This window comes from Triturus cristatus, chromosome 10, assembly GCF_964204655.1.
Source record: "Triturus cristatus chromosome 10, aTriCri1.1, whole genome shotgun sequence".
In the NCBI taxonomy this organism is placed as follows: Eukaryota; Metazoa; Chordata; class Amphibia; order Caudata; family Salamandridae; genus Triturus; species Triturus cristatus.
The window spans coordinates 740,670,138-740,814,316 of record NC_140593.1 but is presented as its reverse complement, the minus strand read 5'-3'; the positions used below and the strand labels follow the sequence as shown (position 1 = coordinate 740,814,316).

The window sequence follows — 144,179 nt, the reverse complement described above, 5'->3', positions numbered from 1 at the left end:
AAACGAGGCTGCTACGCAAAAGGGGTTGTGGAGCCAGGACCCTGCAAAGACCGGCTGCTGTGCACCAGGACTCGGCGAGGGCTGGAGGGGAGAGCAGCCATTGAATTGTGAATGCATCGGTCACAAAGTGTAGACGGCGGCGAGCTGGACGTGCAAATCCCTCCCCGGGTAGAAGAAGCACTGGCGCAGGGGCACTGGGGTATAATAAATAAATGGAGCGCTGTGTCCCTAAAGTGGGCACCGTGCTCCGATGTAAACTGTGAATTATTTGGCCGCACATGCAGGGGTCTGCTGCGTCCGGGAAAGTATTTTCTCCTTCCCGACTATAGGAGTGGTTTTGGTTTAATGAAAAAAGAGTGGGGACGTCGACCTCCATCAGTTTCCCCACTTAGACCATATGCTTATGTAAAAAAATGCGCCGCAGAACGGCATTATGCCAGTGCCCCAGGTTGTAGACACGCTGTCTGCACTACTAGTTGGCGGATGCATAAATAATGTAGCATGGAATTGCTGTGATCGGATGCCCTTCTAGATCGATGCATTAGCTGAAAGAGCTGTGAGTTTTGTAGCTTAACATAACAAGCTTTCGGCTTTGGCAAAGGCAGCCGCGTGTTTATTTTCGCATCGCGATTTCACTTTAAGTGAAAGCGCGATGCGAAAGTAAACACACGGCTGACTTTGCCAAAGCGGAATGCAAACAAGAAAGTGTGTCGGGAGTAATAAAGGGGAGAGTGTCACGCCGCCGGTAAAAGATCAAATCCCAGTGGGCGTGGCTAAAAGGAGACAGGGTGGCAACAAGCAGCGATTGACATGCCTTGCATGCTATCACTGCACTGCTTTCGGCATAATTCGTGATGCCAAACAACGGGCACGAATCAAAACTTAAGGCGGAGCTGGAACGAGGCTTCAGGAATCGTATCGATTCCAAGAAGCCTCGTAAGACGAGGGCAGCGCATGCGCTGCTTACGTCACGAGACCTAAACAGGACAGGCAGAAAGTAACCAAAAAAAGTATCCCCACACATCAGCTAAAGAATGAAAGCGCAAGGAAACTGTACTTGGCTGGCGCTCTACAGCCTTGAACGGAAGTGAGGTATTAGCTGCATGAATGAGTTAGGAGGCAGGAAAGAAGAGCGACACTGGAGTGAACCTATGGTAAGCAGCAGGCGAGATCAAAGTCGTTTTAGGATTACAACAGGTCGTGCAGACAGCACATGCGCACTGCCTAGGCTCAACCTAAAAACAATAGGCCTCAGTGGCGTCTCTAGATGTGAATTTTGGTGGGGGGCACATTTGTCACAGATAAAACAGGTGTGGCTATTTACAATGGTTTCATTAGTAGATATTGAAGAAACCAAAGTTAAATTGACGTAATAGATAGGTATGGTAATAATTCATTACTTTGATTTTTTTTAAAAACTCAGAAATGTACAGAAAGAAACCGGTTACAATGACTTTAGAGTAGGTCAAAATGTCAGTTTAAATGTAACATTTTAAACCAAAAAAAAACAAAACTGAAATTCATTAGTTATAGTTTTTTCAAGTAACTATGAACAGGGTCGCTGGAATGATATGATATGATATGATAAAGAAGTACCAAATTATGTGGCAGGGTTGATTAAATTATGAGGCAAGAAAAGGCAAATAATGCTGTGTAATGAGACACTTTTGTTTTAGAGAATTACTTAATTATTTTGTTATTTTTACACATGGTAATACTATGTGGGTAAATATTTAATGTAAGTGGTACCAATTTAGCCATCAAACACAGCAATGAGCAACTGAAAGAAGACCAGTTAACCTTTGTGAAGGGCCTTCCACTGCAAGCACACATGCTGCAGCGCATTTTAGTAACGTTTGATCGATTCTGCAGATTATTCAGCAGATGATGGATTATGAGGCAAATCCATAATTACGCAAAATACTCAGCAGCCGCAGAATCGCATAATTAATTGGCCCTGACTATGACTTGCACCCGCACCATGCACAGTCATCAATGTTATTTCAGATCTCATCAGTAATGTTATCAATGATGTCTTAGAACATGACATGAGTGATGTAATATGTGAAGTCATGAGTAGTGCATGGCCAGGGTGAGACATACTGAGTCCGGTATAGCAGTGGCACGTACAGCACAGTTTGTATGATACTTCATTGAATAAACATTTAGTATTTACATCTACTTCATGTGCTGAAGTTCCTTCTCACATGTAAACTTACAGGTTAGCAATTGGTGGCGAGCGGGCAGACCTTTGAGTTGTGTGGAGGGGCACAAATCTTTTACTTTTGGCTCCATACTTTCCTATGTCCAGCACTTGGCAATCTTATCAGGAGATGGTCGTGGACTTCCACAACAAATGGTAACTCACGGTTTGGTGTTTCAGAATGGGTAGTGTGGTGAAAGCTTTCTTTGGCTTTTGAAATGTTCTTTTTAGGTCGAGCCTATGCAGCGCTCGCGCTGTCACTTAGCGACCTGTAGTGATTACTTTGTGGAGTTCCAACTCCACCCATTGCTTGCTTTTGTTTTTCATTTGTCTAGATCAGTTTCCTTCAAAAATCCTTGTTTGTCAGTGGTCAGTCCTGCCTCTTTTTCCCTCCTATTTCTCTTCCGTTCCTCCCATGACGCAGGGACTAAGTACTGAATAATCGCACTACAGTTCTTTATCTGATCTATGAGGGACTACTTTGTTTTCTTGGTTTCCTGCTCTGTTTCTGTTTGCCAGTGTGTAGTTTCGGCACCACAGCTGATTACATCTAAATACAGTTTTCCTTCCTCCCACCTCCTAATTCCACAGTTGTATTTGGGGTACGTCTTGCACCATGCCTCCCGCTTCGTTGGTTATATTTTTTAGGCTTTTAGCAATTTTCCGTGTAGACCTTCATTTGGGCTTTTTTTTAGTAAGGTTCTAGTTTAGTTTTGGGCTTTGTTCTAAGGATGATTGGGCTTGTTGTTGTATTTTTTTGCATACAAACAGAAGGTTTTGGAACTGTGTTACTGCAATTTGAAAGTGTTTACATTCAATAATTTGAATGGGTTTCACACAAAAATAGCTGCAAAATGCCTTTTTGAAGACTTTGTTAAGATGACACTGGTTAAAACGAACTGCATGCTTTTACATAACAAGCATTACTATAGTTCAGACACATAGTACAAGTAGTCAGTACTTGTCCCAAGATGGCGGCTGCAGTTGCTGTTCTAGTCATTCATGACACTATGGGAGACAAATAAGCAGCTTCGGCTGCCTCCTCCCAGGCTGCATGTGGCAATCAGCAGGCTCAGCCAATTGATTTTAGGGGCTCTGTGGCCCCTCGGCTGTGCTCTGGGGTCCCCGCCAAGCTCCTGAGCCCCCGCCGATGCAGCGCACCTACCTTTCCAAAGGAAAATACCGGCTGTGTCTTGTCTTTAGAGTCTGAGAGGCCCGGACATGAGACTAAACAGGGCATTAACCCAAACCATGTGTATCCCTTTGTAACGTGACTTTCTGACCGTCTTTATTTTGATTGTTAGTTAGGGGTCATTACCAGCCCCAGAGCACCTTTAAACATTCTCTCTGTTTATGTTGGAAGTATGCACAGAGAAGGGCTTAAAATACCAGCTCGAGGTGATTTTGTTTGTTTTTTGTACCAGTCGGAACATTAAAATACCGGTGAACACTGGCCAGGAGGCAGCCCTACCTGGAAAGAAAGGTGCCAGACAACGCAAGGCCTGAGCTCTTTTACAAACGCCGCTTTCACTTTTATTAGTATTAGTTGAAGAGTGTTTGGACGGGTGGCTCTTAAGGAAAACCTGATGTGCATGACTTGGAGGCCCTTCTTAACTTTACCTAGAAAACATTCGGATCAGTAAAACAGGGTCACACAGGCACCAAGAAGAGCCACAAAACTGAGTTTATTCTTTATGCATCTGCTTGCCTACTGCCCTTACACCCTCTGTCAGAGTGAATAGGCGTCTCAGATTTCTCCAGACAGTCCTGCCTTTCAGAGGACTGCCCTGGCAACCCTTTTCCTAATTCAGAATACATGTCCCGTTTTTAGGGACACATTTCAACTCATCCAGTCAACATCCCTGTCATTTAAAGTAGAAGAGGGGGACGTGCTATTACCGCGGATATACTAAATTCCAAAACATCAGTTCTGTGCTTAACCTGAGGATTCTAGCTAGCCTTAAAAGAATGAAAGATCATTTGCATTTAAAATAATCATAAGACGTTTGTGATCCGTTTGAGAGTAAATGTCTTTCCACATATGTAATTCTTGATCTTCTTTATAATTCTTCCAACTTTTTAGGGGATTGGGACGCGACGGGAAGGGGTTCAGGGAGGGTTAGTTGGGGAAGGGGGAGATAAGTTGCAGTTAAGTTTTGATGATGTTTATAACACTGAATAAGAACAATATCGATGAGTTACCGGGAGGACTCCTCTACTGATAAGACTGGTGGTCTAATTCCTGATTTGTATTATCACAAAAAACGCCAGAGGCGGAAACGATTGCTGTTGCTTGATGTACATTGTTTGCTGTGCTGGAGGAACACCTAATAAAGAAATACATTTTTTTTTTACAAGGGATATTTACAAGGAAGTGGCGGAGTGCGGTGTTAGCCTGCCTGGCTTAACGCCTCTCTCTGCTGCTTCAGAAAAGCAAAGCTACACCATATTTACAACAATATGGTGCAGCCTTGCGTTTCCCCCTGCAATGGCGCTACACTGCTAAGTGTAGCACCAACGCAGTCACACTTGCACCATAGTACAAGGGTGTCTGCGTGCAGGGGATGATTGTTTATGTGTAGGACGCTGTCCCTTCCTGCACACAAACAATCCTGAAAAGCCATTTTGTCCCTTCTGTGTGTGCTGCTTAATGCAGCAGACATGAAAGTCACAAACTTGCATTTTTTTTAAAGATTGTTTATGTACAGGAAGGGGGACCTTCCTGTACATAAACAATCCATGGCATTTCGCTTTTTGCATGTGTGCTGCACAAGGCAGCACACATGGAAAAAGTAAGAACTAGGAGAAATAATGCATTTCTCCTAGTTTTGCCAACTTAAGACCAGGTTTTCCCTGGTCTTCATTTTGGTGCTGCCTCCCATGTACGCCACCCTTGTACATAGGGGGCAGTGTAAAAAACAATGGGTGTTGGGGTGGAACGCCCACCTCAACAGCCACTGCCCACCCCTTTCATGCTAGGCATAGCGTGAAAGGGTGAAGAAACATAAGAACTTCTTCTCAGGGGTCTCACTGACACTTAGTCCATTCAAACCAATAATAAAGAATTTGGCACAGAAGGTGAAATATAAAAGAACATTTTTATTAAACTCAAATGAGTGTGACTACGTCACACAGAAGCCGTAGCAACTGAATGAGGTAGTCCATAGAATGGTCTTACTTCACGTCTTATATACTCTTTATCCTGCCCCAGGCATGTAAGGGAGTTGTACCAATTACATTAAACAAATGGAAAATCTGGAGGGTCAGCAGGTGAGTAGCCTTTGGGGTTTTAGCAGGATATGGGCAAAACCTTATACTTACATAGTTCACAAAGGTTAATCTGATTTAGATGGCACTGCAGGGCATGGCATGATTACATGTACAGTATCTTGATTGGCAATCTTAGACAAAGATCGATCAGGGAAATTGGCTTTGCGAGGTCAGTTTCAGGTGAAGAGGTCAGTTTCTTACAGTTCATTCCAGAGTCAGACAGAAACCTAGTTAATGTATACATAGACTAAGAAGGCCAGGCCACTTCGTTCGCCAGGCTACCTTCACAGGCCTACGTGAGGGCAACACAAAATGGTGGCACAATAAAATGGAGTCAGTCTCGAGAATTACAGAACCTCAGACCCTCCTTTTGCCATTACGTAGGCAATAACCTAAGACTCATGTTAATCTGAATCTAGGTCTATATCGATATTCATTAGGTCGTCAAGGTGTTGCTGTAACATCATCTTATTATTCTCTACTTCTCTCGGGACAGGTCTCCGAACACACATAGTAGAATAAAGACTCACTTCTGGTGGACCATTTTTGGATGCTAGAGGCGGAGCCACTTCCTCTTCCATGGCAATTCAGTCAAATGAGAACTTAATTAACATTTACTTTATACAATTGCACTGGAATCGCTTGTGCAACTGTGCCCAAAGTCCGTTCCAAGCCTCTCTGGCAGGCTTCTATCGTCCATCAAATCTGCTTCCATTGTCTTCTTCCGCATTGGGCCTCTCGATTCAGGCCTCTTCATGAAAATAGTACTGCTTAGTTGGAGTGCCCTCCTGGCAAACACTCACAGCTCACTCGAAAGTCTCAATGTCTCAAGGCAGTGCACCAGTGTCTCTCCTCTGCGGCAGACACAACAAATAATGTGCTCTTCATTGGTCATGGGCACAGATCATCTTGTGCAGACCCGGGTCTACATTCTCAGGCTCCAACACTCATTATTCAGTGTCAAAGGACGCTCAGGCTGCTCTTTCATGGGCACCATAATGTAGTGCCTTTTGTCAATCTTAGATCCTCCGGTGCACTGCCCTTCCATTGGAGCAAAGAAAAAGGGGGGGGGGTGGCCAAAACTCAGGCCAAGGGGTTCAAGGGACTGCACACTGTCAGAGGTTACCAGCACATGACAGGTAGAAAACTGAAGCCTCAAACCAGCCCTGCTATCAACAACAGGGATCCTTCTCTTTCGCTCTTTTACACTGAAACTCTGGTTTTGTGATGTCCAATGCCGTCTGATGGAGCAAGTACGATACCATTGATAGCGTGCTGGCGATCGCTGTCCAGCCTTGCTACTTTCTGGGTGCTGGGACTGTAGGGCCAAGACGTCCGCCTTTCATCTGTAGCTGTCACTGATGGGAATTAGGCTTAAATCAATGTTCTGCAGGTTATTATGACTTAATTCCCGCAGAATCTAGTGACGTAGGAAATGTGACACAGTTGTTAGTTTCCTTCAGTTTAGTATAAAAACAGTTCGTTTTATTTAACAATAGGACTGCAGGCAGGTGGCCTGCAATCTTCAAGGGAGTGGCCAGAAGCCATGGGACAAATCTGGTTTAGAATGCACTGTCACTCTCATAAGATGCAAAGGCAGTACTTCTAGTCCAGGGGTCTCCAACGAGTAGCTCGGGAGCCACTGGTAGCTCGCCAGTACCTTCAAAGTAGCTCTCTGATGTGAAGTTAAGCCCAGAATCAATTTCAGAGTAGGTGCCTATTAAAGAAGGCAGCACTGATCATCTCAAGACCCTCAGAGTGACAGCCAGCCAAACGTATCACAGTAACTCATACCAACACTCAAACACACAGTGTGCCAGCCTATAGGATCTGCTACATGACAGTCTGTATCCAATCTCAATATAATTAAGCCACAAGGAGATTGACCATGTTGCAGTCTCTCCTTTATCAGTCACAACATGTGTGTGAACAGTGCACCATCAAAAAGGTATGGCAGCAGTAGCCTGAGCTGTAATCAGTACTGACCCACCAAAATGCGGGACTGCAGGAGTCAGAGTGAAAATGTGTCAGTTTAGATGCATGATCAGCTCAAAACCTGAGGAGAACAGGGTATGATACAGACCAGAGAAAACTAAGAGACTTTTAGAACAGATCACCATATTAAACGCTCCTAATAGAGAAGGAGGTTGCTCCAAGGGGAGTGTGGAAAAAAAAAAAAAGAAAATGCTCATGAGGTAGGACAGATATAAAGGAGGGGAATCCAAAAGGCAAATTCAATAACCAATCAATTAAACATTCTGGTATCATTAGTAAAACTGGACGTGGTTCATAGTGGCACCAGTTTTACAGATAGGCCAGTCCCTTATGGATTTACAAATATTCATTTCATGATTTTCTAATGGGATAAACATCTCTTAAATTACTACATCTGTGTGTTCCTACATTCCTTATCTAGAACACCTCAAAAGGGGAAACGCATGATACAAATTATCAGGGGCATGCTGATACCTCCCTTTAATAATTGTGCAGCAAGTGCACCATGCAATACACAGGCTAAACAATATCTCCTCATGATCACTGAGATTTACCTGTCACCCTAGCCTAATAATTCTCAGGTCTCTGGTGTCGGATTTACAATTTTTCCTTTCCCTAGTCACCTGTCCGGAGGGGGCACTATGCCCACTTAAAATCACAATCCTGCTACTCAGGACAGCAAATAAGAAACTCTTGGTGTCTCTTATGACTACATGTAGAAGTGCAATATCATAAGGAAAGTTAGGTCACCTTTAGCAAGAGCCACAGATTTATAGTTCATCCTTAGGGTCTAATCAGGGAACATCAATCTAGGCTGCTCGTCCCTGAAAGGAAGGAGCAGTAACATGACTAACTGCAGGTGACACACTTTTAATCCTGTATATCTCTTTTGTTTATTTTTATTTTTTTCAATACCATTATAGCCAAATAGACATGCACTGGTGAAGTGTTGTCTGTCATATTCACAGCATGAAATATCATATCTGTGAAATTTAGTAACCAGAACAAGTCCAACCAACTGTTGCGTAGCGATGGGCATCGTCATGACCATCCCCTCACAACACAGGGGAGCTTGTAACAGTATTAAAAGCAAAAGCGTAAACACAAAGCAAAAACAAAAACAAAAACAAAAAACGTGCATAAAATAAAAACACACATGCCAAACCATCAGGTATACTTGCTGTATACCAAGCACAGAAAGCATAGACAAATTACAATAGCACATATAAATGAGCGGTGACGCACGCACTTCATAGACAAATTACAATAGCACATGTAAATGAGCGGTGACGCACGCACTTCATGCAGCCCAAAACCCAATATTCGGGCCTGCTTAATATGTCAGGCTTAAAATTAAAAGTACACTTTCTTTTACTTTCCTCACCCTCCTTTTGACAACTGGTCACCAGTTAGTGGTGATCAGCTGTCAAATACAACTTACTGTGTCCCTTCTGACACACAGGACCAGCAGGAACAATTCATAGAAGGACAAAATGCAAAAACGTTAAAAACACACGGACATTTTTTCGTCAAAGGAGTCATACAAAAACCCATCTTGTTTCAACATACTGCTAACCCCCACCTTACTGACCTCAAGGTCAAAATCTGCCTCTCCTCAGCCCTCTCGCTCTTCACCCTGAAGCTGTCAAAGACAAAAAACTTTCCTAACTCTTTCTAACTTGCAATAACCAACCCTATCCAAAACCACATACCATATATATTACTCCCTTTAGGGGCCACAATCCACTCCTATTCCCAGACTCAAAAACATCTAGTGTGAATAATTCACAGAACACAACAACACAACATACCAGCTTTAGAACAAATGCTTGTTACTACCCTATGCAATGGTACTCATTTCATCAACCTTAAATGGATGAACGTCTCAGTAGGTCCAGCTAGAGTTAAAACCTTCAACCCTGATATTAAACTCAAACCTCTGCACCGGGCACATTGGCTCACTGAGCCATTAAAAGCAACCCCAAATGAGAACAACCTGCAAATTTGTATTATACCTAAATGTATGCATTTACTGAAGCCTAAGGTTCTTTAAAAGCTACTCTAAATGAAAAAAAAAATGCTGCCTAAATAGCGCCCTCACCCAATTTCGACTTTGACACCTGGGGCACTTAAAAATAAATATCCTATAATTGTGCTACATATTAATCATCCTCAGAATGTTCTTTACAAATTGCAGAGATTGAACATTAGACATATCTCATGTAAATCCTTAGAAAAATGAGTTTTTTACGCCTGCGCCAAGTGAAATTCCATATGCAAATGTTCTCATTTTTGCGGTTCAACACAACTTAAATTAAATTTTAATGCTAGGAGGTCACAGTATGAGTATTAAGCTTTATAAATATTAAAAAACGAATTTAGAAGCACTTATTTTTAATAATTCTTTTTCATAATTAATAATTATTTTTAATAAACCCAATCATTTTTGATAGGTCCATATATAAAAGCAAGCTGCATCCCTTGCCTATCATTTTAGACGCATTTATTTATAAGCCTAAACACAGAAGCTTAACTTGAAACATGACAAATTCTTGCGCCACGTTTTTTTTTTTTTAAAAGAACAATTATTCTAACATTAGAACCAAGAATATGCTTATAAAAATGCTTAAAGAGAGGAAACCCTTAATTGAAATGTCTTCTTGTAATACAAAATAATGAACCGTCGTTTTGGAACCTTTTTTTAAAACAACAGCCTGAAATGCAAAGTTCCAACCGTGTTTAACTGAGGGCGAAGTCCTGGCTTGAGTAAACATTCCTGTCTATTTGTGACCTGCTATTTGCTCCGCGGCAGTAAAAGCTTGTCTCTCAGTGTTATAACATGAGCACGGTGTCAGTCTTTTTCAAACACTGACATATCAATGCGTGTTGCGTTTGAGTTCAGCAAAGATTTACTTCAACTGAAGTGTTTGCCTGTTAATATCTAATACAATGTATGTAAGTAAAAAAATACTATAAGTTTATTTTTTTTACAAAACACACAATTTCGTTTTTGATGCCTTTTTATTCCTAGTGAATGTGAATTTTAATTTTATCTTTTAAGCATTTAACAGTTTGTACATATGCATAATTGCTTACTTTATAAATTAAATAGCAACATATAGCTATTGTAGCATATCACATGGTTCATTTCCGGATTTTTATTTAATTTCTACTTAATTAATTAACTGACGTTTTGCTTAACAGACTGAAAATATCAAGAAAAAACCACAAACACACATTGAGCTAATTTCAGACATGAACAGAAAGGGGTCAAACACTCAGGACACACAATACAGCGCGTTTTAGTCATTTATTTCATAAATAGCGCCATCGCTATTTACTTACAGAAGTTGCACTAATGGGAAAACCACATAGACATTTAAACACACATTTAACCCACAGATCAATACTCCAGACAGAAACAAAGGACAGCCCACAGACTGTACTTAAACCAAACCATTTGTAAATACTAGTTGTAAGTCATATTTACAAGAAGCGCTTCTCAATGGTGTTCCAAAAGACTGCATAAACAGCCCCATAGACCTTTATTTCCAAGAAGCCAAGATACACTCAATTCACTAGCTTTGGCTGGCAGAACACCAAAAATCGCTCTGCATATCTCCATTCATAAGATTGCGCAGAACAAAGGATCCATGTATGTATTATGTCCATATTTTAATTCCCTGGGGATACAGAATCACCAAGGAAGAAATATGGTTTTATACCTAAACCTATTTAGGTATTCCCCCTAGGGGAGCCGGCTAATTTACTTCACATCACTATGGTACCTACAAGAAAAAGCAACACATTCTTCAATGTGAGCTTTGAAAACAGGCATGCCGAAAATACTGCAGAATATGCAATATTATAATCAAAGTAGTGCTTAAGGTACTCTCCGTACGTTGCACCGTTCAACAAAACCAGATAGAGAAAAATCTCCTCATTACCTGCCTACACAAATTGCAATTCGCATATACAAACCTATACAAATCCAAAGTTGGCCAACACGAATTCCAAACTTCCAAAGCTATAGTAAGTGTTACTAAACTACCTTACCAATCCAAGGCAAAAACCAACAGTAAGAGCCGCATAACGACTTTTACCAAACAAATGGTTGTCCAAATTCTAACTGCCAAGTTTTTTAAATACTCACGCCAAAAAGGTTCTCAGTCAGGGGTGACATCATGTGAAGGATCAAAATCAGGAAGATCAGAAATATACTGGGCTGCAGAGACAAAGAATCCCCAGAATCTCTGTGCACAGAGTACCTCCTTAGTAGAGTCCTGTCCTGTCCTCCGCAGTAGATTTCTGTCTTCTGACAAGATCACTCCCACAGATAGCCACTTCTCTGATGAGGCCCACGTTGGCCGCGCCACTTGAAGAAACATAAAAACTTCTTCTCAGGGGTCTCACTGACACTTAGTCCATTCAAACCAATAATAAAGAATTTGGCACAGAAGCTGAAATATAAAAGAACATTTTTATTAAACTCAAATGAGTGTGACTACGTCACACAGAAGCCGTAGCAACTGAATGAGGTAGTCCATAGAATGGTCTTACTTCACGTCTTATATAATCTTTATCCTGCCCCAGGCATGTAAGGGAGTTGTACCAATTACATTCCTAAACAAATGGAACATCAGGAGGGTCAGCAGGTGAGTAGCCTTTGGCGTTTTAGCAGGATATGGGCAAAACATTATAATTACATAGTTCACAAAGGTTAATCTTATTTAGATGCACTGCAGGGCATGGCATGATTACATGTACAGTATCTTGATTGGCAATCTTAGACAAACATCGATCAGGGAAATTGGCTTTGGAAGGTCAGTTTCAGGTGAAGAGGTCAGTTTCTTACAGTTCATTCCAGAGTCAGAAAGAAACCTAGTTAATGTATACATAGACTAAGAAGGCCAGGCCACTTCGTTCGCCAGGCTACCTTCACAGGCCTACGTGAGGGCAACACAAAATGGTGGCACAATAAAATGGAGTCAGTCTCGAGAATTACAGAACCTCAAGGGGGCCTTATTTACAAGGCAGAGTTAAGCCACGTTAAGTGGCTTAACGCGGCCTTGTAAATAAGCTGAAGCCGCTATCGCCACCAACACAAAAGTAAAAGTGACGTTGTGGTGGTGATAGGGGCTTGTACATATACACCTTTGTCCCTCCCTGGAGCATGGCCGCATTACTTGTGTCCATCCACTGCTTATTGTTTTAGCCGCTACTTTTTTGTTTTGTTTGTTTAAGCACTGTACTAGAGAGTGTCTTTATTCAACTGTCTCCCTTGTGTACTTCTGCCCACTCTGTGTTGCTCTCGTACACTGATCCTTGGCTGTCTCTAATGTTTACTTTCCAGCCACCATCCCTTTGTTCATGTTGCCTGACACCTGACCTTCCTCTGTTGTCCACATTGTCCCTCCCACCCGGGCCTCAGTCTGTATTGCCAGTCCCACCCTCCCTCCGTTGTCTGTGTTGCCCCTCGCACCTGTCCTCTCTTTTCCATGTCATCCCTTCCGTCTTCCTTCCATTGTCCGTGTACCCCCCACCATATCAAAACAAGCATTTGCAATGCAATAGGTCTCGCCTTTTAGAACCTTTGACCTATTGGTATTGTAAACGACAAAGCCTTTTATTATTGAAGGTTTTTTTAAACACAAATAAAAGGCATTGTCATTTACAGTGCCAATAGCTCAAAATCTCGCGATTGCGAGACCTTTTGCTTTGCGAATGCTTGTTTACCTATGTTGCCAGATCAGAGCTTAAGTGAAGTTGAGACAGCTAAATGTTATTTTGTCATGGTTTTAGCTGAGGTTTTTTCTTTCAGGATTTCAGTTTTGCTTGGGTAATTTGTAAAAGGTCGCCACTCATACACTGGTGACTGCCCAATAAACTTGAAGAAATTGTTCAATATTCTCGGCAGATGATGAGGGTATTTCAGAACAATTGCAAGGTTTCCATATACCTGTAACAAATAATATCACTAGAATATATTGATCTACATCAGTGGGACCATATAAGTGTTGGAGATAACATAAAAACTACAGGTGCTGCACAGAGCACGCATCGAGATTGGAAAGAAAAGTAACAAGACCGTCATCCATGGGCTTACAAAAAGGACCTAACCCAATCAAGTGTGGAATTCCCAATCCTGAAAATCAGGAACCTCTGCAAAAGAGTCCCATTGGTGATGGTAGTAAAATCCACAAAAATGTATGATAGAACCCGTGCAACAACACTGTCTCATCTACTTCAAGTCTCATATAATTCATTATGGCAGGTATTACAAAATTGGAGCCATACGCTGGTCGTAAGTCCTCCTGTCTGAGTTAACAATATTATTATTGATAAACTTTTACAACTGGTTAACTATTAGCGCAATTTATTTAGCTAGATACAGATGATTGGAGACAGCTCCTTCGTTATCCTTGCCTGTCAAGTCTGTGAGGTGATTTTTAGCAACAAGAAAATCAAGGCATTCTCAGATCCATGTTGAATCACTCCTGAGCTTGGGGATACACTGATGATGCGTATTAAAAGATTGCAAAGTTTTAAAATACATTTTGTAGGAAAATGAATTAATATGTGATATGGCAGTGCAACCTTACTATTCAATAATGTCACAATCTTTACCATGTCCAGTTAGGTTTCTTTACTAAAATCCTTAGCTCAGTCCTGGGTAGCAGTAGAATAGATCAGTCAGGCTTAATCAAAGGAACAGGTTTAAAGGACTTAGAAGTACCAAAACAGTGAATAAGTAAGAAACGCATCCCAATAAAAATCCTACACCTATTTTATAAAAATTGAGCATATTTTGATCCTAAAATAGGCACCAAAACAACAAAAATCTATTGAGGGAAACAGGCTATGACATTTTTAATATTAGTAAATCGCTGTAGTTTTATTCACGCAAAATGCAAAAATTGTTGTAAACAGTTAATACTCTTTAGCGAGAGACCAAACAGAGAGAGAGAGGCAGGTTACAGTCCAGCCCAAACTTTCCGATCACCAACGCATCTCACCTGAGTCCACATGCCTCCCCATTGAACATATCCAAGCATGCCCTTCTTCCTGCAGTGCTGCTGAGACAACAGGGAGAAATACACCAGGAACCGCAGCTCCCTTCTGCTACTGCACTGCTTCTTCCAGAGCCAGGTTGCAGTCAGGCCAATGCCAGGCACAGAGGAAAGCAGTTGGGTGTCGAGAGCAGCTGCTCGCCAGCAGCCAGGAGTCCGGGTCCGACCACCATTGCTCCAGCTGTACTCAACCACACAGCAGAACACTCGTGCAGCACCGAAGTACGGAGTGTTGCACAATATTCAGTTATTTTGCTGAGCACAACGAGAAAGTTCACTTGGTAGTTGTAAAAAATATCAGATTTATGTTAAGAAACAAACCTATCCGTACTTACAGGAGGATTATTTCAGACAAGATCAACAAGGCCATTTAACCAACAGAGGTAGGGGAGGATATAGAGGCAGTCGGAGATTCACCACTTTCTCGGAATCGTCAGGATCCACAGGGAGTGAAGGAGACCAACCGGGTACCAACTACGGTTACCAACACCCGGATAGCTGGTACCATCCGTAACCGGGACCCTCTTTTTTAGAGGCCGCCCAAAGGCGACCCTCCAGAGGCAGGAACTCTAATTGGAACAGGGGTCCAACACGAGGCCCGCCCCGACAAGGCCAGACCTGGGACGGGGGAGACAACAGGGACAGAACCAGGTGCAGAAACAGGTCAGGTTCCCCGAGGAACAACACGGGGAAATACATACGAGGCGACAAGTGTACAGATGGTAGCCAGCCATAGCGATCCGATTATCAATCTATCCTCACAGGAATTGACCCAGGATGAGACACTGATCCTTAACAAAGGCTTATCATTCGTACCGACAACGTATCCAAATAAGTTCAACGTTCAAACAGAACTGCATAGTTTCTTTAGGAAGATTCGTCTGAGGTACCATTTCAGAAACTCGCCGTCTACGCCCAAACTATCCCACACAGGACTACGTGTTGCATCGACCTTCACATCTACCTCCCGGATGGTAACTCACCAAATCCTGACCTATGAGAACATGATCCTGCGAGAAGCTCTGAAGATCAGCTCATCCAGGAAATATGTGAAACATAACGTGACTACTGCGGAACGTGTGGCCCTAGACAGCTTGAAAAACAATCATTCCATAGTGATCAAACCCGCCGACAAGGGTGGGGCGATTGTGGTTCAAAATTTGGATGACTATAAAAGAGAAATCTATTCTCAACTGGATGATGGGGTAAGCTACGCTAAACTTAGGAGCAACCCAACTAAGAAGATCAGTGCTATTATCCTGAAAACCACTGTAAAGGGAAAGGAGATGGGATTCCTGTCTGATTTGGAGTACCAGTACCTGAACCAAAAACAGCCTCACCTACCGACTGTGTATACCCTGCCTAAAGTCCACAAGAACATGGAGCAACCCCCGGGTTGGCCTATTGTTTCAGGCTGCGGCTCGGTCCTTGAACCCCTCTGCAAATATGTGGATTATTTTCTTAAACCCTTGGCAGAAATAACTGTGTCATACCTCCGCGACACTATGCAGGTGATCAATCTGGTGGATGGCATGCCTTCTGAGCCTGGATCACAAATACTGGTCACAATGGACATCGTAACATTGTATACGAACATCCCCCAATGACATTCCCTGGAGGTTATGAAAAAAGCTTTGGATAAAAGAACCCTACCGGTCTTTGTGCCCACAGAATTTATTCTGCAACTGTTGAAAATAGCAATGACCCAAAATGTCTTCTATTTCCACTATGTACAAACCCGGGGAGTCGCAATGGGGGCGAGCTTCGCCCCAGACCTGGCAATCCTGTTCATAAATGATTATGAAGAACAATCCATCTACAATGACTGTAACCCTTACAAACATCAAGTTACCTACTGGAAGCGCTATATAGACGACGTTTTCCTTAACTGGACTGGAGATGAATAGGACCGCCAGTCTTTCTTTGGTTGGCTAAACGAACGGTCCTCTGACATTAAGTTTACCATCCATATGGACAGAGGGAGCATTGATTTCCTGGACATATCAATAAAAGCTGCAAACAACTGTGTATATTCTACGCTGTACAGGAAACCTGCAGAAAGAAACCCCTTGCTGCGCTACGGCAGCCACCCCCCAAGGGGTCTGCGTGATAACTTGCCCTTTGGTCAATTCCTCTCAAAAGGAGGATTTTTTCACCGAATCAGACAATCTTAATAAACGTTTGGTAGAACGTGGTTACCCTAGTGAAACATGCCAGGAAAAGAGCATGGCACAACCCGAGGGAATCACTCCTGACCCAAAAGAACGCTCTAATGAAGGCATGGACAGATTGATCTGTGTAACAACTTTCAATACAAGAAGTAATGAAATCAAGCAAATCATTAACAAGCATTGGCCACTCATGCCTAATGATCTTCAAATGGCTACACCACCGATGCATTCCTTCAAAAAGGGCAAAAACATCAAGGACCAGGTGGTTCTGTCATTTTTGGACCCACCGTCTCAACCCACCATTCAATCCTTGTGGCAACTACCGGCGATAGTTGACCACTACAAGTGCGGGAGCTGCAAAGCCGGTTGCCTTACTACTGAAACTAAACAGTTCAACCACAAAAACTGTTTGATCACTCTCAAAACACACACTAACTGCAACATGCATAATGTGATCTACGCAATCCTTTGTGCTTGCGACAAGATCTATATAGGTCAAACTACGCAGAAGGTCAAGGCCCGTATACTGCAACACTGCAGCAGGATACGATGCGAAACGCCAGGGGCACCGCTTGTTGAACATTTCCAAACCTTTGCACACCGTCCAGAATCCCTAAAATGGTTGGTCATTGAGGAAATCAAACCATGAGTGAGGGATGGCGACCTGAGCTCCATTTTGAACATCCGTGAATGCAAATGGATGGACCGATTCAATGCTGTTAATGATGGCCTGAATTAAATGAATGCAACTTATGCCCAACTATCCACTTTTAATAACGACTAGGGCTCATAATAAAATACTCTGTGTGAACATACCCTCTCCCTTCTCACATGAGGAGTACAGGCCAGACCTTGAATAACACCATCTGCGGGGCTATTAACATTTAGAACTCCTCAATGCCATTTAGTGCCAGATCTCAGTATATCGGTACAAGTGACTGTAAATGTTTCCGCCCTTTTGCGCCCTCTAAGAAAAAACATATGCATGATGGGTGTATATTAGAGACACACACATTGTTGTGCCATGTCTTTTAATGCCTAGACTGATGCTACTCCTTTTTACGACACAAGTACGAAGATCGTGCTACACCAGTATAAATAATCACGTTGGTCCTTTCTGGTGATTGTGTATTTATTTTGGCACTAATTATGTATTTTATTTTATTCCTGTCTAAATAACCGCTTTGGCCTTTTCTGATGACTGTCCATTTACCTTGGCGCTAATTACTATTTATTATTACATGTTTTGACCAAACACATTCATGGAGTACATGGTGTAGCAATATATGGTATTTTTCCTAGAATGCACTGTAAATTGCACTATAAATGAGAATTAAACTGGGCGAGAAATCGACAGTACTTACAATGTGCGCTGCACTCTACAGACAGAAATGCCTTTTTGAGATTGAGGATGATTTCTTCCTTCCATCTACCTTTCATGCTTAAATTAATTCATGTAAATAGATTATGTGTGGAAAGTTAATCAACTTTCCAATAATGTGCGCTGTATTCTACAGACAGGAATGACTTTATATAGAACTCTTTCTTTTTACAAAAGATTAAGTGTGAAACAATGTCGATCTCCCTATAATGTGCGCTGCACTTGACAAACAGAAATGGTTCTCTTTCACTAAAGATTTCTTCCCTTTCTCTCTCTCTCCCGGAATGTGCCCCTAAGGAATTAGGTCGTAAAACACTGTCATGGCCTAACGTGGAGAATTTGCACGTCTCCCTGTGATATTTAAACCTTGTGGCTGACAAGACCTCGGTGTTAGCCGATTCACCGGTCATGCCAGCAGCCCGAAGGTATGTGTTGACTGTCGGCCCCAGCGAAGCCGCTCCAATTAACATGGAATTTAGCCCAGTGATTTATTGAGCATGTCGTGTTATCTAGTGCTTTCATTTTAAAGCGCAAGAGATTTTCTTTTTCATATCGGAATTGAGACACTTAAATTCAGCAAGAAAATACTCTGGCTTGCACTGTTCCAAGTTGCTCTCTAATCAATGAGGTGCATGGTTGTTTGTTTTTGATTATCCTTGATTAGCCCGGCTCTGTCTCGTTCATAACAGGACAGACTTTGTTTGAATTAATGCCTTTTTGCGAGGGTTGTTTTATGTAGCTGCCAGGCAATTTGAATAAGGCATAGATACATGCTCTTACCCTGGTAGCAAATATACCTAGCACCAGGGTATATCTGTTTTAATATGCCGCAGTGCTCTAGGTAATATCCCGAGCGCAAAATTTACTTTTTGTCATGTGTTTTGTACCCAGCACGCACTGCTTTCCCGTGGCGCGTGTAATTTGTGACACAGGTTATCACTTTTTCAGCCACAGGTTACTGATCAACCTGGGCCCTTCTTTCTTTTTTAATACTTCGATCATCTACGATGAAATCTGAGTAAGTTCGTTTCTCGAATCCCTTCTCACATTTAATGTTTTTAAGTGTTATTCCTCATTAGCCCTAGGAATGGAGGTCCTAGTGCCTTGTCTCCTTTCTTTCTCCACAGGAGCCTATATAGTCCAGCTTTCCTATTCACAGCCTGAAGCCATATAGCTGTTTTTACTGGTAATTCATAATGCCTTATTTTCCTGATGAAATTCTACATTACTACGCACCACCTGAATAACCTTATGCTATTGTCCTTAGGTGCCCACTCCCCTCCCGTCCTGATGAAGACCCCGCCCACAATGCACAAAATTGGCTGTTCCTTTTAGGGGTCAAAACGTCGACACTTTTTTATCATTTTGTCTGACATATATGACAGAGAATGTATATCTGCAATTATGTTATGATTTGACATTTAATGCATCTGGCAGGAAACTGTCTGGGTAGTTTGCTATTAATTTACTGATGTGTATATATGAGCACTATTGTCCTTCCTCACAATCCTTCTTATGCACTTATCATCTCACCCCTCTGTGCACCTATTTTTCTAAAAATATTCATTTAGGATTTGTTGTGTACTTTATAAATTGATTAACTTCAATATTGTGATGAAATAAAATCACATCCATTTTTGGAAAGACTGTATGGTGGTGCTCAACTTTGTTTAGATACAACGGATTAATTCTTGCATTGATTTATCTGTTTTAATTGTTCTCCACTGGGACATTTTATCGTTGTACCAGTAAAAAATGTAATAGCACTGGAAATCAAACAGAGTAAAGTTCATAGTTCACTGGAAGCCCGCACTGACTACAGGAGATTGTGCAGGGGAGGACTTCAGCTCCCAGACTCCCTGCCGGACGGCTGGGCCTGGAGGCGCTTAAAATCACGTTGCAGCTCCCTCTTCTCAGGAGATTCTGCTGGGAAGGACTTCAGTTCCAAGACTCCCTGGCTCCCTACCTGACTCTCGCACCCCGGGAAGCCCTCATTGACTACAGGAGATTGTGCTGGGAAGGCCTTCTGCTCCCAGATACCCGGAGGCGTTTAAAACCATGTTGAAGGCCCCTCCTTGCCCATCATTGCCAGGAAGAGGCAGGGCAACTCCCCTCGGATCTACTTTTCTGGGACCATTAGTGTGATACTGACGCCATTCTAAGATAATGTACTATTGCAATTACGTTTTATTCAACGTCCTTGGGCTGTGATTTATTGCTCCGGCTAGCACCATTTTGGAACAGGAAGCCTAAGGTGACCAACACGCTACTCAGTCAAATGACTGATGCGATTTTAAGACTATCTATTATTACTTAACAACACTATTTCGACCACAGCGGGCGAAAAGGAGTATTGTGTTTTAACTTGAGGGTGGGGTGTAATTGTATTGTCTTTTTATCCCAGAGCTCCAAGCCTCATCGTTCCTTTTATCCAAACAAAGCACTTATTGAATAGGGGAAAGAAAAAGCACCCTGTTACTGTGAGCAAGTCTCAGTCCCAGTTCCCCGTAAAATCATAATTGTCGCTACCAAAATACATTACAGGAGCCATAGGGGCAATGGATAGGCAAATATGATCGGTCGAGGAAACATTGTTAACCTGTGGGGAACAACCTTGGTAACCTCGACTCATGAACTTCCAAGAAGCTAAGGGCTCTTTAAAGAGTCCTACAATTAATAACGATTAAAGGGGTGTTGAAGCGAGGGGGGATGTAGGAGAAAATGGGTGTATTCGATTCATTTCGGAATCAATTTCATTATCTAAATCCAAATCACCACCACCATCCAAACGAATAAGAAAACCCCCAAATCACTTAGTAGGTACTTGTACTATAAAGAAGCCTTCATGGAAAAAACAACCCACCCTTAAAAAAAAGGGTCTGCCAGCAAATGAATAAAGCTCCGGCCGAAACTATTAACATGACTACTTATAATTCAATAAGCAGTAAGCTGGATGCCTTGGGGGAAGTCCTTAACCTTTTTGAGCAAAATTTTAATAATGCAGTGGGGGGTTATACATACCCATCTAGCGTAAGAGGAAATTACAACTAATTCTTGTCTTGACTTGCTGAATACCCTTGCAAACAGGGAAACAATAAATGCTTAACATATTATGTACGGACAACCTCGGAAAGAGGCTTCAAATCAAATCATTCCCAAAAACACCAACCCAGACCCTTTAAGGCGCACAAGTATTAATCTAAACAGCCATAAAAGGTAGAATGTGTGATGAAGAGACTTTAGCCCAGGAAGCACTAGGCACCAGGGTGGCTGACGAGAGAGGCCAGGGCTCCACTGCAGTAATCACAATGACAGATGACAATTTTTTCGAATCTATGTGTCACGATCCTGGACCAGAGTGGGGGTTGGGAGTTGTCTACTCCCTCCTCCCCTACTTGCGTATGTAAGGTGGAACCGGCAAGGAACAGGGCGCCACCGAGGGGCAGGAAATATATAAAAGACTACATGTCCCAGAAGGTCAAGGAACTTCGACCTGCTAACCAGGTCAGGCGCCTCCATACACAAAACCAATGGCTATGAAGCCCTTCCCCTTCCGGGGGAACGGGGCTTGACAAACTTTCCAGATCTTCAAGTAGCAGCGCTAGCGGATGGTATTCCCCGCGGAGTTCGAGCGCCTGCTACCATCGTTTTCACCCAAGTTTGCAGCAGAGACGTCACAGGAGCCTTGTTGACTCCGGCCCTGTCCACAGTATTCCGTATTTTTCCTAGAAGGGCCGGCATTTCACCGCGATGTCGAACGGAGGACCCAAACTGTTTCCAGGTCATTTCTACCCTCTCAGGTGTTTAGGTTGTTGCAGGAGTGCTGCGAGAATGCCCTCATCCCATTCGCATGACTGTTGTTTACTTTAGTAGTCTGTCTGACTTTAGGCTACCTTCGTTTTTTGCTTAATGGTTGGGCACTCGCACGCTGTGTTAGTAACAGCGTATTCAGAGGCGGTGGGTCAATTGGGGTGAACTCTGCTGTGTTGTTTAACAGCGCTCCTGGATCCCTCACGCCTCCACGGACACGCTGTGAATTGAACAGCGTCTTATCCTCTTACCAAAGACTACGTGGATACCGAATCCCTTTCTCCTATGAACAGTATGTTCCCTATATAAAGAATCCAAGTCCTTGATCCTACACCCCAGAGTAATAGCAAATCTATTAATTACCCACAAGGGATCTTGCCTGCCGCTGAGCTGCCCTTCCTGCCAAGAATAGTCAGGAAAACCCTGCTGACATCCCAGTGGTTATTGTTTTATCCACTTCCCTTTTTCCCCCGGAGTGCTCCCCTACGCAGTGGTGTTGTCTTCCTTGGCGTGGGGTTGCGCCCAGGGGAAGAGGGGGGCTCTCTACGTTCCTGCTGGCAGATCCTTGAGGTTGGTGGCCTTTTTTGGTTATACGCTACTGACGGCCTGACACTATGGAGCCGGTGGACGATCGTCTTGACCTTCCACCTGCAGCCACCCCATTTGTGATAGTCTTGGCTAATATTCCCCCTTTACTCACAACCAGGACGGAAACTTGGTTTGCATTAAGAAAGAAGTCCCTAAACTATTTGGGAATAAGAACGGGATTAACCAACCAGTCATTTAAAGACATCAAAATGGCGAGTAGGGTCAAATGGGTGGGTAAAGGTAAAAAAAACTCTGCGCAGTGACTGTATAGTCCTGTCTTTCAAAACCCCACGGCTGGTGGACCACATCCTGACCAGGACGAGGGTCACTAATATTTCGCCAACTTCTATTTCATCTATTCCGTTGGAATATTTTTATCAGCCAGAAAAACAGCTTGAAAGGGACAGATTGTGGTTCATTCCCTTCCCAAGGCACACAAATAATTCTAACTTTGTGGTACCCACTTATAACCGTTTCCAAAGTTTGTCAAACTTGGATGGGCAGGATTGACTCAATGGCGAGGTCTCCACAGCTAGGGAGAAAAACTCAAAAATCACCCCTAATGTAAGCTAGAAAAGGATCTATATCAAGGCATGATAACACCAGCTACTAGTAGTACCACGCTAGTGGCCTTCGGTAATAACAATAAACATAATTCTGTACTAGCATCCTACGAACAACTAGATTTTGTATTTTGGAATGTGGCAGGAATGCGTAGTAAGGAGAAAAATTTTGAATTTGCAGCCAGTTTTCATTTTATATGTCTACAAGAAACCTGGCTGACGGAGCCTATCCACGTGAACGGGTATAGAACATACTTTACCCCTGCCATTCCATCTGTACATGGTAAATCAAAGGGTGGTTTGTGCTCATATGCATCTAACTGCTCACAATTTACCAATATATCTCTGGCAAAACACAATCCCTATTGAATGAGTTACTTACCTTCGGTAACGATGTATCTGGTAGAGACATAGTCTAGCCGCAGATTTCTTAACTGAGAAAATCCCCAGGTGTCAGACTGGATCCGGAAAACTTTTTTCCCAGCAGTACCTCTGCACGGCTCCGTCCTAATGTCGTCCACAGAAGTTACATAAATAGAACCATTTAAGCACCCCCCCCCGCCCCCACCTCAAGGTGCGTTGACATCAGTTTTCTACTGTGAAACTTTTCCGCACCACAACGCGGAGCCACTACAAAAACTGTGAGAGTATGGGAACATTGTGCCAAAAAAGATCACAAATCCTGGAAACAACAACAAGAAATCATAGAAGGATGAGTAAGATCACCATGTTGATTAAATGAACGGCATGACAAACAAAGGACAGTCTGTAATCACAGGATGGAACTGTAAAGGACAACAAGACTGGAACAGCATGACTAATGGCAAGGACCACAAGTGTGCAACAACAGAGAATATACACCACACCCTCCATAATGACCTATGGGCAGTAGCATAGTCAAACAGATCCCCAACCCAATCGACAGCACTAACAAGGAGACCCCAAAGTAATGGGGAGAAACAGACTAGGGCGGAGGGAGGGTAGAATAACATGAGAATCCCCACACCGGAAGAACCAGGGTGGAGGAGCATGGAAGAGCACATAACCTAACCACCCAAGAACAAGAATGGGTGGAGAGTCAACATGCAAAAACAGACTGATACATCCTGCCCTGGAGGGAGGTGAACCAGAGCGACCCTCACCTCAGGAAGACCAAGACCACCTGTAATGAGGCAAGTGGGTAGAACTCAACCTGGAAAGGTCCTCATAGAACAGGGAGGCTGGGCGGGTGTTAAGGAATCTGCTGCTATACTGTGTCTCTACCAGATACATCGTTACTGAAGATAAGTAACTCAAACATCTGACAGAGACATCTAGCCACAGATTCCTTAACTTAACATAGATACGAAAGCTATACCACATTGGAGGAGGGTCTGCGACTGAAAGCCACCAAGTTCTCAAGGGAAGTAATCCATCAATAACATTGACTAGAACAAGGTGGGGACAGCAATGCCAATGTGGCTGACACCAGACCCATGAGCTCAGGGTGGAAGCATGAGCAAAGGAAGCAAGGTACCTCAATCCGTCAGAGGATGGTACGAGCCCACTTTCGTCCAGACAGGGAAAAACAAAATCACAGAACCACAATGGTCAGTGCAAAATGGCAGAATGCCACAAACTTCAGCAAAAGGAAGTGAAACTGAGTATAGGATCCCAGGATCCGCAAGAGACAAAGTCTCAGAGAAGGGACTAAACAGTATGACAGTCAGAACATGCAAAGTGAGCGTGCACAACAGGGGATGCCCAAAAATGACATGTCAGGGGCAGATGTCATCCTGCTGAGACATACAAACTACGACTACCAGGAGATACATAGATGTGGATTATAAGAACACACGTAAGCAGACATTGTGTACCGTGAGAGAAACACCACACAAATGCACAAGCTGATTAAGACGTAACAGCAACAGCTTGTGCGCATCAGCAGACAAAATCAGGCTCATCACCAGGTAGTCAACCAGCCAACCGCACCCACAGGTTCAATGACCAAAGTTCACTGGCAAGCCAGGCGCACACAAAGCTATCTCCCATGAGGGAAATAGAGAGAGAAATAGAGAGAGAGAAATAGAGATAGAGAGAGAAATAGAGAGAGAAATAGAGAGAGAGAGAGAGAGAAATAGAGAGAGAGAGAGAGAGAAATAGAGAGAGAGAGAGAGAGAAATAGAGAGAGAGAGAGAGAGAAATAGAGAGAGAGAGAGAGAGAAATAGAGAGAGAGAGAAATAGAGAGAGAGAGAGAGAGAGAGAAATAGAGAGAGAGAGAAATAGAGAGAGAGAGAGAGAGAGAGAGAGAAATAGAGAGAGAGAGAGAGAGAGAGAGAGAGAGAGAGAGAGAATGAATGAATCAGGGACAATCCCCAGAAACCACAGCAGGGAAAACCCTGTATGCTTGCCCTCTCGTGTGTACACCTCATGACATATATAGAGCATATAGAAATATATGAAAAAGTAATGAAAGTGACATCCAAGGGGAAACTCGAAGAGCAGCCCTAGAGAAAAGGAGGTCGCCCAATGAGTACCAACGGCACCGATGTGAGACAAAGCAGGATATACAATGTCCATCCACTAAAAGGGGCAACACCAACCACCCGATCGGGGAAGGAAAGACTGAGCTTCCGCGATACAGGTGGGAACACTGACCACCACATTAAGAAGAAGTCAGTAACACCCAGACATAGAGTGTCAGAAAAAGTATATATACAGAGACTGGATGATGCCAGAGATCATCCAGAGACAGAATACGCCCACTGAAAATCGCAGCAGAGGCCAAGAGGAGAAACACCTGAGCCGTGTGCGGCAACAAACAGGAGAACTTGAGCCCCAGTTGGGAAAGGACAGAGGGAAGCAAAGGGCACAAGTCAACACGCAGCAGTGACTGGTCTGGCGAAGACTCCCCTGCCCATAGGCAAACAAACCCCAGACAGGTTGTGAGCCAAGTGAAAAGCCCAAGCCCTTCTTAACACCAGAGAAGACAATACTACAGGAAGAGAACACAGCCAAGACAGTGGCGCAAGGAATAATACTACGGGCCCCCCATGACAGCGCACACACCCAGTGTGGATCCACATATGGTGCCCGCCTAGAACGCAGAAAGAAACTGTTGTCGAACAGAACAAGGCACCCACATGGATGCGTACTCAAGCTGAAGACAGCCAACGTTGCTAGGTGCATAACAAAGGCTGAAAGAGTAGCTAAGGCAAAACAGGAGGGCGTAAAACCCCCTGGGGCAAACCGGATATGGCAGAACCACAACAATACACCGGAGCAGGCTGCATCCACAGACGCAGAAGAGTGCTACGGAACAACCGTAGGCTGCAACACAGAAGCTCCTAGAGAGGGCCACGCCAGTCCATGTGTCTCCTCAGAGGAGGCGTCTTACCACAGCAGGAAGACGGAACAAAGTGAGAAGCCTACAGATAGGAAAAGTCCCCAGAGGGACAAAAAATATACGAGGAGGACTCCACGGGAGCCTCTGAAACTTCCTGGGCAAGGAAGAGCAGCTACATAATAGCTAACGAATACCCACATAGGGTATGTCACATCCCTATAAAAAACGAGGGACACCTCTTGAGACAAGCTCATAATCGGAGGTAAAAACATTTTTTTATAAACAGCTGGCCCAGCTGTACCAAAGGAAGGGAAAACATGGCTGATCAGCCATACAACCCATCTGGGAAATAACGTCTGGAACCCAGAAAAGCAGTGACAATACTGCATACGAAATCAAAAGTCGGCCCTGAGGACTAAAAACCATGGGAACCCAGACATGAGGTGCTGGACCGCCGAGTCGGCATATCCGTCAAACAGGTTGACCCCCATCAAAGGGCAGATCCCTGAGTCGCTCCCGAACATTCTCCGGTAATCTGCCATCGCGTAGCCACGCATGGCGATGCAGAGCAACTGACCTGGCCATAGCTCAACCCACGGAGTCAGTGGTGTCCATAGCCGACAGGATGGAAAACTGTGCCATGTTGCGACCATCTTGAATAAGCCGGTCCAGGTCAGCACGAGGGCCCTCTGACAAAGAGCGATGGAGTTGCTCGACTGAGTCCCAAAGTGCAAAAGTAGCCTGAGCAAACATGCAGGACGTGATCAGGAACCGAAGACCCGAGAAAGACATAGCGGCCGCACGACTCCAACCACCTAGACTCCCGAGTGGGAGGAAGCAACGGAGGAGGAGAGGAAGGGAGCACTGCCTGGACCACAAGTCCTTGAGCCATAGGATGGAGAGACAAACAGGCAGAGTCATCTGGAGCCAGGCGATGGCGATGTGCAATAGCATGACCCACGGGGTCTGCCGATGAGGGCCTGGCCCAAGTTACCAGAAGGACATCATGTAATGACCCGCCAAAAGCCACAAAGGCTCCACATCCACTGTGCCTTGGTGGAGAAGATCGAACAAAGGATCCGTAGGCAGGGAGACAGAGGGCGGTTGCATCTGCAAGATATCCACATCCCTGCGAAACCGCCCTCACAAACACTGCACTACCCTCCGTGGTCATCCGAGGCTGTGACAGAAAGTCATCGGTAGAGGAGGGCTGAAGGCTAATCCTTCCACCCAACAACAGAGGCTCCGCAGAATGACGAGCCGGCCAGTGCCCCATGGGCACCTGCTCCGTGGAGCAGTGAAACAACCCTGGGGGTGGAGAACCCTCTGGGGTCACGTCCTCTACCAACAGAGGGACAGCCGGGGACGGAACCGGTGCCAACTGACGAATCGACGTTGACGCCCCCGAAGAGGATTCGTCCGCCCAGCGTCGACTTGACCTCCACCAAGGTGGGAATGTGCAGGGAGGAACGGTGTCGACTCGAGCTCCGCGCTGCAGCCACATCCAGCGACTATGCAGGGAGCCCCACCGGGCTGTGCAAAGACACCGGAGGGCCAGACATCATTGGGTCTGACGTAGGTGGGTGGGGAGTGTATTCCAGGTCTTGGCGGCGAGGTGGGAGAAAGATCTGTCGCCGGCAGTCGTTCTTTGGATGCGGGGGACTGCGGCGAGGGCGAGGCCGGGGGAGCAGAGCTGGCGGGTGGGGGTGTAGAAGCTGAATCGTCTGTTGAGGTATGCTGGTCCGGTGTTGGGGAGTGCTTTGTGTGCGTAGGTGAGGGTGAGGGGCTTGAAGGTTATCCTCTTGTTGACGGGGAGCCAGTGCAGGTCTCTTAGGTGGGGTGTGATGTGGCTGCGGCGGGGGTTGTCGAGGATCAGACGTTACAGAGGCGTTCTGGATGCGTTGCAGCTGTCTCAGGAGTTTGGCCGAAGTTCCTGCGTAGAGGGCATTACCGTAGTCCAACCTGCTGCTGACGAGGGCCTGGGTGACCATTCTTCTAGTTTCCGTGGGGATCCACTTGTAGATCCTGCGGAGCATGTGGAGGGTGTTGAAGCAGGAGGAGGAGACGGCGTTGACCTGCTTAGTCATGGAGAGGGTGGAGTTGAGGATGATCCCTAGGTTGCGTGCGTGGTCAGTGGGTGTTGGAGCTGTTCCCAGTGCGGTCGGCCACCAGGAGTCGTCCCAGGCCGAAGGGGTGGATCAGAGGATGAGGACCTCCGTCTTGTCCGAGTTCAGCTTCAGTCGGCTGTTCCTCATCCATTCGGTGACGGCCTTCATTCCTTCGTGGAGGTTGGTTTTGGCAGTGTGAGGGTCTTTGGTAGGGAGAGGACCAGCTGGGTGTCGTCGGCATAGGAGATTATGTTGAGGTTGTGCTGTCGGGCGAAGTGGGCGAGAGGTGCCATGTAGATGTTGAACAGCATTGGGCTGAGGGATGAGCCCTGGGGTACACCGCAGATGATCTCGGTGGCTTTGGAGCGGAAGGGGGGAGGCGGACGCTCTGTGTTCTGCCGGAGAGGAAGGATGTGATCCAGTCCAGGGCCTTCTCTTGGATCCCGGCGTCGTGTAGGCATATTTGTAGTGTGCGGTGGCAGACCGTGTTGAAGGCGGCTGACAGGTCCAGGAGGATGAGGGCCGCTGTTTCTCCATTGTCTAGCAGGGTCCTGATGCAGTCGGTGGCGGCGATGAAGGTGGTTTCGGTGCTGTGGTCTGCTCTATCAGATATCACTTAATACTATGTGAGTTGTCTGGTCCTGCCAGATTAGCCATATTTAATTTTTACAATAATGTCCATGCGCAAGCCATCATAGACATACTACAGAATCTGAACGATGACTTGGAGTATATTTATACAAACAACAGCAAGCATACCATTACCTTATAGGGGGGGAGATTTTAACTTCCGTTTATGCAATGCACAGTCCAGTAAGATATGTGGCATGATAAATGCAGAGGATGCTGACCAAACCCATTTTAAACCCAATGCTCTTTGGGATGAGATCAACAAATTATTATTCAAATTTGACTTGGCCGTTGAAAACGAGATCTCCTCCCCTCATGTCCCACGTAAATGCACTTTTAATGGGAGAAACACACATAGCATTATTGACCACATCTTGTTATCTATTAGGTGTGCTGACCAGGCATATAACTTTCTTACTCCCTCGTTTGCACTAGGTGATCATTATCCTTTAAGTAATGAAATTGTCAAATCTATTTTTTAAGCAGCAGCACAATAAAACGGTATTAAAAGTAAAGGAAATTGAGTTAGCAAGCCCTAATGGGTATACCCTGTGATGGACACTGATTGACCCAGAGGGTTTCCTTAAACAACTGGTAGCTAGCAAAAGAGAGGTCTTTAAGATCTGTTTAGATGATTCGACAGCACCTAGTGATATCATTAAAGCCTTTTTGTCAATTGACAGGGGGTGAAGGAGAATCTGTCTGTTGTAAGTAAAAAAGCAAGACATATGAAAAAGGGCTGGTTTGATACTACATGTACTAGGGCCCATAAATGGTTAAAAGGAGCTCTTCATAAATCCCCCAGATGTAACCTTGAGGTCCAGACCTGTAGAATTAATTATAAGAAGGCACAGAAGTTGAAAAAGTAACAGATAAGGGAAACGGCTTGGGAATCTTTATGTGAAGCGTCTGCCAATAAGGACAACAGGGCATTCTGGAGAAAAATTAACTTCGCACCACCGATAGCAGAGGAGGCTCCCAGGATAGAGATGGCCATTACGGAAAAAGATTGGATAGAGCATTTTACCACCACTTATTCTCTATCCAAAGTGGCACCTGCTTTAGAGCAAGGACATAATCACATGACAATATTAGATACCCCATAGCCTACCTCTATGATCCCCTTTAATATGGAAGAAGTTAATGATGCAATATTGGCTAGTAAAGGTGGTAAAGCCCCAAGTCCAGACGTAATCCCAGTTGATTTGTTTAAAGCGAATATTGCTCTATGGGGGCCTATATTAACCTTTGTTCATAGGGCATGCTGTACAGCTGGATTGGCCGGCTATAGACCAATCTCTCTACTCTATTCCCTGGTGAAGATTGCAGGACGTATGATCTTGAATAGATTGCAAGACTGGGCAGATACACACAGCATCCTCTCAGATTTACAATATGTATTCCGTCCCGGAGTTGGAACAGTAGGGCAGTGCATCAATTTAAGCATGCTACTTGGGAATAACATTACTATCAAAGAGGGGAACACATTTTTAGCTTTTGTTGATCTCTCCTCAGCTTTTGACTGCGTCACACATGCCAAACTACAGTCAATTATGAAAGAACTGGGGGTAGAAACATCTATCATTAGCTATTGAGGGGCCTATAATCAGGATGTAATGCAAGGGTCAGATATGGTATTAGACAGGAATGCACTGAAGCATTCTGAGTGGTGGGGGGTGAGACAGGGCTGTGTTATGGCCCCCTTTCTGTTATCGCTATATATAGTGTGGGCGCAGTGCTTCCTGCATCGTCTAAAGATCTACCACAAGTAGGGACTCGTCCTGTACTGGCCCTTCTCTACGCCAACGACGCCGTCCTCATGGCACGCACTCCACTTGCTCTTCAGTCCCTGCTGACAAATTTTGCTGAATACATGCAGTATCTCGGGCTTTTAGTAAACCAATCAAAAATCTATGTCATGAAATATGGGAAGAAAACCGCTAATTGCCGAGATCTAAAACTACACGGTAAAACTATAAGCTTTGCTAATACTTTCTCCTATTTGGGGATTTTATTTGGTAAAAAGTGCTTAAGGAATTAGGCAATCTCCAATAGGAAGCTACAATTCAGTAAGGCCAGTATGGCACTCGGAGGGTTTGCCAGACGACTGGGCTCTAATCCACCAGGACTGAATGTCAATTTATAATGCTAAATGCCTCAGTGTTGCACGTTAGGGGGCGGGTGTGTGGGGACACGAGAAATGTGTCGATATTCAACTGGTTGAGAACAAGTTTTTTAGGTATCTTCTTACCACCCCCAAAAGTGCCTCGGTACACGTATGTCATGCTGAACTCGGAGCCCCGTTTATCAAAGACCTGATCATGCTATTCTACTCTGGTATATAGTATGGACTTCTGCACATACCGATTTAAACCGTGCATTAATTAAGGACGGTTTTAAATCTAGCCTATACCAGCGTATTCCGTGGCTTGTCTATATTCAACGGTTTTGTAATGATCTGGGCCACCCGGAGTTTTTTTGACAGCCTGAAACAGAACTTATTAGTAGGGACTTTCTAAAAAACTGAAACCATGACGGATCTGGAGAACATCAGACCTACTCTGTAATCTGTAAACCCAGTGTTCTGAAAAATGAAATGATTTCAACAACTTTCGACGTGCAACCCTATCTTAAGACCGTTTCAAATGCAAGACATAGGTTTGTTCTGACTCGTCTAAGACTAGGCACATTTCACCAGCTGGTCAGTTTTCCAAACATGAATGACTGGTCCACAGTTTTAACCAGTTGCCCCTGCAGTGATGTGATGGCCTGGGGTACTATGCATGTGTTTTATAACCATCATAGGAAGCACTACATTATACCGATACTAAGAGGTGCACACTTCAGGCAATGTCGAGCTGCTTATTTATACTTGCAATCCTTGCCTTCTCTGGAGATTTGCTGTAGTATGGCATCTTTTATGTGGACGGTCTTCAATGTTAGAAAGAAAGTCCTTTTAACTCGCCCACAGTAAAGAGATTAGAGTACAATCTGTATGGTGTTCTGCCGGGTGGCAATATGTGTTCTAAGTACACATCAACTACTGTATTTTTATGTTCCTATAAATGATTAGATTTGAGTATGCCTGCTAGGGAATGTGGGGAGCACATGGCGGACCCAATATAAGGTTTTTGTCCTTCTCCACCCTAGTTTTGCTGAATTATGGTCAACTCCATCATAGAAACTTTGTGTTAACGCAGGAAAAACAATCCACCCAGTTGCGAATGCCCTTTTTAAGTGCTGCACACCGACTCTATTATTATACTGTGGTTTTGTTATTTGATTGTTTTTTTACTACCGTGTTTTTAAGGTATAATTATACATATATTCTGAGCCGGTCCAATGACTTGTATCTTTTAAATGTTTTTATATTTGTACTGTTTTATATATTGCTTTTATGGATGGTTAATTGCCTTCAAAAAAAGTTATTAAACGAAACAATCAGTCTGGCTTAATAAAAGGAACAGGTTTAAAGCACGTAGAAGTACCAAAACAATTAATAAGTAAGAAATGCAACCCAATAAAAATCCTATACCTATTTTATGAAAATTGAGCATATTTGTATCCTAAAATAGGCACCAAAACAACAAAAATCTATTGAGGGAAACAGGATATGAAATTTTAAATATTAGTAAATCGCTGTAGTTTTATTCATGCAAGATGCAAAAATTGTTGGAAGCAGTTTAGTAGTCTTTAGCGATATGGCTAGCACTGCCACTTCTCTCCACTTAACAGCCACAATGAGTTGAGGGCTAGCCACAAGGACCACTGAGGCCCAGGGAGACAGTTAACTCCGGGTCCAGCAGTCTCAGGGCCTTTTCTGAATGTTATTCGGTATTGCAGTCCAACCAAGAAATGCTCCTAAACCTGAAGAGATGCAGTGAGAATTCCTGGGTCCACCCTTGCATCCATGAGCATCAAGGGTGGTCTGAGACCTCAGGACTCTATCTCACATAATGCAGCTGAGGAGTCCAGTGCAGGTCAAGTCACCACTGGTCAACAGGTATCCCATTTACAGATGATTTAATGGTTGTTTACAGGTAAACACATCTTTAGTTTCTGGGGACCAGGGTCTACAATAACTTCGGCTGCAGGCCCCATGGACTTTAGGGACACCTCAGGAAAGTAAGAAATGGGCTGCCCAGGAGGTACTTTAGCATCCAGCAGAGGGCAGGCATTCCTGGGCAGCTGGGCTATTGAGGAGAGCAGCGTTATTTAGCTTTTGGAGGTTCTGAAGCTTAACAGGCTAGCCAACAAGCCCTTGGAGTCACTTCATCCTTCCTGGCCCAAGTGGAGTTTTTTTCTACAAGTGGGCACAGCAGGAACAATCCTCTCTGTGGGTCCCTTGGGAGTAGGGAGTGTGATCCATTCTTTAGTACTGCGCCTCTCTTTTCTAGGTCTACGGAACTCCAGGACAGTGCTTCCTCTGTCTTCTTTCCAATCAGTAGTGATCTGAGGGCTGTGTATCTGGAGTGAAACTTTTATGGCATCTTTCTGTTTATGGGAGGGGAGCAGTCGTAAGCCAAAAAAGGCAATAGTTCCCACAAGACAACACTTCCCACTTTACAGCACTTCCAGGGGGTTTGGCCACCAAACAATCCTAGGATACCCTCTCTACTCAAATCCAAGATGGCGCAATTCTTCCCTATGAGGAGCCCTGGACACACACCAGGGGTGGTGTACCCAGCATAATGAGCCACTACTCCTGGAAGACCACTTCCGTAACAGATTTTCCAGCATTGCAGTGGATGCAAGCCTATCTGCTTACACAATGGAGCAGGCAGGTGAAGGTGTGATCGTCATTTGCTTCACTGCGGCGGTAGCCTCTCTCAAGCTAGGGCATCTGTGGTCACGGCCTGGTAAGCATCCTGCAGGAGGAGGTCACAGCTCCTCCCACCAGCATTTCTCTTTGTTCCCTGTTCCTGGTAGCTCTTCACATATCCTATCAATGGGGCAGCATATATCGGGTGACAACTGCTGCAGAGAGACAGAATAGGCTACTGGCCGCTTGGACATCAAAGTGGTGACTTTCTAAAGTCACCTTACCATTACATTTTACCTTAACATGGATATCCTCAAAGAGTTGTGTTTAATGTAACAATTTACGTGATACTTTGGAGTAATATCTTTGGCAGTCCCAAATGGAAGTTAGCATTTAGCGCAGTGACTGGTGGAACTCCCTTTTAGTGAATGAGACCACTATTTTATTACAAATGTAACAAACCCCATCTAACCTTCCAATATATCACGATTTATACTTCTAAAGGATACATATATGTGCACATGGCACATACATGCATCCTGTATTCGTTCAGTTTCGTACATGATTACAGAATAAATCTTTGTTAGAAAAAATTACATCTCCTTGATTATTCAAACGGTCTCAAATATTTCAAACACTGGTCGGTAGGATAACAGAAACAGTACTTCATAAACACCAAACACTCATCCCCTGACATAAATACCACATACTCATTTGTTCTTCCACACAATAATTCATTTATATATTTGTAGAAAACTTCATAGTCATGTTTACAGGGTCTTAGTGCTACATAAATACCATAACAATAATACAGTCATATTTCCCAAAAATTGCCATCAACATATGAATAAACTATTATACTTCAGCTGTAATGGTGTTATCACTTGAGGAGACATACAACAAAAAACCTTTTTCATTAAGTAGTTGCATCCTTTTGCTATTTACTTTTTTGTTTGGAACACTGCACTCTTGTCAATCAAAATATATTTGTATATTGTAGCTTTATACGGATCTATCAACGCACGTTTCAACCTGAAACGTCTTCATCAGGACCACCACATATTTTCAGAGCCCACTTAGTAGCCAGATGACCAGCAAAAACATAATACAAAGCCCTACTGAGCTGCACATGTACAATTCAATCATTTTAAAATTCAACCATGAGATTAAAAGGCAAAATCCCCCTTAAAACCCCTCCTCCAAAAAACAAAGAAAAGTGCATGGCTGAACTGACAAAACTCTAATTGACAGCTCTGTATAAAGCCACAATATACAAAAAAGAATTCAACGGGCAAGAGTGCAGTCTTCTCATAAAAAAGGAAATAGCAAATGGATGCTACTACTTAATGAAAAAGTTGCTTATAGTAGGTCTCAACTCAAGTGATGATAACGACATTACAGCTGAAGTATAATAGTGTATTCATATGTTGATGCCAATTTTTGGGAACTATTTGAATGCACAGGAGTTATAGTGGTATATATGCTGTACTGCGGTCCTCTAAACATGAATATGCACTTTTCTACACATATATCAATGAATGACTGTATGGAAGAATGAGTGAGCATGCGGTATGTATGTTAGGGGACGAGTCAGTTTGTTTTTTATGGAGTACTATTTATGTTATCCAAGAGACCAGTTCTCAAATTATTTGAGGCTGTTTAAATTATCACAGAGATATAATTTTTGCTAACAGAGTTTTTCTGTAATCATGTACTGAGAAAATGAAGCATATATATATATTCACTGAAAAAAAACCATAGGTTTCACGCACGTTATAGTTAGGAATTAGCATTTAAAAAACCTTAGAAATTCACTGAAAAAACCATAGGTTTCAGGGGTGTTATAGTTAGCTGGACTTTTCACTTGTACAAACCATTGAAATTCCCCCGTTATAGTTAGTTCAGCTAACTATAACTCACGCGCCCGCAATGCACTGCTGATGACGTCACATATTACATCACTCATGACATGGTCAGTGACAACACTCATGACATCACTCATCACATCTCAAATGACATCACTGATGACATCATCCAGTGAATGTGTGTTTTTCTGAAAATTAAATATGTTTTATATATGTATATCTCAAGGTCGATGGAAGAATAAATGGGTAGATGTGTCTAAATGGATGATTTTTTTTGAAAAATTGATTGTATAACTGACTGATTAAGTGTATCTTAGTGAAAACATGGCTTAGTGAGCAATGTTTAAATATGTAAATATCTGTATCAGTCTCTCACTTTGTGGATAAGTGGCTGCATGGGTTGGTGAGTGTTTATATAGGTTATTAGTTGGGTTTTTGAGTATCAGTATGAGTGTCTGAATGTCTGTATGGTTCGGTGGGGGTATTACGTAGTGCATAGATGCATGAATGAGTGACTCACTGTTTGTATGTGTTGAAGACAGCATGTGTGCAGGACTGTATGGGTGGATGAGTATGTGTATGGGTGTGTTAGTGCGTGAATCACTGTCTCAATAGTGTCTTTATGAGTAACTACATATGTTTTAAACTAGTATATGTGACTATTGGTGTACATAAGTGAGTATATGTGAGAGTGAGAGATTGGAAGAGTTCCTGTATGAATAAGTATGTGTTTCTATAAGTGATTGTTTAAAAGACTAAGTATGTGTAAGTTTCTGTAGAAGTAAGTGTGGTGGTGTGTATATAACTGTATATGCAAGTAAATGGATGTTTGATTCTTTATTAGCATGAGTGACTATGTGTGTGAGTAACTATGGATGAGTGGCATTGTGTAACAGGGTGTATGAGTACATATGATGAGTGAGTACATGTACGAGTGACTCTATAGGACTGTTGGTGAATGAGTGGATGTGTATGTGGATCTTAGAATCACTGAATAGGTTGTTGTAACTGGTATTGGTATGTCCATTGTTTTGAAAATGTTAGTTTCTATTTTTGAATGTGTGTATCAAAGGTTATATTAGGGTGAGAGGAGGTCTGCCACTATCACAAAGATGATGTCATCAGTGATGTCATTTGAGATGTCATGAGTGATGTCACTGACCATGTCATGAGTAATGTAATATGTGACGTCATCAGCCGTGCATTGCGGGCGCACGAGTTATAGTTAGCTGAACTAACTATAACGGGGGAATTTCAATGGTTTTGTACGAGTGAAAAGTCCAGCTAACTAAAACGCCCTTGAAACCTATGTTTTTTTCAGTGAATTTCTAAGGTTTTTTAAATGCTAATTCCTAACTATAACGTGCCTGAAACCTATGGTTTTTTCAGTGAATTTCAAAGGTTTTTTAAATGCTTATTTCTATCTATGCCTACAGAGATAGGACATGTGAAGAAAGAAGAAAAAACGCACAGAAAGAAAAAAAAGAAATGCAGAAAGAAGCAACAGAAGTCCTCAAAGACGAAGAAAAGTGCAGGAAGGATAACGTGCAGAAAGAACAAAGAGAAGAGCTGAAAGAAGCCTTGTTGCAAAATCATCCTGTACCCTCAACTTTTTCAGACGGATACTGGTGGTAACTGAGTCTGACTAACCAGTCCTAGAGCCAGTGCTATGTTAAAAGACACTTACAATACAGTGAAAACACCTACATACACTAAAGAACAATATGCGTTGGGGTCCCCCTGTGATTAGCACGACCTCCTCTGTAAGCCCCTAGTATATAATAGGGCAGGGGGATTAAAACTACCTCTTAAAACGCGCCACAGGGCGTGTTTGCACACGTCACCTCAGGCCCCGTCCCCTCCCTTCCCCACTGTGTAAACACGCCCTGTGGCCGTTTTAAGTTGGGAGATTAAGTCCCCTTGAATCCTGGGGGTCACTAGGGTCCAACTAGCCACTAGGTACCTCCAGTAAGCGCCACATAGCTGCGTTGCAGAGAGATGTAAAAAGGGGCACGGCCTAGACCACCTCTCTGCAACGCAGCACAGTAGCGCTTACTGGAAGCACCTGGTGGGCTAGTTGGCCCCCAGGGTCACTCAGGATTGAAAGGGAATTATTTCCCCAACTTAAAATGCGCCACAGGGCGTGTTTTCACACATCACCTCAGGCCCCGTCCCCTCCCTTCATCACTGTGTAAACGTGCCCTGTGGCCGTTCTAAATTGAGAGATTAAGTCCCCTTGAATCCTAAGGGTCCCTAGGGTCAAACTAGCCCACTAGGTACCTCCAGTAAGCGCCACAGAGCTGCGTTAGAGAGGTGTAAAAAGGGGCGTATCCTCAGAACACCTGTCTGCAACGCAGCTTCCTTGTCGCATACTGGAGATACCTGTTGGGCTAGTTGGCCCTCAGGGACCCTCAGTATTGAAGAGGAATTAATTCCCCAACTTACAACTCGCCAGGGGGCACGTTTGCAGATTGCTGCAAGGAGGGGGCGGGCCTCCGGCGCGATGCCGGTCTTTTATTATTTTTTTTAAGAAGGGGAGCTGTGTGGCTCCCCTTCTTTTTCTAATTTATTGGCCCTGGGGACCCCATCCCCCAGGGCCTGCCCCCCAATTTTTTTTGTAGAGAAAAAAAAAATTGGAAGGGGGCCCCCCTCCCGAGGCCTTATTCGGCCCCGGGGACCCCAACCCCCGGGGCATGGCCTTTTTAAAAAAGAATTATTTAGGAGGGGGACTGCGTTGCCCCCCCTCCTCGGGCCACTTATGGCCCCGGAGGCCCCATCCCCGGGGACGGCCTTTGTTTTTTATTATTATTTTTTTAAATATATTTATAGAAACACCTAGGACATGCTGGAGAATCCGTACGTACCTATCACCATGACGATTTGCATGATATTCATTAAAAGGCGACTATGCATACAATGAATCCACTTGGAATGTATTTACACCGCTAGTGAAGCTCTGACATGTCCGACGCCCTACCGTGCCTAATCACGGCGCCCCCGCCGGTGTGTACTCTCCAAGTAGACACCCTTGTCGTTTATTTATACAAACATGGATAGCTATTGACGGGCACATTTAATACACATGCACACCAAGCCATTCAAAGGGGATTCGACAAAAATTCAACCAAAACTATGCAAGAAACCCCCCTCACAGTTAACAAAACACACATCCACTGCCGGATGTGTAATACTTTTTATTTTACTCTCTGGAAAGGAGACGAACCTCACTTGAGAGTCACAGCGTGCTCCTGGCTGAGCCCAATGCTGTGTTACACCCACCAGGGCCCGCCGAGTGCCACACACTTCTGTGTTGTATTCCACCAACTAGTGCGTATCCTATGACACTCTCTAGCCCATGTGCACTGTAACAACACCCCGTGAATGTCATGCCACACTTGCCTTCGCACGGGTTATATTGCCCCATCTAACGTGCCTTCCTCGATGCCTATGTTATAACGCACAGCGCTATGCCATACATATTACAATCTGGGATGCATATCTTTGTCACAGTGCATATGCAACGTTACACTCCCCAGCACATATTTTATATTACAACTTTAGAGACTAGTTAGGTTACACAACACTGCCCTGTGCATATTACACTCCAAGGTGCATATCGCATAGCACACGCTAGTGCCTGTGCTATCTCGCGCTCTCCAATGAATCTGTCATTGCGCACAATGTATTGCATATTATATTTCACGCCCCGGTTCATCTTATATCACACTTTTTGGTGCATAGTTTATACCATACACTATATCTAGTTTTCATTTTCAATTGTGCTCTCAGGACTATATTCTATATAACACTGCATTCACCTAACCTTTTCATGGGCATTACATTTTGCGATGGCGGGTGGAGGGTCAGGGGTGTGTCTTCCAAGTGAGCCCGGAGTCACAGTCACAAACGTCCTCTTCTTCCTGAATAAAAGTGAGATTATGCTGCATACTTGTTCATATTTTAAGTAGTTAGCACAGACACACATTTTAAAAACAATAAAGTTCCTAATACACGCCTTCTCTGAACAGTTAGCTTGCTAACCCATCCACCACCTCCTTATCCTCGGTTGTCTGAATCCATGGACTAGCCTCCTCCCTCCTGCCATGCATGGTCTGATGTGCTGCCACTGCCCTCCATTTAGCATGATGTACCAGTCCACTCCTCCTGCCCTCCATTGCCCAATTCTATGCCCTATCATTGACCTCCTGCTTAGCCTCTGTGCTTAGCTTGCTGCCCCTATTCTCCTTCCCCCTGCCCTCCGATGTCTTTGTGCATGCCCCTGCTCCATCCTTTTTGCCCACCATGTTCCATGGACCTGCCACTCCTATCTACTCTGAGTGTTCTGTTGAGCTGCCACTCCCCTCCCACCTGCCTAGCATTGTCAGATGACTGTAACCTGTCCCTGACACCTCCACCCTGCCTGTCCACAATCCATGCCCCTATCCCTTTCCTCCTGTCCTCAATGGTCCATTTTACGGCCACACCCTTCTGCCCTCCCTGGTCTGTTGTGCTGCAACTGCTCCTCCTGCCTGCCCCGCGTGGTCTGTTGTGAGGCCCCTTCCCCTGAACTCTCGTCTGTGTCCAGGTCCTAACCCTCCCTTCTATCCTCCATGGTCATTTGCGCATGCCCCTGCACCTTCCTTCTTGCCCATCATAGCCATTGTGCTACCACTAACCCTCATGCTTGGCATGCATGGTCTTATGTGCTGCCACAGCCCCTGCCACCTTCCCTGTGTGGTCAGCTAGCTGCCCCTGACCCCCTCCCACCTTCCCTCCATGGTCTGTGTGTATGCCATCATAGTCTCACTGTTGCTCTCCATGGTGTGTCTTGCTTCTAGTGCCCATCCTGCCTGACCTCCATGGTCATCTTGCTGCTCCTGCCCCCTTGCCCTGAGCCCTGTTTCCATGTGCAGACCCCTATTCCCTCCCTCCTGGCTTGTCTGTTCCATTGTAATGCCCCTGATCCGTCCCTCCTGCCCTTTATGGTCTGTTATGCTACAGCTTTATCTCCTGTCTGTCCATGATGGTCAGCTAGCTACCATTGCCTCTTCCCCTCCCTATTGCTTTCTATGGATTGTTGTGCTGCACTGCCGTCCCGCATGCCCTGTGTGGTGTATTCTGCTGCAAACCCTGATGCCTGTCCTGTAGGGTCAGTTTGGTGCACCTCTCCATGTCCCTCCTGTCCTCTGTTATCTGAGTCCATGTCCCTACCCCAATTCCTCCTGCCTTCCATGATCCAATGTACCATACTTGCGAACATGTTGAACTTGGTAAGAGGGAGATTTTGAAAAAAAACTGGGGTATTGATTTTCCCCTTTGAGTTACATTGAAAAAGAGGAGATTGTAGACAGGTGACAGATCAAATAAAGCCCATTTGAGCTTAAAAACATTGGACGTTTCCTGGCTGAATCTGGTCTGTTGGCATGTATGGTTGTACTACCACTGCCTCTTCCTTCTGCCCACAATGGTCTATTATATTGCCACAGCCTCTCTTGCCAGTCCTGTATTGTTGGTTTGTTGCCTCTGCCCCCCTTTCCACTGCTCTCCATAGTCTGTGGTACTGCCGCCACTGCCCTTCATGCCTGCCCAGTGTGGTCATTGTTGCCTCTGCACCCTCCTACCTGCCTTCAATCTTCAGAGTCCGTGCCCCTGGCCTCTGCCTCTCAACAGTATCCTAATGAACAACTAGATTGCTAACATTCTATATTTATTACAAAAGTGTGGAACGCCGGACGTCATCTTGATGTAATCAAAACTGTAACACCTACTGCATTTCCGAAATGACATATATGAGAGGGTCTTATTTGCATCAAAATTATGGTTAGCGCTCTAAAAAACGAAAATGAGGACATATTTTCTGAGTTTTCAAATAGCGACAAAGCACTTTTAAATTATTTGTTATCTTTATGTTTTTTTTATCCAGTTGAACACTTGATTAAATGTTGCACTTAGCGGAGAGGATGTGGTGTTACTTCAAGAGCTGCAGACTTTGCAACTGGGGAACCAGGTTGGAGTTTCTGCTTCAGCTCGACACTCTGTGATTCTGGTCAAATCACTTAATCTCCCCATGTCTACGACCAAAATGAATTTGTTCTTGTGTGATGTAACCAATGCTCATGTAAAGCACTCCAATCCCTGACAAGTCTGCACTATATAAAACTGCAAATACACAAAAATAAGTGTTTTGCACACTTCTGTCATTGGGCTACATGTGGGCTACATCTGGGTGATATTTGTGCTGCATTTGGGCTCTTTTGTCTCATTTCTCCTCATTTACTGCAGTCTCCTCAGTAGGAAATGCTTTCAGTTTTTTACTTTGATTCCATCAAGAAGGTATTCACATGTGCCATAAATTCTGAATGTTAGCACTCTAGTTGCTCATTAGATCACTGTAGTAAAGCTACTGCTCACCACGGAAGTCTGCTGCTGGCATTAAAGTGCATGTTTCAGTCTGCATGTCAGAATATTTTAATGAAATAGATAAGGATTTGAGAAGTCACTCAAAATGTGCCCTAATTTTTCATTCTCCAGCACTAATCATAATTTCTATGGCAAAATGAACCCCCTCCTCATTGTGTTCCCTTTTAAATTAAATGTTTTAAGTGCTACCAGTTTATGCCAATCTAGATGGCTTCAGGTGTGCCATACCTTTGTCATAAGTAAACCAGTAAGCGCGCTAGTTGTTCTTAACACTCTGGGACAGTCTGTCATTGGTCTATACTTGGGCTACATCTGGGTGATATTTGTGCTACATTTGGGCTCTTTTGTCTCTGGTGGCCATCTTGGGAGACTTATTTGTAATGAAGTTTCCTAATTTCCTCCAATCTCCTCAGTAGGAAATACTTTCAGTTTTTTACTTTGGTTCCATCAAGAAGGCATTCAGATGTGTAATGCATTTGCCATAAATTCTGAATGTAAGCACTCTAGTTGCTCATTAGATCACTGTAGTAAAGCTACTGCTCACCAGGGAAGTCTGCTGCTGGTATTCAAATTGCATGTTTCAGTCTGCGTGTCAGAATTTTTTCATGAAATAGAAGAGGATTTGAGAAGTAAAATGTGCCCTAATTGTTCTTTCTGCAGCACTAATCATAATTTCTATGGCAAAATGAACCCCATCATTTTGTTCCTTTGCAAATTAAATGTTTTAAGAGTTACCACTTTATTCCAATCAAGATGGCTTCCGGTGTGCCATACGTTTGTCATAAGTAGGACCGTTAGTGCTCTAGTTGTTCTTTTGAACACTCTGGGAAGCTGCAGTAGAACACAAAGGAATCAACTGACAGTCTCTGCCCTTGTTGGATGTACATGTTTTACTGAGAATGTCAGACTTCATTCTCACATGACTGAGAAAGATGATGTAAATTTACAGAAAATATGCTCTCAGTTTAGCTTATAGATCACCTTCCAAACCTCTGTGGGAAAAGCATGAGAAAATAGTTTTCTCTCAAACATGATTCATGATATCACAGCAGAAGGCTTTTTCACATGGTAAAATCACCTTAGAACACACAACAATTCCTAAAATGAGTATGGTACCATCAACAAATGATTTATAATGTAACTAAAGTCTTAAAACATTCTATTAACTGCAATGCTTTTTAATGAGGTGCTATCATGTATATTGGTCCCAAGATGGCTGCCAACAAAGTGCTGACAGCCAATCATATCTCACGATGAGATGTGTGGTTAGGCTCCGCCCAGATATATATGTGATTTTACTTTTGATTTTCTCAGGAACTACTGAACGGATTTACACCATTTAACCAAAAGGCACAACTCTGAACCAAGGGCTACCTTTTTGCCAAATTTGGTGTGATTCCAGTTCGGGCTGTAGCTGCGATTAAAGGTTCCTATGGAAAATTGCATGATGAAAACACTTTTTGGGACCCCCTTTTTTCTCAACCCCCGCTTGACGAATCACTCCGAGACTTTCAGGATAGGAGTGGACCGGAGCGCCCCACCAGTTTTGAAAATTTTGCTTAGATTCATCAACCGGCGCCAAAGTTATTCCAAATAGAATGTTGTGGATTTCCTATGGATAATAGGTCCTAACTATAACTACCTACTGGCGACCGCCAGTAGGTAATATATATATCTTGTTAGTAATATAAAGTGATATAGTAGAAGGTTAGATGGGGTTCCTTTGTAATATAATTTTTTTCCTGCCCCTGAAATCTTATCCTCAGCAGGGGGACCTTCTTTTTTAATATTACGGAAATTTTATTGTCAGGGCATTTTAAACACAGAAGGAAAATGCCCTTCTTTTTAATATTTACCACCCTGCCTGGTGGCCTGCCATGGACTTACCTAGGGTTGACTTCTCGGTATAAAAAAGGAAGGTTTTGATCTGGAAAAAAGGGTTTATCTTGCCTCACTGAGTTGGCAATTTTAAAGCTGCCTGACTAGGCTGTAGTGGAAGGACTAGTCACGTTTACACCTTATCGTTGCAGTGGTGACACAATTAAGTGTGTCAGTCTTTTAGTGACATTTAACTTACTAGCGTCCCGATGACCTCTACTACCATATAAGTACAGGACTTATAGGTAAGTTTAATATGCCAATCAGGCACTTTCAAAGTGCACAGACTTTGAAAGGGGATAGAGCACATTCACTGGTGCCTGGACAACAGGGCCCAGTGCACTACAGAGTCAAAAAACTACACCTAGGTCATCAAAAAGTAGGAGCAGAAATTGGGGGTGAACATTCAAAATAAGTTTTCTACACATCTGTAGCCCTTGGGGATTGAATCATTAACTACAGGTTTGAAATTTGTGACATTCTACATTCATGTTAGAAAATAATCCAATGTAAAACAAATGTAAGCTTAGTAGTTGTGCATGTTTTCAAGAGCTTGCAAATGAGTGTGTTCTCACCTTCTTAAAACTTGACAACTTTCAATATTGACTTTGCTGCTTGTTCCTGTGACTTAATGCAGGCCATCTGATCAGGTAGGGCGAGGTCCAGTGACTTAAGTAGCAGCTAGAGCTTAAAAGGGCTTCCATGCAATAAATACTAGTAGAGACTGAGTTTAAGATACTGATTTCAGAAGCTGGCCTAGACATCCTGAGCTTTGAAGAAGAGGGCCACACTTAGTGGTACAATATAAAACTCTTCTTGACAAGCCCAAAGAGTGGGTAAACTTTACAAGTTTAGAAATACTTCTCCTTTAGATGCTTTTCCAAGCCAGTAATTCAATAATGGAAAAATATGTACAATCCATCTCAATATGTGCTGCTAACACCATCGTTTGTTGAAACAGTGGGGGCAGTGTGGGGACTGAATAGTAAGGCCTTTCATTTATAATGAGATCTGAATGCTCAAAAACACAATACGTTCCTGGCAGCGTATGGGTAGCAAAGAGTCCAAATGTCAAATCAAGGGCAAACAAGTTCTTTTTTTAACATTTGGAAGAATCTTAGTTACGATTTTGAATCTCAGATTTTTTATTTATTTTAAATTATCTACAAAATAATTTGTTGTGCTTTCTCTTTGCCAATAACAGAAACCCAGGTCTAATTTCCCCTCACAGCATTTTCTCAGTAGCTTCTGATTAAAGCATTATACTGACTTCCAGATAATGAAGGAGGTGAGAAGAATTCAATGATTTGTTTTATCCCCAACATGGTGCAATTATAAATGTTACTTAATAAAGAGTGTAACCCTTCCAGGTGCTAACGTGCAAAAAATAATAAAATCAATGAATCTTCACATAACTTCATCAATGCATGAGAAAGAAGTAATGAGTAATGTGAGAAAGAGGTAGATACTTCATCCAGAGTTTTTGAATTACAAAGAATAGTTCAGTAAATTGGCCTTCTGGCGGGATTGAGGAAATCTTGCTGAAAAGCTTTTCTAACCCTAAATAGGAGGCACAATATTTAGAGTTAATTTAAAAAATAATAATGTCTAAGAAACAGGTATAAGAGACATATGCACACCTATCTGCCCTAGCAAGAGTCTGACATGCGGATTCATTGATGTGAGATCATGTACTTCCAACTATTAATACCCCCTTCTAGGCATTCCTTTTGTCATTAGGCTAGCAGCATGGTCTGCACACTTAAAGGGTTGTGTGATATTTTGTGATGCCGGTTCGATAACCCTTTGCAACAATTGAAAGTGGTCCTAGAAAACAAATTTATATAATACCATATGCTGTGCTTATAATTGGACTATACAATGACATACTGCACATCTGGCATGCAAGACTTGTGGGCACTGATACTTTGCCCATACAAGGCCATCCTTACTGATCCCTTCTCAGTTATAGAGCAGACCTAGGTCTATCTATGGCATCTCAAATACATGTATCTCTTGGTACAGAATGTAAAAAATAATTTGTCTCCTTTAGCATCTTATAATATTAGTGAAATTGGTGGGCTGACTATACTGAGTGTCTGTTAGAAAGCTGCATGGAAAATATTGATGTACGAAAATGTCAGAATAAAAATCAAAGATATAAACAGGTGGGTATGGATTTTCTTTCTTAACTCCACATCTACGTACCTTAAAGCTGTAGATATAGTGTCCCGATACATGAAAGTGGAGTTAAGTATAGTCAACCTACAATTAGCTATACGGTTATAAGAAAGCTAATATTACATGAATTATGCATAACTATGACAATAACAGGCAGCCCAATCTTGTGATTAATTGAAGACTTATAGAGGAATCTTTGAGATTTAGGACTTGCCCTTCCTAAACTGGAATTTCCAGGGCAGGTTATCATTAATGTGATCATAATGGGACATCCTTCAGAAACAAGAGTCACAGGGTTCCCTCTACTGTTGCTGCTCATTAATTATCTCCTCATTATCTAGAAGTATATTTTTGTTATAAAACCCACCTTTCTCCAAGTGTATTAAGCTCTGGCTCACTCTTTTTCTCAAGAGGTGGAAGCCATACTCAATAGATGAAGTTAAACAACAGGTTTCTTGAGAGCTGAGGAGGTGGGCTGCCTAAGGAGAAGCACTGGACTACAACTGAAAGACAGCACTGCCAAGGTTAGGAGGCTCTTGAGTTAGAAGAGGAAAAAGGGGTGAGCACCCACCGAATTATGAAGAAATAACGGTGTCCAAGCAACACCCCAGAATGGGAACGGAGGAATCACGCACTACTACCACTGTATACCAGGGCAACAAGCAGGAGTTGCTGGAATTATAGAAAATATTATGAAAATGTTCCCAGCATTCAATGAGATGTATAACACAATGATGTACATTCAGCAGTCCTTGATGGTGCAGGAAGAAGGAATGCCGGAAGCTGCAAAGCAAAAAGACCTTCAACAAACTACGACTCAAAAAGTGGCTCTTGCAGAATAAGAATTAGCCAACATACTTCTCCATCTGGATTGCCAGTCTTTCTACTCCAACTTGCAGTGTCATTGCGGACATCTGAGCACCAAGATTACAATCTCTACAGAACAGAAGTGGTGACTGGATACGTACGATAAGGACTTCAGACATGTTCTAGAAGGTACCTTAATGCCTGCTGTAGCTTTCCTCTTTAAAACTTCTTAATCTTTCAAAACAATGATAATAGCTATGAAAGGACAATGTCCAGAAAAAAAGAAACCAATATAAAATAGTAAGAACTGCAAGTGAGATGCGGTACTCACATGAAACTCATTGTCACGAGGCGAGCAGGGACACCGGACTGCATGGGGCGGACTGGTGGGAGGTGCCGGAGGTCACGGACAGTGTTGTTTATGATTTACAGGAAGACGACTGGAGAGTGACAGCCACGGAAGACACATCCTCAGACGTCTTCCCCTTTAACTGGGATCAGCTCCCTGGTGCGCACGCCCACATCTGTGATGTGGTCGACGAACATCCAATAAGATCGGAGGCAGACAGACCCGTGGTGTGTGGCTACACCGGAGCGGAAGCAGGAGAGCGAAGGAGAACAGAGACGAGAGAGGCTACAGCGACGGAGAGGTCGGAGACGGGAGAGACTACGTCGAAGGAGAAGTCGGAGAAGGGAGGACTCCGCACCCACGTTTCGCCGAGCCGCGCCCACGGAGGAGCGTGGCTGACTCAGGTGCGTGAACGTTTCACGGGCTGGGTCGGGAGGAGGGAGAAGGCTGAAAAAGCACCTAAATGCCGCTCGCCGCCGCACTTGTCGGCATCGGGAGTCCTCTGACGTCCACCACCGGGACCAGTCCTTTGGCCACTCCACGCCTAGACGAACTGGAAAGCCGACCCCTTGGGGGAAGAGACGCCAGAACCTGGATAGAAAGCACAGAATCGTACTTCCGCATATAAAACCCTCTCTAACTAGACGCCGTGTCCTGAGTCGTCTGTCCGAACCGTCCACAGTGGTGGAGAATGCAGGCACTGACCCGACCATCTGTACGGTGAAGATGGATGCATTGATTCAACATATGATCAAAGGACAAGAGAAGTTAGAATGGGCGGTGGAACGACAAATGGCCTCCGCTACTGCGGATCGTGAGGTGTTCAAGGACACGATATCAGCCCAGATTGAAGGACTGCAAAAAGCGATAACCGAACCTCAGGCAGGTGTTGTACGGGAACCCAGGGGTCCTAGCCACCATACCCCTTCCGGGCTGTCCTTACAGAAATACATTCCCGGCGAGGACCCTGATGCCTTCCTCACTAACTTCGAGAGGGTGGCCCGTGCATGTAGTTGGCCCCTGGAAAAATGGCCTTTCTTCCTGGCTCCGCTCCTGATAGGTGAAGCCCAGTCGGCATATCAGGTGGCTAACGCCAACGGGGACACACCTTATGGGACCATTAAGGGTATCATATTGGATCATCTGGGACTGGATGCGGAGGCGTATAGGGTGCGATTCCGGAAGGAAAAAGGGGCTCCTGGGGAAAATCCCAAAACGCTCTTCTTCCGGCTCAAAATGGCGGCCGATAAATGGTTGACACCCGGAGTAAGTTCCAAGGAGGAGATCATGGAAAAGATCTACTTGGAACAATATCTCGAGGCCCTACCGTATCACACCCAAAGGTGGTTAAGGCAACATAGCCACCTGACCATACAACAGGCAGTGGAAATGACTACCACCTTTTCCAGAGCGCAACCTAAGGGATTCGGAACAGAAGGGGAAAAGACTCGTAGTAGTCCCTACCGAATGGAACGGAGACCAAAATCCCTGGAGCCGCCGAAGACCCGACAGCTACGGCTCGAAATGCCCGGGTTGAAGGGTCCTCAATGCTTCGAGTGCAGGGAGTGGGGTCATATAGCCCGGGTGTGCCAAAAAAAGAGACCAACGGAAGAACCGATGGAGGTGGGGTACATACCCAAGTCCATTCTCTATACGGCGGAGATGGGGACGGCATTCCACGTGAGTGTGTAGGTAAACGGTAACCCCCTAAAGGCCCTCTTAGACTCAGGCTGTAAGCAATCGGTGATACAGGGAACATGGGTTTCTCCTAAACAACTAGTCCCCGAGGCAACAGTGCACATTAGGTGTGTGCATGGCGATGTAAAGCCTTATCCAGATGCTGTTATCTCCCTCGTACATCCAGGGAAGGGGTGGAAAACACACATAAGGGTGGGGGTTATGGACAACCTTCCCGAAGACCTCATTATAGGCACTGACAACCCTGATTTTCTGGAGATGTTCCGACGGGTCCTCCATACCCCAGGGCAAGGCAGACCAAAAAGCGAAGAGCAGTCCCCACCATCATCGGCCTTGTTAACCCCCGAACCATGGCTTACGGACCGTAGTTTTAAGTTCGCCCAAGCAAATGACGCTACTCTATACAATGCATGGGAACATGCCCACAGCTCAGCAGATATAGATTCTCCGGGGTACCCCAGATTCATCATTAAGTCAGGGCTCTTATACAGACAGGCATCTCCATCAGACACCCACCAGCTACTGGTGCCTATTCCCTTTAGGGAACAGATAATGTTCTTTTCCCATGCACATCTTCTGGCCGGACACACAGGGACAGAAAAGACAACCCAAACCATACTACGTCATTTTTACTGGCCAGGGATATACCAGGACGTTAAAAACCATTGTCAGGCGTGTGAGATTTGCCAGAGAAGGAACACCCACAGGCCACCGGGTGTCCCCTTACAGCCCTTACCCATAATAGGGACTCCATTTGAGAGGGTCGGGATGGATCTCATCGGCCCTCTACCCCGGACAAAAAAAGGCCACTTATACGTGTTGGTGATAGTGGATTACGCCACTCGCTTCCCCGAGGCTTTCCCCTTAAGGACCCCCAACACTCGCAACATCGCCGACTGTTTCTTGGAGCTGTTTTCCAGAGTGGGGTTCCCAAAAGAAATATTGACGGATCAGGGAACCCCTTTCATCTCTAGACTCATGAAAGAGGTATGTCGCCTACTGGATCTACGCCACATCCGTACGTCAGTTTACCACCCCCAGACGGACGGACTAGTCGAGCGGTATAACGGCACTCTGAAGAACACGCTCAAGAAAATGTTGGAGGTGGAAGGACCAGAGTGGGACAGGCTATTACCATTGGCCTTATACGTCATCCGAAGCCAGGTACAGAGTAGCCTCGGATGCTCTGCCTTTGAGCTGTTGTACGGACGTAGACCTCGCAGTCTCCTAGAGATGACCAAGGAGGCCTGGGAAAAGGAGGAGATGCTGGATACAAGAGAGATGTTAGAGTATACCCAAACCTTAAAAACAAAACTCGGGAAACTCAGAGATTTGGCGTATTCAAACCTGGCCAAAAGTCAAGAAAAACAGGCCGCCTATTACAATCGAGGGAAGAAGTGGCGGACCTTGACAGTGAACGATTGGGCCCTGGTCTTACTTCCCAACAGCATGAATAAATTGAAGAATGAATGGAAAGGTCCATTCCGAGTCATTGAAGCCATTGGGAAGACTACTTACAAGTTACAGCTGTCACCCAGTCGGACTCAGGTGTATCATATGAACATGTTGAAGAAGTGGATAGGACCTCCTCCGAAGACAGCCTCCCTATCCCTTCCCACCAAGGGAAAAGAAGGGGATACTTTACAACAGCTCCCAATCAGCGACGAGTTAAGCCCAAAGGAGAAGACCGAGCTCATGAAGGTCCTACAAACCCACGCTCCCATTTTTTCGGACCTACCGGGTCGCACCCATCTCGCTGAACATAAAATAGAGACCACCCCGGGAAAGGTCGTCAAACTACGTCCTTATAGGATTCCCGCGGCAAGAAGACAAGCAGTACAGCAGGAAATCCAGGAGATGCTGCGGTTGGGTGTGGTCAGACCCTCCAGGAGTGAGTGGTCCTCACCCATAGTGATGGTGCCTAAACCCGATGGCAGCATAAGATTCTGCATGGACTTCCGTGCCCTGAATAATATCTCCTCATTCGACGCCTATCCCATTCCTCGCATCGATGAGCTGATCGAGAAACTCGGAAATGCCAGGTACATCTCGACCATCGACCTAACGAAAGGGTACTGGCAAGTACCCTTAAGAGAGGAGGATCGGAAAAAAACGGCGTTCGACACCCGATGGCTTGTTTGAATTTACGGTTCTACCCTTCGGGTTGCATGGCGCCCCGGCCACCTTTCAGAGACTCATGAATACCGTCCTGCACAATTACCAGTCCTTTTCGTCAGCCTACCTTGACGACATTGTGATATTCAGCCCGGACTGGAACACACATCTCAAACATCTACACACCATCTTTTTGGCACTACGAAACGCCGGACTACATATCAATGCCAAAAAGTCCCGGATGGCGTTCCACAAAGTGAAGTATTTAGGGTACGTCTTAGGTCATGGCCTTATAGCCCCACAAAGCGAAAAGGTTAAAGCCATCACGGACACCCCCTTCCCTTCCACAAAAAAGGAGATGAGAGCCTTTCTGGGGTTGATAGGGTATTATCGGCGCTTTATACCCAGCTTCGCTGAAGTGGCTAGCCCTCTCACAGATACCCTGCAGAAACATGTAAGCCCCCAGGTCTTCCACCGACCCACCACCCAGATGGTACAGGCCTTTGACTCACTGAAGCAGACCATCACCTTGAGTCCAGTGTTAGCCTCCCCTGACTTCTCTCGCCCCTTTATTTTGCACACTGATGCGTCGGATCACGGGGTGGGAGCAGTGTTATCTCAGGAAACGGAGGAGGGGGTAGAGCACCCAGTGGTTTTTATCAGCAGGAAACTATTCCCTAGGGAGGTTCGGTACCCCACCATTGAACGCGAATGTCTGGCGATCAAGTGGGCTACCGACAAGTTGCGTTACTACTTAGAGGGCCGTCCCTTCCTCCTCTATTCTGACCATGCACCCCTCCAGTGGATGAGCCAGAACCTCTCCAACAATCCCAGGGTTCTCCGTTGGTTTCTATCCCTCCAGCCCTTTTCCTTCACCTTGAAACATCGAAAGGGGAAGGAGAACTCTAGTGCGGACTACTTGTCCCGGACCTTTCCTCTCCCCGATCGGGAGAATCCGGTGGTGGAGGAGTGTCACGAGGCGAGCAGGGACATCGGACTGCATGGGGCGGACTGGTGGGAGGTGCCGGAGGTCACGGACAGTGTTGTTTATGATTTACAGGAAGACGACTGGAGAGTGACAGCCACGGAAGACACATCCTCAGACGTCTTCCCCTTTAACTGGGATCAGCTCCCTGGTGCGCACGCCCACAACTGTGACGTGGTCGACGAACATCCAATAAGATCGGAGGCAGACAGACCCGTGGTGTGTGGCTACACCGGAGCGGAAGCAGGAGAGCGAAGGAGAACAGAGACGAGAGAGGCTACAGCGACGGAGAGGTCGGAGACGGGAGAGACTACGTCGAAGGAGAAGTCGGAGAAGGGAGGACTCCGCACCCACGTTTCGCCGAGCCGCGCCCACGGAGGAGCGTGGCTGACTCAGGTGCGTGAACGTTTCACGGGCTGGGTCGGGAGGAGGGAGAAGGCTGAAAAAGCACCTAAATGCCTCTCGCCGCCGCACTTGTCGGCATCGGGAGTCCTCTGACCTCCACCACCGGGACCCGTCCTTTGGCCACTCCACGCCTAGACGAACTGGAAAGCCGACCCCTTGGGGGAAGAGACGCCAGAACCTGGATAGAAAGCACAGAATCGTACTTCCGCAAATAAAACCCTCTCTAACTAGACGCCGTGTCCTGAGTCGTCTGTCCGAACCGTCCACACTCATCAATCAAATGTTTGATTCATTCCTAACATGGCCGCCTCATATACAATCCTTCACAAGTTGATAACATTTGTATTACTGAGTTTTTATTAAAGGAGTGTCAGACAAATCATTTTGTGTTGTATACTACTTAAACAGGCATTTCAGCTTAATGGAAGAAAAGTCCACTGGAAATGTACTGAGACCAATATTAAATTCTGAGGAATTGCATTGAGGACAAGGTGCAGTTAATGACACCATAAAAAAAATGAAGAAACCAGCTGGCAGGAGGGTCCTACTATGCCACCCAACGTAAAATTTCAAACATATTGGCTAAACATATCCACTGTTCAGCAACAAACATTGCTACCTCAATGTAGATGTTCGAGAGAAAGAGTTCTAAGGTAATCAACACTGAAATGAATGCTTCAATAAAGAAAAATTGCAAGCGGAACACTAACTAAAATGATAATTTAAAGAAAAAAAAATCAAGATCATTTCCCTCCAAGAGGTAATGTAATTCCTCGTGTGCCTATGGGAAAAAATATATAAAGGGTCAAGCAAGATAGAATTCTAGAATAGAACGTAGATTTCAATTGAGCCACTTTTAAGTTAGTTTACAGCAATACCATCACGGCTGGGTCCATTTTCTACAGCTAATCAGTACATCTCAATATTATCTACTGGTAAGAATGATGGTGAAATCCAGTACTCCCTAGAAAAGGAGTACTAAAAGATGTTTTTGTCTACTAACATAGATAAAAGTCGGTTTGTTCTCCTGCTCCAAAAGAAGCATCTTTCTTGTCTATCATTTGAATGAAAATGGCTGACTTCTGCCCCTTAATATTCCTGGAAGACATAGGTAGATGACTGGACAAGGCCCAAAATAATATGATGTAAAGGTAAGATAAAATGGCCCCTTCATGTACTGTACAATGATAGTGCAAGGCTCAATGTGGAAGAAAGAATATAGGAAGGTGAATGCTCAAAAACACTTGATCTTTGCAGAGGGAAAACTCCTCAGTTCTGAAAGCGTTGACAAAGCCAAGAGCCTAGTATCTGTAAAAAAGGTTTCACATAGTGTTTACGAGAGATGGCTGACTATCCAGGGTCTCAAAATCATGAACATACCATCTAGGCAGAAAGAGCTCTACATGACTTGCTTTTGGGTTCCACATTACTCTACATTTAAAATTAGTTCACATCTCCTGATCTTACCAGCATTATCATGGAGGACTAATGACTCTGCAGCGAATGTCTCTTGCTTTATGGGCTACGTGATTTGCTGCTGTTCTTTGCACACCGCAAGACCGAATTAATTTTTCTCATTGTCTTTGTAATAATACTGAAAATGTTAAAAACTTTACCTGGCTCATATCACCTCCATGGTATTTTAGTCCTATTTCTGGCAGGTCTTCTTAAGGTAAACCCACATTCACATTAATAAGTTTTAATAAAAACTGAAATAATTTGAATTACTCCTAGCAAAGAAACGACTAAGATCTAAACCACTCAAAACACTTGACGAGAAAGTTAAAGTAAACAGCCAACTCTGGAGAAGACTAGGTTTCCAAAAGACTTCCCTAAAATATTGCAAAAGCTTGACAGCAGCAAACCAGAACTTTTGATGACCAGTAACAGAGTGAAATAAATACTGTTGGACCCGGCCTCGTGGCGTGGTCCTTACCCCCGTGGATTGTGCCCGTTCCCCGCCCCGGCCTTCACGGGCCACCCTTCAGAACTGCACCGAGACCCCTCATCCCGAGCCGCACGAGGTCGCACACCCCTCGGGGCTCCGCCATCTTGTTGGCATCCACGTGACTCTGTGCGCCAGCCGGCGTGACCCCGCTCAACCCGGCCTCGGCCCCAGCGAAGCCCCGACATCGAGGCACCAGGAACTGGCCAGGGGGTGCCACATGAACCATTCACCGCCCCCGGCAGAGGACAGTATCGATGGGACCCCCAACTGTCCTCCCATCCCTAAGGTGTGATCGCCCTGCAACTCTCTTGGGCCTGGCGCCTCTCCTGCTGGGCGTCTGGCCACCTCCACCCGGCCTCTCCGCCCCCCCCGGGCGCAAGGGTCCGGACATCAAAGGGCTCCAGACCTATATCTGGGGCGACCCGCCACAGATCGGCAGTTGTATCCCGGAGTCGAGAGCCCTGCTGATTGAATCGCGGCCGACCCTACGGAGAAGAACTCTTGCTTGAACTACCACGAGCCCTGCAGACTGCGTCGCGGCTCCTTTTGTTGAAACCTTGAAGCCCCCCCCCCCCCGGAACATCGGGGCCCTGCTGACGCTGTCGCAGCCCAACCTCGCTGAAACCTCCCTCGGAGCCCTGCTGACGACGTCGCGGCACGAGCTGAGCAGAAACCATCTTGAGAGCCCTGCTGATCGAATCGCGGCTCTCCACGAACTGAACGCCGGAGCCCTGCTGACGCCTTCGCGGCTCGACCCCTCCGAGACCCGGAGGTCCTCCAGCTTGAGGATAAGAACTGGGCCCCAGGTACCCTCGTACCGAGCTCCTGCCAAAGACTGACCCGCTACCCCTACCCTTCTAAAGAGACACTGAGACTTTTGGTGGATCCCTCGATCCCTTTCGTGTAAATATTGATCCCGTAACCTTTAAGTGCTGATAAAGAATTGCTCGTCTTGAGACAACCTCCTTGAGTCCTGTGTGGTGGTGTTACTGTGCTAGTACGTGATAGGAGAAGGATCTCTCAGGAGGCTTCTCTGCAGCGCTCGGCTACTTCGTGCAGTGTGAGGGCCCCCCCTGGGTGGTCTCGCCGACTCCTCGGGATCCGCCTTCCAACAAATACATTGGTAGATGGTCACTGAATACTCTAGATAGGTTTGGAGATAGTGCGTGTGGCCGGGATGTCAATCGAAAAGTTGACTAAAAATTAGAAGAAAAAAAAAAAAGCAGAAACATCAGTTGCAGGTATGATCATGGCCTTTCTTGGAAAGGGGTTAGTTAATATGATCAAAATGAGTATCCTTCGAGTATGTTACTCAATTTTAAAAATAAAATCTTTGGTCAGTTACTCAATATGTACTGCTGTTTTGATGGCCGATGTATGTGTTAATACTTCATGTCTGTACCCTTCTAGTAACTTCCTATGGCATTAGACAATAAAGTGTCCTGGAGCATATATTGCAGAATAAATATTCAGGTGAAGACTGAAATGGGTCAAATAAAAAAAGAACACTTGAAAAAGGTATTTGATGTTAGAAATTATGATGGTTTAGGGTCTGTTCTTTGGATATATTGCAGCAGACCTGGTTCAGTGTACACCAAAACACATTTCTGCCCCTGAATTTCTAAGACTCATCACCAATATTTTAAAAATACCTAATAATTGTACACTACAGTTATAACTGCCCGGTAGTAATGATCAAAAGACTAGCAACTACCTTTTTTCCACTTGTTTCTTTAAAACACAGACAGCACAAATACATCACATTGATGACACGACACAAAAGTGGCCCAGGATGGGAGCGCAGAGTGCTGTGCGCAGGGGTTGGAAAAAGCACTTTAAATGTTAGTCATGGTCGATTTCTGGCACAAGTCCGCAGGACTAGATTTTTGAAAGTGAAAAAAGAGAAAGCGCCATCCAGGAAAAGTGTCCATTATATCTTGGTCATGAAGAGCAGGGACCCCAACTTTGTAGGCCTCCATTGTCCAATCAGAAGCAAATATGGAATCAAGCATTCTCAGCCCGGCAGGAAAAAAGGATCCTTAAAAAACAAAAAAGAGAAAACATACTCTATTACTACTGCATACGGATTCATATGCATAGACTGTAAATGTGGTACAATGAAAAGATGTTTTACTTCCCCCTCATTTCTCACAAGACCCCCCCCCATGCCACCCCGATGAACTGGAAGACACTGTCCATCACTCTTAGCCCACCCTGTAATTTACTTAATGTAACCTTGTTATTAACAGCCCAACAAATCATGAATTGCAGGCAACTCCTGATACAAATTATTTAAAATATATCAAACATTATTAAACCGGTCAACAATATTCTTTGAACAAGTCAGAAATAGCACAGTTTTTTTTACTGGAGGAAAGGGGTCCAGTTAGCATGTTACACATGAAAGAGGGTCTTGTACTTTTTCCCACGCTCATTGAGAACATCTGAAATATTCACAGTTACATGGCAGTGGAAGCATTTAACCAGAGAAAAGGACAAAGCCCAATAGATAATGACCTAAATGTGTAACTAAATGAGAGCTCATATACAACTCATGGTCTCTGGAAATGTGTGCTGATTGTCCCATGTAGGAGCCTTGCAGATAAAGTCCAGAGGAATATATACTGCTGGAGGCTGCAGAAGTGGACTTCGCTCCGATACAAGTGCATGAAAAGAAATTTTACATATTTGATTATGACACAATGATTTGGCTGGTATTATCTTGTATATCTCTGACACATTTGTGTTCACCACATAGGCTGATGAGATCAGTAAGAAATAGAAGCATATTCACCCTATTCATAGGTTGGAGAAGGATGAGCCAGTCTCTGTAAATAATCAATGGATAACAACATAGTAAATGTTTTCAACAGTCTAGTACAGCTATTCTTAACCTTTTGACTGCTGTGAACACCCAATGAATCATCACTAGAATTTGGAGACCCCTACCCGAGGCATTTCTATAAGTCAGGGACTCTAGTCTAAGCTATTTCAATCACTTGAACTCAAAACAATACACAAAAGTACAGAAACGTATTGACGCTAAACAAATAGAGAAATTATGAAATATTTTATTTAATTCCCAAATATAGAAAAGATAAAATTTTAATGGGAAATTTAGATCTTTTCAAATTCTAAAAGATGAATGACTATGCTAGTCTCTAGCAAAATCACTGTCTTTTTTATCCTTAATGCAGGCTCTCTTTTTGTCAGCACTTCAATTAAGGCAACACATCCTGCATACTGTATTCTGTTTGATGTTTGCTGTATAAACACTGCTCCCACAAATCACACTAAGGATACCACCTTACATTTTTGCCTATATACATTCCTTCACATTATATATGCCTTATTAATCTGCTAATATGATTTATTTTTCTAATCAGTCGTGGTCCTGTAAGTAGGTGTCATGGACCTAGGTGTTTACAAGCCACAGGTTAAGAACCGCTGGTCTAGTAAACCTAAGGCCATTAAAATGATGGAGTAACTCACAGACATCATTCTACTTATCAGTCTGCTTGTTGCCATGATGTTGGAGGAGTTCATCCTGAATCTCTTTAAAAAACAGAACAGTGGTTTTGAAGTGACCAGTGTGCTAATCAAGGCTTTAACATTGTATTGTATTGTATATAACACTTAAATAGCGCAACTGTCACTCTGCGGGTATCCTGGCGCTGCGACTTAGAAGATGACCACCGCAAATATTGACCTGATTATCTGTGAGAAGCATTATGTTCGTTCCTTGGGAACAGCCAGATTTTCAGACTTTTTCGAAAGCATAGCAAGGAGTTGGCTTGTCTAATGCTCTGGGGCAGCTTGTTCCATAGGCGTGAGGCCGCAACCCCAAATGCTCTGCCTCCCATCCTAGACTTCTTGAATCTGGTATTCATTACCAGATTTGCACTGGAGGATCGAAGCTGCCTCTTAGGCTTATACCAAGTAAATTTCTCCTCCAAGGGTACTGGACCCAGGCCATGTACTGCTCTAAACAATACAGAGAGACTTAAAACAGACTCTTTCCTTAATAGGCAGCTAATGAAGAGCCCTCAAGGCCAATGCCGTGGAGGACCTACGCTGCCTATTTAGCACCAATTTTGCTGCTATAGACTGGACTGGACTCTGGAATATACATAGGTTACGAAAATCTTTAACTTACTCCTGATGGAGGCACCTAGAAGAGAGCCACTGCTTGTGGGCTTAGTTATGGAGAACTGGAGGAAGATGAGCTAATATGAGCTGTTCCACACCTGTCCGCAGGACATGCACCAGCTAGAGTGGAAATCCAGACAGAAATAGATTCAACAAGACAATCAGTCATTTAGAGAAGGAGGTTATTCTCCACCTGAATTATGCGTTAGCTCAAGTATCTTTAATCTAAAAGTATTTTAAATACTTTTCGCATCATATGAAACAAGCTTGTGATGATGGACTAACACTGCCCCTTCTATAGGCTGACACAAACACAATCACAGCTGTAATGTAAATTGTAGTAAGAGAATAGCTCCTTGTTATATATGAGGAAATTAAGACGAGCACTTTAAGATGACCTTTTCTCCAGGCTGGAATAGCACATTAGAAATGGAAGGGACCAAGAAACAGATCCAAAATGATGGTATCAGTATACATACCCCAGCAATGCATTTTATAAACATTGCACTAAAACTGTAAAAAGGAGAGGGAAAAGGTGGTTTTACTTTGAATGATAAAGAAAAATTGCTTTTTAAATTTGACTGTCGGTGCAGAAGTCTTCTGTACAGCTTGTGCAGAAAGTAACAGGGCTATGGGGACTATGGTGTATACTCTTTACACAATGGATGTCAGGACTGGCTCATAAAATCTAAGAAGGGGAAGGTCTATCATTTAGTACAAAAAGGATTATTGCATTCTTTGGCACTTCATTTCATGCTACTCAACAACAAACTATTTTTAGGTATCTAGATATCATAATAGAGTCTTTTCCACATTATTCACTCATAATTTATTCCTAGTAATCCCTTGTAATAAATATTCTCTTGGAGTTCTGTCCGATTTCAGCGTTATGCACCTTTGATTAAGGCATATCTCCAAGCATCTTATTTAAACCAAGTTTTATCAGCATTGTAATGCATCCGTTACAATCACTTGTAACCTATTCCTTTGTTTAGCAGTTGTATTCAAGTGATACCTTTATTACTCACATTCCCTTAGTGCTGTGTTGTGGCCTCTACTGCTTCCACTCAACATCGCCTTCTAAGAATTATAGATCCCTGGCTCCTGCCACAGTACCTCCATCGTTGACTTCAGCACAAATTTCCTTGTGGTCACATAGTTCGACTGTAGGCAATGCCACTCTTTGCCGAGATGCCAGACCAGGGCAGTAGGCTACGCAGAAGAGTCTGTGCCTGCCGGTAAATTCGCTGGGGAATGGAACACGGGCTGAAGTTCGCTAATGTAGAACCAAAATGCTGAAGATAATCAGTAAACCTTAGTCAAGGAAATTCCAAAAAGACAGCATACTGAAACAGAAGGTGAAACTACACAGTCACACCTTAACAGACATTTAGAGGGATAGTGGGCTATTAATGATATAGGAAAGGTCCACAAAGGCACACAATACGTCTCAATAGGATGCAGTCCATGAACATCATCTAGAGGGATATTTTTCCATTTCCAGATATGTTACTGTTCTTGAGAGACTTCTGTGAGCTGGCACTCCAATGCAAACCTGTGCTGCATTTGTTCATCCAGGACTACGAGAAGTTTACCAAGCATTATCTGCATTCTTCATGGTGCCATAAGGTTGTCACTCCCACCTTGCTCAAAGAGCACAGACTGGTGAGCATTTGTCACTGTCCCAACTTAGAGCATCTAAAGTTACAAGCTTCCATTACCTACCCCCTTCAATGAGTTTGAAAGACTCATTGTGCAAAGGGCAGACCGAATGGTCTATCTTCTGGGGTATTAGCTAGCTTATATTCATTTGTGTAACCTTCTTTACATGAACATAAGCGAAGGCATGACTTGGTGTACAACTGTGAAGCCTATTTCTTTCAGACAAGAGCATGAGCCTGTTTTGGTTTACATATTTATATAGCAGTGTAAATTGTGTGCATAACTTTCTGTTCACTACTGACATTTAAGTAGCCAGAGCAGCACGAGACCACACAGTGTATCAACAGTGGCTGTGTCTCCTTAGTATAACCTAGTTATCTAGAAGTGAGGAAGATAAGTGTCTGCATGGTCCCCCACTTTATAGGGATAATGTTTAAACTAATTCCAATGTACTCCTGGCCTATATCTATGTCTATGCTCTATAGGATTTAATATTCACTGTATAGGTATTCAAACAAAAGATTATTTCCAAAATATCGCAAGACACATACATTGTGCTAAAAATATCTTGGTACAGAAGATAAGAGGTGAGAATATTGTTTTTAGTGTTAAAGTTGTATACAATATTGTTTTTTAGTTATTTTACTTTTATTAGTTTTTAAATGTATTAATTATTTTAATGTTTAAGTATGCTTAATTTTGTTGTGGTTTTTAAATTTAATAATAGATTTTGTTTATTTTATGTCAATTTTGTGGGGTTTGAAGGGGGATGGGAAGTTCTTTAACCCCTTCAGTGCCCATGACGAGCTGGACTCGTCATGGGCCGCGGTTGCGCTGTGCCCATGACGAGTCCAGCTCGTCATAGACCCCGCCCGCTAATGCAACGGCCGGCACAGGGCGGGGAAAGGGGCGGGCACTGAAGGGGTTAAAATATATTTTTAATGGCTTATAAGATTAATTTTTATATGATTTAATTTATTAATTATGTACTTGTATCAATTAGTTACTTGCCAAATATGGTAATTGTTTTGCTAATTGGTTAATTAGATAATTACTAATAATTCGTTGTTTTTAATTATTGGTGAATAAGTATATTATGATCAAGTTTTTTGTATTATAATTTAATGGAGTTATTACTTTTTACAATAAAGTGCATTGCTATTTTTTCTGTTATTAATTGAATTAATGTTTTAATTGTTTAATATAATTATATGCATACTTTTATGTGTTAAAGGCGTGTTTAGTGTTTAACTATTAATATAAATTATATACAATTTTTTTTATTTGTTTAGAATGATATATTTCATGTTTATTTATTTTATATATACGTAATTTATTTTGTTTTCATTTAGAACAGGGAAAATTCAAACTCAGATTTCTAAAGTTTAACATTTTACCTTCTGTTGCTTATACTGGAGTGAGAGTAGTAATTCTGACCCATCCAAAGCCCAACACTTTCCCTATTGTTGCTTATGTTGGAGTGAGAAGGATAAATTTGACCCCTCCAAAGTTCCCTACTGTTGCTTACGCTGGAGTGGGAACAGTGCTGGACTTGACGCTCTGTCTGGTAATTCCCAAACTTTTTGACTACACCCTCCTGTTTTCTGAACCTGTTTTTGTTAGCTTTTAGGACTCGGAGCACTTTACCACTGATAACCAATGATAAAGTGCTTGTGCTCCCTCCCTTAAAAATGGCGACATTGGCTTTGACCCAACTGGCACATTTAATTTACTTGTAGGACCCTGGGAAAGTGGTACTACATGTACCAAGGCCTGTACATTAAATGCTAATAGTGTGCATGCAGCACTCACTATGTCACCCACTTAAGTAGCCCTTTAAACAGGTCTCAAGCCTGTCATTGCAGCATGTGTGTGCAGTTGTAAGTTACCATTTTGATATGACAAAAGAAACCTTTCTCCAGGCTGAACCTTCCTTTTTAAAACATACAAGTCACACCTAGGCTAGGCCCTAAGCAGCCCATAGGGCAGGGTGCAGTGTAATGAGATAGTTGAACATGTACTTTTGCATTTTACATGTCCTAGTTGTGAAAAACTATTGCATTCATTCTTCACTACCGCAAATCCTATCTCTCCCATAGGATAACATTGGGTTACAGTATTACATTTAATAAGTGATAACTTTCACGTGGGAAAGGGTAGGAATATCTAGGTTGGTACCTAAAGAATTTTGATTTAAAAACCTCTTTAATGGTAACGTCGGATTTAAAGTCACAATTCTGAAAAGCCACTTTTACAAAGTTGGCATATTCTTGTCCCAACCATTTGGTACTTGCATCCTGTATCACATGACTAGGTGTGGCTGGCAATTGGTGCTTGTATATTGATTCTAGACAGTAAGGCAAAGCCGGAATAGGTGTTGGCAGGATGGGCCATCTTTGACTTGATGGAGGGGGCAGAGCTGTAACCTACTACACCTGCACATCAAAAAGATTCTGCCTCAGTACACTCTCAAAGGGTTCACACACTGGTCTTTTGTGCACTGAGGCCTGTGGAAGACTAAGAAGGACTGATGTGCTACTCTGTTTCAAGAAAAACTGCTGCCCTGCCATCCTTCTGCCCTACTGCCTTAGAGAGGACTGGACCTGCACCTTTAACGAAGGACCACAAGAGTGACTCCATGGGCTAGCTGGCTTGACACCTAATCGGAGTCTTAGGGACATAAAAGGCTCCACTTCGCTTGAACCCAGCACCTGGAGTCTGCCTCCTGAGAGTCCTATCCTTGAAGGGTTTCCCCTCCAGTCATGGACCTTTGGGAGTGTGGATAGAGGTGCCTTGCCAGCCTAGCTGTGGTCTCCACCAAATCCGGCGCAAATCCTTGCCACACAGCTACAAGCATCAGCAGAATAGACGCAGAGCGACACAGAGGCACACTGTACAGAAGCCAGCCTCAACAGTATCGATACAGAGTAACGCAAAGTCTTGCCTCCCAGCCCCATTGGAACAGACGCAACTTGATGCAAAGCCTCACCGCACAGCTTCACAGGAGCTAACGAAGCATAACCCAACGCAGCATCTCACATTGCAGCCCTCGCAGCTCCTCACCGGACTGGCGCAGCACAACGCAACTCAACACAGGACCTCACATCGCAGCCCTCGCAGCTCCTTGGGACCAACGCTAGCCGTCACGAAACCTGGCAAAGCAACTCCACACAGATACCGTGTACCAGAGACATGAGTTACTATCCTTCAGACTCAACTGGGTCCCTGTAGCCGGCCTGTGCTCCATCACAGTCAGCCTGAAATTGTGACTTTGTTCTGGTCCGGCACAACCAGATGACCACACTTGGGGCTTTGTGTTTTTAAGTACTATTTTTACCTAAAACAATTTAAATTGATTATCTCCAGTTTTACTAATTGGATTTTTGTTGTTTTGGTCTCAAATAGTTTATTAAATGTTACTCTATGTTTAAAAATTGGTGTGGGATTGTTCTTTTGTTGTGATCTTACTACTGTTTGAAGTGTTGCAAAAATACTTTACACATTGCCTGTAAGTTAGGGCGGTCTGCTTTGTGCCAAGCTACCAGAAGGTTAAGCACAGGTTGATGTGGGGTTTGCGTGCTACTTCACCCTGACAAGAATTGTGGGTGCTGCTTGAGTAGGATTTGACACCCCCTCAACTAGTAACCTCATTTCCTACATTGGTGTTAAGCAGTGAGATTCAGTACTTGTGTTTGTGTGGTGCCATACAGTGAATTTGTGTAACACTAAAATCCCAGTTAAATAATTTGATACCAGATTCAACAACTTTTTTAATTCTCCTTTTTTCTCCTCTCAAATTGGTAATTTTTCAAAATGTAATTCCTACCTCACCTTCATACACTTCGGATTCTTTTGTTGTTGCACCTGTGATACTTTGCCAGAATGGAAATGAATCCAAACTGCCTATCAGACGACGATATGAGGAAGCTGATCCACACTGATGACTTTAGCAAGGCTGAGATGCAGAAGTTCCGCAAGGAGGGGGCTGGCCGTATAAAAGGGGACCACTAAGCAGGGCCATTGGGTTGCCCTGTATGCTTTTGAGGTAGCACGCTGGTGGAAGGCTTCAACAGTCGACCAGGACCGTAATGTCTCTGAGAAGGATGAGGAGGCAAGAAATGACTTGGCAATGGCTCCAGATGAGGGCCCACAGAAATGGAGCCCCCTGATGGATCTAATGCAGGAACCAGTGTAACCCCACATCTAGTCTAATGAAGAGTCGAAGGACAGGCAGGCTGAGATGGAACAGAAGTTGCAGTTAGCCGGGCTGGCTGTAGAAGAGAGAAAAGCGAAGGAAGAAAGAACGTTAGCTAAGGAGAAGGCGGAAGAAGAAAGGACCTTTGCAGAAAAGAGGATGATGTGGTCTCATGAACTGAGTCTAAAGGACCTGGACCTAAAGCTCAAATAATCCTCAGAGTCCAGCAGTAATGGCTGCAGAAACTGCACAGTGTTCAACGGAGATTAAGGACTCCACATACCCAGAGACACGGTGCCCAGCTTTGAGATGGTGATAATACGGATAGGTGGTTCACAGCCTGTGAGGTAGCCCTTAGAATATATAGGGTCCCCGAGTTTTTGGGGGGCTAATCTTTGGAGCACATGCCAGCTGTAGGAAGTGATACCCTGTTGGCTTTAGGATTGACCAGTTGTCCTACACCCCCGTGAAAGCAGCCCTTATCACTAACTTTAGCCTCACCACACAGAGATACCATTTAAGGTTTAGGGACAGTCACTGGCTGACTGACCAGTCTTTGGCAGATATTCTGGACTTCTCTATAAGGCGCTGAATGGTTGGGTGAAGGCAGCCAATTGAGTTGTTATGAAAGGCTATATCATCTAATTCTGAGAGTGCACTTGCCCAGTAACTGTTTTTCAGAGTTGTACCAACACCTGGTTGACTGTAAGCTCACAGATTCCAGGGAGCTTGCAAAGGAGCACACCTCTGAGTTAGTACTGGAGTGTCTGAGAAGGTACCTAGAAGTGATCCTGAAGAGGATGGCATAGGTTCTCCCCCCAACAGAGTGAGGAGGGGTACAGAGTGACCCAGACGGGTCACAGAGCAGTGTGGGGAAAAAGGTTCCCATTCCCCTTCTAAGAATAGGGGAGGATTTTCAGGTGGATGGTTGCCCAGGGAAACCCATTACCAACCCCAGTGCTTTGTTTGCTCCCAACTGGAGCCCAAGTGAGGGGGCCTGATATGTACCAAAGGGTACCATCTAATGGTGGAGGCTCCACAGGAGTAGGTAGCCCCCAGATGCCCAAAGACCACATTCTAGGTACTACTTTACCACCAGTTTTCAGCGACCTGGAAGGGGCAGCCACCTAGGGCTCCCTGAGAACTCCTTTTTTTGGAGGTATCGCTACCAAACAGAGGGTAAGGAAGCCCAGATGGAGGGAAGGTGGGTGGAAGGACCCGCCCCACCCCCTGCTCAGCCTAATGTTACAGACACTGGGCTAAAGACCGTCTCAGGATACCAGCCCGGGACTGGTAAGGTAGAGTGGAAGTAGGGTGCCTAACATCCGGGCCTGTTGTCCCTCCACCCCCTACTCAGAAACCTCAGAGGTCAGAGAACCATCAGGAGCCCATAGGGAACTCAGTGCCAGCCCCAAGGATGGAACAGAGGTCTACCCAATGTCCCAGCTTCGGATTTCCAGCTGGCAGTGGATTGCCTGGGGTCTGGCTCCTGACACTGACAGCTGTCAGTGGCTACTGTTGGTTGCAGTCCTTAAGGGCAGAGTCTTTTTTGGGTTGGGGACAGAAGTCTGATCCAAGGGGCAGAATGGACCTCATCACTTTGATTGCCATGGTGGTACTGTCTGCCTACTTGGATGCATCTGTGAACAAGTTATGCATAGGTGCTTCAGAGATGGAGTCCATAAGTAAGAAGGATTCCCCAAGGTTCAGTCCAGAGGCTCAGGAGAGTATAGACAGAGGGGTCCAACTGAGTTCAAAGAGGCACGAAACTGGCATGTACCCCTGCCTAACAGGGCCTTTATCCATGTTCTACTGCCTAATCAGGAAAGCCCAGCAAGGGATTGATTAGTCCACAACAGCTTTTGGCTGTAACGCGGTCATGTTGGACTTGTCCCACCACTCGGCATGGCTATCCCCAAACATTTTGCCTTCACCCACCTGTTTTCTGAACCAGTTCTTGTTGGCTTGTAGGACTCTTAACACTTTACCACTGCTAACCAGTGACAAAGTGCTGGTGCTCTCTCCCTTAACCCCTTCAGTGCCCATGACGAGCTGGACTCGTCATGGGCTGCGGTGGCGCTGTGCCCATGACGAGTCCAGCTCGTCATGAACTCCGCCCGCTAATACAAAGCGCGGCACTGGGCGGGGAAAGGGGCGGGCATGCAAGGGGTTAAACATGGTGAAATTGGCTTACACCCAATTGGCACATTTAATTTAGTTTTTTAAGTCCCTAGTAAAGTGGTACTAAATGTACCCAGGGCCTGTAAACTAAATTCTGCTAATGGGCCTGCAGCACCCATTGTGCCACCGACTAATGTAGCCCTTTAAACAGGTCTCAGGGCTACCATTGCAGCTTATGAATGCTGTTGTAAACTGACATTTCAACTTGGCAAAATAAACCTTTTGCTAGGCCTACCCTTCTTTGTTAATAGATATAAGTCCCGCCTAAGGTAGGCCCTAAACAACTCATAGGGCAGGGTGCAGTGTATTTAAAAAGCTGGACATGTACTTTTAAGTTTTACATGTCCTGGTAGTGAAAAACTCACATTCGTTTTTCACTCCTGCAAGGCCTACCTCTCAGATAGGATAACATTGGGTTACCTTATTATATTTCATAAGTGATAACTTTCAATTGACAGTTTGGTGTCTTAAGATTTGCAATTTGAAATGCTATTTAATGGTAAATTTGGAATTTAAGTCACAATTCTGAAAATGCCACTTTTACAAACTTGACATTTTCCTGTTCCGACCATTTGTTGCCTGCACCCTCTATGCTGGTTCACATGACGGGATATATCTGGCAATTGGTCTTTGTGTATTGCTCCCAGACAGTGAGACAAAGGGGCAATAAGTGATGGCAGATGAGCCATCTCAGACTTGATTGGGGAGGAGCTGTGAACTACCACACTTGCACATCACAAAGAATTTGCCTCAACACACTAACAAAGGGTTTCACACTACTCTTTAATGCCCCCAGAAGGGGCAGGAAATTTCAAACACCTTTGGGAGTGAAACCCTCTAGAAACTTTTACTTTAAAGGTGGCACCATGGATAAATAGTCAATCAATCAATTTGTATATCTATAGCGCGGCTTATCACCCAAGAGGGTATGCAGGTGCTGTGCTGCAGGTATCAGTCGAACATCCAGGTCTAGAGCGTCTTTCTGAAGTGGGTCAGAAAGGGTGCGATGTGGAGGTGGAGAGAGAGGACGTTCCAGGCTTTGGCGTCTCTGTGATTAAAGCTAACTTGGTGTATATGCAGATCACTTTAGGTTCACCTTATTCAGAATTACTTGAATTCTGAGGATTTTGACTTTGGATCACATGAGCACAGCTGAAATTTCTTAGCTACAAAACAAGTCTCTGTATGTTTGAACAGATTATGCTTTCTTACTGGCAGCTACACTTATCCTGATGAAAGCTGGGTAGCCAGTGTGGCATTTTAAAACCAGCTGAAACATGTTGACTAAATAGAGACAGTAGAATAATTGTTTTCCAGACAAGTCCTTTCTGTGTTTTTAATCAGCGAAAAGGTTCCAGTGAATAAAATAGCATATGAGCACTTGGGAATCCCTAAAGGCTTTTTAACCCTATAAATGTATCATTTTCTGTCCCAATGCGTGGGATTACCAAAAACACCAAAGAGCTTCCTCCCAAAAGTGACGAAGAGCCTACCTGGTATAACCATCAAAATAGGGGTGGACTCGATGATAGAGCACGCCACATAAAGATATATGGGCGAGAGTCTTTTTTTAAAAACTGGTTTTCTTGTGATACATGGTTCAGGAGGTTTCTTCTCGTTTGGTTAGTGCAGAAGCTTGAGAGAGGCTTACCAGAATATATGCCCACACATGAATCACCTTCTCATAAGAATCTACCAAGTGCACAACGGGGCTCTTGAAATAGAAGATTTCTTAGTCTGTTCAATTAAAGCAGACTTGGTTTATATGCAGATCACTTTAGGTCCACCCTATTAAGAATTACTTGGATTCTGAGGATTTTGACTTTGAAATTTCGGCTGTGCTCTTGTGATCCAGAGTTACAAACCAAGTCTCTGAATGCTCTGGAGTGCAGCTGAGCCACAACATCACATGATCTCCCTTATCTAGCAAATCGTTCCTAAATGCATCAAGATCCATAGGTACCTTACAGAAAGTATATCTGTGGCATACGGAGGTATCATGGACCAAGACATAGAAGGCCCCCACTGCACCCCAAATATGGCTATCTTTATTGTGTCCATAAAGAGGAAGCAAGAGAGTGCACTTTCTATTAGGACAGCACAACTGCATCATGTATGGAAACATCAGACTTTGTTAACTACAGAGATATGATGCTACAAAACAGTCATAGTCAGTCACACCTCTCCATGGACGGTTACAGTTTACCTATAAACTACACACTTAGGTAATGAATGTGACCCAAAAGTATGTTTTTGTTGGGGTCAACATGCTCCTGCTAAGCTAAAACCCAGAGTGCTAGATGCTATCTTTTAGAACACTCAAAGCCTAGCTAGGACACAGACTCATTCACTGAGGTACGGCACATACTTAAAACAAATATTCTGGATATAACAGCAAATGCGTGGCAAACGCTTGTTAAGATGGGGAACTCAGGATCCATCTCTGACAATGTCAAAAGAATTTCTATTAATGTGATTTATTAAGACATATCTCTCTAAATATCTAGATCATTTTGAGCCCAGTTAAGAGATAGAGCTTTTTCTCAAGGTTGAAGAGCTTCCTCAATGTAGAGCACTTTCTAGAAATAATGTACCTTCAAAATGATATAGCACATCAACGCTAAGCACTATTTCAACACTGAATTCATACTGGATGTCGAAAGCCGTTCACTACCTCAAACAATTGCCTCCAAGTAGCTCCAATTGGGCCTATTAAGGTATTACCAACCCGGTTTGTAAAAACTGAGCCATGACAACAAAACAGGCCATTGAACAGGGGAGGGTGAATCAAAAGTACATTATGCGGGGAAGAGGACACTGATAGGTGCAGCATCTAGCCAAATTTGAAGTGCTGAACCACAAATTAGTATGGAGACTGACAATATTCAAGACACGCAACCCACCTAGAAAACAGTTGTTAATCTTTACTTCAGAAACTCGGTCATGTCGCAGAAAGAGAATAAACAATATAAGTGGGCGACATCTTGTTGCTTTCCACTTTCTTATAAACATTAGAGAAAGCTGGGCAATCTTAGGCAAACTAGGTAAAAACAGAAACTAATATAAAAGAAAACCTAACTGCCAGCAGGAATTCCATGAAAGAGAGAAAAAGGAATGTCATGAAGAGACAAATGATTACTTTTAGAATAAAAACTATTATGAGAGAGAACTAGGATTACAGGTAAGAGCTACTCCTCCTCTCTCAGGGGATCGCCACATATAATCATATGCATGGATAGATTAACAGGTGCATCCCCCCAAAATCCCACGAAGGAAGAGATAAACATGAAGAATAGTATAATTAGACAAAAAAAAAACTTTAGAGATGCTTGCCCCACTTGGGCATCAGCCATAGTGCCGAATCAAGACAAAAGTGTCTTGTAAAGCTGTGAACCTATGTCCAAGTTGCAGCCTTGCAAAGGTCAGCAGTGAAGATGTTCCTAAGTAAAGCAGCAATAGATATTTACCTCTGGTAGAGTGGGCTTTAGATCTACTAGATAGGGGTGTGTTTGCTTTTTGATAAAGGATTATGCAGGAAACAATTCATCTAGAGAATGATTGTTTAGAAGTGGCATATCCTGTCTACATAGGACCATAGTTGACAAAGAGTTGCTTTGATTTTCTTGAAGATCCAGTGGATGGTCTTTTGGCTTCTCTCAGAACTTCGACGCATTCTTGAGGGAGATTTAGGTGACCTTGTGCCAGATGTATCAACCTTGCATCGTGTGAGTCCTTAATAGCGATTATTAGCAATTCGAAATTAAGGACTCGCAAAATGCAATGTATGTAGGATTCGCATTTCAAATAGCAATTCCTACGCATTCCTTATTTGCGACTAGCAAATTGTGAGTCGCAAATAAGTAATGGCTTCCCATTCATTTCTATGGGCCAAGAGGCCCATGGGAATGATTGGGAATTGCATGCGCAATTTGCGAGTACCCATTAGGTACTCTCAAATTGAGCATGCAATTTCAAGGGTGCAAGAGTTCCAAAAGGACACCCTGTTGCACCCCTGAAATATGCATGTGTGCACATGTGACGCACATACATGCCCTAGGGACATGTATGTGCGCCACATGGCACTTAAAAAAATGCAAAACAGGGCATTTTAACAGAAAATCGCAACTTACCACCAACTTGAAGTTGGTGGTAAATTGCTATTCCATAAAGAGATATCGCAATTTGCGAAGGCTACAAGAATAGCATTTAGGGAATCGCAAATTGTGATTCCCCAACTGCATTTGCAATGTAGGTAATTGCAAATAATTGCGATTACCCATATTGCAAATTCTTATTGCCTGATACATGTCAAAAAGCATTTTGGAGATCGCAAACGGGCCGATTCTGCGAATCGGACCCTTTGCGTTTGCAAAATGCGTTGATACATCTGGCCCCTTATTGTAGAAGTTCAGGAGATATGCAGTCAAGTTTAACGAGTGAAGGTTGGGATGTTGAATCTGGCTCCATACTTCTGAAGAAGATCCGTTCTGCATGGCAGCCTCCGTGTGGACAATCTGAGAGGGGAAGAAGATCCATGAACCACCACTGTTGGGGCAACAAGACTTGTTCTGGCCTAGAGTGTGAGAACTTGGTGATCACTGCTGGCCGTAGGGGAATCGGAGGAAAGACGTAAAGAAATCTGCCTCATCAGTTGATCCATAGGGCATTCCCCAGTGTGCCTGGTTGGTAGAATCCGAAGCTTGAGCATTTCTTCTTTTCTTCATCTGTAAAAAGATCTATTTTGGGAAAACCCCAATTGAAAAAGATGGTGTGAAGTACAGCGTTGTTTAGTACTCATTTGTGATTTTCTTGAATGATTTTGCTTAGAGTGTCTGCTTGAGCATTCTGGGTTCCCGGGTGGTGGACAAATGTAATTTTGAGAGTCCTGGGTAAAAGCCATTTCCAGATTGTTCGTACTTCCAGGAACAGAGGTCTGGATCTCGTTCCTTCCTGTTTGTTTAGATAAAGCATGGTTGTTGTATTGCCTTTTTGAACAAGGAGAGAGTTGGTCTTGAATGATGGCAGAAAAGCCTTCAAGGCAACTTATGTAAGTGAGCTTACAAAGCGCGACAACTCACACCAGAAGGAGTGTCCTGTAGTTAGTATAGTGGATCTAGAAAAGCAGTTTAAGATATTCAGAAAAGCCACATTTTTAACAGTATTTTTAAACCTTCCAAAATCGAGGCCGGAGCACATATAAAAAGTAAAACTAGTCCAGTGATGAAGAGCTAAATAGGAAAAAGAACCACCACTGTACATGTTCATTCGGATAAGTCGCAGATTCAGGGGGGCTTTCAAGAGCTTGAACAGATTACACTTTCTTACTGGCAGTCACTGTGGTGCTCTTAAGGCAAGTACAGAGTGGGACCCAGACGAAAGTTTCCAGACCAGTCGGACAGCGGTGTTTTGTACCACCTGTAATTTGGAAAGGAGAGTCTCATTGGCTGCTAACATAAGAGACATTCCCATAGTCCAGACAACGCATAATGAGGCCCAGGACTAGCATTTTCCTGGAACTCATACTAAGCAAAGGGAACACGCTTTTAAGCAGTCACACGGTGCTGAAACAGGTACTACATATAGGAGGTTACCTGTTCCTTCATTGATAGCCTATCATCCACAAAAAAGCCAGGATTTTTACCACACCCTTGGGGGAGGGTGCTGGACCGAGTTCTTTAGACCACCAGACTTCTGACCAAAGTTCCTGAGCTTTACGGAACAGGAGGATTTCGTCCTTCCTCCCAATGTGTTGTAAACAACTAGGAATAATCCAGGTCGCCACTTTTCTCATACAATTGATGAATTGTACTTAGGGGGTCTCTGGATCTTGCCCAGATGAGATCTCATAAATATTGAAAAGGGTAAGTCTCAGGGAAGAGCCCTGAGGAACCTCCTTACTTTTAAACCTGTCAGGCTTAAGGTGGTCTGCGACCAAACGTTATGTCTGTGTGCCTCCAATTTTGCTGATCTGTTTGTGTTGGGTTTAGGACCCTGGGCACTTTAGTACTGCTAACCAGAGTTAAACTGCATGCGATTTGCCCCTAAACCTGGTTTAATTGACTCATCTACAATCAGCATAATTAATGTACTTGTAAGTCACTAGCAATGTGCTCTATATGTGCCCAGGGCCGGTAAATGAAATGCTGCTAGTGGGCCTGCAGCACTAATTGTGCCACCCACCAAAGTAGCCCTCAAAACATGTTTCAGGCCTGCCACTGAAGAGCCTGTGTGCTCAGTTTACACTGCCATGTTGACTTAACATTTAAAACCCCTTGTCAAGCCTTAAACTGTGCTTTAATTTCATATAAATTGCCCCCAAGGTAAGTCCATAGAACAGGTTGTTAAATAATTTAAACCTAGGACATGTACTTTTAAATTTTACATGTCCTGGTGGTGAAAAACTACCAAATTCGTTTTTCACTACTATGAGGCCTACCTCTCCCATAGGTTAACACTGGGGATTTCTGGATACATTGAATAAGTATAATTTCCAAATAGAAGGAGGTGGAACGTTCATGTTTAGTACCTTTGGAATTGTAATGATAAATACTCTTTAATGATAAAGTAGAACTTTCCAAGCTGCCAAGGTTGTTGGTTTTCTTAGTTTGGATGGGGACTAGTTTTGGGGAACCTATCCTGGGGTACGGGAGTTGGGGGAGTTGGGAGGTTGGGGACGGGGAGGGTGGGACCAAGCATGTCGCAGAGGGGAGTTGGACGTATGGGGCTAACACTACCATGTCATGGATTCCGCCGTAGGTATTAAATGTATATCTTGGAACATTAGGGGGATGCACAGCATGTCTCGCCGCCATAAGATCCATGCTTACCTTCGTCGGCGAGGAGTGCAGATAGCACTACTGCAGGAAACGCACTTGAACAAGCAAGAGGGGTTGGCACTGCAGCGGAGATGGTGGGGGCAGGTGTTCTATACCACGTATTCAGCCTATGCCAGGGGCGTGTTGATCTGGGTGCGGGCAGGGGTGCAGTTTCAAACCACTGGACAAGTGATTGACCCGGAAGGCAGGTATGTGATAGTGACGGGGCGGGATGGCGGCGGGTACCTTTAAGGCGGTGACTTGTCTCTACAGGCGGATTACTGGGGATATGCCGCAACCCCTGGCTGCGCTGCGCGTCAAGTGGGAGGCGGACCTGGGGGCGCCTATTGCGGAGAAAAACTGGGAAGAAATCACGGAGCGCCCTTGGAAGTGTACACGAAATGCACGTTTCCAGCTCATTCAGTTTTATGTTTTCCATAGGGCATATCTTACACCTAGCAAAATAGCTGAGTACTTTGGGGAACCGGATGCTTGCCCCCGATGTGGCCATGTTGGGGCGACTTTTCTTCACATGTTCTGGGACTGTTCACAGGTGTCAGGATTTTGGCAGGAAGTAGCGACGGTACTCCTGACGGTGACAGAGAGGGATTTGGAGGTGGGCCCGGGGGTCTGCTTACTGCATGGGTTTCCGCACACTGCAAAGACTAAGGTCACCAGTAGGTTTATTGACCTGGGGCTGGTCCTGGCCAAGCGGGAGATTACTTCCCATTGGAAGGCGAGGCAGGGACCTAGTTTCTTGCGTTGGACTAGGGAAATGGAGAAATGGGCGGGAAGTGAGGGGACTTATAGATTATGTCTGGCTAGACGTAGTGGAAATGAGAGATCGCAAGAATGGGCCCGGGCATGGTTGGCACTCCTGGAATTGTTCAAGCGCTCGGCTGTGGGGGACGGGGGGGATCCGGTGGAGGATGATGAGACCCCGGCCCCTTGAGAACCCTGTAACAGGCTTCCCCCTATGCTCGTGAGGCAATTTCTGCTGTGGTATGTGGGAGGCGGATCCGACAAGTGGCAGGGGAGGCTTTGATACACATGTAATTATGATAGATACTGGCGACATGCTTGGGTGGGTGATTAGGGTGGGGGGATATGTTGGGGGGTTGCTGGGGGATGGGGCGGGGGCATATTGTTTATATCGCACACTCGCTGTGGATTAATCCTGTGGATGGCTTACCTCGTAGCATAGCTGTTGATGGGGTGAATGCTGTACAGTTGTGATCAGTTTGGTGGACTGGTCACTGCTCTACGCTCTGAATTGGCTGGAGGGCGGAGTAATGGGGAAGGGGATTGACTGTATGTTTTGTGACCCAATAAAGTCTTTTTCATTAAGGCTAAAAAAAAAAATGATAAAGTACAATTTAAAGAAAATGGCACTTTTAGAAAGATGGAATTTTTCTGTTCTTAGCCCTGTGTGCCTGCTGCCTGTCTCAAATACATGTTGGGGTGGGTGACAGCTGGCCCTTGTGCATTCCCTCTATAGAGCCACACATAAAGGGAGCTTAGGTGTGACTGATAGGCCATCCACATCCTAATGGGCCATCCTGGGCAGGATGGGAGGGAGGAGCTGGGCACAACCTCACACTTACACCTGAATAGGCTATGTCCTGTCCCCACACAAAGGACTGCTTAACCCCCTGTAGTGTTACTGGAGCCAGGGCAGGAAGGGAGGATCTCTGTGCACTTCAACGCCCCTCTTTGAAGTCTCCTCAACTTCACAGACACCACTGTCTCTGGCCCTATCAACTCAGTACTCTTCTGGACCTGTGGAGACTTGGCTAGGAAGAAGGACTACTGTGCTGCTGAAGGACTGCCACTCTGCTGGACTGCTGCTCTAGAGGAACGACTTTTCTGCTGTGATGACCTGTCTGCTGCTATCCTTGCCAGGGTAAGAAGGACAGGGCCTACACTACTTGAACCCAGAGGGACTCCAAGGACTTGTGTGCTTGCCTCCTGTTGAGAAATCTCAGTGGCATCAAAGACGTCGAAGTAGGTATAAAGTGCTGCTCCAGCAGAAATCCATGCATAGATGCCGTTGCCCCACTCGGAAACAGCGCATCTCCATCGACGCATCACCCCTGTTGCAAGGATCGAGTGCATCGCATCATCGAAGGCGCCGAGCATCGCCTGTATTCTTGATGCATCTTCGACTTTGCAAGGCTCGGAGTCAACGCATCACCAACATCCCAAGGATCAACGCAGACGCATCACCTCCTTTGCTCATCGGATCCCTTCCTCAAAGTCGACGCAACCGCAAACCAAGGTACTGTTTTCAGCAGGCCAAGGCGGTCCCTGTATCCGGCTCGTGCTCTATCGTTGTCGGCCTCAACTTTTGAAATTTACCCTGTGTAGTGCGACCAGCTAGCCCCGGTTGGTGCTTTATGCTTTTAAGCCCTACATTTTAAGATATGTTGTAAAAATTCAAACTCCGGTTCTACTTATTGTATTTTTGTCGGTATGGTCTTGGTTTTGTTGAATAAACTGGGCTCTAGTTTCCTAACTAGATGTATGGTATCTTTTTGTGGTGTTTTCACTGTGTTACAGTTTGAAGTGTTACACAAATACTTTACACATTGTCTTTTAAGTTAAGCCTGACTGCTTTAGGCCAAGCTACAGGGGGAGAGCACAGGTTAATTTAGGGTGTGTAACTGACTAACCCAGACTAGGATTGTGGTCCCTGCTTTGACAGGGCTCATACCTCTGCCAACCTGAAACCCAATTTCTAAAACCTATCACTAAAGACTGTTCTAGATTTTAAAGGATGGAATGAGATCACCTGGGTTCTGTCAGTCTGAAAGTCTTTAAACCATGCTAAGGCCTTCATGTGTACCCCTATCTCGTACAGTCTCTGAATGAGAATGGAATGAGAGACCGTATTGAAGGCAGCTGACATCTCAAGTAATACCAGCATCACCAGAGTACCTTCATCTAGCAGTGTTCTAGTGCAATCAATAACTGCCAAGAGGGGAGTCTCTGTGCTGTTCTGAAACCAGAGTGTGAGGGGTCCAGCATGCAATTGTCATGAAGGTATTTGAAGAGCTGTTTATTAACTAATCCCTCCAAAACCGTACCAAGAAAAGGAAAAAGCAAAATGGGACAATGGTTCATGTACTCATTTGGGTCTGAATTAGCTTGTCTTTACAATGGGAGATACTAGTACCGACTTTCAAGCCTTTTGCATTTTCGCTGAATCCAAGAATAAATTAGGTAAATCTGTAATGTAAGGAATTAACAAAAAAAACAAAGAAGAGTATGTAAACGGGTTATGGATTTATTGGAGACCCAGATTTAACCTTCCCTAGCATTTCTCGCACCTGTTCTTGGGAGATTCCTCCTATAATCTAGAAATATTATTCTCAAAATAGCAAGCAACTCATAGCCCTTGCGAGGCCATTATTACTAGCTTGCAGGCTGCTGGCTTCATTAATTTATTCAGCACTTTAAAGTACTCTTGCAGAGTTGCCAGCTTCCTCAATCCTCCATATAATATGGTATCTGAGTGCCTCCCTGATCTTCCTTTGGCACTTTAGAAGAGCTAATTTGTATGCTCCTCTTTCGAGAGGGGATTTGGTCTCCACCTCCTTTCTAATCTTTTACAAATAGTTTTCCACTCCTCAACTCTGCAGTGTACCGGGGGCTTGTTGTTTAGTAAGTCTTCTATTGCAGGCTTTGGAGGAAGACACTAAATCGAAAGCTTTAATTAGGAAGTTATGGTAACTAGCCAGTGCTCAACTGATGTCATCGTATTTACGTATGTCTGACGGTTGAAAAGTGGACTGAAAATTCATAAGATTTATCTTCCTTCATGGTCTTATCGATCTTGTGCTAACCCTCTTTTGTCAGCTCATAGTATGCGGCCTAGGTAGCTCAAAGCTAATAGAATAGTGGTAGTCCAAACTAAAAGGCTTAGGGCTATCTATTTCCATTGCTTTGAATTGGTGAAAAGTAAGTCCAAAGTATGGCCTGCTATTTGTGTTGGTCCCTCTACCCTCTGCTGTAGCCCAAACATTTCCAAATTAGCAAACAGTTGAATCACTTCAGTATCCAAAACATCTTCTCTGTGATAACTAAAATAAGCCAGTAAAAGAAAATTTCAATGACAAGAATGTATGTCGCTAGGCCCTTAACCAGCTAAAGGCTAAAGTCTTTCTTGGGACCAGATGAACTGGTCTTAGCTCTAGCAGATTGATGTGGTAAGACTGTTCGTACTGAGACCATGCGCTTTGTATCTGATGGTGGGCAATATGAGAACCCCAGTCTGCTAGGGATGTGTCTGTTACTATGGTATGGGTAGGAACGTCTTGGTGAAAATTAATTTCTCTGAGTAGATTCTCCGAGCCGCACAACCATTTGAGTGATTGTTTCGCATCAGTGGTTAGTATCAGTCTGTCTTCCCATTTGCCTGAGAGCTGATCCCATTGATCTTCCAGGCATTGTTGGAGAGGCCACATGTAGAGGTGTGCATTTGCGACCAGGAAGATGCATAACGCCATTGAATCCAGGAAAGAAGAAACTTGCTTCATTGTTAGATGGGTTGTTATCTTCAGACTGCGACCCTTATGAAGGATAGACAATCATCTCCCCTCCCAAGGAAATACTTTCGTGTGTACTGTGTCTAGAACTGCACTGAGGTAGTTAGGGATTGAACAGGATTCGAGATAGATCTTTCGTGATTCATGTGCTGTTCCAGTAGTTAGATAGAGTCAGGACTGTTAGATGATAAAGTTGACATCCTTTCTGATGATAAGATGCCTTGGTGAGCCAATCGTCCAGGTATGGACAGGCGAAGATTTTAATTTTTATGAGGTGGGCTGCTATAGCCGCCATATATTTGGAGAAAGTTCATGAGGAAGACTTGAGGGCAAAAGGAAGAACCTTGTATTGATAATGGTCTCTTCCAACAATGAACCTCAGGACTTTGATGTTTCTTGGCTATTGGAATGTGAAATTGGGCATCTTGTAGGTCTATTGAACATAGCTAGTCTCCCTGATGAAGTTGGGGGTAGATTTGGTAAAGAGCCAACTTTTTTAATTTTCCTTGTGAATCCACGTGTTTGCTATCTTGAGGTCTAAAATAGGTCTCATTGTTTGGACCTTTCTTTTTCTCGACATCAACAGTGGTCTCCTCCTTGACTTTGAAAGTGTTTCCGACGTAGAGCCAGCCCTTAAAGACGAACAAGTGGATGCTGTACCTCTTCTAGACGTTGATGTCTAACGGGAACATCGTTTTCCACCAGATCTCTTTTTGGATCTCCCTCTGCGGGGGCCCTCAGAGCATGACATGAGGGCAATGGTATAGGAACAGTCGATCTAGCCAAGTCTTATTTTCTGCTGTGCTCCATCTGGCCATGGAGGTAACTCTTTTCGCTCTCCGTCAAAGAGCGCCTGGAGGGGGTATTGCAGTAGTGATATGCCTTAAGGTCATGTGAGATACAGATTCTGTGGGTCCGTCTTTGCCATTTTCTGCCGAACTCTGCTCAGTTTGCAAAAAGAGATAGAATTTTACGAAAAATTTGATACATTTCCTGTCAGGAAAATATCCAAAAATACTCCAGGTACTAAAGGGTGTCACATAAATCCGCTTCAAAAAGGCTGCAATGAAAATTGTGAAGTTTTTTTTTTTTAAAGGCAGAGCTCTGCTCCAGGGTCCTGTCAGCACGAGCCAGAAAAAAAAGAACCGACTAAACTACCACCTACAGGGCATGATTGCAAACTAGAGGCGCAGTGTCCTTTATGCATTGTTTCAATGCTGCAGCTTATATAGGCTACATAGCTATGCTGTGCATTACTCCTTGTCTTACTTTAAAAAGAAGTAAAATGTATTTGTGAATGACGTTTTCAAAAGGTCACTTTTCTTTTTACTTAAGTGACTGAAGAGTATGATCTCTTTTTCCTTCTAAATTTTAAAGTAGTAAGATTGGCAATATGTCCTATTTTTAAGGCTTCAAAATTTAACATGTCTGTCACTTCTATTTCCTGGCCTTTCCAAAGTAAGGCATAGTAAATGTGACTTTGAAAGAACTGCTTCGGGGTCCAAGCATGTGGACGGGACTATTCAGTGCTTACGATGAGCAATGGAGATCCGCTGAAACAGAAGCAACTGAAACGAATCAGGCAGCACCTCTGCACCGTTTTGCACTATTGCACTTTAAAGCTGTTGGCTGTAATTTTACTGCAATTTTAAACAAAGAATTATCTTAATTAATTAAATAAGAGTTAAATAAAGCCAAAATGCTTGCACCTCAACTGGATTATTAGTTTTGATTTTCTTGATATGTATATTTATGTACCTGAATCACACATGAAATGTAAAGAATTTGGTGCCTGCAGCTTGGTGTGCTGATGAATATATGTCTTGATCAACATGATTAATAAAGTTCCCTTGATAATGAACAGCAATACTGAAGTGAGATTCAGGGTGCAATATCTTGACTTGACTCTAAACTTCATGTTTATGGTAGGTGAAATTTGGTGCTGTCCAAGATGAGTGAAAACACTTCCACCTTCATATGTGAATGCTATACTTGCACATGTGCTTGCTTGTTGGTCAATGGCAAAGAGGAAAAACTCCCCATTTTTTTGAGTGGTGTGTAGAGTTGAGCTTGAAGTAGGCTCTTGATTTTCATCCTTGAACGACAGTCTTTCAGGAGATTGCTGTTACTATCAAATGAGAATGTTCAGTAACACTGATAAACGGCCTAACCTAAGTCCGAAGCGATCCAAACCCGGATCGAGGATGGAAGGAACCTAAAACCAGAGGGGACAGAGTCTGGGTCCCTTACCAGTGACCTAGGGCACGATAGTCCAATGCCCACAGATGTCAGGTGCTTCAGGTGAGTTGACGGGTGTCTTGACTCTTCAGCCACGAGGTCCAGGAGGCGTCGACGACTACCAGGAGCTGGATTCGAGCTGCCCCACGAAGTCTGTCGAGTGCTGCAGTGTCGGCGACCAGATTGGACCCAACAAGCCTTGGCAACGGCAAGTCACTTGGAAACAGAGAAAGGACGTCGGTGCAGACCAGCAAGGTCTGGGGGACTCACCCAGCGAGGGAAAGTCGGGGCACGTCTGGAGCAACCAGGAAAGCCCAATCAGAAGAGGAGTTGCCTTCGTGGGGACCTACTAGCCAATGGGCTAGCGATCGCGAAGGAGCCTCGAGCGGTCGCACTGGAAACTGGCCCACGGGTCACTCGTGGAGTGAAGGCCAGAAATCTTCGGTGCAGGAGGTGCTCAAGGCTGGGGCTACTAGGAGCCCAAAGCACAACTTTGAGGAAGACCAGGAAGATGATGGATTAGCAAAAGATCACGGTGTCCAGGGGTCACGGTTCCACATCACCCACGATAACCACGGGCCTCAGCTTTGCTGTGGACTCAGGGTAGCCTCGGGGAAGTCAGGAAATCCACCTCTGGGGATGCAGAGACTTCGGCGTCCAGCGGGAGCTTCAGAATTCCAGACCGGACAGTAGCTTCTTTGGTGCCTGCCAAGCAGGAGAGTCACTCCTTGACCCCAAGGGTTGATTTCTTCAGTCTTCTAGTTGAAATAGAACAACGAAGGTCCAGGATATAAGTTGCAGAGTTTCGTCCAGGGTAATCTAAAGTCGCAAGGACTGGATTCCCATACTTATACAAAGTTTGGGGGTTGGACATTCTCTAGGGACCCACCTATGTGAGGCATCAATTTTGTGATGCCAGGGCTGTAGAAAGTCTTTACCGGGTTAGACCAGTGTGAACACGTCTCTCCCTCTAGAAAGGTGGAAGGCTACCCCGCCGCCAGAACTGGCGGGGGGGGGAGGGCTAGTATTCCAAGGTGTTTGACACCAAACACGAAATGTTTCCATGCAACCAGTCCAAAGTTAGCAATTACCGCAAGGTTATAATGCACTTAAGAGTATATGGTCAGGCTGCACCACAAACAGCATCAGAGGAGGTACACGAATGTTGCAGAGGGGCTCTGCTCATGCAGGGGCACCCTCTCACATAAAAACCAAGCACTCTGCCTTCAGGATAGTTAAGGCCTGCCATAGGAGTGACTTATAGGTTTTATATGTGTGTGTAATGGTAGTGATATAGGTAGCCTATACCACAGTAAGAGGTGCATGCACCACCTTACCCAGGCTGCAGTAGCAGACCTGTGGTGTCATTTTGGAGTGCTTCCCAGGGGTGGCATAATACATGCTTCAGCCCCTGGTAGGCCTCTGAGGTACCTATGCCCTAGGTTCATAGTATACCATATACTAGGGGCTTATAAGGCACTCCAGAATCCAATTAGAAATGTACCTAATGTACATGGAAACCATTAGAGAGGAAACCATTAGAGAGGAAGCAGCTAGGCTGGGTCCTGATTAGCACGACCACAGCCAGACTAAGGTCGAAAAACAGTGAAACACCAGCAACAAGCAGGGGTACCCATGTGAAGCAGATCCTACTCTCCTACAAATGCGCGTTCTCTTCGGTGACACATAGATCTAACCAAGGCTCTCCCCATCGCAGAAAGAGACCTTGCGCCACATCCAAGTTCAGACGCCACTCGTGAGCCACCATGCACCGGCGGCGGAGTTCGTCCACCCTGGAGTTCAGAGAAACTGCCAGGTGTTGAACCACCAAGGTAATGTCTTGATGTTCCAGCCACGTCCAGAGGCGCAGACCCTCCTGACATAGGGTCCACGACCCCACCCCGCCCTGTTTGTTGCAATACCACATGGCGGTGGTGTTGTCCGTGAACACCTGCACTACACTTCACCGGACAGAGGGAAGGAATGCCTTCAGTGCAAGTCGGATCGCCCGCAGCTCCAGAAGGTTGATATGGAGCCGGGACTCCGACGGAGACCAGAGGCCTCTGATCTCCGCCTCTCCCATGTGGCCTCCCCAGCCCAGGAGGGACACATCCGTCACTACCGTGTGCTCCGGTTGGGGAAGCGAGAGGGATCTGCCATTGACCCAATCGCGATTCGTGAGCCACCACTGCAATTGCCGTGCAGTGCCCTCCGAGATCTGGACATGATCGGACAGGTTGCCCTGATGCTGCGCCCACTGGAACTTCAGGTCCCACTGCAGAGCCCGCATATGCCATCTGGCATGGGGCACCAGCAGGAGGCCATCAGGCCCAGAAGACGGAGGTTCATCCTGACTGAAACCCGGGATAGAGGCTGAAAGTGTGGAACCATAGCCTGAATATCCCGGACTTGCTGGTCGGGAGGATAAACCCGAAATAGCGTTGAATCCAGAACCGCTCCGATGAAAGGGAGCTTCTGAGAGGGACTCAGGTGCGACTTCGGCACATTGATGGAGAACCCCAGCAGATGCAGGAGGTCGGCCGTAGTCTGGAGGTGGGAGACAACTGCCTGGGGCGAAGCCGCCTTCAACAGCCAGTCGTTGATGTAGGGGAAGACTGACACTCCTGACCTGCCAAGATGAGCTGCGATCACCGCCATCACCTTTGTGAACACCCGAGGGGCGCTGGTAAGGCCAAAGGGGAGCACAGCAAACTGAAAATTCTCCTGGCCTACCGTGAACCGCAGGTAACGCCGGTAGGCCGGCAGGACGGGAATGTGAAAATAAGCATCCTGCAAGTCCAACGCTACCATCCAGTCTTCAGGGCAGACAGGACCTGAGCTAGAGTCAGCATCTTGAACTTCTCCTTCCGGAGGAAGCGATTGACGTCCCGGAGGTCCAAGATGGGGCGCAAGCCCCCCTTGTCCTTCTTGGGGACCAGGAAGTAGTGGGAATAGCAACCACTCCCTACTTCCTGATCGGGAACGTACTATATGGCCCCCTTGGCCAGGAGGGCCGTGACTTCCTGACGGAAAAGAGCCAAATGATCCCCCGACATGCGGTGGTACCGAGTTGGCATGGCTGGAGAGGAGGACAGAAAGGGGAGCGAATAACCTTGGCAGATTATCTGTAGCACCCACTTGTCCGACGTAATCTCGTGCCAGTGGTGGAGGTAGAGGTGAACCCTGCCACCCACTGGCATGGGGTGCCCCCTGAAGCTCGGATTAGGAAGGTTTCGAGGTGGAAGCAGCGGGGTTGGAAGTGGACTGCCCCGCATGCTGGTTACCAGACCCGCCCCTGCGGGACCCACGTCCGCGACCTCGCTGAGGCTGGTTCTGCACAGCCTTGCTTGAAGAGCATGCCTGGGTACCCCTGACCTGGCCACGAAAGGAACGAAACCCAGTTGTGGCAGGAGTTTGAGGAAAGACCCAAAGACTTGGCCGTGGCACGAGAGTCTTTAAAGCGCTCCAGGTCATTGTCAGCCTTATCACCAAAGAGGCGGGAGCCATCGAAGGGCATGTCCACGAGCGAGCTCTGGACATCGGGTGAGAAGCCAGTAGAACGCCACCATTCTGGAAATCGCCCTGCCCAACGAATCAGCAGTGTCCAAACCACACCTGATGGCAAACTTCACCGCATCCTTGCCCTCCGCAATTGCTTGGGAAAGGACAGCCTAGACCTCCTCAGAGCACTGAGGCAGAACCTCCGCCACCGAATCCCACACAGCGTGGGAGTAACGGCCCAATAAGCAGGCGGTATTAACCGACCTCAACCCCAAACTGGCTGAGGAGAACAACCTCTTGCCATATTGGTCCAGCCTCTTAGAGTCCTTATCTGGCGGAGCTGAGGGAAAGGCACTCTGCTATGTCGAGGGCTGAATGACCAGGCTCTCAGGCGTGGGGTGAGTAGTCAAGAAGGTGGGATTCACCAGGCGCCGTGATGACGCCTAGCGACGTTCTTATCCACTGGCGCCCCCGAGGCTGGCCGCAACCAAGTACCCAAGAGGACTTCGGTAAGGGCCTCATTGAAAGGGAGCAGCGGCTTCGACGACGCAGACGCATCTGGGGCACCTCCGTAAGGAGGTTGGTCTTAAGGACCACCGTAGGAAGGTCGAGGTGGAGAGAGTCTCCGTGACTCGACGCAGCACCATAGTGTAGGAAGCGCCCTCCTCCATAGTAGGCGGAGGCAAGGCAAACCCCGGGTCAGAAGACACATCAAGTTCACCCGCGTCTTGAAGGTCATCCTCCCAATCCTGCTCCGAGTCACACTGCCGCGCAAGGGGGTCCTCTGAACAGTCCCAGTCCTCGTCCGGCTCCGGGGTAGAAGGAGCCGGCCGCGGTAGCTGGACCAGAGCCGGAGAGGGGGCCAGCGGCGCCAGGCGTGGCGCCGGCCGGGGCCGAACCTGGGCCCCATCCCAATGAGGATCCCAGGTCAGAATGAAATGGTCCGAGAACCGAGGCAGGGGCGGGATAAACGGCACCCAGTGCGGCGCCTGTGGCGGTGCCAGGGGCCGCGCTGGGGCCGGAGCCAAGGACAGCGCCGGGTCCGGAGTCAAGGGCAGAATCGGAGCCAGCGGTGTTGCACCTTGTGGCGCCAGAGCCGCGGGCCCTGGATCCAGTGGCTCTGGGGCTGGCGCCGGAGGCGGTGCCGCCGAGTCAACAGGATCTGGACACGGGGCCCCGGGGCCCGAAGGCGCACCGGTGGGAGCCCGAGGCCTAAACAGGCGGTCCAAGGCAGCAAGAAACACTTGCCGTTGTTCGGGAGCCGCCGACGGACCCGGGTAGAGCGGGAAGGCCGCGGGACTCCCAGGCTCCAGAGGAGCCGCAGGAGCGGAGCCCCTGTCCTCCACGTCCGCCTCCGGGGAACGACGGGGGGACATCGGAGAGCGAACTCGCTTCTTCGACTTCTTCTTATGGCATCGCTTACCGGAATCAGAAGGTGAAGACTTAGACTCCGAGGAGCACGGCTGCGGTCCCGCAAGCGGTCCCGCGAACGGCTCCTAGACCCAGAGCGGAGGTGAGAGGAGTGCTGGACCTCCAGCAACTTCCGGCGCCGCTCCCGCAATGCCTTCGGGCCATGGCACGGCAGTCCTGACAGTCCCGGGAGTCGTGGTCGGTCTCCAGGCAGTAGAGGCAGACATCATGGGGGTCCGCCACCGACATTACGGTGGCACGACCCGCAAGACTTAAAGCCGGGCATCCCTACGTGCACCAGGAGAAGACAAAAAGTCTCAAAAAGTGGTAAAAAATTGACCGAGGTACGTGCTCAATCCGAATCTGTGCTTTCGGCACGGAAAAAGAAAGAACTGACGTCAGCGTGCATGGGTGGCGCCTAAGTAGCCTCCATGATGTCGTCCCGGCGTGCACGCCGCCAGTGACGGATGCGGAGCCGCACGGCGCCACCTACTGGCGTGCAGGGGTACCGCTAAGCAAAAACTTTCCGGATCCAGACTGACGCCTGGGGAATATTCTAAGGTAAGGAATCTATCACTAACGTGTCTCTTTCAGATACCCGAAAACAATTGTTGAAGGGTGGGTAAGATACCCTTAGTAAATCGGCATGTTACTGCTCTCGTAACAAAGCCCTCATGTAATACCAATGTACCAATGGGACAATCTAAACTGCAAAAGACATTTTATGAATGCCTGCAAACCGCAAAGTAAGAACTGGTGTCTATGTCAGTATGACCCGTTTAAAAAAGAACATTCTCTCTTTGTTAAAGGGACTATGTTAGACAACATTAGGAGTATGATCAATGTAATAGATTTTGAGTGTAGGAAAAAAATTCCACACTAGAGGGACAAAATTTGTTTGCCCAAAACACATCTTGGCAACCCCGCAAATATTCAGCTCTGCTCCACGTTTTGCCAAAGTTATACTTGCTGACATTGTCAAACCTTCAATTAGATCCGTGATTAATAGTCAACCTAGAAAAACATTAATAAAAAGAGGGATGAGGCAGGGCTCCCCTGCCTTACTAAAATAGGGGTATTAAGAGTGACGAAACAGGACACAAACAGAATGAAACTGCCTTTTTTTACATAATCTATTTTTTATATGATGAAAAACTCCGAAAATGCCCTGCCTAGACATAACCGCCAATCAACTTTGTGGGTCTTTCATGCTTCTAACTAAACTATACATAACATTGCAACGTACACTTATATTTTTTCACTACTCATATACAAGTGGTTTGACCAAAATTAACATGATTCCTTGTTGTTCAGATACTTACTATAGGACTCCGACCTCAGTTATCAACTTTTTCACCCACAAAACGTTTCCAATTGATTGACTGGACAAAATACCTGAAAACAGTAGTTTTTCAATCTAAGCTTGAGGTGTCGTAGGGGTCTGGTTTTCTTTTCCCTTTTCAGTAGAAAAGATGGTGCACTTCTGAGGATGACCTCAGTCAGCCGGAAACTTTAGGAGGTTCCACTGTCACTTGATGTAAACTTTAAGACAGAACATTCCAAATCGGTTTAAAGCTTAACATTTACTAGGCTCTCAAAAAATGGCATATGAATGAAGGGGCATATATGTGAAATAGCCTTCTGACAACATTTTGCAATGAAAGCATTTGTTACATCATTAAGGCCACTAGGACCAAGGAAAAATTACCCTTTTCATTCTATATTGAACCATCTGTAATATTGCATTTACTGGAGTCTGTTTTATTTAGCAGGACTTCTGAAAGGTCCAGGAATATGTTATTACGGTATTGTATTGGAAAGGGCAAAAGGTCTGTGACCACCAAAACTCACGAGATCAAGAAAAATTCTTGCCAATAAGCTTTAAAATGATAGAAAAAAAGAATAAGCCAATGTACAGCCATGCGAAGACAGAGAGTGAGCAATTAAACTGAGTGTACAGCAAGTTAAATAAACAAGCACTGGCAACGCCAATAGGTCTCGCCGATGGTAGATCTGTTAGCTTAGTCAATGTTTTTAGGCATGTCGTACAATGGCGCAGCTGCTGTGCAGCATGGTTGAAAGTAAAACAAAAACGCTACAATGCAGCCAGCATTGACCACGTTATAGCTCTATCATTTTAAATTACTTGCAGAAGCAGACATCTTGGCTTCGCCAATGTTTGTTTAATTTGACTGAGGGCCAGTCAAGTATGATTCAGTGCAGCACTGAGCAGCGTTTAGTGTAGCTGTTCTGCGCTCATACACATGATTGAATGAGTTTCTGCAGATGTGGCTTGGGAACATTTCATATGACCAAGTCTGTAAACTTCTAGTTGGAGATGGTGTTTCACTTTAATCCATCTGCCTCTTAGATCCGTTAAGTTTAAGGTTAGTGTTGCTTTTTAATGAAAAACTTGACTGTGTGGTTCTGTATGAGCTGTACTGTAGTTTAAAAATGTGTAAAACTAAATCTTGCAAGCTTCTTTTTAACCTGAAGTATGGCTGTGCTGCATAAAAGAACGATCCCCCAAGATCTGTGTCGACCAGGCAATATCCCTGCCGACTAAGATGCTTTCATTTAAAGGTTGTGCGACGGCCACAGCTAAGTCAAACCATTTTCCTATGATGCAGATGCTCTGTAGTGTGGCTCTTAAGTGGAACCAAGATAGTACAAAAATAACTACATCGTTATAATAATGTCCCCATTTGCGGGGAGAAAAAGTCCCTCTTCTGAGTAGGGATGGTAAGGTCTGCTGAAACATAAGGTACAGAGTAGCACAGGGGATTTTCCACTGTTCTATGGTAATTTTACACATTGCGGTGGGTGAATTTGAAATCATCCTCCGTTTACAGTTCCTATGGAGTTACACTGACGCACTCATATAAGAAGTGTTGGCTTGCTCCCTTTCTGGGAAACTCACTAAAGCTTTCTGTTAAATCTATTCACAAGGTTTTCTGCACTAGTTTTGTGGCAACCAAATGACCAAAGTGCAGGACTGTTAGAGAGAGAAGGGCGGCATTCTATGCTGTTTTTGCACAGGTTGTATTTTTGTGGGCTCATTCAGTAGTCTTGCCTCTTTTTTGTTAAATCGAATAGCACTTTTTTATCCTTAATGATATATTGAAATTGACCAATTTTAATAGCAATGCCAACATGGCTTGAACCTTTATAACTTTTTTATTGAGGAGTTTGCAGTTACAAATGTTCTCAAAACAATTTAAAAAGTTAGATATTCCTCGAATGAATTAAAATTGTGTAATAACAGCAGACTACGACAGGTTTTCTAATAATACTAAATTGAAGCATGTTTTCAGAGGCGTAAGTGTTTGCTTTGTTTCACAACTTCTATGTAATATTTAGATCCACTATTCACAAATAGATGCCACGTGCATCGTTATTTACCGGAAGCACATCACAGTGACAGAAGGTGCACTTCCTCTCTTTATCGAAGTTATACCACACTGCCAGACAGAACACTACCTCATACACAAAGGCAAACAATCATTTATAATGTAATAGGTCTAGCATTTACTAAACTCTCGAAAATGCAAGACTTATTTGCTTTGCAAATGGTTGTTTTGCAAAAGCGCCCCGTGCCCTTTTCCTTGGAAACGGCTCGTCTGAAGAAAGGGGTGTGGCCGCCACCAACGTGAAAGTGCCACATGGGGCGCTTTCCCAACAAAAGTTAATAAATAGAAGAAAAAAAAAACACATGTGCCTGCATTCCGCACGGTAAATAAACCAGAGGCGCCGCTGCCACAATTGCGTGCCGTGAGATGGAAAAAGTGCATTAAGCCTGCCTGTTTGGAGGCAAGTGAAAAGCGTTTAACAAAATAGTGCTCGGAGGATGTAATTAAAGCCTCCCGAGCAGCAATACAGGTAACAGGGCGTGTCGCCATGGGAGGTTACAAATGAAGACAAGGTGGTACTAAGGAGGGACTACCAAGCCTATTAACGAATCAGAAGCTAGCATTTACCAAAGACAATGACAGCCAATGAAATTTATAGGCGGAGAGTAGGCAGAGCTTTACCTCCAAACTTAGAATACAGCATGCCTCGCAGAGCAGCGCATGCGCTGCCCAGGCTCAACCTCAAAATAAGCACTAGGTTTGCTGTTATCTCAACCCAGCACCTATCACAAGTAGAATGAGTCATACAACGAAATGTCAAATGAATTCAATATAGTTATAGGGAAGGAAAAATTAAACCATAGTCAACCAAGTTTTATAATAATAAATTAAAGTGTAACAAGGGCTAGACTGAACATGTTGTCCTCCAGCAATTATGGTAACTTCAGTCTGCACACAGTAACTAACTTCTACAACTCAATCAAGCAAGGCAATGTCTAAATTATGCAAAAGGCTCCCGAATAAGAGAGAAGCAGAAGCACTAAGAGCAGTAAAGGATATAAGAGCGTCCATGGAGGATGCCCACCATTGATGTAGAGGACGTAGGTGAAGCCATCCTTCAATACACCACGGATGGAATAGTAATATGGAAGGTAATGGTGCTGTTTGAAGTCACGGTTCTCGTAGAAGTTGATTGCCGTGTTGTTCGTGGTTAGGACATGCAGGTAGATGGCTTTGCAGTGATCTTGAGCTGTGGTGGAGATATGATCCTTTAGGCTTTCAAGTAAAAGGGAGCCTGGAAGATAAAGGAGTAAAGTGTCATATGCACCTGCCACACAAACCATACCTCAAACGCTGGCAAAGCACCCAGCAAATACACATATCAGCCAGACAAAGGACGCCAGAAATGCACACCAGATGACTTGTGGAAAGAAAATGTGCCTACTACAGACAAACTCAGACTCAAAGATACAACACTAAGTAGTGGCGAAAGGGCAGAGGGGGGAAAAAAGGCAAGGGGTAGACACAAGGATGCCAAGTACACATCACAGGCAAACCAGTCAAAGAAAACAGATAGCGCATGCACACCTGCAAACAGAATCTTTACAAGGTGAACACAAGACACAATTCCCAAGACACAAAGGAAAACTCACAAAGTTTAACAGAGAAGCCTTATTTTTAAAGTTTTTCCCCACACAAATAGCTTGCTTGCACAAAGAGGTTTGCATTAAAAAAGACTATATTTTGATTCATAGAATTAGGTCTAGTAAACCTTGAGCATTGTAGAAATTATGCCAGCATGAATATTCTCCGCTGCCGTAAACTGGAGGCTGGGGAATAAAGGCAGGCACTGCAGGGGGTTGGCCATGCAAAATGTAGTGGAAATCCACAAACATCTTGCAGGTCGTTTACCACCCTGCCACTGCTTATAAAACTATTCATGCAACAGGCAGTGTCCAATAAATACAGTTGTTTTTCATACAGGTAAAACACAAAGAAAAAACAAACCAAAATCTGCAATGCACCTTTCTGACAGACACATGCTTGTGGACGTTTGATATTCGAGTAAGACGTGCATATGAACACATAGGAAAAACACCACAGACTCATACAAGATTGACCTCTAAATGTCAAAACACTGCACTGCAATCTGAAGAATCTAAACACAAGCACAATAGTAAACTCATACAGAGAACACCGCAACTTCAGATGCAAAGACTTAAAAGCAAATAACAGCAAAGGCAAGCACTACCATCAGGCAAAGGAACACAAACACTGGGAAAACTTTACTGTTAAAGAGTGTAAAACAAAACAAGAATATTTACCTGCTGGATAGGCATCAATGCAAAAATCCATTGCAGAGTAATCAATGTGACACAAATGTTGCTCAGCTACCATAAAGAGAGTAAGGCACGCCGCCATAGATCATTCATCAGATGACAGGACTAATGACCTCTAGACAGTTTATACTTACCAATTCCATGTTTTCTGAAGTCTTTTACGACTCCTAGACTTAGGATATATGCAACCTGGGTATCAACAGGGAAATTGGAGGCAAGAATATCCCCATCCTAAGACAGACAAGACACAAAAAGTAGCATAAGAACAACTCAGAATCAGAGTGGGAATGTGGGAAATGTGAACGTGACAGCAAGAGGTTAGGTGGTTAGTACAGACAGTAAAGAAGGGTGAGAACAGGAACATCGGAAGTAACAGAGGAGAAGAGATGGCAGAAAGGCAAAGTAGATGAAGAGGAGCAATTGAGAAGAGAAGTGAAAAGGGAAGCTCAGGGACAGACGATAGCAGAAAAAAAGAGTTCAGGGAAAAACAGCGAGGTGGAAGAGAAAGAACGAAGAGGGAAGGATGAAATAAAGAAATAAGAAGTAGGGATATATTTAAAGTAGTGGGAACAAGGTACAAAGCAAAACAGTGGGGAGAGCATGAATGACAAAGAGGAAATACAAGATGAGCGAGGAGTCATGGTGGAAGGAAAAGAGAAAGACAAGACTGTAAAAAGGTAAAAACAAACGTAGTCTTGAGAGGAAGGAAGTTAAGGAGGGGAGAGAGAGCGAGAAAGAGAAGCAGTAATAGAGAGAAGGAGGAAGAGAAATATAAGTGAAAAATTAGGATAGCGATTACAGGAAGCCACTAAAGCGAAACAGAGAAGAGGACAGAAAGGAAAGGAGACAGAAAGAAATACAGAGCAGATTAGAGAAAAGGGTCAATGCCATTCAAGATTATATGCTTGCCTTTATCAAAAAATGGCAGCCAAAGCAGTGCAATAAAGGACAATAAAAAAGACGTATTGCAAGCTGGGACATGTCCTGCAACTCCCCCTAATAACTGTCCAAAAAGGAGGGCTATGGGTCATAAGGCATTTTGACAGTAAGTGATACTCTACGATCTCAACTGCCAACGCTTGCTCAAGTGTAAATGGCTGTCAAAACCAGAGAATAAGAACAACGTAATCTAATCTGATCATCTAATAGATGGCTCCTCCCTAAGAAAGTGTGTTCTTCATAATAGAGGACATCACTGAAGCACTGCAGATCTTTTCTCATTGGGTCTTCCGCATCCATGCCTTAACCATGTACATAAAAATATCCCAACTATCAAGCAATCTTGGTCCTCCACTCAGTGAACACTTGTCTTCAAAACGTCCATTACTCATACCAACGGACCTCAAATTGTGGAGCAGCCCAGGCCCAAGAGCGCACTAACCTCCTTATGCACTTTCGTCCGGCCTTTTATTTCTGCTACTATCATTCCCACAATGACCCCTCTGTATTCCGCAGCGACAGAGAAGAACTTTTTGTTGGATGTGATGTCCCGATACCATGAGTCCGGATACCTAGCCAAAGAAATAAGTGAGTCAAACACTGTAATTCCCAGTAAGTGTGTAACAAAGTAACTCCTCTTTGCCATGCTTATATAGGTATATTTTCCCTGATAAACAATACACTTAATGGGAGGTTATGATTGAGAGGGTTGTGGTTGACAAGGGTTTAATGAAGGCTACAGTACACACCCAAAAAGAAGCAAAATTCACAAGCTATAAGACTTTAGCTTTAACTCATATGCTTGCCTTTCTCGCTAAATCTTAACCACCATACACTTAACATAACCACCATACACTGTATCCAACATAAAACATAATTCCACACATACAAGAGTACGTTAGAGCAAGACCTCTGACCTCCTGGTCAGTCACTGCTCTGCCCTCGCGCAGCTCCACCTTTAAGGCACTGCCCTTAGCGCCAACTTGAGCTTCAGGTAGGTGTTCGAGGCCCTCCTCCACCTGCAGGATCCTGCCTGTGCCTCATCCCTGGTGGTCTAGTGGAAGAGCCTGCTCTTCTGCTAGTCTGCTGTGTGTGTCTCCTCCTTTTCTGTTCTGCCTTTTCTGTTTTGCCTTTTTTTGTTTGCCCTTTCTGGTTGCCTTTTCCCCGCCACTGCTGTCCTCGTGGTCCCTCCCCCAGCGTGTTCCCGCTCCTGCCTCCCAGGTGCTCAACCCCCCGACCCCTACTTAATGGCGACCGTGCGCAGCAGGCGTGATGCTGGCATGCCAAAGGCAAGCCTGTCTGCAATCCGACCGCGACCAGAGACAGGGACCCTGGTCCCCCGACCACCCGCTGATACAACCTCATCACTCTCCATGCACTCAACCCTGGACGCAACAACAACTTCCAGCACTCACCGCCGAGCAACACCCAGGGCCCGATCTCCTGCCAACAATGCCGCTGCACTTTCACCCACCTCCGAACCCAGGCAGCTACCCCCAACCCACCGGACTCCACCGCACACAAGCCACTGAGCTGCATCTTCCCCAATGTACGCTCCCTGCACAGACACGCCGTAAAAATCTGGGACCTCCTCATAACTCACTCGCCCAACGTCGCATTCCTCACAGAAACCTGGACCAATGCCAGTTCAGCACCCAACATCGCACCGCTATCACCGACGGATACAATATCCTGAGGAAGGACCGCCCCAACCACCACGGAGGAGGCTTCGCCATCGTCCACAAAAGCTCTCTCCGACTAACAACCACCAACTCGGACAACGCCTCCACCCTCATGGAACACATCCACTTCCAGATCCAGCCCAACCCAAGAACGACGCTCCACTGAACATTCGCCTACAGACCTCCCTGACCCCGCACCCCCTTCACAAATGTAATTGCAGACAACATCGCTCCCCATGCCCTCACCTCCACGGACTACATACTGCTTGGAAACCTGAACTTCTACCTACACAACCATAGCAATCCCAACACCACTGCCCTGCTGGAGAACCTCACCAACATAGGACTTAAGCAACTTGTCTCCACTCCCACTCATACAGCAGGACACACACTCGACCCTATCTTCGCCAGAGGAAACAACATGTGCTTCAGCCACACCATGGAACCGTTCTGGACAGACCACCACTGCATCTATTTCTCCTTCTAGAAACCCACCGTATGCAAGAGCATGCCCTGAAGCTGGAACAACGTCTCTGAAGAACACCTCACCTTTGCCCTCAACTGCACTCCTCCCCCAACTATGATCGATGCTAACAAAGCGGAGAGCAACCTCGACCAATGGATTGCCAACTGCGCCAACACTCTCGCCCCCCTCAAGAGACGACAACACGAAAGTTACCTAGTTCACCATGGAACTCTGAAAATCTTGCAGACGACTGACGAAAACGTGGAGAAACAGCAAAACCCCGGAAGCACGTTCCGCCTACAAGCCAGCCTTCACAGCACCACCAACTCATAGAATCAACTAAGAGAAACTTCAGCCAATACAGAATCCTCTCCAACTCCCACAACTCCAAGGAACTCTTCGCCTTCATACAAGAATTTGCCAGACCCAACTGCGAAACAACCAATGTTCCTCCCTTCCAAGACCTCTGCAACAAACTCATCTCCTTCCTCCACCTCAAGATCAAGACGCTCTACGACAACTTCAACGACCAAGACCACGACACTGCTTCAACACCCACCCCTAGCTACACCATCCAACAGAGCCCCCCTCACCTGGACCCCTCTCACCACAGAAGACACCGTAAAGACAATGAAAAGCATCCACTCCGGAGCACCTACTGATCCCTGCCCGATGCACATCTTCCACAGTGCTGCCACTGCCATTGCACCCGAACTACGCCGAACAATCAACTGCTCCCTCGAGACTGCCACATACCTTGACGACTGGAAACGCACCGAAGTAAACCCCTAAAGAAGCCCTCAGCAGACCCGACGGATCTCAAGAACTTCAGGCCCATCTCACTGGTCCGATTCACCGACAAAGTCATTGAGAAAGCAGTCAAAACCCGGCTAGCACACTTAATACAAACCTACAACATCCTAGACACCTCTAAATCCGGATTCTGCAGCAACCACAGCACTGAGACCGCCCTCATAGCCGCCACCGACGACATCCGCGCCCTCTTCGACCAAGGCCTCACGGCAGCCCTCATCCTCCTGGACCTTTCAGCAGCCTTCGACACCGCACACTAGTCTCAGGGCTCCATGATGCTGGCACCCTAGGAACAGTCTTAGACTGGATCTGATCTTACCTTTCAGGCAGAACACAAACAATAAGACTCCTGGCTTTCCTCTCTGAACCAACAGAAATCAGATGCGGAGTACCCCAAGAATCCTTCCTCAGCCCCACCCTCTTCAAAGTCTACATGGCCCCCCTTGCAACCATTGTCAGAAAACAGGGACTCAACATAGTCTCATACGCAGACGACACCTAGCTCATCCTCTCCATCACTAAGAAACCCAACATCACCAGGAGCAATTTCCAAGAGATGAAAGACATAGCGACCTGGATGAGCAACAGATGCCTGAAGCTCAACTCAGAGAAAACATAAGTCCTCATCCTCTGCTCCACCCCCTCTGCATGGGACAACACCTGGTGGCACCTCGCCCTCAGAAACCCACCCACCCCAACGGACCACGCACACAACCTCGGCATCATACTTGACTCCTCACTCACCATGAACCGCCAGATCAATGCCATGTCCTCCACCTGCTTCAACACCCTCTGCATACTTCGCAAGACCTTCAAATGGATCCCCTCCGACTCCAGGATGACCGTCACCCACGCATTAATTACCAGCAGACTGGACTACGGAAACACTCTCTACGCCGGAATCAACAGAAAACTCCTGCGCAAACTCCAGACCATCCAGAACGCCACAGCCAGACTCATCCTCGACATCTCACAACATGACCACATCACCTAACACCTCTGTGACCTCCATTAGCTCCCTGTCGAAAAAAGAATAACCTTCACACTGCTCACACATGCGTACAAAGCCCACCATAACACAGGTCCCCAATCCTTCAACGAATGAATCTCCTTCCACGCCCCCAAGAGAAACCTCTGCTCTGCCGAATTCGCTCTAGCCACGGCCCCCTCATCCGCTGGACCAGAGCAGGTGGCAGATCCTTCCACTACCTCGTGGCCAAGACCTTGAACGAACTCCCCCACCACATCCGACGAAGCCCGACACTGCACCAATTCAGAAAAGACCTCAACACCTGGCTTTTCGAATGACCAACAGAGCTGCACCCCCCCCCCCCCCTTCCCCCGCGCCTTGAGACCCTCACAGGGGAGTAGTCCTCTTTAAAATCCGAATGATTGAATTAAATCGTTATATAAACAACAAGAACGGGCACGAGAATGTCAGCTGTAGCCAAAAGCAAACTTGTGGAGAAACACACGTTTGCTTTTGGATACAGTTGAGTTTCTCGAGCCTTTTCTTGTTGTTTATATAGATTATTCAGGGGAGAAGGACAAGCACTTTCAGATCCTCACTCTCTTTTCTTGTTTAACTGCATTAAATCTTTAGCTATAACACAGTTATCCATACACTCATCAATCTCTCACGGATATCTTATTTTCTCCTTACTGCCAGTGATGCCTGGTGTAGTTTACATCCCACCTCTCCATCCTCACACCATCATAACTCCCACGCCTGCCATGACTTCTAATAGGTGGGATTTAAATGACAGACAGTGTATGGCAAAGATGGAAATCAAGACTGAGTGAAGACAACTGGATGATGTTTTCCCTTTTCTTTCGAAAATTCCATCACTCTTCTGCAAGGGAAGGGGGTTCGGTAAGGGGAGCAACCAATTCACAAAGAGGGCAGTTGGGCAAAACAGATGGGGGTGACAATGAAGTGTCTACTAACCCCTGCCTCTTCCAATACGAGGGTGAGAAAATTCCCCCTTCCCCGCCTTGTTTAATGCAACGGCAACTAACATTACCACCCTGCCAAAGCAGGGACGGTCGCATCCCTACCCTTTTACACTGCAGAAGGTGGGCACAAATACATCGCCAGCCGTTTTTAAGAGTGCCAGTTGATAAGTAGCCCAGATTCTCTGAAAATAAACTCCATAAGAACAGAGGTCCTAGTGCGAGTAGTCCCATTCTTCTTCTCAGCAGATGACTAGTCGCCCGGAAATATGGGTTCCCTTCCCTTACACCACTTATATACCCATTTATTCTTCCATCGACCTTGAGATATACATATATAAAACATATTTAATTTTCAGAAAAACACACATTCACTGGATGATGTCATCAGTGATTTCATTTGAGATGTCATCAGTGATGTCACTGACCATGGCATGAGTGATGTAATATGCGACGTCTCAGAAGTGCATTGCAGGCGCGTGAGTTAGCTGAACTAACTATAACGAGGGAATTTCAATGGTTTTGTACGAGTGAAATGTCCAGCTAACTATAAAGCCCCTGAAACCTATGGTTTTTTCAGTGAATTTTTAAGGTTTTTTAAATGCTAATTCCTAACTATAACGTGCCTGTAACCTATGTTTTTTTCAGTGAATTTCAAAGGTTTTTTAAATGCTAATTTCTAACTATGCCTACAGAGATAGGACGTGAAGAAAGAAGAAAAAACGCACAGAAAGAAAAAAAAAATGCAGAAAGAAGCAACAGAAGTCCTCAAAGACGAAGAAAAGTGCAGGAATAAGGAAAACGTGCAGAAAGAACAAACAGAAGAGCAGAAAGAAGCCTTGTTGCAAAATCATCCAGTACCCTCAACTTTTTCAGACGGATACTGGTGGTAACTGAGTATGACTAACCAGGCCTAGAGCCAGTGCTATTCTAAAAGACACTTAGAATACAGTGAAAACAACTACATACACTAGGGAACACTATGTGTTGGGGTCCCCCTGTGATTAGCATGACCTCCTCTGTAAGCCCCTAGTATATAATAGGGCAGGGGGATTAAAGCTACCTCTTAAAACGCACCACAGGGCGTGTTTACACACGTCACCTCAGGCCCCGTCCCCTCCCTTCACCAATGTGCAAACACGCTCTGTGGCCGTTTTAAGTTGGGAGATTAAGCCCCTTAGAATCCTGAGGGTCCCTAGGGTCCAACTAGCCCACTAGGTACCTCCAGTAAGCACCACAGGGCTGCGTTGATGAGGTGTAAAAAGGGGCACGGCCTAGTCCACCTCTCTGCAACGCAGCGCAGTGGCGCTTAGTGAAAGCACCTGGGGGACCCTGGTGGGCTAGTTGACCCCCAGGGTCCCTCAGGATTGAAGGGGAATTATTTCCCAAACTTAAATCGCGCCACAGGGTGTGTTTGCACACGTCACCTCAGGCCCCGTCGCCTCACTTCACCACTGTGTAAACGCGCCCTGTGGCCGTTCTACGTTGAGGGATTAAATTCCCTTGAATCCTAAGGGTCCCTAGGGTCAAACTAGCCCACTAGGTACCTGCAGTAAGCGCCACAGAGCTGCATTGCAGAGAGGTGTAAAAAGGGACGTGGCCTCAGAAAACCTGTCTGCAACGCAGCTCCCTGGCGCATACTGGAGATACCTGTTGGGCTAGTTGGGCCTCAGGGACCCTCAGTATTGAAGGGGAATTATTTCCCCAACTTACAACTCGCCACGGGATGCGTTTGCACAATGGTGAAGGAAGGGGGCGTGGCCTGAGGTGACATGTCTGCAAACACACCCTGTGGCGTGTTTTAAGTTGGAGCATTAATTCCTCCTCAATCCTGAGGGTCCCTGGGGGCAAACTAGCCCACCAGGTACCTCCAGTATGCGCCAGCGAGCTGCGTTGCAGAGAGGTGTTCAGAGGCCTCGCCCCTTTTTACAACACTGCAATGCAGCTCCGTGGTGCTTACTGGAGGTACCTGGTGGGCTACTTGGCCCACAGGGACCCTCAGGATTGAAGAGGAATTAATTCCTCAATTTAAAACACGCCACAAGGCGAGTTTGCACACATGTCACCTCAGGCCCCGCCCCCTCCCTTTACCACTGTGCAAACGCGCCCGAGGCGCTTTTAAGTTGGGGGATTAATTCCCCTTAAATCCTGAGGGTCCCTGGTGTGCAACTAGCCCACCAGCTACTTCCATTAAGCGCCACAGAGCTGCGTTGCAGAGAGGTGTAAAAAGAGACGTTGGAGAGGTATAAAAAGGGGCGTGGCCTCAGAACACCTCTCTGCAACGCAGCCCCCTGGTGCATACTGGAGGTTCCTGGTGGGCTAGTCGGCCCCCAGGGACCCCCAGTATTCAAGGGGAATTCATTCCCCATCTGCAAACGCGCCAGGGAGCGCGTTTGCAGAATGCTGCAAGGAGGGGGCGTGGCCTCCGGCGCGATGCTGGTCTTTTATTTATTTTAAGAAGGGGGGCTGTGTGGCCCCCCTTCTTTTTCTAATGTATTGGCCCTGGGGACCCCATCCCCCAGGGCCTGCCCCCTAATCTAAAAAAAAACAAATTTGAAGGGGGTAGCGTGGCCCCTTCCAAGGCCTTATTCGGCCCCAGGGACCCCATCCCCCGGGGCATGGCCTTTTAAAAAAACTAAAAAATTCTTTAGGAGGGGGGCTGCGTTGACCCCTCCTTAGGCCACTTATGGCCCCGGGGACCCCATTTCCCCTGGGCCGGCCTTTGTTTTTATTAAATTTTTTTTTTTATATCAAATTTTGGGGAGGGGGCCGCATGCCCACCCTCCCGGGCCACTTGCAGCTCCGGGGACCCCATCCCCCTGGGCTGGCCCTCTCCGTTGGGGACCGTGGGGGGAGGTCCCCAATCCCCCCACGGTCTACCCGACTCCCCACGTCCCTCGGGAGCCGGCATTGCTTTTCCACATGGGGAGCTGCTAAGATGCAGCTCCCCGTGTGGATAAGCAATTTCGTTTGCATTTTGAAAGCGAGAGCAGGTTTCCTTGCTCTCTCTTTCAAAATTCAAACCAAGTTTGCTATGGCAGGGTGGGAGCCGCAAGGCTCCCGCCCTGCCATAGCAAACTACAGTGTCCCGGGGGTGGGCACCCCGGGACACTGCAGGAGCCGGCCCTGGGGGGTGGCAGTCCCCAGGGCCATGACAAGGCTCCAGGAGGGGGGGCCGCACTGCCCCCCTCCCACAATTTACAAAGCCCCGGGGGGTGGTGGTCCCCAGGGCTGGGGGGGTCCATGACAGACCCCCAATTTTAATAGTTAGAGCCCCGGGGAGGCGGTGGTCCCCGGGGGGTGTGGGGGGGGGGCTTCAGCCCCCCCACACAGGTTATTTATTTACAAAAAAGCCCCGGGGGTAGCAGTCCCTGGGGCTGCAGGGGGGTAGTGTGCCCCCCGTAATACCAATTAAGTAGAGCCCCAGGGGGTGGCGGTCCCTGGGGATGTGGGGGGCAATGTGCCCCCCGTAATACCAATTAAGTAGAGCCCCAGGGTGGTGGTGGTCCCCGGGGCTGGGGGGGGGCCCAGAATACATTAAAAATATTGCCCCCGGGACTTGGCCCCACCGGGGGCTAAATACTAACGAAGCGCGGGAGCCCATGCTTCGTTTTTTTAGTTTTTTTATTTCGGCCGAAATTCGCGCTGGGTGTGCGAATCTCGCCAATTTTCTTTTTTTTTTAATGCTTTTTTGGGCCCTTGGGGTCCTTGTGGTACCCCCTGAGCAGGCCTAGGGGGTCAGGGTGTTTCTACCCTGCCCCTTGTTTGCGTTTTTTGTGTTTGTTTCACTGATTTCTTGTGCCTCGGTTCTACCGGGGCACAAGATGGCTGCCAACACTTCCTGGTTTGGAGTGTTGACAGCCAATTAGCATAAAGCTCGTGCTCGGGAGGATCCACGGTCCTAGATATATATGTGTTTTTACTTTTGAATTTCTCAGCAACTACTGAACGGATTTATACCATTTAACAAAAAGGGTTCTTTCTGAACCAAGAACTACCTCTTTGCCAAATTTGGTGCAATTCCGTTCAGCAGTTCGGACTGTAGCCGTGTCTAAAGTTTCCTATGGGAAATTGCATGGGGAAAAACACATTTTGGGACCCCCCTTTTTTCTCGGCCCCCGCTTGACGAATCACCCCGAAACTTTAAAGATAGGAGCGGACCGGAGCGCCCCACGAGTTTTGAAAATTTTGCGAAGATTCGTCAATCGGCGCTAAAGTCATTGGGAATAGAATGTTGCGAATTTCCCATGGAAAATAGGACCTAAGTATAAATATCTACTGGCGACCGCCAGTAGAGAGAGAGAGATATATACACACCTGAGGCTTGAGCCGGGTGCATAGTGAGCGCGTGGCTAGCGAGGTACAGAAACTGCTTTTAATTGTTGTTTTTAACTGAATACTGCTGCTAATACCTTCCCATTGCTAATTTGCACAGCTTCGCTCTGTTGAGCTCATTTGCATAACTTTTCTTTCTACCGCCGTTGCAAGGCGGAGCCGCCATCTTGGGAGCTTTGAGGTTAGCGCACTAGGCTTCCTGATTGGCCCCTACTAAAGGACGTTGCCTACGCGAGCGCGCCCAAGGACACCTGAGGCTTGAGCCGGGTGCATAGTGAGCGCGCGGCTAGCGAGGTACAGAAACTGCTTTTAATTGTTGTTTTTAACTGAATACTGCTGCTAATACCTTCCCATTGCTAATTTGCACAGCTTCGCTCTGTTGAGCTCATTTGCATAACTTTTCTTTCTACCGCCGTTGCAAGGCGGAGCCGCCATCTTGGGAGCTTTGAGGTTAGCGCACTAGGCTTCCTCATTGGCCCCTACTTAAGGACGATGCCTAGGCGAGCGCGCAGCGGACGCGCGCAGCGGGCGCGCCGCCGGCGCGCCCAAGGCAAGCCCGTCTGCGCCGGTCCCCGGCCGGGGACAGGGGGCTATGACCCCTGGCCGAAATAGGCCAGTAATATGCTGGAGCGCGCAGCAACTTCGAGCTCTCTGTCCGGCTTTCTCTAAAGCCAGTCTCCATAGTCTTAAGGCAGAAGACACTACCAACTGTAAGGGGTGTCAGTATAACTGGCTTAATAGATTTACACCTAAGGCTGAGAACAGTAGGCTTATATGCGGACTACTGAATACTAGATCTATGCGGAAGCATAGTCTCGATATATACGAGCTGCTCACAGATATGAAATTTGACCTTCTATTTCTTACTGAGACTTGGCTTGACCCCAATTCTGAACCGGGTATAGTCGCTTCTCTTCCCGCTGGCTATGCCATAGTACGACTGGATAGAACTGTGGGTAGAGGTGGTGGAATAGCCATCATTTTTAAGAAGCCATTATGTTGTCAACTTGAACCTCTCGCTATCGCGGACAGTGAGACAGGAGCCTTTTCCATTAAGGTCAACGATGGTAACACTGTGAAGGGCCTCTTGGTCTATCGTGCTCCTGGTCCTTTTACCCACTTTACTACCAGTCTAATCGAAGGTATAACGGAAGCCGCTTTGCGTAGGGACAAGCTTATGCTCTTAGGTGACCTTAACATCCATTTGGATGACCAACAGGATAAAGGAGCCACTGACTTTTGTCAGCAATTACATTCCCTTCAATTACTCACCAGATCCAAGGCCCCGACCCACCAAAAGGGCCACTTACTGGACCCTATCTTTGTCAACTGGGAAGGCATTGAAGTTAAGGCCCCCGTTCCTGTCCCTTGGTCTGACCACTTCTTAGTGCCTTTTACTATTAATACCCCTGCCAGTAATATCCAGAAGCCTACCAACTCTAAATATTTGAGCCGTAGATGGACTACTTTTCTAAGCTAAATTCGATACTGCTCTGACCAAAGGCGGCAGACCAGGAGGGGAGGATGTTGCGACTGCATCAGATAGACTAGAAGGTCGCATTACCAATGCTTTAGATGACATAGCCCCTCTCTATCAGAAAAATCTTTGTAGTAGACGCCAGAGGTCCGCCCCCTGGTATAGTGATGAACTTCGCATAGTGAAAGCGGAGTGCAAACAACTAGAAAGACAGTGGAGGATGGCTTACCTCGATCAAGCTAAACAGAGGTACTTAGATAAACGTAGAGAATATCATAGCTTGATTAGGCGTGCTAAAACAATTTATTTTTCAGGTAGGATAGGAGAAGCTAATAACTCTACCAAGGAGCTATTTAAAATTTATAAGGCAATCTCTCTCTGTGGCTCATCTGTTGACCCGTCCTCGATCTCAGTGGAAACCTGTAACCGCATTGCTACCTTCTTTCATGACAAAGTGGCCACCATCTATTCCACTTTTTCAGGGGGGAAAAATAAGGGAATAGAGTTCAGTGAGCGCATATCGATTGATGTGGGTGCTAATAGCCTTGACAACTTTCTCACCTCATCCCCTGATGAACTCCAGAAGGTATGTTGCTCCATCAAGTCAGGATCTCCCCGTGATCCTTCATCACCGAAACTTCTTGGAGAGAGTATTGAGACCCTAGAACCCTATATTAGAGATGTTCTGGATCTTTCCTTCAAATCGGGCACCGTACCCAAAAGCTGGAAGCAGGCTGTAGTACTCCCGCTTAAAAAAAAACCTAATCTTAGTTGGGATAGGCTGGATAATCTCCGTCCTATTTCACTCCTCCCCCTACCTGGCCAAAGTGGCAGAAAAGGTGGCAAATCTTCAACTTATGGCTTTTGCGGAGAAAGCCAACCTGCTCCATACAACTCAGTTTGGTTTTCGTGCACGCCACTCTACGGAGTCCGCACTGCTCATGGCCACCGAGACCATTAGGCAAGGAGCCGATGAGGGGCATACTATGGCCCTCATTTTACTTGACCCAAGTGCAGCCTTTGACATTGTAGCACATTTCACCTTGCTACAGTGTCTTAATAAAGGGGGAGTCACCGGGTTAGCACTGAGGTGGATCCAATCCTTCCTGACTGACAGGGGCTTTCAGGTCAGACAGGGAGAATACTACTCTCGTGTGTTCAATCTTGATCAAGGGGTCCCTCAGGGCTCTGCCCTTAGCCCCACCCTGTTTAACCTTTATGTCTCCCCTTTAGCCACCATTGTGGAAAGTCATGGCATCCAACTAGTGTCATATGCAGATGACACACAGATGGTCATCTCGCTGTCACGGGCACCTGATGTTGCGGCATCCAGCTTCAGTGCTTGCATGCAGGAGCTTGCATCCTGGATGTCTGACAACTGCCTGAAGCTGAATGGGTCCAAAACTGAAGTGCTCGTGGTAGGAGGTGGACCGAACGGGTGGTCCTCGACATGGTGGCCAGCATGCCTGGGCTCCACTCCTGTGCCGTGTCAACAGGCCAAAAATCTTGGGGTGATGTTTGACTCCGACCTATCATTTGCTCCCCAGATTAATAGGGTTGTCGGAATGTGCTTCGGTATGCTCAAGAGTCTAAGGAAGGACTGTATGATGTGGGTGATAAGGCTGGTAAATTGATTGCGTGGCTGGACAAAAAAGAGAGAGCGAGTCGTGTTGTTCCGCTGATTGAGAAAACGGACGGTGTGTGTGTTACTGAGCCGGAAGAAATTGTCTCCTGCTTCGCGGATTATTTCCGTGGGGTGTATTCCCCGGTGTCTTCCCGCTCTGAAGAAGATTCCCGTGCCCTGCTCAGGGATATCGCGCTGCCTTCCCTTTCGGAGGTGGACAGAGTGTCGTTGGACGCCGCTCCAACCTCCGACGAAATTGCCCTCGCCATCCGCTCGGTCGCTTCCGGCAAGGCCATGGGTCCTAATGGTCTCCCCATCGAGTTATATAAGTTGCGACCGGATACGCTGGCGCCACATCTCCGATCTATGTTCCTGGCGGCCCACTCGGTGGGCTCCCTCCCGCTGGACCAGCGTCTGGCTACAATCGTGGTTATCCACAAGGAGGGGAGACCTCGGGACCGGGTTACATCCTATCGGCCCATTTCGCTATTGAACGCGGAGCCCAAAATTCTCGCCAAGGTACTGGCCAATCGGCTGGTCGGCGTAGTGGGCGACTTGGTTCACCAGGACCAGTCCGGCTTTATTCCCCATCGCAACACAGCCCTCAACTTGCGGAGTTTGCATGGGGTACTTGCACGTGTCCCGTTTATACGGGAACCGGCCATTTTGGCGTCCTTGGACGCCACCATGGCGTTTGACACGCTTGAATGGCCATACATCTGGGCGATGCTTGCGAAGTTTGGCTTTGGCGCAGGATTCATCAGTTGGGTCAAATTGCTGTATTCGGGCCCACTGGCGCAGGTGGTGGTGAACGGTAGAGTATCGGCTCCGTTCGAGTTGGGCCGGGGCACGCGGCAGGGCTGCCCCTTATCGCCGCTCCTTTTTGCGCTGGCCTTGGAGCCCCTGGCGGAGTGGCTGCGGTGGCATCCTTCAATTCGTGGTCTCCGTTGGACCCCCGAATATGAGGACCGCGTATCCCTATACGCTGATGACATCCTCTTGTACCTAGCTTCCCCACGTAAATCACTCATAGTACTGGTTGATGTTTTGCATTCATTCGGTCGTAACTCCGGTCTTGTCATCAACTGGGCTAAATCGTGTGTGTATGTTCTCTCCGGGGAGGCTCCTATCCTCCCGCGGGGCTGTCCGATCCAGATCGCCCCGCCGGGATTTAGGTACCTGGGTGTCTTCATTACTCTGGACCCGGAGGCCCGGTATGATCGGAACTTGCTTCCCCCCCTCCAGCGCCTGAAAGAGGATGTCGCGCGCTGGCGGCGCTTGCCGCTTTCGCCGCTCGGCCGGGCGGCATTGTTTAAAATGATGTCGCTGCCGCGTTTCCTGTACGCGTTGCAGAACACTATGGACCTCGTCCCAGCGCGCTACTTCCGTGAGGGGGAGAGTTTGCAACGCCGCCTGTTCTGGGACGGGAGGCCACGTATCGCCCTGGCGAAGCTGACGCTCCCATGGTATGACGGGGGGATTGCCCTCCCGGATATCAAACGGTACTATTGGGCCTCCCAGCTGGCTGCGATTAATCACGGCCTATACGGGCCCGCCTTAAACCCGGCATTCGAAATGGATAAGATGCTACTCCCGGGTGGGGACTATAAATCGAGCGCTCTACTCCAGCGCGCCCGACGCTGCTAACGGGCCCCACGCGTGTTATGGTGCGAGTGTGGCACGCTGCTAATGTGGCGATGGGGTGGAAGGATCGTTTGACCCGGGCGTCACCGATATACGCGTCCGAGCAGTTGGGCTCACTGTGGACCTCGAAGGGCTTCGAGAAGTGGGACATGATAGGCATCAGCAAAGTGGGGGATCTCTGGACGAGGGGAGGATTTAAAACGTTCGAGATGCTGCAGACGGAATTCCAGTTGCAGGACAGGGAGTACTTTCGGTACTTGCAGATCCGTCATGCACTATGCTCCGTCTTCCCGGACGTTGCCTCCATCCCGGAGTATTCCCCCCTGGAAGATAGAGTGCTGGATGGACACGTTCCGGACAGCACGATCTCACTGATCTACAAAAAGCTGATCAATGATCGCGTGGGATTGCTGACTGCCCTCCGTGAGACTTGGGTGGCCGATGGACTGGAGCTGGACGACGAGGACTGGACCTCTGCGGTGGCCTCCCCGAAAGAGGTGGCCATACCGGCCCGCCTTCGTTTCGTCCAGCTCAAGATACTCCACAGGGTCTACATGACGGGGCCACGGCTCCTGCGTATGGGCTATGCTGCGGACGGGTTGTGTAAGCGTGGGTGTGGTGCTTTGGGGACCTTCCTGCATATCCTGTGGGAATGCCCGGAGGTGGAGCGATTCTGGCGTGGTGTGCATGAGGTCCTGCGAGTGGTTACGCATGTGGCGCTGCTGCCTGAAGCGAGGAGATGCCTGTTGAATGTGTGGGAACCTACCGACTACTCGGCGCCACAGACATGGTGGGTGACTCTGGGATATATGGTGGCCAAGCGTGATATTGCTCAACTGTGGGGATCCCAGAGGTCCCCGACTGTCTCGGCTTGGAAGGAACATATGGACTGGTGCATGTTTCGGGAAAAGGTGATGTATGTGGCAAGAGGAAAGCCTGGGATGTGGGTGAAAGTATGGGGCCCCTGGAACGCCTACCGCGGGGGAATCTGTGCTCCACCGTTATTGCCTGATCCATTGCCTGCCCCGTCCCCTTAGCCGACTCATCTACCCGGTACCGGGCATTGAGTTTACCCAGCCCTAGTCCTGATCTCTTCCCCTTCTTGATACTCCTATGGACTGGTAGGGTTCCCCTTCCGAGGGAGCACATGCTGCTATTTCAGATTGTTGATTGCCTTGTGGGTTTGTTTTTCTGGTTGTTCTTTAAGCTTAAAATGAAACCGTACAGTGGGGTCCGGGTGGTGTGGCTATCAACGCTGCTAACTCCTGTGCATCTTCCTTGCCGCAACATGTGCTTTATAATGTGTACCATATGCTCCTTTTGTCTACTAGCGGCCGGCCGGAAGGTTGTAGGCCCATCTTTGTAATTTTTTTGAGTCTTGTAATAAACGGTTTCAAAAAAAAAAAAAAAAAAAAAGAGTCTAAGGAAGATCCTGGACCTACTCCCTGTTGGTGCCAGGCAGACTCTTGTGCATGCCTTGGTCACACCTAGACTCGATTACTCTAACCTCCTCTACCTGGGAATAACAGCTAGAAGCCTCAATCGTCTCCAAGTTCTTCAAAATGCCACAGCCCGGCTGGTGCTGAGGCTTCCAAGAAGAACGGCTTCTAAAGCTGCTTTGAAGTCCCTACACTGGCTTCCGGTCAGAGAAAGGATTACCTTCAAAGCACTTTGCATGTGTCACGGTATTATTAGGGGCTGGGCGCCCGCTCCCCTACACAACCTCATCACCCCCTATAGACCGGAGCGGATGCTCAGATCCTCTGGCACCGGACTGGTAGTCGTCCCCAAAATCCATAAAGCTCGTATGGGTGGGAGATCTTTCAGGTTTCTTGCAGCCAAGAGCTGGAATATGCTTCCGATGGAGCTGCGTCTCGAACCTTCAGAGGCTAAGTTCCGCAGAGCGCTTAAAACTCACCTCTTTCGCTCAGCATTGATGTAACCTCCTTGTTCTAGCCGCCTCACTTTTCATACTCAGCGCGGGGATACGCCGGGGTGCGTAACCATGCACTTTATAAAGTTCCATAATAATAATAATAAAATTATATATATATATATATATATATATATATATATATATATAGATATTTTCACTGAAAAAACCATAGGTTTCAGGCACGCTATAGTTAGAAATTAGCATTTAAAAAACCATAGAAATTCACTGAAAAAAACCATAGGTTTCAGGAACATTATAGTTAGTTGGACATTTCACTTGTATAAAACCATAGAAATTCCGGCGTTCTAGTTAGTTCAGCTAACTATAACTCGCGCCCCCGCAATCTATTGCTGATGACGTCACATATTACATCATTCATGACATGGTCAGTGACATCACTGATGACATCACTGATAACATCTCAAATGACATCACTGATGACATCATCCACGTGACAGTGGCAGACCTCCTCTCACCCTAATATAACCTTTGATACACACACTCAAAAATAGAAACTAACATTTTCGAAACAATGGATATACCAATGCCAGTTACAACAACCTATTCAGTTATTCCAAGATCTACATACACATCCACTCATTCACCAACAGTCCTATACAGTCACTCATACATGTACTCACTTAACATATGTACACATACACCTATACATCCTGTTACACACCGCCACTCATCCATAGTTACTCACACACAGTCACTCATGCTAATAAAGAATCAAACATCCATTTACTTGCATATACAGTTATACACACACACCAGCACACTTACTTCTACAGAAACTTACACATACTTAGTCTTTTAAACAATCACTTATACAAACACATACTTCTTCATAGAGGAACTCTTCCAATCTCTCACTCTCACATATACTCACTTATATACACCAATACTCACATATACTAGTTTAAAATATATGTAGTTACTTATAAAGACACTATTGATAGTCATTCACTCACTAACACACCCATACACACACTCATCCACCCATGCAGTCCTGCACACATACTGTCTTCAACACATACAAACAGTGACACACTCATTCATACATCTATGCACTAAGTAATACCCTCCACTGAACCAAACAGACACTCATACTAATACTCAAAAAAAAAAGTAATAACCCATATAGACACTCGTGTAGCTACTCACCAACCCATGCAGTCACTTATATACACAAAGTGAGAGGCTGATACAGATATTTACATATTTAAACATTACTCATTAACTCATGTATTCACTAAGATACAGTTAATCAGTCCGTTATACAATCAATTTTACAAAACAAAATCATCCATTTAGACACATATACTCATTTATTCTTCCATCGACCTTGAGATATACATATATAAAATATTTAACTTTCAGAAAAACACACATGCACTGGATGATGTCATCAGTGATGTCATTTGAGATGTGATCAGTGATGTCACGAGTGATGTCACTGACCATGTCATGTGCATTGCGGGCGCGCGAGTTATAGTTAGCTGAACTAACTATAACGGGGGAATTTCAATGGTTTTGTACGAGTGAAATGTCCAGCTAACTATAACGCCCCTGAAACCTATGGTTTTTTCAGTGAATTTCTAAGGTTTTTTAAATGCTAATTCCTAACCATAACGTGCCTGAAACCTAGGGTTTTTTCAGTATATATCTGTGACTATTTATTCTTGTAATTGGAAATGAGTGAAGTATAAACATGCAGTTAGACTTTATATTAACCCCTTCGCTGCCAGGCCTTTTCCCCTCCTGTGCCACGCCCTTTTTTGGCTATTTGGGGTAGTGCGCGCTGAGGCCCCTGTAACTATTTGACCACATAAGGTATCCACGCCAAATTTGCGTCCTTTTCTTCCAACATCATGGGGATTCTAAAGGTACTCAGGGTTTGTGGATTCTCCTAGAGGGGTTACAGAAATGAGCCAAAATACAGCCAAATTTTGTTTTTTTTCGGAAAAATGGGGAAAAAGGGCTGCAAATGAAAGCATCTGGGTTTTTCCCTGGAAATGTTATCAAAAAAGGGTTTGTGGGGTTGAAATCACCATTTTCCCAGCTTTTCGGGGATACCAGACTTGTGTCAGAAACCCAACATTTTTTACACAGTTTTGGCATTTTTCTGGGACATAGACTATTTTTGCTATTTTTTGTGCTTTTGACCTCCTTCCAGTTAAAGGCAGAAATGGGTACAAAAGCAATAATGGATCCTGGAAAGCTATACATTTTCGAGAAGAAGACAACATTCTGAATTCAGCAAGGGGTCATTTGTGTAGATCCATCAAGGTTTTTTTATAGAAACTAACAGTTAAATATAGGATAAATTGAAAATTAGTTGAAAAAAACAGCATTTTGTGTCAACGTTTTCACCTGTAACTTCTTCTAATTATGACAGCTCTTTGAAAGCAATATACCATTACATCCGCTGGACATTACTGGTTGTGGGGATATATAGGACATGTTGGTTCACCAAGAACCCGACGAACCCAGAGCCAAAAACTGAGCAGCAACTTGCAATGATTTTTTATTATGTACCGGGTATATAGTAATTATTCTGTAAAAATGTGTACATGGAAAAATCGGTATGAAAGACACCTATGTATTTCTGAAATGGGAACAAAATATAGAGTTTAGAAACAGTAGATATTTGCACATTTCTGAAATTGGGAATACTCATACTAGCATGAGAATTATCAGTCATTTTTTAGAATGACTTCTGTTTTACACAATATCTTTCATTTGGAAGGCAGAAATGCATCGAAAGTCAATAGATAATAACAGTTCCTTTACAAATCTGAATTACCCTAAGTCTCCCGATAAAAATGGTACCTCACTTGTGTGGGTAGGCATAATGCCCGCGACAGGAAACTGCGCAAAACGCAACGTGGTCACAACTCAATATCGCAGTGAAAATTTACCCTTTTTTGGCAAAGTGCCTAGCTCTAGTTTTTGAACCCTAGCCCTGCGGGCACCTTGGGAAACCTAGCAAACCTATACATTTTTGAAAACTAGACACCCAGGGGAATCCAGGATGGGGTGACTTGACTGCCTCCCACCAGGTTCTGTTACCCAGAATCCCTTGCAAACCTAAAATTTTTTCACAAAACACACATTTTCCCCACATTTCTGTGGTGGAAAGTTCAGGAATCTGCGTGGATCCACACATTTCCACCCACCCTGCGTTCCCCAAAGTCTTACGAGAAAAACGGTACCTCACTTGTGTGGGTCGGCCTAGTGCCTGCGACAGGAAACGGCGCAAAACGCAACGTGGTCACACCTCAATTTGGCAGTGAAAAATGACCCTTTTTTGGCAAAATGTCTAGCTGTAGTTTTTGAACCCTAGCTCTGCGGGCACCTTGGGAAACTTAGCAAACCTATACATTTTTGTAAACTAGACCCCCAGGGGAATCCAGGATGGGGCGACTTGACTGCCTCCCACCAGGGTCTGTTACCCAGAATCCCTTGCAAACCTAAAAAATTGACCAAAAAAAAAAACACATTTTCCCCACATTTCTGTGGTGGAAAGTTCCGGAATCTGCGTGGATCGACAAATTTCCACCCACCTCGCGTTCCCCAAAGTCTTACGAGAAAAACGGTACCTCACTTGTGTGGGTCAGCCTACTGCCCGCGACAGGAAACGGCGCAAAACGCAACGTGGTCTCACCTCAATTTCGCAGTGAAAAATGACCCTTTTTAGGCAAAATGTCTAGCTGTAGTTTTTGAACCCTAGCTCTGCGGGCACCTTGGGAAACCTAGCAAACCTATACATTTTTTAAAACTAGACACCCGTGTGCTTCCAGGGAGGTATGGCTTGCGTGGATCCCCCAACGTTTCCTTACCCAGAATCCCCTGCAAACCTCAATTTTAGCTGAAAAAAATCACATTTTTCACACATTTTTGTGTGGGAAAGTTGTGGCATCACCGGGCTCACTCAAATTTCCCACCACCCAGCGTCCCCCCGGGTCTCCCGGTAAAAATGGTGCCTCACTTGTGTGGGAGGCCCAAGTACCCACGACAGACAAGGGCCCAAAACGCAGTGAGGCGACATCAAAATTGCCTATCTCAAAACCACCTGGTTTTGCAAGGGGGGTCACTTGGGTTTTTGGCCCGGTGCTCGGCGTCCATCTAGGGAAACCTACCAAACCCATACATTTCTGAAAACTAGACACCCGGGGGCTTCCAGGGAGGTATGGCTTGCGTGGATCCCCCAATGTTTCCTTACCCAGAATCCCCTGCAAACCTCAATTTTAGCTGAAAAAATCAGATTTTTCACACATTTTTGTGCGGGAAAGTTGTGGCATCACCGGGCTCACTCAAATTTCCAACCACCCAGCGTCCCCCCGGGTCTCCCGGTAAAAATGGTGCCTCACTTGTGTGGGAGGCCCAAGTACCCGCGACAGGCAAGGGCCCAAAACGCAGTGAGGCAACATCAAAATTGCCTATCTCAAAACCACCTGGTTTTGCCAGGGGGGTCACTTGGGTTTTTGGCCCGGTGCTCGGCGGCCATCTAGGGAAACCTACCAAACCCATACATTTCTGAAAACTAGACACCCGGGGGCTTCCAGGGACGTATATCTTGCGTGAATCCCCCAACGTTTCCTTACCCAGAATGCCCCGCAAACCTCAAATTTAGCTAAAAAATTCACCTTTTTCACACATTTTTGTGTGGGAAAGTTGTGGCATCAGCGGGCTGACAAGTTTCCTACCACCCAGCGTTCCCCCGGGTCTCCCGATAAAAACGGTACCTCACTCGTGTGGGAGGCCCAAGTACCCGCGACAGGCAAGGGTCCAAAACGTATTGAGGCGACATGAAAATTGCCTACATCAAAACGACCAGGTTTTGCAAGGGGGGTCACCTGGGTTTTTGGCCCGGTGCTCGGCGGCCACCTAGGGGAACCTACCAAACCCACACATTTCTGAAAACTAGACACCCGGGGGATTCCAGGGAGGTATGGCTTGCATGGATCCCCCAACGTTTCCTTACCCAGAATGCCCTGCAAACCTCAAATTTAGCAAGCCATACGTCCCTGGAAGCCCCCGGGTGTCTAGTTTTCAGAAATGTATGGGTTTGGTAGGTTTCCCTAGATGGCCGCCGAGCACCGGGCCAAAAACCCAAGTGACCCCCCTGGCAAAACCAGGTGGTTTTGAGATAGGCAATTTTGATGTTGCCTCACTGCGTTTTGGGCCCTTGCCTGTCGCGGGTACTTGGGCCTCCCACACAAGTGAGGCACCATTTTTACCGGGAGACCCGGGGGGACGCTGGGTGGTTGGAAATTTGAGTGAGCCCGGTGATGCCACAACTTTCCCACACAAAAATGTGTGAAAAATCTGATTTTTTCAGCTAAAATTGAGGTTTGCAGGGGATTCTGGGTAAGGAAACGTTGGGGGATCCACGCAAGCCATACCTCCCTGGAATCCCCCGGGTGTCTAGATTTCAGAAATGTGTGGGTTTGGTAGGATCCCCTAGGTGGCCGCCGAGCACCGGCAAAAAACCCAGGTGACCCTTGCAAAACCAGGTCGTTTTGATGTAGGCAATTTTCATGTCGCCTCAATACGTTTTGGGCCCTTGCCTGTCGTGGGTACTCGGGCCTCCCACACGAGTGAGGCACCATTTATCGGGAGACCCGGGGATACGCTGGGTGGTAGGAAATTTGTGTCAGCTCGGTGAAGCCACAACTTTCCCACACAAAAATGTGTGAAAAAGGTGTATTTTTCAGCTAAATTTGAGGTTTGCAGGGCATTCTGGGAAGGAAACGTTGGGGGATCCACACAAGCAATACCTCCCTGGAATCCCCCCGGGTGTCTAGTTTTCAGAAATGTGTGGGTTTGGTAGGTTTCCCTAGGTGGCCGCCAAACCCGGGGCCAAAAACTCATAGGACCCCCTTTGCAAAACCAGGTTGTTTTGTGATAGGTAATTTTGATGTCTCCTCAATAGGTTTTGGGCCCTTGCTTGACGCGGGCACTAGGCCTACCCACGCAAGTGAGGTACCATTTTTCTCTGAAGACTTTGGGGAACGTAGGGTGGGTGGAATTTTGTGGACCCACGCAGATTTCAGAACTTTCCACCACAGAAATGTGGGGAAAATGTGTTTTTTTTGACAATTTTTTTGGTTTGCAAGGGATTCTGGGTAACAGACCCTGGTGGGAGGCAGTCAAGTCACCCCACCCTGGATTCCCCTCGGTGTCTAGTTTTAAAGAATGTACAGGTTTGCTAGGTTTGCCAACGTGCCAACTGTGCTAGGGCCCAAAATCCACAGGTATGCACATTGCTAAAAAAAAACAAATCGGAGCCTAGTGGGCTTTCTGCCGCCCTGGGGGGGAAAATCGGGGAAGGGGGTTTCATCCTGATATGCCCCTAAAGGGGCAGAAAGACTGTGGCTATTTTTTGTGGGGGTGGGGGCATTGGTATGACCATTTTGGGCAGCCCCCACCCCCACGCATAAAAAAAGCCTGCGTACTCGCTGGCGCCTAGTGGGCTTTCTGCCCCCCCAGGGGGCAGATCAGGGGCCACTGCCACCATCTGCCCTCCCAGGGGGGCAGAAAGACTGGAATTTCTCTGGGGGTGGGGTGGGGTATTGTCATGACCATTTTGGGGAGCCCCTACACCTACACTAATAAAACAAAAAAATCCATGGTTTCTAGTGGGCATTCTGCGCCCCCAGGGGGGGGCCAGATTGGTGGCTACAGCTCCCCTCTGCCTCCTGGAGGGCAGAAAGACTGTCATTTTTGTGGAAGGGAGGTTGGGGGCATTGGCGTGTCCGTTTCGGGCAGCCCACACCCTAAAAGCAATAGCGCATAAAAAAATCCCTGGTGTTTAGTGGGCTTTCTGCCCCCCCCCCCGAAGGGGCAGATTAGTTTCCAATGCCCCATCTGCCCCCCGGGGGGGGCAGAAAGACTGTAATAATTGGGGGGTGGGGTGGGGGCATGGGCCTGCCCGTTTTGGGCAGCCCCCACCCCTATTTTTTTTTTTTTTTGAAAATTCCCTGGTGTCTAGTGGTCTTTTTGCCCCCCCGGGGGGGCAGATTGGGGGCCAATGCCCCATCTGCCCCCCAGGGGGGGCAGAAAGGCTGTAATGGTGGCGGGTGGATGGGGGCATTGGCGTGCCCGTTTTGGGCAGCCCACACCCTAAAAACAATAGCGCTAAAAAAAATCCCTGGTGTTTAGTGGGCTTTCTGCCCCCCCCCCCGAAGGGGCAGATTAGGGGCCAATACCCCATCTGCCCCCCAGGGGGGGGGCAGAAAGACTGTAGTAATTGGGGGGTGGGGGCATGGGCCTGCCCGTTTTGGGCAGCCCCACCCCTATTTTTTTTTTTTTACGATTCCCTGGTGTCTAGTGGTTTTTTTGCCCCCCCGGGGAGGCAGATTGGGGGCCAATGCCCCCATCTGCCCCCCGGGGGGGGCAAAAAGACTAAATTATGCCAAAATAAACTGGGGGGAGCAAAGGCCCTTGCCCAAGGGGCCGCTCCCCCCTCCCTGGTGTCTAGTGGGTGGATCCCTGCTTGGGGATCGCCATCCTGTGACGATCCCCAAGCAGGGATCCACTGGGGAGGGGTACCATTGGAAAGGGGAGATTCTCCCCTTTCCAACGATACATCTCCCGTCTTTCTACGTGCTCAGGGGGCTGAGATAGCCCCATGAGTACGTTCAAAGTGAAACTGAAATGAGCCTCTTGGCTCAATTCAGTTTCACTTTCACTGTAATGACGTCGGCGCGACGTGCTCGCCGATCGTCATTACAGTGAAAGGAGGGGGGCGGCCTCGGGAGCTGGGGAAGCTCTTCCCCAGCTCCCGAGGCTATTTGCAGTGAAAGGGAATCCCTCTGGTGCCCGCACCAGAGGGATTCCCCAGGGTATGCCTCATGACGAGCTGGACTCGTCATGGGCACAGCGCGACTGTGCTCCATGACGAGTCCAGCTCGTCATGGGCATACAAGGGGTTAAAGTTTAAAAAAATAAAAGGTGAACCACCTAATACCCTGGAAACGATGGAAGGAGGAGTTTTTAACATATTTAATGGCAACTGATAGTAACAGAATGCCAGCTATGCGGAAAAAAGTATCCTTTAATATTCTTTGTGGTCTGAAGGACAACACGTCTTCAGGTCCTTACCGAGAGTTGAGAATAAGAATGAAGATGCGGCATTAATTCATTTGATGACACACTTTTGAGACTAGATGCCAGCTTTAAGCCCACTATTAGTACCACACTTAAAAGATGTCACTTCTATATGAGGAGACAGAAAGAAGAAGAATCTATTGATGAATTTCTAACTGCACTGAGAAGTTTATCTAACACATGTAATTTTGAAAACAAAACCAACAAAATGATACGTGATCAACTAATGGTTAGCATGAACAATAAACGCATCCAAGAACGCTTGTGGATCATAGGAGATCCCACCATGGATTGAGTGGTGGCTTTAGCCTCAGACAGAGAACAGTCCATCAACTGGGAAAGGGAATTACATGAAACTCAACTTGGTAAAAAAAAAAAGAGAAGTAAGTTTGTGCTGTTACAGGAAAATGTGTGAAAAATGAGAGCCCAAGGTGGGCGCAAGGATAGCAAAACGTACTGCTTTAGATGTGGTGAGCCCAACCATTTAACGCCTTCAAGAAATTGTCTTGCACTTAACAATGAGTCTAATAATTGGAATAGAAAAGGTCACTTTTCAAAGATGTGCAGGGATGTGAAAAGATAACCCAAACAGTGTGTTGTACAGGTATCAGAAGACACATCTTTGAGAGAAAGTGATGTTGCAGAGAAAAACGTGGGGCTAATGGTGCATGGAGAAAACAGGGAACATAAGGATGCACCCATTAAACCACCTAGGTGCAATTTGCAAGTGCTGGGGACAGAGTTGTCTGTTACAACACTCTTGTATAATATCTCAGGCATACTTTGAAACCAATTTTGAAAATAAAAAGACACCTTTGTTACAACCGGACGTTACAGCGGTCACTTTTGATGGACAACGCAATGATTTCACAAGATATGTTGGGGCCATGACAATGTTCAAAGGAAGAAGGGCCCAGTTAAAGATTTATGTAGCCAAAAAAGCTCGTTTTCATTGTTTAACCTGTCAACCCGCCTCCCTGCAGCTCTTGGAGCAAAGGACAATCTTATCATTCAAAATTAGCTCACATCTGGTATCATTTTAATGCCAGGCGCCCTTCTTGGTTACAGTTCACCTTTCCTCTCGGTAAAAGGTGTGCTTTTCAAAATTTAAATTTTTCATCTGAACATGATTTACTTGTAGATGCAATGGTCTGTGCAAATGATGCAGCCTGGTGAGCTGATGTATGCAAAACAACAGTTGATGGACAGAATGCAGAACAATGTCATACATTCACCCCAGTACAGAGATCTGGGCCTAAATCCATCGTTTTTTTGCTCACCATGCCGTTCCAGTTTGAACCCAGCCATATGCAAATCAGTCTTTACTCTGGGCCTCATGGGTACAGTTCAGCCCGAACTGCCAAGCCAGGTCCTCCCTGGACTGAAAACAAGCGTCCTATGACCGGTTTCGGGGTTTCACCCCTCTTCAGCCAGGATGGCTTTATTCCAGTGGCATGGAGAGCATGGGACCCACGTCTGGGCATACCCTTCCCACTCGGGGTGACAAATGCAAAAACAACAGTTGATGGACAGAATGCAGAACAATGTCATACATTCATCCCAGTACAGAGATCTGGGCCTAAATCCATTGTTTTTTTGCTCACCATGTCGTTCCAGTTTGAAACCAGCCATATGCAAATCAGTCTTGACCCTGTGCCTCATGGGTACAGTCCAGCCCGAACTACCAAGTCAGGTCCTCCCTGGACTGGAAACAAGCATCCTAGGACTGGTTTCGGGGTTTCACCCCTCTTCAGCCAGGATAGCTTGATTCCAGTGGCATGGAGAGCACGGGACCCACGTCTGAGCTAAAAAATGATAATGGATTAAACCTAGATTAGTTGACTGGGGTTGAGTGCTTGCAATGTTCAACACTCCATCCATCATCCCCTTTGGTTTTGCTTTGTTCGCCCTAAGTTGGCAGGGTATGCCCAGACGTGGGTCCCTTGCTCACTTTGCCACTGGATTCAAGCTAGCCTGGCTGATGACGGCGGATTAGCCAGAAACCGGTCCCAGGATGCTTGTTTCCGGTCCAGGGAAGACATGGCTTGGCAGTTCGGGCTGGACTGTTCCCATGAGGCACAGGGTCAGACTGATTTGCATATGGCCATGTCTGAACTAGGGTGGCGGAGTGAGCTAAAAAATGATGATGGATTAAACCCAGATCAGTTGACTGGGGGCGAGTGCTTGCAATGTTCAACACTCCGTCCATCATCCCCTTTGGTTTTGAGCTGATGTATGCCTCAGAAACACCTCAAACCCTAATTCCTTTGCTCTTTCTAGTTTATAAGTTGCTTGTTACGTCCAAGTGTGCTCCCATGCAACAACATCTGTAGTGGCGATAGCATTCTTTCAAATATTGAATTATTTATTAGGGAGTCTTATATAGTACTAAACAAACTGCATTTTATCTACTTTAGACTTCTATGTATTGATCAATGACTTTCTTAGAAAGGATCATATGCTGTCTGGTTCTAATAATGGCCTGGTTCCAGACCATCTTAGACACAAACATGCTTTTATAGGCAAGGAGGCAATTACTTATGAGGGCTTCTCTATAGTTCGATGGTCAGACATGCTCTGATATTAAAGTTTTTTCGAAGGGGATGGGAAAAATTGGAAGGAGAGGAGTCATAGAAGCCAATTTGTTGATGGCCAAATGTTTTAGGAAAAAAAAGTATGTTTTTTCAGAGCATCGATCCCTGCTCTTGGATGGTACTTGTGCTGTCTTTCTTTCATTCTAATCTTATGCTGCCTTATGTTGAGCAACTAGCTTTTTGGTTTCTGCTAGAATATGGCCTGTGGTCTGATTGCAGGCATTTAGGACCTTGGTCACAAACTGCCTTACACATGTTTCACAGTACAGTAAATGAAGTCCTTTGTACAACCAGAAGCCAGTACAGAAATGTGTGGAAAGTGTTGCATGATCATGTTTTCCAGATTTGGGCACATTCCAAATGTCAAATTCTGCAGCCTACTGAGCTTAAGGATCTGTGTCTTGGGAAAGCCAGAACACAGCATGCCCGCAATATAGGCAGCAATATAGGCAGCAGTTCAACAAACTTAGGAATACTGAACAAAGGTAGGAGTACGATTAGACTGTTCTCCGATTAATTAATAATCACACACAGCTCCCTCCTCCTTTAAAGGTTTAATAAATATACAGAACAGCCATTTTAGTTTTATCAACTTGCCCCTTTTATTTGACACACAGAGATCCATCTTTCTGCAACTGCACTTCACAATCATGCACTATCAAAAGCACGACCACTAGGTGGGGCGTGGCTACCGTCCGAGGACGATGGTTGCCGGCACCTGACTCTCCCGAGACGGCGGAGATATTTGCGGTTTTGGGGGGTTGCAGACTTGCTGTGTGGCTCTACAAAGGCTCAGCACAGACGTCGAAAATGCAGCAGAGCCCGTTGGTACCCATTTAAATTGGGTGAATTCAATGTAAGAGACATTATTTACTTCGTTAGTGGTGAAACGCTTGTCATGCGATCTCAGCCACCATTTTGTCTGCTCCGATGTAGGGAGCCTCACGCGCACATCTAATTAACTCTGCATTACGGACTCTAAAAATTATACAGATTTGTTTATTGTGTTCCTGGGATGTTATAAAGAGCGAAGAAGGCGCTGTGAGACAATTTTCTTTTGTGTGTACTTTTTGAAGGTGGTGTATTCCCTCAAAGAACAAGCCGCCATTTTGTTGTCTGCACTTCGCAAGCACAACGTTACATATACTCCTCTCAAATGATGTTGTATTGTGCTAAATGCGTGGATACTTCTTACTTTCTAGAGGAATAACTTGCAATACCATATTCTCTACCTATGTCTTCATGCTTTCAACTTCCTCTTCATGTATCTCCTCGGAATACTGCTTGTTACCTGGATACACTTTTTTCTTGTTAATTGTAGGTCATTGATAGCCATATAAAAATATTGCTGACTCCTTGGCCTACGCTCAATTTATTTCTTGACGAGAATGACAGGGAGGGTCGCTTACAAAATGCCACTATGTTTTTGACTTAGCAAACTCCTCTCCTTTCCTCATTTTATTACATGAGGTGTTAGTCACGCTTATAATATATATAGAACTGTGGAGATATTCATAGCCTCTTTTCCCGGCCATAGTTGAAAGGACAAACTACTTAAAGTTGCTACACTTTCATCATCTCTGGTGTACGAATCATCAACCCGTTCTAGATCTCGTTCATATTGTAATATCATGGAGGACTCAACGAATACTTCGCCCAAGAGCGTCACAGCCCCCACTATCCGGCGCGAACAAAACACCAAGCAAACGCCTCAAGAAGGACCCTCCTTCCCCTCCCAAGCAAACATCTTCTGTTTCTTTGGACTTATTGCTTGAGCAAATCAGAGCTCTTTGCCCATTTGTTGAGGAGACCAATTGTCAAATTCAAATCCTAACGGCACGATGGTCAAGCCTTGAAGACAGAGTCACTACAGTAGAACAGAATCTCGAATCTCTGACTTCTGCTAGTAATAAGGCTGATGCCCTCCACTCTCAAGTATTGTCTCTCCAAAAACAAGTTGAAAATAGAAACAGACGGAATAACCTCCGTATTTATGGTTTATCTGAAGTTCGGAAGGCTCCGATCCTATAAAAAGTGTTCAAGTGATTTTTACCCAAAGTTCTTAACCTACCACAAGACACCCAATTAAACATTCAACGAGCTCACCATTTGGGTCCTCCCCCTGCAACGTCTTCGACCAATATGAGAAAGCCGAGAGGGGTTATCTTATATTTCCTAGAGTATACTGATCTACTCAAGATTCTATCAGCAGCCAGAGCAGCAAATCTTATTTCTTGGGCTGGCAATACTTTATTTTTCTCTCAAGATTACTCAAAGCCCACAGCTGATCGACAAAGAGACTTTTTTAGCAATGAGACCCCAACTTTGATCCATTGGAACTCGCTACGGCCTTTTTCTTCCTTGCCTCTTTAAAGTTACTCTTAATAACAAGACTACTACATACGAAGATCCTCTAAAATTGAAGAGTTTTCTTAATTTCTGTCATGCTGACTCTATGGACACTTCTGCATCATCCTCATTGATCAACAAATAGATGTTGCTGTTATGTTTTAACTGAGCTCTTTATCTGAATATTGGATTCTTGCATAAATACCGTTGATGTTATTTGTTATTAATTGTTCTTGTTTTGATTGTAGTTATTGTTTCCATCTTCTGGTTTATGCTGATTTGTTTATTATATTACTCCTATTTGCAGGTTCCGCCCTTACGATGTACTTTCCCATGTGTTGTTTCGCCCGTCATCTCTCGCCCCTCTTCGCCTTCGTTTGAAGTCTGGCGTCGTCACTCCTTCATGTGGCCCCATCTCCCCCACCTTATATGTGTTTTGGAATATTTGTAAGTATGTTCATTGAATCTTCTTTATTGTATCATTTTCTCTTTCTGTTCCTTTATCTTCTTTTCTCTCTCTTCATTCCTCCTTTTCCCTGTCAAACTGGCTACTTCCTCTGTTGTTCTGATACGCTCTCACCTTCTATTGGATCTATCACCTTCATTTATTCATTCTCTTTCCTCCCTCTAGTTTATTCTTTCTTCATTTCCTTAAGTTTCAAATTGTATATGCTTTTAATGGCATCTTATTTACTTGTGTTTGGAATATGCATTATAAATGGCTCATTCTATTTTTTTTCTTCCCTTGATTTATGGCTTTAAAAATCATTACATGGAATGTTAAAGGTTTAAATTCCCCTATCAAGAGACAACAGGTTTTATCCTATTTATCTAAATTAGATGCTAAAATTGTTTTGCTGCAAGAAACTCATCTTACTGAGTCTGAATCTTTAAAGCTCAAGAAAAACTGGGTTGGCGAACTCTACTTCTCCCCGGGTGATGGCAAACGTAATGGTGTTATTACATTGACTCACAAATCACTGCGGACCTCCCTTGTTGCACAAGAAAGAGATGAGGATGGTAGAGGGTTGATTAGAGATTGATGGTGTGTTGATCTCTCTTTTTAATATTTATTCCCCTACTCCTGGGGATGCTCCCTCCTGGTCTGGTTTACAACATTTAACTTCCCAAAATTTCTTTACTAATGTGATTCTAGCTGGTGATTGCAATCAAGTTTTTTACCCCTTCCTAGATCGCAAATCCACAGTTCCCTTCATCCCCTCCAAGGCACATAAAGCTTTCACGCAAACCAATAAAAATTCACATTTAACTGACGCTTGGAGACTATGTAATCCATCTTTACAAGAATTTACTTTTTACTCCGCACCTCATCAAACTCAATCATGAATTGATTACTTATTTACATCACATAATATCTCTCAATCACTCATATCTGCAGACATAGGCCCCATTCTCATTTTCGATCACGCCCCTATTTCCATCCTGTTAGATTTACGGCCTCACTCATCGTACCCCAGAAGATGGCGATTTAATAACACTTTGTTTTTGGACTCTCATTTTAATACTTCCTTTATTTCTTTTTTTAATGAATATTTTCTATTCAATTATGACACTTTGCCTTTTCACATAATATGGGACGCTTTCAAGGCTTCTGCGTGAGACTTTATTATTAGATACACAGCTAATAAACGGAAAAATGCCTGGGCTTTAAATAATGATGATCTTTTAAAGATTAAAAAATTAGAACATACCTATTATACTTCCAAATCCAAGAACTGCTTAACTGATCTCATCAATGCCAAGAGCCAATACAATAAGGACACAACCGATGCTGCCTCTTTGTTTCTTTTAAAAAACAGTGCTAAATTCTACAGGGGACATAATAAATCTGGCAAATTATTAGCTAATTATCTAAAGACTAAGCAAAACAAGCTTCACATTGATTCCATAGTGTCAGACACAAATACTTTTAAGTACAAAGAGCATGACATTTTACAAGAATTTGTTAAATTCTACGAACAACTTTATACTCCTGAACATCACCCCACTGAGGAAGATATTTCCCTTTATCTCTCTTCCATTAAGAAATGTCCAAATTCATCTCTAAACCTTGACCTTCTTGAATCGGACTGGACTTCAACTGATCTACTTAATGCTCTCAATTCCCTCAAGAAGGATAAGGCCCCTGGTCCTGATGGTTTCACTGTCGAATTCTTTTTACATTCTTCTCAAATTATCATACCTAAATTACATGCTTTAATATCTTCTTTTCTTTCTTCTGGTAATTCCTCTGGTACTTTTCTAGAAGCCTTAATTTGTCTTATTCCAAAGGAGGGTGAAGACTTATTGCAAAAATTATAGACCCATCTCCCTAGTTAACATAGACTATAAAATCTTTTCGAATTCATTAGCTCTTAGATTGGATTCTTTTTTGCCCCAACTTTTAGGTGAGGAACAATCGGGTTTTGTTAAAGGTCGTTCAATAAATGATAATACCCGCTTATTTTTTTATATAATTTCCAAGTCGCTGAATCTTACTGAGCCCCTCGCTGCCATAGCCCTCAATGCCAAAAAGGCTTTTGATAGAGTATATTGGCCTTTCATTTTTCAAACTTTAAAATGGTTTGGTTTTGGTCCAAAAATCATATCCATGATTTCTTGTTATATTCAAACCCTAAGGCAGCTATTTTCGCTAACAGTCTTACATCTCCGTATTTTACTCTACATAGAGGAGTGAGACAAGGCTGTCCTCTATCTCCCTTTCTTTTTAATTTAGCATTAGAACCTTTTTTGTCTAAATTACGAAAGAATCAATCCATTACAGGTTACTCATCTAAATTGCTAGAAGTCAAATTAGCTGCTTATGCCGACGATGTTCTCTTATTCCTCTCCCAACCACACACTTCTATACCATCCTTTCTAAGTGAAGTTAAATCATACTCTTTAGTCTCGGGATATAAACTAAATAATGAGAAGTGCGAAATTTTACCTTTGTCCAAACATACTTTTAAAGAAGAATTCTCCTTGTCTAATTTTACTTAGAGTCCCCTTCATATCAAATACCTTGGCATATGGTTTACTCCTTCCCTCAAATCATTAATCCCTCTTAATTTCAACAAATGGATTGATAAGCTTACTTCCCTCGCGACTAAATGTCATCCTTTATACCTCTCATGGTGGGGTCGCTTAGACACCATTAAAATGATGTTGATGCCTATAATTCTTTATCTTTTGTCTAATATACCCATGCCCATTCCTACAATATGGTTTAACAAAATTAATTCTATTCTTATGTTTTTCCTTTGGCTGAATAAAAAGCCAAGAATGTCCTTATTAAAGCTGTCACGTCCGAAATCTGAAGGAGGTGTCCGCTTTCCGGACTTTCCTAAGTATCACTAGGCATTCTTTTTGAAGCAATTATACAAGTGTATGTCGGTCTCATCGCCTGATTGGCCTCTTTGGGTTGATCCGGAGAGCTCCTTCCTTTTCTGTTTTCTTTTCAAGAATATTTATCCTTTACGAGAAAACCGCAAAATTCACATACACCTATCATTAAATATTCATGTAGTAGCATGAATAAACTCCTTCATATTGAACCACATGACAAACACATTTCTCAACTCCTCTATATGGCACAATAAACATGTTTGTATTAAGGGGAAACCAATTTATTGGAGAACTTGGAGGGATAAAGGCATTTTATGGACACACCAATTTTTTGATAATGACATTTCTTACTTTTTCAAAAGCACAATCTCTTTTTCACTTACCAACATCATTTTCACATAAATTCCTAGCCCTACGTTCTGCTATATTAGAATATTACACACATTTCCATTCTCTACCTCAAACCCCTATACAATTAGATCACACCTGGTTAAATATCATTTCCAGATCATCGAAGGCCTCCACCCTATATACAAGCTTATTATCCCCACCCTTACAAAGAACCAAAACCAAGGTTGAACTCTGTTAGGGAAACTGATTTAGGCATACAATGGCCCATTTCTATTTGGGATAAGATTTGGGCAAAAATTAGAAAATCTTCCAGAGAAGCTAGCACCACACAAACTCTCTTTTTTATTTACAACAGATTGCTATTATCACCAGCTTCTCTACACAAAATGCATTCTGATACCCCAGACACTTGTTGGTCTTGTTCATCACCGCAAGCAGATTTCCAACATTTACTTTTTTCTTGCCCGCAAGTTTTTCAATTTTGGGGAGCAGTCTGGTCCAAAATTAACACTATTATTAAGACTAATATTCCCCTGACATTTGCTAATATTTTTCTAGGTAGTCTCTCCAATAGCTAGAATAAACCAAAATCACAAACACAAATTATTGATTTGCTAATCGCCACTGCTTTTCAGCAGATAACAAAAAACTAGAAAGATGCTTCTAAACGTTTGTATCTGGCCTGGTGGTACTCTGTCATAACCACAGACTGGACACAACTTTAGTTTTTCCCATGTCCTTGAAGCAAAAACGATTACTTTTATGGTCCCCTGTTTCACTGTGTTTAGACAGTGCTTAAAGCTTCTTTGTTCCAGTACCATCTATTCACGAAGTTACTCAACCACCTTGATTTGTTTAGTTATGAACTTAATTTATCCAAATGTAATTTTATATTATTAACATGCATACCTATTTTTTAAATATTGAACCCGTCTTATGTACCCGCTCTCCTCGATGTCATTGATGTATATGTTAAATATTATGTCTTTTTTCTTTTTTGATGCCATTTCACTTGTTACTTAATGCAATATTTTTATTGTATTCCCAATAAACTTTCTTATTAAACTTAAAAGCACGATCACTACTTATGTCAGGAAACATACCCATAATTTTAATACTACTTTAAAACACAGATATCAGTCATGTTACTTACTCGATCGGGAACCAGTCAGCACAGAGCTGCTTTACAATGTCTATGTCATCGCGACAGAGAAGACGCAATGTTGTCTCGCTAAGCGCTGTGATTGGGACCTCCTCTGTCATTCACGCCTATAACAGAAAGAAAATTGTTTAGGAAAACTGCTATTCTAACAAGAGGCAGCATGTAAATCAACTGACCAATATAGCCTGTCATTTTTTTTTTTTTTTTAAAGGTAGTCCAAAGTACCCTACTCAAATTCCTCTATTATCTTCTGTTAGGCCTTTTGTCCAGGTTTTGGGGGCGAACTGTATCATTCAGCAGAATATCTTTAATGAAAAACGACTACAAAAACTACCCCGACAAAGATTTCTTTAAAATGATTATTTGCACTACTGAAGTGAAACGGCAACAATTAATTTCACTGCAGCAAAACAGAATTTCATTAAACCTTGTCTAAGATTGTATTCCCTAATCTTAGCCCTTATATTAAACACATTTGCAACATATTTGACAATGCTGTTTAAAAAGTATCCTTGTTTAACTATTCTAAAAATAAATGCTTTTAGTGAGTTGAACTTATAGAAATGTTGCAAGATGGTGGCTCTAGAGGGAAAGCGTGTATTCAAGGTTCAGGGCACTAGTATCAAAAACATTTTGATGCCACCTTTGAAATCAGGTGACCAACAAACAAAGGAGGGTGTACCTTTCAAAGGCTTTTAAGAAGAGAAAGGAGGGGACAACATGTGCCCAGCTAGACATTTATCTAACATCGCAGGCCAGATAACTCGAAAACAACAACTAGGTTTTCTTATAAAGACCTGAGAAACTGTTACCTTACCAAGATTACATTGCCCTTTATGTGAGGAATCACATTGTGCAAAAACAGTCAGTCAATTACATAACACATAAATGCACGATTATGTATTTATGTAATGTGTACAATAATTACAAATTGTACATATATGTAAAAGGATGGTAAAAATCACAAACAATCTCAGTGCATGGGATACTTAGTAGCCTGATAAAAAAATGTAATAAAGTGCCCAGAGTTTCACAACGTGCAAACAAGAGCAATTTAAAAACAAATAAAACCATAAAAAATGGTGATACTCAAAACGGCTGCAACCATGATCAAGATGCAACTGAAGCCTGCACTCCCAGTTAGTTTAATGGAAGTCTATTCTATTCTATTAAGCACTTGTAAACCTACCCGTAGGCATTCCAGCGCTGACGTTGTGGCATAGAATCATTACGGGGAATGAAAGTGACCCGATCTGAAAAAGCCAAGTTTTTAATGCCTTCCGAAAAGGGAGTTCCTTTTCGATTGAGTGAAGAGAGAGTGGGAGCCTTTTCCACAATTTATCAGCGTTGTATACAAAGAAGGGTCCTTCGTATTTTGCCCTCTTGATGACAGGTACTTTTGCAAGATGAGCATTGGAGGAACGCAGAGATCTCCCGGGAGTGTAGGAGGACATCAGTGCAGAGGAGATCAGAGGCCCTTTCTCAAGGAGGGCCCCATGAGCAATGCAGTGATGTAAATATATTTCTCTCTGCAACAGGGACCAATAGAGAAGGCAGAGAGCTTGTCGGGCAGATTGGTGTCTGGGAATATTGTGCAGTATCCAGGCAGCAGAGTTCTGCACTACCTGCATTTTCTTTATTGTGGCTTTGGGTGCTCCCAAAAAGAGAGATTTGCCGTAGTCCAGGCGAGAGAGTATAAGTGCCTGGACTACCAGCTTTTTCAAATTTTATTTTATAAAGCATCCTCAACATACCAAAACAGCAAGCTTTACTACTAGGGAATCAAATTTAAGTGATTCAGCCAACCACATTCCCAAACTCCTTATAACAGGTTTTGAGATAGGGGGAGGAAGTAAAAATTAAATCCATAAACTTGCCTTGGCAAGTTAAGGTCATCGGGATGGCGGTTGTCAAATAGACGTTTCAAACACCCTTATAAGTAGAAACCCCACATTTTTAGAACATTGGCTTCAGTAAGGTGTGTCGTGCATTAAAAATATTCTGGACAGCAGCAAAGTAAATGAAGCATGGACTTTCTCTTATAGATACTTAATACGCAAGGACCAGTCCTGAAATCAGAATCCCAGCTGGAGTGAAATTCACTGATTGGTAAGACCATCAGTCTTGCACAGAGAATTTTAAGTCTGATCCCCCTACTGAATGCAGCTTTCAAATAGGATTACAATCCAGTTCCTTCATAGGATTTGCAATTGACGCAGCGTAGCTGCAATCCTGGACCGAATTGAGATCCGCTATCCTCAAGAGAAATCGGGCCTGTATCATCAGGATGGTTTTTACACCTGAATACGGAATTAAGACGGTGGTTAAGGTGGCCTGTTTGGCTTGCTGTAACGAAAAACAATATTTAAGGAAGGAAGCCTTGCATTTAAAATGTTGGTCAATTAGACTAAATTTCAGGAGAAGTAATGAACAGTGGTTGCATTTGGGAGATGGAATTATCTTCAGGCAGTATATTGTAGTCTATCTAAAATGGAAGCAAACTTCCATGGATCAGCTAGATGACCATATGAAAGTGTAGGCATTAGTTTGGCCCGTGTGACTTGAGTGATGGCTTCAGTTCAAGGTGCAAAAAGATGACCGATTAGTTTGGATGACGCAAATATGACCCCAGCAGAAATCCTGGCTGGCCCTGCCAGTGTCTGAGAACCATACGCCTAGATAGTTGTACATCGAAGCTTCACTTTACTCTTATACCTCCAATCCGCTAATGTAGACCACAGTTTATTTCCATTGATGACATCAAAGGCCGCAGAGTAAAATAAAATGCAGACAAGTGCGGTCGAAAGCTGCAGTCAACCAAGTAAGATAGGGCTACTGTGTTATCCAGCTTGAATGAGTGTCTCCTAAATCCCGTTTGATAGAAAGGGATAATCTTGGCCCTGAGTGCCAAAGCCGCCAACTCCTTAAGTAGAATTAAAGTATAAGCTTTGGCCTCCACATCCAATAACACGATCAGGGGGTAGCTGCTTGGGGTCAGGTTGTCCCTTTTTTTTTTTTTACCAGAACTTTATTTACAAGTGGTCTATGCCTGGGGATGGGTAAGGTTGTATGAGAATCTTGTCATCCAAGCCCATTCAAGAAAGGAGGAAATGGCCTACTACTAAATTGTGTTGCCTGTCCCTTAGAATCCAGAGTTCAATTTTCAACTGAACTGTAAACAGAGGCAACAGATCCTCAAGGTATAGGGGAATGAGATAGTCCTTACCCACTAGATGAGGAAAAAATGCACTGGCAGTCGGTGGACTCAATGTGGAGGATATCTGTGGGGAGTTTGAGTCAGATGAGAAAAGGACAGGCTGACAAATGGAAATATGTGGCATGAACGAAGTACAGAGGCAATAGAGTGACGAGAGGTACTAGAAACTATGAAAACAAGGCAAACTCCTGCATTCTGAAAAATCTTTTTTTAAAAGCATTCATCTGCATCGCCCTACTGAGTAAACCAGGCCAGCAGTATTGGTCTGTCCATCCTACCTGGAATAAAAACACAACCAAGCCAGGACTGTAAAAGTATGTCCAGAAGTTCCTTATCCATGCCAGATTTTCAGGATAACAATTAACTATGAAGAGTGGTTCCATCGAGATTTATTTTCGTTGTATGAGTTTTTATTTCATGTTAATATCTGAAAATCGGACAAGGATCCAGTCCTCCTGGATCTACATCAGACTTCCTGGAGCCAAGGGAATGACACAAAAAGAGGAGGTGTTTGACTGACAGGTCAGTGTCACAGAGAAGGGGGGACAGTGGCTAACGGGAGGATATGGCACTACTGATCAACATTTCTTTTACAACTGATCAACAATGACAACACTTGCAATATCATTGACTACGAGTCCAGCATGTAGAATGGGGGATGGGAGTAACATTGCTACCAACAGGCCAAGGATCTTGACGTTTCATTTCTGTACCCCCGTAGCAGCAATAGTTGTTGAAATGGATTCTTAATATAGAGAAACTCTCAAGACTGTCTGCATTTAACACCGCCATGTTTGATTTCTATTGGCAGCAGAAACCGAGTAACATACCCACGAATACTGCAAGGGGAGGAGGAAGAATGAATTGCATTTAACGGTAAAGAACAAGGACCAACTTGATCTGAAGGCGTCGGAGAGCATCTGACCCAATCAAGTTAATACATACCTACTGTTATGGGCAAATTTAGGAATCCCGTTCCACCATAGCTCTGTAAACAAAAGAACTATACAGCCACCAAATGCAAGTGAAATTTACCCGATTTTCTAATTCCTTCTGGAAATCTCAGTCTTTATGTAGAAGCAAATGAAGTTTAGTACTATGTAAATCCAAATAGAAACAAATAACTAGTTTGAGTTAGCATTAAGAAAGTAATGCACTTTACTAGGGTATAAAATGTTACAAAGGACACTAGCCACACAATCAAGCCTTTTTTACAGAGAGCTTTCCTTTTTGCAGCAGAGTGCAAAGAAATTGATCCTCGGTGATATATGAACATAATGCTTTACTTCCACAGCTGGCTTGGAAGAAAGAAAAACAAGACTGCCAATCACATGGACTAGTTTGAAAGACTACAACTTTAACAAGGCACAGGATCCAAGGGAAAAATACATTATTATACTGTGGAAAAATAATTCAGACAGTCCACTAGAAGTAAGAATCACGGAGGGAGGAGGGAGGGAAGGAAACACATCGGGGAAACGAGGAAAACAATGTCTGATGACCGGCTGGCTAGGCGACAGCCGAGGGAGTGAAACCAGGGCCAGACTCCTCTGTAGCTGCATATGACCGCTCCACCGGGCATCGGCCAATGTTGCTCGTGCGCCGGGGTAAGTATGAACAGTTTTAGTATCCGCCCATGGGGCATCGTCAAAAGTCAATCGAAAGTCAAAGGCCAATCGAAATTTAGCTTCCATTTTATGGCTATGGTGTTGTGGAATGAATAAGCACCCTTTTTAATGATACACATGAGTTACTTCACTGAAGGTCCACACTGAGGAACCCACATTTTGTATAAATTTTGGAGAGGTTTTGATGTACCTCTACCTACGCAAAGTTAAATGTAGAACCTATTGGATTCAGGCTGTTTTGAATTTCTATTGTCCTGAAGAAGACTCAATGTGATGTGTTGTACTCACACACTTTACGTTGAGGGTCAAAACGTCGACAATAAGCATAGGTGTTCCGTCTCAATGTCTTAAATACCTACACCTAAGGAATGAAGATATTTTTAAACAATTTTTCCAGTAATGATTGGATGCCCAACTGAGTCATTTTTTTCTGTTAATGGTATAATGTCAAGTATCTTGTTTTTGGATTATGTTTTATGTAATGCACCTTTTATATGGCACTTTTATATGTAATTGTATTTTATATATAACAGACCTGTGTCTTGGATATACGATCTATGTGTTCCTTCACGATATATGAATGTTAATATACTGTGCATGATATTTTGTGTGTCAGCTTCATTATTCTAACGCAGATAGTGCGCCATTGAGTGGCTTTTCCTTATATATCAGGATAAATTTCATTTTCCATAAGAAAACATGCATTTCTCGAATGAACAGATTGTTGCTGTATACAGTATTCAGAATATGGGCTTTATGCTCCACCAATTTCTAATCCATGATTTCAATTGGCTCCTTTCACTGTTTTTTGGAAATACTTCCTTTTTGTTGGTTAATTTGTTTAGTAGCCCCTCCTTTTCTTCAGTTGTAACCTCCCATGAGGACTGCCCCCGTTACATGTGATCTTCCTCAGTACGTTTCATTTACAGTTTGTCAGCATTACTTTCCTAATGACATTTTTCTAGCTGCCGTTGCAGGCACAACATGCTCTCCCGCTTCTACCCTGGGGTCTAACTGGACCGTCACGCTGCATAGAAGATAACATTTGTTACAAGCACTTCAGTTCATGGCATGTTTTATTTCTGCAACACGGCAACCGCCGAGTCTCAGCTTTTAACACGGCGGCCACCATTTTTTCTTCAGCACCACAGCTCTTGCCATTATGCTGTTTATTACTGTTTTGTAATTGTTGCAGCGTGGCATGCCTAGCTTTATCTTGGAGTATGGAGGCCGCACCTTTCTTTTGTTCTGAAAGGCGCGGCTTTCCCGCCTCCCTTTCCTTAATAATTAGGAACATACTCTCTGCGCAGCACCCGTTTTTACGAGTGCCGTGCTTTTTAGGTCGAGGACCGTCCGGTCTGCCGAAGGCAGAACCGGAAGTCAGAGATGTAATGTTTTGGAGAAGAGGGGCTTGCACCCGCCCCTCTTCTCCATTGGCTGGCCTCTTGAATGCTGGCCAGCCATTGGAGAAGAGCTTCATCACTCCGAACAGGCCCCGTCCTTTTCGGATTCGGGGGCGTGTTTTTTGCTACTTTTCTGATTATCTCCTCCAGCCAATGGCAAGAGGAGAGAACAGAAAAACACGCCCCCAATCCGGAAACGCCGCTGCCTTTCTCCGAGGCATTTCTGCTTCGCCTCGGAGAAAGGCAGTGGTGTGCTTGTCTCCTTTAGCCTTCAATTTCTCTCCTGTAAGACTCTTGCCCGTTCCTCTCCCTCTCATCTCCAGCCCTTCCCCTCAGGCTCTTCTTGCCCGTCCCTCCTTCTCGTCTACTATAATTCCCTGGCTGTCAGACTCAAGACCTGCAATCTCTCACCCCACGCTCCCTCCCCTGGTTGCCGGTCCTCCCAGCAGTCATCCCCTCCCACTCCCTCCTTTGGTAGCCTATGCCTTCAGACTTCCATCGCAGTGTGTTCCAGATCATCAGGGCCAGGCATAGGGTTGCAGCAGGCGATTCGTTTCCTGATATGGCTAGTATTTTAATGTGAAGTTGGTAAAAGGAAAACGGGAAAATCAACAAAGGCTACAATATTCAATTTTTAAGTTAAGCCTAAAACAGCAAATCCAAGAGCTGCTGCTCACACTATTCATAAACCCCTTTTAAAGTAAAAAGATGCAGGACTGCAGGTAAATACAAATTATTTTAAACAAAAACATCTTGACAGGGCAGCTGCTGGTCCTACCAAGATCTCCAAACATGACAAATCGCTCGTATTTTTCTCCACGGAAGTCACTAACTCTAGCCTGGTCGGGGGGGGGGGGGGGGGGGGGGGGGGGAGGGTTCGGGGGGGGGAGCTGTCCACCCAGCGGTTCATCCTCCAGCGGAGCAAGGTAAGTCTAGTGCTAGCTGTTCCACTCTTTAACTGCCAGTGGTTCTGGTCCTGGCCGTAGAGGGCCCATCCTGGAGTCTCTCAGAAGATAAACATCCAGAGGAGCTAAAAATGAACCAGCACCAGGAAGGCTCCTTTCACAGGTCTGTCCAGGGCACGCTCTGTCTTCAGACGGACTCTCTGCACACCCCTCACCACACAGCTGATCCCCCACGTACATCCTCTATGCTGACAACAGGCCCTGCTCGGGGTGGTGGCAAACAGGTCTGCTGTGGCTCCAGGGCACACTCTGTCTTCAGACAGACTCTGCACACCCCACACCACCCACAAATGCATCATGACAACTGACCCTGCTCAGGTTGGTGTCAAACAGGTCTCCCATGGCTCCAGGGCACACTCTGTTTTCAGACAGACTCTGCCCACCCCTCAGCACCCAGCTGACCCCCACGTGCATGCTGACAACAGGCCCTGCTCAGGTGGTGCCAAACAGGTCTCCTGTAGCTCCAGGGCACACTCTGTCTTCAGACAGACTCTGCACACCCCACACCACCCACACATGCATCATGACAACTGGCCCTGCTCAGGGTGGTGTCAAACAGGTCCCCTGTGGTCTAGGACAAGCAAAGAGCAGCTCACCCACTGCTAGGTCCTGTGTGTCGGTGCCACCCAGTGGACTGCGAGGACCGGGCGCTCGGTGCGCTCTTACCTTCCGGCTTAGAATGTTCACTCTGAGGGACCCTAACACTCTCTTCATTTTTTGCACCAACCTCCTTTTAGTCCACAATTCTCTAGCAACTGAAAGTGTTCAGGATCTATATTGTTTAGGTAAACTAAACCATCTACAAGAAGCATGTCAGATAAAAACCGAGCATCAGTTTATGGATGTAACTGCTCTTGCCTCAGAATTCATTCTCTTGTAATAAGTCCCATAGAAGCATTAGCTAAAACAGCAACCGTCTCTTCAAATAATGTAAGAATTCCATCCAGAAATAATGCCAATGCAGTCTTCTAGTACACCAGGAAAGGAGTAGTCTCTATACTTATTTTATAATTATGATAAATACAAAATAGCACGTTTATTGCTTAGAATCCCGTTGGCTCGTTCTCGGAGTCATCCTAATCATTTCCCGGCTGCATTCAATTAATGACTACTTCATTCTAATCTGTGCACATTCATCGTAGGGCCTCTCAAGCTGCGGCGGGTCTCGGCACATAATCGCGATGATTAAAAAATGTTCTCTCTGACCTATAGTGCTGGCACCCTGCTGCTGGAGTGCTGCTAGGTACATAGATGGACGGAGGAGCAAATGTACTCATTCTTTGGCTCTAGTTGCCTGCCTGTATACACGCACATCACGCGCGATAGTCTGGGGCGCACTCAACTCAGCAGCAGGCACTTTCAGCGATGTTCACCACTCTGTCACCCCGGAGACACTTTACTTTAAACTAAAGCCAGCGAGAAAGCTCAGTGAGCTGAACGGTCGCCGCTGTCACAGTGCAGTTTACCTCCAGTCGTGAGTTCGAACCCCACCTAAAACAGAAACAGTCTTACCGTACATCGTTACACTTAGTCACCTAACTTAGGAAACCATAACTTCTGTGGTTACAGTGCATAGAAATGGCATACGTTCGGTATTTAGCACTACATTCAAAAGAAGGTGCTATTAACATGCTTTATGGAGCTTGCAGGGCACTGAGTGGAGTGGCATTGGACATCCACATTTAAATAAGAATTGTACTGCAATAATTATATTTGATTCCTGAGTGAAAACTTGATATGGCCCATTTCGTCAACTGATGCAGCTAGTTTGAGACCAATTGCTCAGAGGGCACTAAAGACAGGTTGAAAACAGGGCTCTGTAATTGCCAATATAATAAGCATTGAAAATGCAATAGGTCTCGCCTTTCATTAAGTTAAAGCCATTTGCTTTGCTGTACAATACCATTAGCAAAGCAAATGGCTTCAACTTGATCAAAGGCAAGACCTTGTTGGCTCTATGCGTGGGTGGCTCTGTCTGTGGGTAACTGTGCGTGTGTGTAGGTGGCTGGCTCTATTTGTGTGTGGGTTGCTCTATGTGAATAGCTCTGTGTAGGTGGCTCTGTGTGGGTGGCTCTGTGTGTGTGGTTGGCTTTGTGTGTGCGGGTGCAAATGCAATAGGTCTCACATTTGAGAGAGATTAAGCTATTGACATTGTAAATAACAATGCAGTTTCTTTAAATGTTTTAAAAACAAAAACAATGTCATGAGCAATGCTAATAGCTCTAACTTTAACAATGCCGAGACCGTTGCATTGTAAATGCTTGTTCTTTTACTTGCAGCTGCGACGCTACACCTTCCCAGCGGGGTGCTCTTCTTTCAACCACAAAACAAAGGCAGCTAATTTTACGCTCTTCCCGGACACACTGCCTGCTTCGGAGACCGCGCCTTTATCTTTAAGGCAGCCCGCCATGAGTGGGGAAGTGCAGCATTCCTGGAGGTACTACTCTGTGCTTCATCTTTTACTAGCAGCTTCAGCGCTGCATCTATGTTATTCCTGCTTACATTTCACATGCTTTACTTAATGTTGAATTCCCCATCAGCGTTTACTTGTTCCAGGATGCTGTAGCTTTTATTATTTCAGGCAGCATATTACTCGTCTCCCCTCCCTCAATACCTATTTCCCATTCTCTGGTTCTCAAGTGCAGCGAGTTCATACCAATGGCAATAGCGGTATGCAAATATAAGCACTTCGCTGCAAATAAAAAAACAAAGTAAAAACCACTGTAATTTTTAACGCCAACAGCTGTAACTTTAACAAGTATGAGAACGATTGCATTGCAAATGCTTGTTTTAGGACTTGTATCCTGTACATAATTAATGTGACGAGGATGAGTGGACGTGTTTCCAGTCACTGTGGTCTTCTCGGGAGTAAAGCAGTAGAGTTATTTAGCAGAAAAGAATAACAGTGGAACTCACTTCGACGTAAGATTTTCTGTGGATTAGTCGTGAGCGGGTGATGGGTTTCTGCAGTCGGGCGGTGGGACAGCCACTGGGGGACTGGTCTTCGGTGAGATGCTCTGTTATGCTTTTTGCTTGAAGGAGGCTGATCCTAAGTGAAGTGTTTTCGCTCCAAAGCAGACTGCTCCTGGACGGACGGGAGACATGCATCGGCACTGGGAGGACAGCTCTTCACCTAGTAATGGGCTTTAGATCGAGACGGGTGGACGTTACAGGTGCCGTTTTTTGTCAGTCGTATCCCGTGCGTCGCTAACGGGCCCTGGGCGGGGTTGCCGTGTTGGTGCGGGGGTGTTCCGATCAGTCCATGCTACGGGTACCGGGCCCAGGGCTTACGCTTGTCCTCTACGCTGTCAGTTCTTGTGTCTCCGTCACCGGCGCAAACCCGACAGACATTATTTACTTCCGGTGTTATCTCACGACTAAAAACAGAAGACAGACTCGCTGTCGTTGAAGGAGAAGAAAGAAGAGAAGCCGAAAAAGAATTTATAAGAATTGAAGTGGAAAACGGGCGAGAATAGCATTTCTTTTCTATTAGAGGGCGCAGCTTTTGTTGTTTTAAGTCAATCTCATGTATCGACGTGGTCCTAAATTAAATGTCTGAAGGAATATAATCAGACTCGATAACCCTTTATTCACTCAGTCTAGTAAATGGAGCGCTCTGACATGTCACTCCGTTTTAACCATTCGCGAGTGTTTGTAGGATGTACTTGCAGTGTGACGCAACACAAAAAGTGCTGCAGCTCAATATGCATGTACAGGGTCGGATTGGGACCAAAAATAGGACCGGGCAACCCCAAAAATGTGGCCCATAATCATGGGGTGCAATCTTTATCAAAAATATTTCTTGGTTAGTATCAGTGGACTAATTTTGTGAGAAATGTGTGGTACATTAAGCATTTTAAATCTTGAAGACTGGAAACACTGTAGTTTCAGTGTCAACTCCTTCGGCAAGGTTGTGAGCATTGCATTTCCTTGCTCAATTAACTGTGTCCCCGACCCTGATTTTCACATAAATCAGGAATCTTGAATTTTCAATGGTGGCTCACCCTTGTTTCTAACACCTTGGGTTTTTTTTTTTTTTTTTTTTTTTTTACAATACCAGCAATGAATTACAATCTATAATTTACTAGTGGTACAATAAAAATATGTTTACCCTCGCTGTAGTCAGTCAGTAAATCTGCCTCATGGCTGGCATAGGCGCTCAAAGGCGATTTAAAATTGGAAGTAGGAGAGGTTATCTGAAGTTAGCTCCATAATACATGGTCAATGTTTGTAAGCAAGAGTTTAAAAATCAGCCTTTAAAATTTATAACTTCCAATCTCTTTAAAACAGCCTTACCTTTTTTCAAGTTTTTGAGAGCAGGAAGAAGACGGGCCCTACTAGTAAAAAACCATCATGCCACTGATCCAGCGCAAAAACCCAGGCAATGGGGAAACAACCTGTACCAATATCCTCCCTGCGTCGCAGACCCGACGTTACACTAACTCATTCACACATGCAGTCATTGGTGGGGCCCATAACACCAACACTCACACGTCTCTTTCACCAGTCTGCACACACAGGAGGGATGAGTAATTCAAGCGCTGGACTTGTGGGGGGGGAACACCTTATAACCTATAGGGAGAGAAAAGTTATTTTACAAAATATACATTAACGCCCTTCGCCTACAGATCCTTAATCCTAAACATCAAGGCACTCCTCCCACTTGGTCAATGGACCAATTAGTTGGATTGGTTGATGGTGATTTAGAACCAGCTAAAACACATTTTAAGACTTCAGAATCTTTCTAAATGAAACTCACAACTCATAGTTTTTCGTTAATCAATAATTGTTTATCTAAAATCTCATAATGATTTAAATTTGCATTTGTCTCGTCAAGTTTTAAAAGTTTATATCAATATTTTGAGTAAATCGCAAAACATCATATTTACCTAATCTAGCTATTTGGAGTCCTCTAATTCATTGGCTCTGCATAATCAAATTTGCAGTAAATCGTCCGAAAGCAGGCAAAAGCTCAAAGTTCTTTGCTCAGCACGTTACAGTCCCTAAGATCGGCAAAGGACCAAAGACGTGCAAGCATCTATCATTGCCTGTAGATTTTAGGAAAAGTTCGCAGTCATCAGATGATCGGGCAGCATACGGACCCTCAAAGATTCAGGATAACGCGCAAGACGTAGCAAGGCAACGCAAAGCGACGTGACCACCCTCTCTATTCTACTACCCTTTTTTATAATAAAATGAAGCAAAGAAGATACATTTTAGAGTTTTAGAACAGTCGTGATTGGCTGGTTGAGATCGTCCGATGCAAGTTTTAGGTTCTCAGTACAGTTCGAGGGGTGAGGTCACTGTTTAGTCCAAGAGTCGGCTTGTTCCGGTTTATTGCAAGGTTGATTGTTCTCCTGTCTTGGCAGACCTCCCATATTCTGTCCTTGTCCGGGTACATGGTGAACAAAGGTCGTGACGAGGCTTTAGGAGATTTCTTGCACATGCGTAGCTCACTCCGCACCTCATGGGACAGTGGCCACTTCGTCGTGTGGTGTCAGCGGCCATCTTTGGTTTAGGCCCAAATGCTAACTTAAGCAAAACAAACACAAAAGAGTAATTAATACATAGAAATAATGAATCTAATGTTAACTCCTTACTAATCCCTCTATGTGCTTGTATTTATCTAGCATATAGCGACATTTAAAACAATTATATTCACCTTTTCGATCCTCCTCATGGGCAACATCACAAAAGCAACATATATCATGCAGTATTCTATTACCACATATACTACTGTTAATATGCGTACAGATTTTAGTTATAAAGGTTATTTAGCCATGCAAATCCCACGTGTAATTAGAATATTAATAATGTTGGTTAATATACATGCAAAACTCATTTAATATTATTATAATTAATAGATTATATAATTAGTATGTTCATGCAAAATAGAGGAGGTATACAAAATGTTGTACTACCCGCTCCATCAATCCCCCCTATGGTGATTTTATCACCACACCATTAACATTTTGTATCAATTTGTCATGAAAAGCGAAATGAATTCTTTGAATTAGTTCACATTTCTGTTTTCCCAATTTCTTCTCTTCTTGCTGTTTTATACATACTATCTTTCATCTCTTCTAATTCTACTTCTTCAAATTCCCTTTCTTGTCTCTTATTCTGTCTTTTCAAATTTTCTCTTTTTAACTTTTTCTGTATTTTCTTTCTTCTATGACAAACATCCTAGTCTTAAAATTAATACTATAAAAATCACACAAATTAATGGAAATAAGATCCTACCTATAAAGGTACCACCTAAGTTTAATAAAAAAATCTTTAATAGAAGAAAATTTCTTTCCAGTCTTTGCCCAAACACTTTCAACCTCCAGTGGTGCAATTTCCTCATGCAAATCAGTTATATTTTTAATGTAGACCATCAGATCTTTACTTTCGTCAGGAATGTAAGTACAACAATGTTGAACTTTCAGCATTCCACAGACTCCACCCTCTTTTGCCAATAATATATCAAGGGCAAGTCGATTTGGCATTACCATGGCACACATGGCAACCATTTCAGTATTTACCAATAAAAATCCTCCAGCGGTTGACAAGCGATCCACTACTGTTGATAGTTTTCTAATTTTGTGTGCATTCAGAGATATTCCCACTGCTGGTAGCAATGCTCCAAAAATGTCTCCTACAATTTCTGACCAAGATTCTCTCTTTCTACGTGCTAGATGACTACCTAACCCATGCACACCATCTTCTCCTCGTTCCATGTGGAATATCTTTGGGAAAACCAGACCTACATAACATGTGCCATACCCCGTAGATGCTGCAAGACCAGAGATAATAATGGAGGGAGCTTACCCCATTATGCCATACATTTTAGAGATTATATCTCGCTCCTTTCAACAAGGTCTGGTCCCCGCTAAATGGAAGCAGGCTATGGTTAAACCTCTGAAAAAGAAGCCACAAATCAAGGACACGGTATTAAAAAACCTACGCCCAATTTCTCCACTGCCTTTTGTAGCAAAAATTGCTGAGAAAATAACCAACAAACAACTAGTCGATCACATAAATAAAAATGACTTACTGCACCCTTCGCATCAGGTTTTAGAAGCGCTCACTCAACGGAATCGGCACTACTCCTTGCCACTGAAGCACTGAGAAAACATGCTGATGAAGGTGATATTGCCGCACTGATCCTACTTGATCTTAGTGCGGCATTCGACACTGTATCACATGAGCTACTCCTACAAAGACTTGAAACATGTGGCATTAGGAGTAAGGCCCTGAGCTGGATGGTGTCCTTCCTCTCTGGCCAAAGTTTTAGAGTGGCTCAACAACCCTACTTATCCAAGAGTATGCCTCTTACACAGGGGGTCCCACAGGGCTCAAAACTGAGTCCTACTCTTTTTAATTTATACGTAGGTCCTCTAGCAGAGCGTGTGGAACAACATAATGTATCGATTGTTTCATACACTGATGATACGCAGCAAATTGTTCTGCTATCACAAAATGAGGAGCAAGCAGCCACCCGTTTTTCCAAATGCTTATCAGAGGTCGCAAACTGGATGTCCAACCACTGACTCAAACTGAACGGAAATAAAACAGAGGTAATGGTGGTGGGCAGATCGCAAACCATATGGTCATCTGCGTGGTGGCCCGAGTCCTTAGGCCAACTGCCCACCCCAAAATCTGAAGTTAAACATTTAGGAATATGCTTCGACTCTGAGCTGAACTTCGACAACCAGATTCAGAAGGTTGCGGGCAAATGCTATGGAGCTATAAAAATCCTGCGAAAGATCCTCGATCTTCTACCTTCTAATGCCAGGAAAACAATTTTCCATGCGGTCATAACCTCGCAACTGGACTATGGGAATGTCCTATATCTCGGAGCCACCAAGAAAGGAGTAGCCAAATTACTGCGGGTACAAAACGCCGCAGCTCGACTGGTGCTTGGCTTACCCAGAAGAGCAAACACAGAGAAGGCCCTGAAAGAATTGCACTGGCTGCCAGTGGAAAAGAGGGTCACTTTTAAGGCAATGTGCTATGGCCATCGCATCCTCAAGAAATGCGGCCCCAAATATCTTCATCCTCTCCTAACGGAATACATTCCTGGTCGGACTCTGCAGTCCTTAGGGAAAGCCCTGGTGAAGGTACCAAGGATATACAAAGCCAGATTGGGAGCCCATTCTTTCAGGTACCTGGCAGCTAAAACGTGGAACACTCTGCCTATAGCCCTAAGAACAGAGACATGTGAGAAAATTTTCCGTAAACAACTAAAAACCTGGCTGTTCAGCAGTACGGAAATCTCAAAGATGTCTCGCAAGTGCTTTCTAAATTGTAGTAGCTCTCCCTCTCCTATGTCTCAGCGCGGGGACACACCGTTTGGTGTAACCAAGCGCTCTATAAATGAAATAAACTAAACTAAATACCAATGGTCTGGCAATCAATAATATGCCTTGTTGCCACAGATAAAATATAACCCAGGAAAAACGGGATCATTTCCTCCTTTAAATCCCCATCCACCCATGATTCGGTATGTATCATGGCATTTACTATTACCTACAAAGTAATTATCATATGCAGTTTGATTCCTTCTAATACACAACTTCCCTTTCTGAGGCCAATCTAAAGCCATAGTTGGACTAGCTTCTCCTTTCAAATGTTTTTCCATTTCAACATCCCAAACGGTCTTTTCTTCTTTTCCTTCAGGTACTTTCCTTTGCATTTTTAATCTCCTTTCTTCAACCATATCTAAAAACATCCTTTCCTCTTTCTTTAGACTGCAAGTCAGAGTGTTTCTAAATATAGATTTTAATGTTAGCTCTTTCGTTTCTAAGAAAAATTCACCTAACACATTTGCAGGCTTTACTTTATTCAATTTGTTAATTGCAGGTACTTGTGAAAATATGTCATCTACATCTGAAAAATAATATTCTAACTTCCCTATTTTGTACAACAAACTAGCTATTACACTACATGTTATTCCATAGGTTACTGGGAGGTGATGGTAGATCTCTCCCTCCGATACAGATGCAGGTAACTGCATACAGACGTAACAATCCCTCACGTCCATCGTCTTTACATATTCATACAGTAGTTTCGAAAATACATTGTTAGAGAAATCATTTATAGACCTGTCTTTATGTAGATAATTTCTATCTATTTTAGTCGGATATACTTTCAGAATCTTCTCTATTTTAGTTTTATTCTCACTATGTCCTTCTGTTGTTTCTAGGGTAATCTTAAATGAGATCATCAAAGCTAACATACTCCATAGAAGCATTAGCAATCCTGTACAACACATTTTAAACCATCGTCTAAAAAATACACATTTAGCTTTTCTACTTTCTGTGTTTACCATTTTCGTAAAATGATCAGTGTCTCTTGACTTAGCCTCTTCTACTTCACAACTAGTTTTGTCTAACCCAAGGCTCTAAGCACCTACTTGGTTCTATCAGTTATGTCTTTTCCTGTATTTTATTGTCTTTCCATTAGCAGCACTTTTGTCTTGTTCAGTTTGGCATTTGATCGTCTTTCACTTTTCTCTCATAATCTTGATACAGAACTTCCTGAACATCCGTTTCTTCTCCAATATCGGACAAGATAACTCTCAGGATTTCCGATTCTTCTTCTTCCTCAACTACTTCTGGTACAGTCACCTCTGGGTTTTCTTGGCTATCCTCCTCTTCTTTTATTTCAGGCAGGGCCACATACGACCATTCCGGCGACTTATACTTCTGGTTAGGTTTTTTCGTTCTTTTGTTTTCCTCTGCTGTCGTTATTTTCTCGTTTTTCTTGACTAGATACTTCATTCACTTGTTCTGCTCTGGGTGAATTCACTCGTGTCAGCCGATATCTCAGTCTCTTTATTTTGTTTGGCCAGATTTAATCTCTTGCTGATCTTTTCAGCTTATTTCCTTTATCATTCTTCTCAGCTCTCCATGCTCTCTTTCTCAGGACTCGACCTTCTGGTACTTCTTCATCACTATCCTCTGATTCTGTTTCAACTTGCTTTTTGCTTTCAACTGTTCTTCTTTCCACCACTTTTAATTTTCCCTACTTCTGTCCCTCCTCGTGTTTCTTGCAAAATATCTTCCTTCTGACCAACTGTCCCTTCCTCTAACTGGATGTTCGAATTCCCTGCGACTCCTCGGGGGTCTTCCACAGAAATCTTTCCCTCACTTTCTGTATCTGGCACCTGTTCATCTACTTTTGTTATTTCAGGTGGAATTTCTCTCAGCTTTTCATCAGGAACTTCCTTATCAATAATTTATTTGATTGTCTCTTCACTGCTTTTCTCCTTTTCGGAACGTACCGGTATCTGTTAAGTCTCCGAGTCTGAGCTGGTATCAGAAATCTGTAACTTCCTTCTCAAACTAGATTTGGAATTCTCAATGTGTGACTAGCATGAATCCAGTTCTTGATCGCAGCACACTTCACAGCTGTTTTTGTAGTCAAAATCACTTGTCGCGGTTTTCCCCAACGTGGGACCAAACAGTTCCTCCTTCTGTGTACTTTAATTCTCACCCAGTCTCCTGGGCTCAGATCATAAGCTTGCTTCTTTTCAAGGGTGGTGGCATCCGATCCAACCTGATGAAACACAGAATGTATTGCGTCAGCCAGCCCCTTAGAGTAATCCAACACCAAGTCATCATTTATAGGCAACAGCTTGATGACTGGTATGAATACATGGCGCATTGCTCTTCCCATGACAATTTCATGGGGAATCAGACCTGTGTTCCTATCTGGAATAGATCTAATAGTCATGAGTACCAGAGGCAAGACATCAGGCCATTTCAAACCTGTGGCCAAACACATTTTTCCCAATCTGTTTTTAATGGTACCATTTACTTGCTCCACCACACCAGAAGCCTCTGGGCGATAGGCACAATGTAGTTTCTGTTGCACATTAAATGCTTCACAAATCAGTTTCAGGATCTCATTATGGAAATGTTTTCCTCTATCTGACTCAATTGTGACTGGGAACTTGAATCTGGGAATGAACTCTCTCAGCAGTAATTTAGCTACCGTGATTCCAACACTCCTTCTTGTGGGGTATGCTTCTACCCATCTAGAAAACAAGCAGACCATTACTAGAACATACCTCAACCTATTACAGGGGGGATGTAGGAGAGTGGAATCAGACTAATGGTTGCCCCCAACTTTTTGCCTTTTATCTGAGTGGTTTTTGACTAGTCTGGCTGGGATCCTGCTATCCAGGACCCCAGCCTATCTGCTTTCTCCCTAAAACTGATGTGAGTACCCTAGGTACAAACCTAATTGGATGCTGGGCATGCCCTACCAG

The 144,179-nt window shown here is 44.9% G+C and overlaps 1 protein-coding gene across 6 annotated transcripts; it reads right to left on the bottom strand.

Moving 5' to 3' along the window:
* Positions 1 to 56,239: 56,239 nt before the first annotated feature.
* NAA60 (N-alpha-acetyltransferase 60, NatF catalytic subunit) lies at positions 56,240 to 136,294 on the bottom strand. Of its 6 annotated transcripts, none has more exons than XR_014969502.1 (8): positions 135,836 to 136,292; positions 125,698 to 125,813; positions 92,297 to 92,426; positions 91,050 to 91,146; positions 89,636 to 89,870; positions 59,693 to 59,985; positions 58,685 to 58,797; positions 56,240 to 56,566 (listed from the first exon to the last, which is right to left on the bottom strand). XR_014969502.1 is itself a non-coding variant. In XM_085628240.1 (7 exons), the coding sequence occupies exons 2-6, from the start codon at positions 125,805 to 125,807 to the stop codon at positions 59,829 to 59,831; spliced, it is 729 nt and encodes a 242-aa protein (XP_085484366.1). In that variant the 5' UTR covers positions 125,808 to 125,813; positions 135,836 to 136,292; the 3' UTR covers positions 56,240 to 56,566; positions 59,794 to 59,828. The 6 variants fall into 6 exon arrangements, 2 of the variants coding, with proteins under 2 accessions (XP_085484366.1, XP_085484365.1); XR_014969501.1 differs by having other exon boundaries at positions 59,706 to 59,985; XR_014969498.1 differs by lacking the exon at positions 58,685 to 58,797 and having other exon boundaries at positions 59,706 to 59,985; positions 135,836 to 136,294.
* Between the last annotated feature and the right edge of the window lie 7,885 nt (positions 136,295 to 144,179).

What these genes read in the sequence shown, in the direction of transcription:
- NAA60 (XM_085628239.1), bottom strand. Translation starts at nt 125,807, where the DNA reads ATGACAGAGGAGGTCCCAATCACAGCGCTTAGCGAGACAACATTGCGT. An exon ending in GGACGAAAGTGCATAAGGAG is followed by an intron (nt 91,147 to 92,296) that starts GTTAGTGCGCTC and finishes TGTCTGTCTTAG; the next exon opens with GATGGGGATATTCTTGCCTC. An exon ending in CTTCAGAAAACATGGAATTG is followed by an intron (nt 89,871 to 91,049) that starts GTAAGTATAAAC and finishes TTTATCTTCCAG; the next exon opens with GCTCCCTTTTACTTGAAAGC.